The 127,670-nt window shown below is 48.8% G+C and overlaps 54 protein-coding genes and 1 non-coding gene across 55 annotated transcripts; 30 read left to right on the top strand and 25 right to left on the bottom strand.

Annotated features, from left to right (window-relative positions):
* Positions 1–1,994: 1,994 nt before the first annotated feature.
* On the bottom strand, positions 1,995–2,664 carry BDV37DRAFT_102751 (uncharacterized protein). Its single transcript, XM_032078213.1, has one exon. The coding sequence runs from the start codon at positions 2,545–2,547 to the stop codon at positions 2,095–2,097; it is 453 nt and encodes a 150-aa protein (XP_031942169.1). The 5' UTR covers positions 2,548–2,664; the 3' UTR covers positions 1,995–2,094.
* Positions 2,665–3,157: 493 nt separating this feature from the next.
* On the top strand, positions 3,158–4,975 carry mfsA (glucose-inactivated glycerol proton symporter STL1). The gene has a single exon (XM_032078214.1). It carries the CDS (start codon positions 3,235–3,237, stop codon positions 4,861–4,863), a length of 1,629 nt encoding a protein of 542 aa, XP_031942168.1. The 5' UTR covers positions 3,158–3,234; the 3' UTR covers positions 4,864–4,975.
* Positions 4,976–7,493: 2,518 nt separating this feature from the next.
* Positions 7,494–8,584, top strand: BDV37DRAFT_271081 (sialidase family protein; the record flags this gene model as incomplete). The annotated part of the gene is made up of 2 exons (XM_032084666.1): positions 7,494–7,637; positions 7,709–8,584. The coding sequence occupies 2 exons, from the start codon at positions 7,494–7,496 to the stop codon at positions 8,582–8,584; spliced, it is 1,020 nt and encodes a 339-aa protein (XP_031942167.1).
* A 117-nt stretch (positions 8,585–8,701) lies between these two features.
* On the bottom strand, positions 8,702–9,678 carry BDV37DRAFT_102737 (carboxymuconolactone decarboxylase family protein). The gene is made up of 2 exons (XM_032078212.1): positions 9,545–9,678; positions 8,702–9,474 (listed from the first exon to the last, which is right to left on the bottom strand). The coding sequence occupies exons 1-2, from the start codon at positions 9,634–9,636 to the stop codon at positions 8,820–8,822; spliced, it is 747 nt and encodes a 248-aa protein (XP_031942166.1). The 5' UTR covers positions 9,637–9,678; the 3' UTR covers positions 8,702–8,819.
* Positions 9,679–9,939: 261 nt separating this feature from the next.
* BDV37DRAFT_246424 (uncharacterized protein) lies at positions 9,940–11,152 on the top strand. Its single transcript, XM_032081764.1, has one exon. It carries the CDS (start codon positions 10,375–10,377, stop codon positions 10,957–10,959), a length of 585 nt encoding a protein of 194 aa, XP_031942165.1. The 5' UTR covers positions 9,940–10,374; the 3' UTR covers positions 10,960–11,152.
* Positions 11,153–14,302: 3,150 nt separating this feature from the next.
* Positions 14,303–15,723, top strand: BDV37DRAFT_282379 (secretory lipase-domain-containing protein; the record flags this gene model as incomplete). Its single annotated transcript, XM_032087033.1, has 2 exons — positions 14,303–14,740; positions 14,809–15,723. The coding sequence occupies 2 exons, from the start codon at positions 14,303–14,305 to the stop codon at positions 15,721–15,723; spliced, it is 1,353 nt and encodes a 450-aa protein (XP_031942164.1).
* Positions 15,724–16,150: 427 nt separating this feature from the next.
* BDV37DRAFT_102719 (transcription factor domain-containing protein) lies at positions 16,151–18,601 on the top strand. Its single transcript, XM_032078211.1, has 3 exons — positions 16,151–16,247; positions 16,305–16,359; positions 16,420–18,601. The coding sequence occupies exons 1-3, from the start codon at positions 16,160–16,162 to the stop codon at positions 18,524–18,526; spliced, it is 2,250 nt and encodes a 749-aa protein (XP_031942163.1). The 5' UTR covers positions 16,151–16,159; the 3' UTR covers positions 18,527–18,601.
* Positions 18,602–18,889: 288 nt separating this feature from the next.
* Positions 18,890–20,733, bottom strand: BDV37DRAFT_271077 (uncharacterized protein; the record flags this gene model as incomplete). Its single annotated transcript, XM_032084665.1, has 3 exons — positions 18,890–18,917; positions 19,007–19,719; positions 20,536–20,733. 3 exons carry the CDS (start codon positions 20,731–20,733, stop codon positions 18,890–18,892), a joined length of 939 nt encoding a protein of 312 aa, XP_031942162.1.
* An 804-nt stretch (positions 20,734–21,537) lies between these two features.
* Positions 21,538–23,472, bottom strand: BDV37DRAFT_282376 (uncharacterized protein; the record flags this gene model as incomplete). Its single annotated transcript, XM_032087032.1, has 5 exons — positions 21,538–22,032; positions 22,092–22,365; positions 22,428–22,998; positions 23,050–23,317; positions 23,374–23,472. The coding sequence occupies 5 exons, from the start codon at positions 23,470–23,472 to the stop codon at positions 21,538–21,540; spliced, it is 1,707 nt and encodes a 568-aa protein (XP_031942161.1).
* A 691-nt stretch (positions 23,473–24,163) lies between these two features.
* On the top strand, positions 24,164–25,468 carry BDV37DRAFT_246417 (uncharacterized protein). The gene has a single exon (XM_032081763.1). The coding sequence runs from the start codon at positions 24,192–24,194 to the stop codon at positions 25,407–25,409; it is 1,218 nt and encodes a 405-aa protein (XP_031942160.1). The 5' UTR covers positions 24,164–24,191; the 3' UTR covers positions 25,410–25,468.
* A 706-nt stretch (positions 25,469–26,174) lies between these two features.
* Positions 26,175–28,025, bottom strand: BDV37DRAFT_246413 (uncharacterized protein). The gene is made up of 3 exons (XM_032081762.1): positions 27,697–28,025; positions 26,499–27,640; positions 26,175–26,427 (listed from the first exon to the last, which is right to left on the bottom strand). Exons 1-3 carry the CDS (start codon positions 27,938–27,940, stop codon positions 26,302–26,304), a joined length of 1,512 nt encoding a protein of 503 aa, XP_031942159.1. The 5' UTR covers positions 27,941–28,025; the 3' UTR covers positions 26,175–26,301.
* Positions 28,026–28,927: 902 nt separating this feature from the next.
* Positions 28,928–30,453, top strand: BDV37DRAFT_271074 (uncharacterized protein; the record flags this gene model as incomplete). The annotated part of the gene is made up of 3 exons (XM_032084664.1): positions 28,928–28,961; positions 29,231–29,782; positions 29,861–30,453. 3 exons carry the CDS (start codon positions 28,928–28,930, stop codon positions 30,451–30,453), a joined length of 1,179 nt encoding a protein of 392 aa, XP_031942158.1.
* A 279-nt stretch (positions 30,454–30,732) lies between these two features.
* BDV37DRAFT_282372 (tubby C-terminal-like domain-containing protein) lies at positions 30,733–31,302 on the bottom strand (the record flags this gene model as incomplete). The annotated part of the gene is made up of 1 exon (XM_032087031.1): positions 30,733–31,302. One exon carries the CDS (start codon positions 31,300–31,302, stop codon positions 30,733–30,735), a length of 570 nt encoding a protein of 189 aa, XP_031942157.1.
* Positions 31,303–32,344: 1,042 nt separating this feature from the next.
* On the bottom strand, positions 32,345–32,416 carry BDV37DRAFT_t92. The gene has a single exon. It is a non-coding gene; the product is annotated as a tRNA-Arg (tRNA).
* Positions 32,417–32,644: 228 nt separating this feature from the next.
* On the top strand, positions 32,645–33,659 carry BDV37DRAFT_246412 (pyrroline-5-carboxylate reductase family protein). The gene is made up of 2 exons (XM_032081761.1): positions 32,645–33,229; positions 33,285–33,659. The coding sequence occupies exons 1-2, from the start codon at positions 32,680–32,682 to the stop codon at positions 33,587–33,589; spliced, it is 855 nt and encodes a 284-aa protein (XP_031942156.1). The 5' UTR covers positions 32,645–32,679; the 3' UTR covers positions 33,590–33,659.
* An 856-nt stretch (positions 33,660–34,515) lies between these two features.
* Positions 34,516–36,144, top strand: BDV37DRAFT_271072 (pectin lyase fold/virulence factor; the record flags this gene model as incomplete). The annotated part of the gene is made up of 5 exons (XM_032084663.1): positions 34,516–34,571; positions 34,655–34,656; positions 34,799–35,168; positions 35,263–35,406; positions 35,448–36,144. 5 exons carry the CDS (start codon positions 34,516–34,518, stop codon positions 36,142–36,144), a joined length of 1,269 nt encoding a protein of 422 aa, XP_031942155.1.
* A 360-nt stretch (positions 36,145–36,504) lies between these two features.
* On the bottom strand, positions 36,505–37,261 carry BDV37DRAFT_246411 (nitroreductase). Its single transcript, XM_032081760.1, has one exon. It carries the CDS (start codon positions 37,231–37,233, stop codon positions 36,556–36,558), a length of 678 nt encoding a protein of 225 aa, XP_031942154.1. The 5' UTR covers positions 37,234–37,261; the 3' UTR covers positions 36,505–36,555.
* Positions 37,262–38,783: 1,522 nt separating this feature from the next.
* BDV37DRAFT_293512 (uncharacterized protein) lies at positions 38,784–39,959 on the top strand (the record flags this gene model as incomplete). The annotated part of the gene is made up of 1 exon (XM_032089436.1): positions 38,784–39,959. One exon carries the CDS (start codon positions 38,784–38,786, stop codon positions 39,807–39,809), a length of 1,026 nt encoding a protein of 341 aa, XP_031942153.1. The 3' UTR covers positions 39,810–39,959.
* A 314-nt stretch (positions 39,960–40,273) lies between these two features.
* Positions 40,274–40,929, top strand: BDV37DRAFT_246409 (uncharacterized protein). Its single transcript, XM_032081759.1, has 2 exons — positions 40,274–40,639; positions 40,698–40,929. Exons 1-2 carry the CDS (start codon positions 40,283–40,285, stop codon positions 40,902–40,904), a joined length of 564 nt encoding a protein of 187 aa, XP_031942152.1. The 5' UTR covers positions 40,274–40,282; the 3' UTR covers positions 40,905–40,929.
* Positions 40,930–42,964: 2,035 nt separating this feature from the next.
* BDV37DRAFT_271070 (major facilitator superfamily domain-containing protein) lies at positions 42,965–44,536 on the top strand (the record flags this gene model as incomplete). The annotated part of the gene is made up of 5 exons (XM_032084662.1): positions 42,965–43,166; positions 43,236–43,342; positions 43,431–43,435; positions 43,644–44,042; positions 44,107–44,536. 5 exons carry the CDS (start codon positions 42,965–42,967, stop codon positions 44,534–44,536), a joined length of 1,143 nt encoding a protein of 380 aa, XP_031942151.1.
* A 591-nt stretch (positions 44,537–45,127) lies between these two features.
* Positions 45,128–46,003, top strand: BDV37DRAFT_271069 (ankyrin repeat domain-containing protein; the record flags this gene model as incomplete). Its single annotated transcript, XM_032084661.1, has 4 exons — positions 45,128–45,307; positions 45,384–45,415; positions 45,472–45,614; positions 45,672–46,003. 4 exons carry the CDS (start codon positions 45,128–45,130, stop codon positions 46,001–46,003), a joined length of 687 nt encoding a protein of 228 aa, XP_031942150.1.
* A 687-nt stretch (positions 46,004–46,690) lies between these two features.
* Positions 46,691–49,944, bottom strand: BDV37DRAFT_293511 (uncharacterized protein; the record flags this gene model as incomplete). Its single annotated transcript, XM_032089435.1, has 8 exons — positions 46,691–46,838; positions 46,920–47,134; positions 47,194–47,277; positions 47,341–47,486; positions 47,556–48,424; positions 48,480–48,517; positions 48,575–48,692; positions 48,743–49,944. The coding sequence occupies 8 exons, from the start codon at positions 49,942–49,944 to the stop codon at positions 46,691–46,693; spliced, it is 2,820 nt and encodes a 939-aa protein (XP_031942149.1).
* A 733-nt stretch (positions 49,945–50,677) lies between these two features.
* Positions 50,678–52,710, top strand: BDV37DRAFT_293510 (uncharacterized protein; the record flags this gene model as incomplete). The annotated part of the gene is made up of 7 exons (XM_032089434.1): positions 50,678–50,816; positions 50,962–51,126; positions 51,161–51,598; positions 51,638–51,654; positions 51,706–52,034; positions 52,091–52,536; positions 52,586–52,710. The coding sequence occupies 7 exons, from the start codon at positions 50,678–50,680 to the stop codon at positions 52,708–52,710; spliced, it is 1,659 nt and encodes a 552-aa protein (XP_031942148.1).
* An 881-nt stretch (positions 52,711–53,591) lies between these two features.
* On the bottom strand, positions 53,592–56,016 carry BDV37DRAFT_282364 (Zn(II)2Cys6 transcription factor; the record flags this gene model as incomplete). Its single annotated transcript, XM_032087030.1, has 6 exons — positions 53,592–53,845; positions 53,905–54,812; positions 54,878–55,314; positions 55,387–55,581; positions 55,657–55,872; positions 55,948–56,016. 6 exons carry the CDS (start codon positions 56,014–56,016, stop codon positions 53,592–53,594), a joined length of 2,079 nt encoding a protein of 692 aa, XP_031942147.1.
* Positions 56,017–56,227: 211 nt separating this feature from the next.
* On the top strand, positions 56,228–57,347 carry BDV37DRAFT_246406 (class I glutamine amidotransferase-like protein). Its single transcript, XM_032081758.1, has 5 exons — positions 56,228–56,400; positions 56,452–56,672; positions 56,729–56,844; positions 56,904–57,085; positions 57,143–57,347. Exons 1-5 carry the CDS (start codon positions 56,325–56,327, stop codon positions 57,265–57,267), a joined length of 720 nt encoding a protein of 239 aa, XP_031942146.1. The 5' UTR covers positions 56,228–56,324; the 3' UTR covers positions 57,268–57,347.
* Positions 57,348–57,523: 176 nt separating this feature from the next.
* Positions 57,524–59,022, bottom strand: BDV37DRAFT_293508 (aldehyde dehydrogenase; the record flags this gene model as incomplete). Its single annotated transcript, XM_032089433.1, has 1 exon — positions 57,524–59,022. A coding segment is annotated over one exon (1,499 nt), but the record flags the coding sequence as incomplete, so codon positions are not given.
* A 905-nt stretch (positions 59,023–59,927) lies between these two features.
* Positions 59,928–60,536, top strand: BDV37DRAFT_282361 (uncharacterized protein; the record flags this gene model as incomplete). Its single annotated transcript, XM_032087029.1, has 2 exons — positions 59,928–60,132; positions 60,193–60,536. The coding sequence occupies 2 exons, from the start codon at positions 59,928–59,930 to the stop codon at positions 60,534–60,536; spliced, it is 549 nt and encodes a 182-aa protein (XP_031942144.1).
* Positions 60,537–61,189: 653 nt separating this feature from the next.
* On the bottom strand, positions 61,190–61,886 carry BDV37DRAFT_282360 (uncharacterized protein; the record flags this gene model as incomplete). The annotated part of the gene is made up of 3 exons (XM_032087028.1): positions 61,190–61,285; positions 61,348–61,749; positions 61,827–61,886. 3 exons carry the CDS (start codon positions 61,884–61,886, stop codon positions 61,190–61,192), a joined length of 558 nt encoding a protein of 185 aa, XP_031942143.1.
* Positions 61,887–63,168: 1,282 nt separating this feature from the next.
* Positions 63,169–64,875, top strand: BDV37DRAFT_271063 (uncharacterized protein; the record flags this gene model as incomplete). Its single annotated transcript, XM_032084660.1, has 4 exons — positions 63,169–63,363; positions 63,428–63,728; positions 63,785–64,326; positions 64,378–64,875. 4 exons carry the CDS (start codon positions 63,169–63,171, stop codon positions 64,873–64,875), a joined length of 1,536 nt encoding a protein of 511 aa, XP_031942142.1.
* A 540-nt stretch (positions 64,876–65,415) lies between these two features.
* Positions 65,416–66,519, bottom strand: BDV37DRAFT_282358 (NAD(P)-dependent alcohol dehydrogenase; the record flags this gene model as incomplete). Its single annotated transcript, XM_032087027.1, has 3 exons — positions 65,416–65,698; positions 65,753–66,182; positions 66,237–66,519. 3 exons carry the CDS (start codon positions 66,517–66,519, stop codon positions 65,416–65,418), a joined length of 996 nt encoding a protein of 331 aa, XP_031942141.1.
* A 2,936-nt stretch (positions 66,520–69,455) lies between these two features.
* On the top strand, positions 69,456–70,322 carry BDV37DRAFT_282357 (uncharacterized protein; the record flags this gene model as incomplete). Its single annotated transcript, XM_032087026.1, has 2 exons — positions 69,456–69,693; positions 69,742–70,322. The coding sequence occupies 2 exons, from the start codon at positions 69,456–69,458 to the stop codon at positions 70,320–70,322; spliced, it is 819 nt and encodes a 272-aa protein (XP_031942140.1).
* Positions 70,323–71,802: 1,480 nt separating this feature from the next.
* BDV37DRAFT_282356 (uncharacterized protein) lies at positions 71,803–72,350 on the bottom strand (the record flags this gene model as incomplete). The annotated part of the gene is made up of 3 exons (XM_032087025.1): positions 71,803–72,083; positions 72,163–72,244; positions 72,315–72,350. 3 exons carry the CDS (start codon positions 72,348–72,350, stop codon positions 71,803–71,805), a joined length of 399 nt encoding a protein of 132 aa, XP_031942139.1.
* A 495-nt stretch (positions 72,351–72,845) lies between these two features.
* On the bottom strand, positions 72,846–75,531 carry BDV37DRAFT_293502 (beta-glucosidase; the record flags this gene model as incomplete). Its single annotated transcript, XM_032089432.1, has 7 exons — positions 75,352–75,531; positions 75,102–75,295; positions 74,994–75,046; positions 74,712–74,934; positions 74,413–74,659; positions 74,195–74,357; positions 72,846–74,145 (listed from the first exon to the last, which is right to left on the bottom strand). Exons 1-7 carry the CDS (start codon positions 75,476–75,478, stop codon positions 72,846–72,848), a joined length of 2,307 nt encoding a protein of 768 aa, XP_031942138.1. The 5' UTR covers positions 75,479–75,531.
* A 929-nt stretch (positions 75,532–76,460) lies between these two features.
* Positions 76,461–78,415, bottom strand: BDV37DRAFT_293500 (sugar porter family MFS transporter; the record flags this gene model as incomplete). The annotated part of the gene is made up of 5 exons (XM_032089431.1): positions 76,461–76,984; positions 77,040–77,325; positions 77,382–77,748; positions 77,807–78,233; positions 78,304–78,415. 5 exons carry the CDS (start codon positions 78,413–78,415, stop codon positions 76,590–76,592), a joined length of 1,587 nt encoding a protein of 528 aa, XP_031942137.1. The 3' UTR covers positions 76,461–76,589.
* A 690-nt stretch (positions 78,416–79,105) lies between these two features.
* On the bottom strand, positions 79,106–81,052 carry BDV37DRAFT_246390 (putative MFS transporter). The gene is made up of 4 exons (XM_032081757.1): positions 81,027–81,052; positions 80,673–80,957; positions 80,402–80,609; positions 79,106–80,349 (listed from the first exon to the last, which is right to left on the bottom strand). The coding sequence occupies exons 2-4, from the start codon at positions 80,814–80,816 to the stop codon at positions 79,274–79,276; spliced, it is 1,428 nt and encodes a 475-aa protein (XP_031942136.1). The 5' UTR covers positions 80,817–80,957; positions 81,027–81,052; the 3' UTR covers positions 79,106–79,273.
* Positions 81,053–82,257: 1,205 nt separating this feature from the next.
* Positions 82,258–83,505, bottom strand: BDV37DRAFT_282352 (uncharacterized protein; the record flags this gene model as incomplete). Its single annotated transcript, XM_032087024.1, has 3 exons — positions 82,258–82,638; positions 82,695–82,941; positions 83,006–83,505. 3 exons carry the CDS (start codon positions 83,503–83,505, stop codon positions 82,258–82,260), a joined length of 1,128 nt encoding a protein of 375 aa, XP_031942135.1.
* Positions 83,506–84,311: 806 nt separating this feature from the next.
* Positions 84,312–84,870, top strand: BDV37DRAFT_282351 (uncharacterized protein; the record flags this gene model as incomplete). Its single annotated transcript, XM_032087023.1, has 2 exons — positions 84,312–84,682; positions 84,741–84,870. The coding sequence occupies 2 exons, from the start codon at positions 84,312–84,314 to the stop codon at positions 84,868–84,870; spliced, it is 501 nt and encodes a 166-aa protein (XP_031942134.1).
* A 1,275-nt stretch (positions 84,871–86,145) lies between these two features.
* Positions 86,146–87,529, bottom strand: BDV37DRAFT_102611 (putative phosphatidylserine decarboxylase). Its single transcript, XM_032078210.1, has 3 exons — positions 87,231–87,529; positions 86,608–87,166; positions 86,146–86,556 (listed from the first exon to the last, which is right to left on the bottom strand). Exons 1-3 carry the CDS (start codon positions 87,469–87,471, stop codon positions 86,349–86,351), a joined length of 1,008 nt encoding a protein of 335 aa, XP_031942133.1. The 5' UTR covers positions 87,472–87,529; the 3' UTR covers positions 86,146–86,348.
* Positions 87,530–87,786: 257 nt separating this feature from the next.
* On the bottom strand, positions 87,787–88,145 carry BDV37DRAFT_282349 (DUF2945 domain-containing protein; the record flags this gene model as incomplete). Its single annotated transcript, XM_032087022.1, has 3 exons — positions 87,787–87,858; positions 87,918–87,980; positions 88,050–88,145. The coding sequence occupies 3 exons, from the start codon at positions 88,143–88,145 to the stop codon at positions 87,787–87,789; spliced, it is 231 nt and encodes a 76-aa protein (XP_031942132.1).
* A 972-nt stretch (positions 88,146–89,117) lies between these two features.
* On the top strand, positions 89,118–90,322 carry BDV37DRAFT_293498 (nucleoside-diphosphate-sugar epimerase; the record flags this gene model as incomplete). The annotated part of the gene is made up of 4 exons (XM_032089430.1): positions 89,118–89,134; positions 89,183–89,388; positions 89,449–89,763; positions 89,826–90,322. 4 exons carry the CDS (start codon positions 89,118–89,120, stop codon positions 90,320–90,322), a joined length of 1,035 nt encoding a protein of 344 aa, XP_031942131.1.
* Positions 90,323–91,151: 829 nt separating this feature from the next.
* Positions 91,152–93,906, top strand: BDV37DRAFT_246387 (ferric reductase family protein). Its single transcript, XM_032081756.1, has 7 exons — positions 91,152–91,689; positions 91,745–91,785; positions 91,840–92,160; positions 92,211–92,440; positions 92,496–92,551; positions 92,602–92,723; positions 92,782–93,906. Exons 1-7 carry the CDS (start codon positions 91,252–91,254, stop codon positions 93,887–93,889), a joined length of 2,316 nt encoding a protein of 771 aa, XP_031942130.1. The 5' UTR covers positions 91,152–91,251; the 3' UTR covers positions 93,890–93,906.
* A 3,000-nt stretch (positions 93,907–96,906) lies between these two features.
* Positions 96,907–98,402, top strand: BDV37DRAFT_271055 (ankyrin repeat domain-containing protein; the record flags this gene model as incomplete). The annotated part of the gene is made up of 5 exons (XM_032084659.1): positions 96,907–96,949; positions 97,500–97,665; positions 97,717–97,863; positions 97,928–98,067; positions 98,113–98,402. 5 exons carry the CDS (start codon positions 96,907–96,909, stop codon positions 98,400–98,402), a joined length of 786 nt encoding a protein of 261 aa, XP_031942129.1.
* Positions 98,403–100,196: 1,794 nt separating this feature from the next.
* On the top strand, positions 100,197–100,760 carry BDV37DRAFT_282346 (uncharacterized protein; the record flags this gene model as incomplete). Its single annotated transcript, XM_032087021.1, has 3 exons — positions 100,197–100,518; positions 100,573–100,649; positions 100,701–100,760. 3 exons carry the CDS (start codon positions 100,197–100,199, stop codon positions 100,758–100,760), a joined length of 459 nt encoding a protein of 152 aa, XP_031942128.1.
* A 365-nt stretch (positions 100,761–101,125) lies between these two features.
* Positions 101,126–103,855, top strand: BDV37DRAFT_282345 (transcription factor domain-containing protein; the record flags this gene model as incomplete). The annotated part of the gene is made up of 7 exons (XM_032087020.1): positions 101,126–101,276; positions 101,331–101,451; positions 101,543–101,636; positions 101,714–102,654; positions 102,703–103,116; positions 103,194–103,432; positions 103,488–103,855. 7 exons carry the CDS (start codon positions 101,126–101,128, stop codon positions 103,853–103,855), a joined length of 2,328 nt encoding a protein of 775 aa, XP_031942127.1.
* Positions 103,856–103,939: 84 nt separating this feature from the next.
* BDV37DRAFT_293495 (major facilitator superfamily domain-containing protein) lies at positions 103,940–105,989 on the bottom strand. The gene is made up of 2 exons (XM_032089429.1): positions 105,335–105,989; positions 103,940–105,269 (listed from the first exon to the last, which is right to left on the bottom strand). Exons 1-2 carry the CDS (start codon positions 105,605–105,607, stop codon positions 104,226–104,228), a joined length of 1,317 nt encoding a protein of 438 aa, XP_031942126.1. The 5' UTR covers positions 105,608–105,989; the 3' UTR covers positions 103,940–104,225.
* A 2,758-nt stretch (positions 105,990–108,747) lies between these two features.
* rglB (polysaccharide lyase family 4 protein) lies at positions 108,748–110,842 on the top strand (the record flags this gene model as incomplete). Its single annotated transcript, XM_032089428.1, has 3 exons — positions 108,748–109,411; positions 109,464–109,570; positions 109,622–110,842. The coding sequence occupies 3 exons, from the start codon at positions 108,748–108,750 to the stop codon at positions 110,840–110,842; spliced, it is 1,992 nt and encodes a 663-aa protein (XP_031942125.1).
* Positions 110,843–111,266: 424 nt separating this feature from the next.
* On the bottom strand, positions 111,267–112,502 carry BDV37DRAFT_293491 (bile acid:sodium symporter family protein; the record flags this gene model as incomplete). Its single annotated transcript, XM_032089427.1, has 2 exons — positions 111,267–111,812; positions 111,897–112,502. The coding sequence occupies 2 exons, from the start codon at positions 112,500–112,502 to the stop codon at positions 111,267–111,269; spliced, it is 1,152 nt and encodes a 383-aa protein (XP_031942124.1).
* A 1,588-nt stretch (positions 112,503–114,090) lies between these two features.
* Positions 114,091–114,746, top strand: BDV37DRAFT_282341 (uncharacterized protein; the record flags this gene model as incomplete). The annotated part of the gene is made up of 2 exons (XM_032087019.1): positions 114,091–114,142; positions 114,196–114,746. The coding sequence occupies 2 exons, from the start codon at positions 114,091–114,093 to the stop codon at positions 114,744–114,746; spliced, it is 603 nt and encodes a 200-aa protein (XP_031942123.1).
* A 980-nt stretch (positions 114,747–115,726) lies between these two features.
* Positions 115,727–117,763, top strand: BDV37DRAFT_102522 (acyl-CoA dehydrogenase family protein; the record flags this gene model as incomplete). The annotated part of the gene is made up of 5 exons (XM_032078205.1): positions 115,727–115,760; positions 115,823–116,670; positions 116,731–116,956; positions 117,008–117,376; positions 117,426–117,763. The coding sequence occupies exons 2-5, from the start codon at positions 116,064–116,066 to the stop codon at positions 117,760–117,762; spliced, it is 1,539 nt and encodes a 512-aa protein (XP_031942122.1). The 5' UTR covers positions 115,727–115,760; positions 115,823–116,063.
* Positions 117,764–118,109: 346 nt separating this feature from the next.
* On the bottom strand, positions 118,110–119,098 carry BDV37DRAFT_102572 (trimeric LpxA-like protein). Its single transcript, XM_032078208.1, has 3 exons — positions 118,639–119,098; positions 118,190–118,587; positions 118,110–118,131 (listed from the first exon to the last, which is right to left on the bottom strand). The coding sequence occupies exons 1-2, from the start codon at positions 118,797–118,799 to the stop codon at positions 118,236–118,238; spliced, it is 513 nt and encodes a 170-aa protein (XP_031942121.1). The 5' UTR covers positions 118,800–119,098; the 3' UTR covers positions 118,110–118,131; positions 118,190–118,235.
* BDV37DRAFT_102559 (uncharacterized protein) lies at positions 119,056–120,556 on the top strand. The gene is made up of 2 exons (XM_032078207.1): positions 119,056–119,712; positions 119,763–120,556. Exons 1-2 carry the CDS (start codon positions 119,312–119,314, stop codon positions 120,085–120,087), a joined length of 726 nt encoding a protein of 241 aa, XP_031942120.1. The 5' UTR covers positions 119,056–119,311; the 3' UTR covers positions 120,088–120,556.
* Positions 120,383–122,385, bottom strand: BDV37DRAFT_102540 (uncharacterized protein). Its single transcript, XM_032078206.1, has 6 exons — positions 122,316–122,385; positions 121,875–122,258; positions 121,511–121,818; positions 121,315–121,448; positions 120,628–121,264; positions 120,383–120,574 (listed from the first exon to the last, which is right to left on the bottom strand). The coding sequence occupies exons 1-6, from the start codon at positions 122,326–122,328 to the stop codon at positions 120,527–120,529; spliced, it is 1,524 nt and encodes a 507-aa protein (XP_031942119.1). The 5' UTR covers positions 122,329–122,385; the 3' UTR covers positions 120,383–120,526.
* Positions 122,386–122,754: 369 nt separating this feature from the next.
* On the top strand, positions 122,755–124,327 carry BDV37DRAFT_246370 (proteasome inhibitor PI31 family protein). The gene is made up of 2 exons (XM_032081755.1): positions 122,755–123,211; positions 123,291–124,327. The coding sequence occupies exons 1-2, from the start codon at positions 123,025–123,027 to the stop codon at positions 124,178–124,180; spliced, it is 1,077 nt and encodes a 358-aa protein (XP_031942118.1). The 5' UTR covers positions 122,755–123,024; the 3' UTR covers positions 124,181–124,327.
* A 233-nt stretch (positions 124,328–124,560) lies between these two features.
* On the top strand, positions 124,561–126,720 carry BDV37DRAFT_246369 (serine/threonine-protein phosphatase). The gene is made up of 6 exons (XM_032081754.1): positions 124,561–124,980; positions 125,048–125,089; positions 125,176–125,281; positions 125,341–125,874; positions 125,924–125,996; positions 126,070–126,720. Exons 1-6 carry the CDS (start codon positions 124,819–124,821, stop codon positions 126,140–126,142), a joined length of 990 nt encoding a protein of 329 aa, XP_031942117.1. The 5' UTR covers positions 124,561–124,818; the 3' UTR covers positions 126,143–126,720.
* Positions 126,721–127,301: 581 nt separating this feature from the next.
* On the bottom strand, positions 127,302–127,559 carry BDV37DRAFT_282334 (putative homogentisate 1,2-dioxygenase; the record flags this gene model as incomplete). Its single annotated transcript, XM_032087018.1, has 1 exon — positions 127,302–127,559. A coding segment is annotated over one exon (258 nt), but the record flags the coding sequence as incomplete, so codon positions are not given.
* Between the last annotated feature and the right edge of the window lie 111 nt (positions 127,560–127,670).

Raw genomic sequence — 127,670 nt, 5'->3', positions numbered from 1 at the left:
TACGTTCAAATAACCTTATTACGTACTATCATGCCAAGCATGGAGCTCTCGATGCTTGAGAGAGTCAAGCTTCACCGTCGTGCCTCTTTTCACACAGGTGTGCCAAGTTCTGCCTGATCGGGTACGCCATTTAGTGCAGCTCAGGACCATACCTTAGCTTAACGTGAGATCTATGAGGCCCTGGGCATTCTTCTTGAAACCACGAGTCATACTACCCCCTGATGAGTGTCTACAGGGCAGCCGTGTAGCCGTGGTTGCACAGAGTGCTTATATATGACATTGAGCTCCGGGTATGACTCGAGTGCTGGCCGAGCTAGGTGACACCGTAAACGCATGACATAGTCCTAGTTCCACCGTGGGAGACTGCGTGGTAACTTGACCTACAGAATTGAGGCTTCAGATACGTTTCAATGGCATGAAGCAGGACATATCAGGACTTTAGCTTGAGATGTTAGGCATAGTACTGAGTTGTAAAGGAAGAAAATAAGGAAAGTTAGTTTGTTACTACCCATTATGCTGTTAAAGTTATCAGTCCAGTATAGCCATTTCAGTTGAACGTGGCATGGCCGCAATTATGCTATCGAAACGGTCCGAGAGCTTTAATAGGTATTGATGGTCAAGCTACTCAGCATATCTAGTCCGCACAAGGGACTGAAAATCGGGCTAGGGTATCGCGAAAAGCTCACACTTAAGGTTAATCGAGTAGTTCTGGCTAGGGCTCATCAAAGACTTCCCTGGGGCATGCGAGCGTAGAGAGCATCAATTCAAGGAAGACAGATCTATTCATACTGACACCCTGGGTGTCAATATTGGGTAATCCAGCATTATGCCTCTGAGATATCACTGCGATTCTTCGGACCCTATCTTGGATATGAGGGCCTGCCCATGAGAAAGTCTCTTCCGGGACAAGGGCACATGCTTTCCAGCAGCGCCATCAAGAAATATGAGGCAAGTTGAGCCGAAGAGGATCAGTTGTACGAGGTGGATACCATGGTTAGCTTACTCCGTACACTTTTGTTCCTTTTCTGGGACCCGCTCGGTTTAGGCAGCGCCCTTGCTGAGACATTCCTTCGGCCTTCGAAGCTTCTATATCTTGGTCACATGTCTTGATTTACAAAAAGTAGATTCCTGACGCTAGTATGTTCTAGACCCATATGGTAGTGGGTGCGAACGTGCATGATTATATATCTTCGGAGCACCTGCGGTCGTCCCCAGATATACGCCCTACGACTAGAACGTTTCCGTAAGCCATGCTACTTAGCCTTATCCAGTTTTGGCGAATTATCATATCAACATATAAAGCAGGGTTATTGAGACATGGGGAGTTATCCCCACGCTATGCCCGTTCAAGACACTCAGACCATTGAATCACGTGGACCGAATGAGAGACCGACACGTGAGGGGCCGAGGTTTCGCAACACAGTAAATGGATGAGACAATCCCCATAGAGATCAATGAAAAGCGCCATCCACGTCACTGGCGTTGAGGTTGTCGTATCTTGAGATTTTTTTTCCCGGCGGGAACGATGGAGCCACAAACGGCACGGGGAAGGGAAAAGACTAGCGCATGCCGAAGCGGCAAACTGGCTTGCGATTTGACCCCGTTCAGCCAGCGAAATTGGACCAAGATCCGATACGCAACCCACGATAACTGCTCGGTCGGACCGTCACAGGGTTCAACCGGGAACTGCAAAGATCGGCAAAGCGAACCTAAGTACGGACTACGGACTACGTCGAACCGAGATGATGGCAAAACTTCGGCCACGTCAGGGTCAAGTGGTTTCCATCTTATCCTCTTACTGGAAGTAAGAGACTGTTCGGAAAACCTGGGGAAATGGCATCTCCCCATGGGCCCATACTGGCTATCGCGGAGATCGCGCGGGGAGAAGGCGTGAGACTACAAAGTGCCATTTTCTGAAACTCAGCCGAGGCAGGACAGGGATTCTGTAACCACATGGCGCTCTCTCGATCCCATTTTGGTCTGGGTTATTCAGTAGGTCGCCTCGTCGATGTGCCAAGCCGGCCTGTGAGTCGTCGGAAAAATAAATGCCAACAGGTCCTTGCCTAACAGCGACAGCTCGACAGAAAAAATTTCCTATCCAGGTGACTCTCCAGCGTGGTATCCGTGAGGCATTTCCAGTCCTCCACTTTCTTGGCGTAATCTCAGTGTGTCTGATTCCATATACTCCACGTCGCCAAGATACTGTCCTCGACCGTTGTGGGAGTCCCCAAGACTTCCAATGCACTCAAGCACACTCAAGCACCGGGGGGAAAAGGCAGAATTATTAAGCCACATTGCTTCACTCGCCAAAGCTAGTGCCAAGACGTAGTAGTCCATCGGCTTCACAGACTCGTCCTTCTCACAGGCTCGCCACAGGGCGCCAAGCGCAATCGCCCCAATCTTGGCGCAATCGGTCACGGTCGGCACAATTAATATGACCAATATCGAAAATTTTTTCGTCTGCACAATCTTTTCTCTATTGTCTTTCCCTTTTCCACAACGGCTCGGGCTTGTTTCGCCTTCTGCCGGGATGTTTTCGGCTGACATGTCAGCTGTACGTGCCAGCGCTCATGTCGCATCGGATGGCGTGGGGAATCTTTGTCCGTGAGGCGCCTTCACTAGTTCGATACTCCATACTCCGTACTCCGTAGACATCCTGGACGCCTGGTTCCCCAGGTACTCTCCGCTCTTTGGAGAGGGCCCTGGCCGCCACCCCCAAATCCCCCCCAGGAGAAGGGTGCCGATTGGAAGGTAAACCGAGATGATGGTGTGTGCCGGATATGAGAAGCCCCGCCGTAAGCATTGCGGCCACTGACTGTTACGCATTGGTCCGAAGTTTTCGTAAGTCACCAGGCAAATTTTGCCTAGCGCTGCGTGCGAAACTTGGCCCCCAGTGTTTGACATCATATTGGGGCAGCGAGGGCTCTCCACAGTCGACACCCTGAGGTGTGGACCTGCGCCAAGCGCCAAGGACGCCCGCCAAGTGCCAAGCGGACGGATTCCTTCGCGCTTCGGGAACCGTAAAAAGCCTTCTAAGGTTCGCTGGACTTTCCCCTTTTGGTCCCATGGTTGCAGTACAGATCCGATATTGAACTTACGCGATGGCTATAAGAACGCCGAATCGTGCTGTTCCGACGTCCCCTTTCCTTCCATACTACTCTTTCCCCAGGTTTCTTTGAACCCCCCTCTCCCCACCAAGAAACTGTCGGCTGTTACTTGGTTCCTACCGTCAACATGTGGACGACCACCAGCGGCTTGAGTGGTCGGCCACTCCGGCTGAGCATCACCTTCGCGGCTGTCGTGGGTTTCTCGCTCTTCGGCTACAACCAGGGTATGATGGCTGGCCTTCTCAACGGCAAGGAGTTCGTGAACACTTTTCCAATCCTGGCAATGCCTGAGAATCCGACTGCGGGGGAAAAACACTACATCGACGTCATCCGTGGTGCGGTCACTTCCTGCTATGAGCTTGGTTGTTTCTTCGGCGCGATGTTCTCCATGTTCTTCGGCGACAGACTCGGCCGTACTCGCCTGATTTGCATGGGTGCCAGTGTCCTGATCGTTGGCGCCTTGCTTACAACGGTCTGCTTCACTGGTAAATGGGAAGTTGGTCAATTCGTCATTGGTCGTGTTGTATCGGGCATTGGCAATGGTATGAACACGGCCACGATCCCCGTCTGGCAATCGGAATGCTCCGGAGCTCATAACCGTGGCTTCCTGGTCTGCTTTGAGGGCGCGATGATTGCTGGTGGTACCTTTATTGCCTACTGGGTGGTCTTTGGTCTGTCGCACGCCGCGGATACTGTCCAGTGGCGATTCCCTGTGGCGCTCCAGATCTTTTTCGCTCTCATTGTCGCCGCCGGTGCCGTGATGCTCCCGGATTCCCCATCGTGGTTTGTCCTGAGAGGATTTGACAAGGAGGCTTGTGAAGTTCTCGGTAAACTCAAGGGCGCCGCTCCCGATTCCGATGAAGTCCTTCATGACTTCAACTTCATTAAAACGGATATGGAATCCTCTAAGAATTCCCAGTCCAACTGGAAGGCAGTATTTACATTTGGTAAAACTCAGGAATTCCAGCGTCTTCTTATCGGTTGCTCTGGCCAGTTCTTCCAGCAGTTTACTGGCTGCAACGCTGCTATCTACTACTCCACATTACTTTTCCAAGAGAATCTCCATATGGAGGAATATCTATCTCTCATTATGGGTGGTGTCTTCGCGACTGTTTACGTCATTGCCACGATCCCGTCCTTTTTCATGATTGAAAAAGTGGGCCGCCGGAATCTCTACTTGGTTGGATTCCTCGGCCAAGGGCTGAGTTTTGTGATTACAATGGCCTGCTTGATTAAGGAAAACGAGAACAATGCGAAGGGTGCCGCTGTTGGTATCTTCCTATTTATCACTTTCTTTGCATTTACTCTCTTGCCACTGCCCTGGATCTATCCCCCCGAGATCAACCCCCTGCGGACCCGGACTGTCGGCGCATCGGCGTCCACCTGTACGAACTGGATCTGCAACTTCGCTGTGGTCATGTTTACCCCGCTTTTCGCTGGCCAGAGTCCATGGGGTGTTTATCTCTTCTTCGCACTATTCAACTTTATCGGCTTGATCTTCGGTTTCTTCTTCTATGTTGAGACCGCCGGGCGTGAGCTCGAAGAAGTCGACATCATCTACGCCAAAGCCCATGTCGAAGGCAGGATGCCGTTCAGGGTCGCCAACGACATGCCCAAGCTCACCTTCGAAGAGATCGTCCAACAGTCTCGCGAGCTCGGCTTGGACACCAACGATCATGGTGCTCCGGAGAAGAGCGAGCTGGGCCTCAGCAGTGACAGTGGCCCGGAGACCGAGGAGGTCCAGGAGAAGCACTAAATTCCTCTTAGTGGAGGTGCTCTAGCTGTGGTTGAAGGTGGTGATGATATGTGAAAGTGGTTGTTATCTAATGTCTTTTGATTGTTCTGTGTATTTTCGATTCCCCCAAGTGATTTCACGGCACGATCCTCACATGGCCAGGCCACTGGCAGTTACAATGTGATATTAATTGATAGAGCCAATGCCAGCTATATATTACAGACCTGTCTAGCGCAAGTTGTAGGATGATAATAACCGTAGAAGATGATTTGCAGCCGAGGCGTATTCTGCATATTATTACTAAATTATCCGGCAATATACCACATCGTCAAGCGGCTTTGTACCGATATACCGTTTTACAAGCCTGCGGAGCACATCGAGAAAGATCACAAGCTGTGAATAACTTTTACTTGGGAAACGTAAACTCGTTGCACTTCAACATATCTGATCAAGTAAAGGACGTTGGGCCCGTTAAGAAACTATCAGACCATACTCCGCGGCCCCTGGATCGTCATCTCCGCATACTTCCGATGCCATAACGGTGGCAATAAAGAAGTAGATTTCTTGCTTCGACCTCACCATACCTGTTTTGACATCTAGCGATTATCAAAGAAATACAACGTGACATCAGTGGCATTCGGCTCGCTTTCCTATTTCAAAAATTATTGTCGAAAATTTGTGATGACTAGTATCTCGGCAGCTATATGCCTAGATCTTGGCCCCGAAGCTAAGGGGCGCAAGTTGCACTGATACCCACAGATCTCCCCGTCGCCCATGTATCTGCCCGGCAGATTGCACGTATGTGGATAATTCTACTTACTCGCGTCCAACGCTCGCCATCGTCCCACTGCCCCCTCTTGCCGAGGGTTCGCCTGTTAGCGTTCCAGTGGCGGAGAGCTCTCGTTGAAAAACTTTTCATGTTTCCCCATGTGCTTAGATCTTGGGGGTCGCATTGGTCATGTCTCGGGACACTTGCTTCTACGTAGCTCGGTGGCACATACCCCATATGCCGTGGTCTATACTTGCTTTATCCCGATTATATGCATCTTTTAACCGACCGCCGAACTCTAGTCTAGGGGCCGGGTACCCTGGGACCGCGGTTCGCGCCGGGAGGGAATCGACTTGGTCTTTGCAGAAGGTTTCCTCGAGAATATGACTTGCGTTAGGGCCGCGAAGGAGTTTCCGTATTTGGTTGAGGAGGATGTTGCCACGTAGTATGGCTTCGGTGGTCCTGGCCAACGGGCTCTGAGCGAGGTCTCCAACGACTCCGACAGTACCGACTCGATGGCTGCCAGGAACAGCGACCCTGGGAAGAACTAAACACCGTACCAACTGGTGGGCAACAATGATTCCAGCCTATGAGGCACGTCTTTGAGTCATGCAGGTGGATTGTCCAATGATTACCCTTTTTGATCTTGTCAAATACCCCGCTACGGACTGTATATGTTGAATGTGTTAGTCGAGATTGTAGATTGTGGTTTATACTTGAAATTAACATCTTTGAATATATGTTTGCTGTTGTTGGCTTGCTAGATTGTAGATATAATACTATAGATCAATGACATGTACCAACCAGGTCATTTATATTGTCTTGAGTATAAACCATAGTACATATATACATATCGTGTGTACCGCACCTGTTACTTTTGCTTGACTATCACACCCTGTGCACTGGCCTACCATTGTATAAACTCAGGTTTACCCTCACATCTTGGATTGTCGAGTCAAATGTATGTTTATACAAGTGTCTAGCAAAGTATCTGTGATCAAGCGAGCCCTAGTAGTCACTAATACCAGGCTTACCTTGGGCAATCACGAGTGAAGTGTGCCTGCAATTGAAGACTGCATAAACCACAAGCTCTTCTTGAAGTGCATCGATATCCCCGCGACCTCATGCAGTAGTGCCCCCGGCCGAGTTGAAAACCACATGCATGGACGGCTGCATTAGGGCCATGGACGATCAACCATTCTAAGATATTGCACTGCGACTACAATCCATTGTAAGCAAATCTATTCCCAACTAAGTAGCCATGCAACCCTATTCCCCTAGCGCATGTAGTGTATCGCCGAGCCAGTCACATACATCTACAAGACTAGAGCCCCAGCCCCAGCTGCGACGTAGTTCTATAGGATCTAAACAGTGGAGAACTGTTCCATGACACAAGTCGGTCCCTTTCACTCCTGCCCCATTCTCGTCCTAGTCTTATTCCACTTAAAGTTCCGATCCCAAGCTGTTGGTGGATAACCAACACTGCCGCATTAGGCAATCCTAGCCCTAACCCCAGATCCCCTTTATTGACCTCTATCCGTACCACGATGCCATACATCCATCGTCACCTCTACCCCTCGAAACTATGATTTCCATCCATGGCTAACATCATTGAGATCAACAATGAGGCAACCAGGCAGCCGTGTTTCAACGGGGCTTGGATGACGTCATCCATGTCAATCACTGCGATAACGAGAGGAAGTATCGGTGAACAGCTGGAGGTTGCCCCTCTTTATATCCAAACAGCGCCCCCCCTCTCCAGCCACAACCACACTCTGTGATAACTCTTTCGCCGGACGAAACAGAACATCAAACACAATGCCTGGAAACTTTGGCCAGAAAATCCTCAAGACCTTCGGGTTAGACGATAACCAGCTTGGTCATGGCCAGGGCCATCCTCCACAACAGTACCAACCACCGCCGCAGCACTACCAACCACCCCCACAGCAAGGTTATCCAGGCCAGCAGCTGCCTGGGAACCGTCACATTGAAGACGGCGACCGGGCACTTCACCCGGACAAGCACGGTACATACCCCCGGCTCGCCAGACTCGGGGATGGGTCGTTGCTCGCCTCGTTCACCCACTTCCAAGGGAAGACACGCGTGCTGGCCGTATCGAGAAGTACGGATGGCGGTCGGACGTTCGAAGACTGGGGAGAAGTCTCCCGCGGCGAGGGCGACGTCGACAACGTGTTTCTGCTGGAGGTCGCTCCGGGGACCGTGCTGGCGGCGTTCCGGAACCACGACCTGGGCCCCAACGGGCCCACGCACTTCCGGATCACGGTGTGTCGGTCGACGGACTGCGGCCGGAGCTGGCACTTCCTGTCGCAGGCGGCGGAGAAGAGCCCGCCGCACGGCATCTGGGAACCGTTCATGCGGCTGGGCCGCGGCGGCGAGGTGCAGCTGACGTATTCGCTGGAGTTCGCGCATAACAACCAGAGCACGATGATGGTGCGGTCGTTCGACGGCGGCGCTACCTGGACTCAGCCGCAGTGTCTGCACGGGGACTGTGATCTGCTGCGAGATGGGATGAACGGTATTGCGCCGACCTGGGATAACGGTCGCGAGGCGCTGGTGATGATCTTCGAGACAACCTCCTTCGGCACGTTCAACTTGGAGGCCCTGATCTCCTACGATGACGGCCAGACTTGGGGCTGGCGTCATCGCGTGTATGTCCCGCCGCAGGGCCACAATGCCGGAGCGCCCCAGATCGCCTCCTTCGCTGATGGATCGCTGGCGGTTATCTTCATGACCGATGAGGACCACCAGGAGGTGTCCTGGACGAAGAATGCCTCCATCAAGGTCGTCTTTGCTGGACCCCCGCAGAACGGCCAGATTCACTGGACCAGACCGTCCGTGATCTGTCCTCATAGTAGTCATTGGCCGGGCATTACGCCTGTGGATGGGAATACTTTATTTGCAACTTTTGAATGCGAAGGACGCCCGAGGGCAAAGGCAATCACTCTACGCTGAGTATTTGGAGCGTGGGGATTTTGATCTAGTGAGGGGTGCAGCGAACGGCTTTAGTTGTAGAGCAACTGCCAGCAGATGTTGCCATGAATCAAAATCACGTATTACCCCTTGATAATGCGTAACTTTTAAGAATTACAGAAAACATAAAGCGTCGTAGAAACCAAACGGTGCAACATTCAAGTAAAATTCATTATCTGGCGTATCAATCAGCCAGCAGAGTGGATGGATAAAACCACTATAGGTTCGCAACCAACTCATCGACGCTCTTCATCTCCTTGGCATTGTTCTCCCCAACATCCAAAGCAACTAACACCCGGCTGACGCAGTTATATCCCGCAATACCGGTCGTCAATTCGACGATCTCACGATCCGAGAAACCCTCCGTCTGCAACTGCGCGAAAGTCGCATCCTGCACCTTGACCGTCTGCGTCATTTCATCCGCATACTGCACGATCGCCTGCTGTCGGGAGGTCAAGGCGCTTTGGGCCAGGGCCTCCTTGGCTTTCGATAGCTCTGCTGCCTCTCCGACCACGGTGGAGGGGAGAGTCCGCACGGCGTGTAACTCTGGTGCTTGGATTCCACCCTTCAACGCCAGCGGGGCATGGGCGTTCCATTCGTAGACTGCCCCAGTCAAGACCGCCACGCGACAGACGGCGAGCTCGAGAAGTCCCTGGTCAATGATGGTGCGGGTCCGGATGGCGCCGAGGAAGCTGTTCCAGCCATCAGCGACCGGGGGCGAGTGCAGCAGGGACAGATCGAGCGGGATGAGAGGGCGGGGGTTGCGACGGGCTGCAATGCGGGCGTAGATGTCCGCCGCGTCGGGGTCTGATGCGGGGGGTTCGGAGGGGGCGTAGGGCAGACGCATTTTCAATGGGGAGATGGTGGAGAATCTGGGGATACTGGTCAGTATCAGTGTTATTCGTCAGGCCGAGGATATATGTCTAGACAAGATGTACCTACCTGGGGTTGGTTCTATTTGCAAGTCTTTGGGCTGTTGTTAGGGGTAGAGTCACTGATTTGCAAAGGGACAGTCGAAGCGGAAAGCCCCTCATGCTTTTGAGAGCGTCACTTGGGCTTCATGATGGTGATTGCTTGACCAGGTGGGGATCTTCGCTCTTCTCTTCTCTCCTCATTTGCGTTTATCCGCTCGGCAGAACAAAACGGATATCCACCAGGCAAACAGGACAAACAGGACGAACTCGAGGACAAACGGATCGAGTCACGTGATATACACGGGCGATATGAGCTAAGCCTATCGAGGAAGGTGATCGGTGATCCTCGATCGAGAATGCGAGCTGAGTCTCGACCGCAAACGGAGTATCTGCCAGTCTGCCCAATGCTCAAATGTCACTCTTTGACGCCCAAGTCTTGTCGGAATCGAGTGTATCGATTCCGCAAGCACCCACTATAATATTAGCGTACCTCAACTTCGGGCACTGCCGGTCCGGGTAAAGATCTCGTTCCAAAGTGTCGGTGCGTAGATGAGCTGAATGATAGCCAACGCATCGGGTACCACCGCCCCCACTGCAGCTAGGAGAGGGCACAGCAGATACTGGCCATCTACTCCGGAGTAAGAGCTGTTCAGCTCACCACCAAAAGTCTGCATCACGTATTTGGCGTAGATTGTCGCCGGAGAAAGGCATAAAATGGAGTAATAACCCGGCGTCTGAGCCCCAACTATTTATCTTAGCTCTCCGGCAGACATATCCAAGTTTAACTCATCTTTGCCTCTTCTGCACATCATCTTACTACATCTCTCAAGCTGTGCCTTTACATATTCTTATACAACGATGGCTCACCGCACCGCAATGGCGCTCGTACGTAACGACACCTCCCAGCCGATCTATGCGGTTGGTCTGGCTCATAAGTACAGTGACCAGTACCAAAACAGCGACGAATGGGACATCATTCAGCCCGGAAAGACAAGTACTAAATTGCAAGTTGATTACACCACCGGGTGGTGGACCACCGGCCGGGACTGGTGGAAGGTCTTTTGGGTCACCCAGGACGAGTCCACTCTCAAGAAGACATTTCACTATTCCAACCCCGAGAATTTGCGCAAAGCATTTGATACGATCGAAGGTGTCGATCCCGCTCTTTGGGTAACACTGGCTGCTTCTGTTGGTTCGATAGCAAGCACGGCCGCCGGGAATGGACCATTTAATAAGACAGTCGCTGGGGTCGCAGCCCTTGCTGCAAGACCTCTGACGGCTGGATTCCTCGCCCCAACCACGACGGTTGGATTCAAGCAGCACATTTTGAGGGAGGAAGATGACAGTGCGAGTGTAGAAATCATCATCCACGAAGACACCACTATCACCATCAAGTCACCGTCGGGAATTTCTCAAACCGTTTCTACCAAGAAGGAAATTTGACTTAATCTTCCCATGACCAAGTCTCCTGTATAGGAAGCGACCCTTCTTTTCGTGAGTGGTTTAGCTCCCCGGTGTTCTATCTTGATAACCTAATCGAGTGGTAGTTGGTTATTCTACTACCAACAAATGTGATATTGACCTCTGGCAATGATATATAGCGGGATTACTGTGACCCATTCGTGACTTCCACGTTGTTTATCTTTTGTTTTACCATGTTTTTTGGAGTCTATATTACAACAATGCATGGGATTACTCATATACGAAGCCAGGTTTCATTGAAATTTAAGAATATGCTCCTTGGATTGCGTACTTCGCGATTACCATTTCTTCGTTCTGATTCTTCTTATGATATTTGTTACCATAGAAACCACATTTATATTGCTGCTCAGAATTTAAATTGGATGACTTTAGAGAAGGACCTTTTACAGCCATGGTGGTGTTTGCTAACTATAAATACTGAAAGAAGTACTAATAATCATGTCCCTTAACCAGATGGACAGTGGGCACAAGAGGTTGCAGACGCCATGTACCCGGCCAACCACAGCGTGTGTTAACAATCCACGGTGGACATTAAATGAATGAAGCACATGAACTCTAATAATAAGATCATAAATACACACCAAGAAAACTCGCTGATTGTCAATCGATCCGATCATAGCAGACCCCATCTACGGTATTCGTTGTCGTTGCATTCATAGGCCTTTGAACTCCATGCTTCCCAGTCAACAATATAAATCACAGCGGACAAGTATAAGCTTGATATACCACTAATTAGAAAACAATAGAAATCTGACTATTTCCTTTTCTGCTCATTCCAAATAAGATTCGAGAGATTCTCATCCAGGTGGACATTATATTGCCTGTAACAAGGCTGTTTATATAAGAGTAGCCAGAGTGGTACAGCCGGGACGTGCCACTCCAAAAGTATAAATTTAGAGATATTATAATATTCTATCCACTTAACTAATTGAAGAAATAGACTTGATACTGTGAATCTTAATTAATCTACTATTCAAAATATAGCCAGTTTCGTAGACAGCTGAGCTGAGTAATTTTCAATTGTTGTGAAATTATTACTAGATTGCCCCAGCTCTGGCTCAATACATACTGAGTACTTAGGAGTGCTCAGTAGAGTCCGTACATGCATATGTCTTGTCCTATGCTCCGGGAGTAATCACTGAATAAAAAGCAGCCCTAAGCTAGTTCTGTTCCGGAAAGCAAAAGTTGCAATCATGGAAAGTTTTCGCAGGAAAATAGCTCAACAGTAGATCCAAGATCTTGAGTCATCTCTGAGATGTTCAGTTCACCAACAAAGTCTCTATCACATATCTGGTGTAGACCATCGCCGTAGAAGAGTAAAGATTGAAGCAACAGCCTGGTCTTTGGGTGCTCTCCAACCATTCCTCTTGCACTATCTCGCAGATATATCCCAGTTCGATTCTTGGCCTCTTCTAAACATCATCTTGCCGCATCTTTCAATGTGTGTCTTTGTAAACTCTTACAACTATGGCTCACACTTCTCCGGCAGCTGTACACCGGGGCTGATGCCACCCAGGACCCGGTAACATCATCCCGGAAAACTGACAAAAGTTTTCGTTAGCCGTGCTACATCGGTTATTTCATGTGCACGAATATTCTCAGTGACCTCCGATAAATAGACTTTCGCCAGCCTCTAAGAATGTATACCATCTCACCTAACACTCGTTTATTTTGCTACCCGCCAGAGTTGAGACTTACTCATTCGGATACTGGTCATTTCGCGAATCAGGAATAGATCAGCCTTATGTTGCAGGCATACCTTCTCCCACTTGAGTAGCCCATAGTGCCAGCTCCCCGACCATCGAGAAGATAGTCGACCAAGTAAGGAGACCCTCGAATCATGCAAGGCCGTTTGAAAGAAACCCCTTTATGCAGTTTCATTTACTTCATCTTTTCGCAGAGGCTGCCAATGAGGTGGGTTGCATTCCAGCGGTATACACTGAAGGTGCATTAGTATCCTGTATAATAACGGCCACTATAGCTCTCTAGTACAAGTTAGCACTCTTCAATATATTGGCCCATCATACAATCCATGCCTAGCAAACATCATGCGATAGATAGCACAACGTCCTTAAGGATATTTTTCACGATTGTCTCGGAGATACATTGTACAATAACCCCCGAGGGAGCTATGACGTCCCCACCAAAATAAACATCGGAAATATAGGCGGATTTAACGGCCACTAACGTAATCCAGGGATGTTTATTCAGGCTATAGGGAGTACTATACTATGCATAATCATATGCATAGTACCCTTTCTGCCCCTGGCCCCACGTGGTTGACCATGGAAAGATGTCACGCTTTACATGGCTTGAAGAACCCTAATTCACCCTAATTCGAGTCATTTGTGGGCCATCGAGTCCGAAGCAGTTGCTTAGCACATGCCCATTTGCTTTCCTTTTATTTTTATTTGATTATATTTTATTTTACTTTGTTTTACTTACTTTATTTTGTTTTGCATTTTCGCCTTTTTAGGTACCTCTCCATTGAATTTTCCTCCTTTCCGACACGGATGAAACATTGGCGGAGGATTGAGCTCGGCATGTTGGATACGCCGATATACCTCCATGTAGTATGGGCTAGTATTGTAGGAGCCTCTGCCTCGGAATTAATAGTCAGATGAGTTATAAACAAACCTGAGCATCCGATACCCGAACTGATTAGAAATGCGTACGGAGCATGGACCAGATGACTTTTACTGCGTATATCGCGCTGATCCTTATTTATACCCGTAAGCAATACCACCCTGATTTATTGGTGTGTGCAGAGTGGGACCGCTAAACATCGGGTGTTCCTGAGATCCGCCGGTAGGCTTTTCTTGGGTTGTCTCAACTGTCCCAAAAAGAATACCACTCAAAATGGTGTGGCTCACTCAACCCTCCAGGAAGTCTACGAGACCCCGTTTCGATGACAATATTACCCATCGTCGCCTGGTTGGCCATGACGGCTGAATTGCTTCGAACTGTTTTGCAGAAAAGCCTAATTCTGCTAAGTTCCAATAATGCCTGCGCCAAGTGGAGCAACAAACCGACCAGAAGGTTGAACTTATTCCGTGTCGCTGTTCGGATGCGCTAGGATGGTGGATCAATTGAATAATCAATCATGATCGCATGTCTTACCTGGATACGGAGTATACTCCAGTTATTTCCTCAGCTGAGCACTCCCGTATCGGTAGCACGAGCCAACCTTGGATCGCAATGGTTGCTAACGTGCTGCTCCACAGCTCATTATAAATAAAAGGAGAAGATGTCGTCAAACTCAAGAGCATCAGTGTCAAATCCCTACCGTTGAGCACAAGACATCATGCGCTGGCTTCCCCTGTTCGCCATCGTCGCGGCCGATATCTGGTCTGTTGTGACAGCCAAACCTCTTCTGCCAACAGACGACCCCTGGTATGACCAGCCAGCGAACATTGCCTCCTACGCGCCTGGCCAGACGATCCGTTCTCGCGAATTACCGAGCAAGTTGGCACCCTCCATCCCCCTCCCAGTCGATGTGTCGGTTGAATCTGTACATCAGTATCTGTTCCGGACCACGGACAGTCTGGGAAACCCAATCGCCGCAGTGAATACGCTGATCCAGCCCCGTAATGCGGATCCCTCAAAGCTACTTGCGTACGCGCTATTCTATGACTCCTCCAACCCGGCCTGCGAGCCCTCCTATGTCCTTCGGCCAGACTCGGATTCTGGTCTTGTCGGAATTCTCTCTCCTAACAGCACTCTAACGCCAGATGCTGCGGTTGTAAGTTTAAGAGATTCAAGCTTTGGCCACTATATGCAGCATGACTGACAAAACTCGCCAACTAATAGTTGACCGCATCCCTGAATCAAGGCTGGTGGGTCGTGACCACAGACTACGAAGGAGTGAACGCCCACTTCTCGGCCGGTGTGATCTCCGGCCAGGCAACCTTGGACGGTGTTCGCGGGGCTCTCATTGAAGCCCCCAAGCTCGGTCTGTCAAAGGACGCTCGCTACGCCATGTGGGGATACTCTGGCGGTTCGATCGCCGTCAACTACGCGGCAGAGTTGCAGCCAACCTACGCACCGGAACTGAACTTCGCCGGTGCCGCCGCGGGAGGCAACATCGCCAATCTGAGCTCTACTCTACAAAGGGTCACGGGCGGGCCGTTCGCTGGACTTGCTTTCGGCTCGATTGACGGTCTGTCCAAGGCTTATCCGAATGTCTCCGAGTGGCTCGACCGGTCCCTTGTTCCCGAGAAGCGAGCTGAATTCAAGAATATTGCCAGCAGCTGCCTGATCGGTGAGGGTACTCAAGGGTTCCTCAAGGATGTCTACTCATTCTTCGTGAACGGCGAGGAGTCTTTCAATGAGGACGTCCCTCAGGATGTGATGCGTCTCGCCGGACAGATGGGTGTGCGCGGGACCCCCAAGATGCCCATGTACATCTATAAGCCCGTCCATGATGAGATCAGCCCCGGGGCAGACACTGATGAGCTGGTTGACACTTACTGCGCGAATGGTGCCACTGTTGAGTACGACCGCGATCTGGTCGGTGGACATGGTAGCTTATGGGTGACTGGAACTACCAATGCCATGGGATGGATCGCCGATCGCCTTGATGGGAAGCCGGTTTCCCATCCTGGAGCATGCACGAAGCAGGATGTGATTCTGTCGGATCTGAATCCGGACATGTTCCACTTCTTTGGAAATCAAGTGTGGTCGCTGCTGAAGTGGACTTTGGGTGGCTTCTTGGGACCCCGGTGAAGGGTTATTTTTAGGATCTATGTGCGAAGATGGAAGTTATTTTAAGTGGGATGTTTTATTAATTCGATGCAATATTATAAGGGACATATATATAATCATGTGATTACTACCAGGTGAGGAAAATACACCATTATTACCGAACTCTAGTAGCTCCAGAACAGTCTCTCGATCTTCAATGTCTAGTAAAAAAGAAAATCGGAAGTTAATAAAAAACTAAACTAAATATGAGAATACAAGTAACCACAGAATAGGACTGGAATTTGGTGATACTCGACGAACCTTCGGCATGCAGATTTGGTGCCGAGGCCGAGGTCGGAATTACTCAGGGTCCGAATCTTATCGTCTTTGCGACAGTGTCGGATCTTCGCATTCTTGGCATGGAGAGAATGTATTCATCCGCCGTCACTCCGCCATCATTCCCCTTCCCAGCTTGACCATGGGTAAAGCTACCAAATCGTACCAGTGCCAACGGTGCGAGAGGACATTTGCCCGCTTAGAACATCTTCAACGTCATGATCGTTCACGTAAGCTGCCTCTCCCTTTGTGTCCGGTCAAGTTCCTCCATTAATAATGGCGACTAGACACGAAAGAGAAGCCGTATATCTGCGACAAATGTCCCAAATCATTTACGCGCAAGTATGTAACATATGGCTATACCCGCCTGAAATTCTGAAAGTATATACTCATCGCGAACAGAGATCTGCTGGCTCGTCATGAACGCTTGTCGCATAGTTCCCCAACATCCGGTGTGGGCCAAGATGCAACCACTCCGCCGCCATCTTCGCACCAGATGTTCAATGGGCTGAACATGCTGGCATCCGCTGTGACGAATCATTCCATGGATTCAACGAATCATGGCAATCATGGTCTTCTCTCCGGAGGGCCGGCGCCTTTCTCAGCGCAAGCCACGCCAACCGCCGAGTCCTCTGGATTTAGCGAACCATTTAGTGGATTTGGCCCGTCCACTGCATATGATGGCGAGGACTTCACCTCATTCCTCGACAGCATTCCGTTACCCACCCACCCATACTCCCCTAGTTATCAACCCCTTCCATTGTTTCCGCCGTTTCACTTTGATACCGCCCCTGTCTATGACCTACAGAAGGAGAACCCGGCCGAAAGCGCGGAAACCCCTTCAAGCTCCATTCTACCTCGGCACGGCACCCAAATACCCTCACTTCAAGCCGAAGAATCTCCGACGGCATACAGAGCACGACACCCTCCAACTTCACTGTCCATGACGACGCAATGTAGAGAGCGTATTGACGTTCTTCTCTCTGATTACTCCAATGTCATCCCGAACCCATACGTCCCGTCTCGGCATGCCCTCTCACGGTGTTTGACCGGTTACCTCACCGGCTACCACGAGCATTACCCCGTTCTACATGTTCCCACCTTGGATCTCGATTCCAAGTCTTTGCAATTCATTCTATCCATGGCTTGTCTAGGCGCCCGATATTGCCGGGAGCCGGAAACGAGCACTGCCCTCTACCAAGTCGCCAAGGCTGTGACACTCGAACATATCCGAAGAGAGTTCCAATGGGTAGAACCTAACAGTGGTATTAACCCAAACCGGCACACCGCGTCATCTCCGGCGGCCCGAGAACAGGATCTTCTAGAGACGCTACAAGCACTCTTGATGTTGGTATCCGTATCTTCCTGGCACGAACATGAGCCTCCGTACGAGGAATCGTTGTACATGCGGAGCTACATGGAAACGCTACTCCGACAGGGAGGACTGAATGACCTCCCCGCGCAAGACGGTTCGTGGGAGAGCTGGGTACGGAGCGAAGAAACGAAGCGAACGCGACTTATTGTATTCTGCTATTTTAACATTCAGACGATTGTCTTCGATTTGCCGCCTATGATGCTCACCGAGGAGTGTACGCTTGACCTGCCGTGCACAGAAGTGGAATGGCAAGCTACAACTGCCGGCCAATGGATGGAGGAAAGGAGTCAGAGCCGAGGCGAACCAAAACTACAAGATGCGCTGGCCTCGCTCTTCAGCCAGAACCCGGAGATAAAAGGGCGACTAGAGAGCTTTTCTTCCTTGGGTGGCTACGTGCTTATCCACGCAATCATCCAGAGTATTTGGCTCATTCAGAAATCCCGTCGACTGCCTGGCTTCAACAAAAGCTCTCTGTCCCCGTCTGAAGTGACCTCGTTAGAACTCGCATTGGAACATTGGTGCCAATGCTGGGAGCGCAATAGGGAAGCATCCATTGACCCCTTCAACCCACATGGCCCGTTATCTTTCACATCCGCTGCCCTCCTCCGACTAGCCTATATCCGGCTGAACGCGGACTTCAGTTCCGCGCGTCGGCTCCAAACCTGGAAACCGGAGGAGATCGCCCGGTCGTTGAAAGAAAATCTAAGTGTCGAGCGCAACGACCGGTTAACTCGAGCCGCGTTGCATTGCGCCCACGCTCTTAGCACTCCGATAAAACTAGGAATCAACTACGTCGCCCAGACGCAGGTCCACTCATGGTCGCTCCAGTACGCACTGTGTTCATTAGAATGTGCCGTTCTACTCGCGAAATGGCTCGAAGAAACGACAGTCGCAAGCCCCAACCCTAGTCTGACCGAGCAGGAAAGTAAGCTTTTGGAGTTTGTCATCGAGATGGTGATGGAGACTCGACATGGAGTATCTCGGGAATGGCTCTTGGCCAATAATACTCGTTTGAGTGCCATTGTTACTCGGCTGTGGGCTCGGTTGTTTACTGCTGATTATATCTGGGAATTGGTCAACTTGATGGGTCGGGCCTTGAATAGCTATGCGGATTTATTGGAGAGCATGCATTAGGGTTGGTCTCTGGCGATCACGAAATAGGCCCCGGCTTCTCTTCAAGCTGATTTCGGCAAGAAAAGGCTGTGTCCACCGTTGAAGAGTGGCCATCACCCAGCATTACATCCAGTGCAATGCGAATGAGATTATGGTCATAATATGAGGCATCAAAACGTCGGGGCAAAGGACGTCCAGTCAAAGAATGCAAGAGGATCAAGATCCCAGGGCATTGGGGAATCTCCAAAATCTATCTCTGGGTCTGTACCCGGCAGGTCCATTAAATCTAGGCCAGACAGTTCCTCTCCTGGCTTTGCGCCTAAACACGATCGTTGGATCGACAAGGCCTTCTGCCGAAGCCGACATAGAACGGCCCAATGAGGATCAGACTCCCGCCAGCCTGCATCGCGCTCTGTTAATTCAAAACAGGTATTAACGGCACTCCAGGCTCGCTCAACCCCAGGGGTCTCGGGACAGATACACAGATGCCACAGGGCATACGTGAGCAAATGGTACGGAGTGTAGGTTGAAGACAGCCAACTGTAGCTTTTCAGAACTTCGTCCGTGAGCATCTCCGATCCACATTCGAGGCCCTCGCATGCATAGGATAGAGTCTCCTCGTTAATGTGCTTTGCAGATTGCTCCGCACTCAGACCATTGAGCGAGTGGATGTGTACCATAGCCCTGGCCTTCGATAGGAGTAACCGGCCCAACAGAAACGTAGCTTTCTGGACTGGAACGTTCTGATCGCAATATTTCAGATATGTTTTGCTCAAGCGAGCGTCCAAATCGGCCACGAGCTTCCGGGACTCATCATGCACATCTCTACCACGTTGTGATTGTAACGAAACCCGATTGATGCGCGCAAATACCTTACTCGCCTCTGCGGTGATCAAGAACATAGTCATCTCCGTCCATGTTTCTTTCGGAGGCGGCGCGGTCTTCATCTGCGGATTAAGATCGCTGTCGTCGACGTTCAATGGCAGCTTCGTATTAGAGATGGTCTCAGACCCCCCGACGAGCCCGTGGTCTTCGGCCACTCGCTTATCGGCGGTGATAATATGCCACCACAGGCGACGTCGCAGCTCACATTCCAGAATCGGAAGACGGAAATTGCTTCCGTCGCGATGGAGCCCGATTGACTGAGCCGCGTATATAGTCAGACCGTTCAAAACCCAGTTGGAGCGACCACTGCTATGGAATCGGCGGCACCGCTAGAACAGTTAGCTCCAACTCGTTTCCCTTCTCTTACGTTGGGAAAGGACTTACGACATAGATAGCCATAGCCTGTAGCGAGGTCATGGTGGGCGAGTCCAGAAACGAAGAATTGTACAGCGAGACTTCCAATCCTCGTTGATATTTCTGCAGCGCCGCATGTTTCTGACCGCCTAGAAAATCTCCTTCGTTGATAGATAGCAGGCTCGTGGTTGCAGCGAAGTAGATTGCAAATAGAAGCGCACTCAGATCCGCTGGTACATCGTTTGGAGCGTTAATGGCATTGTATATCTTTGGTAGTAGTGTGGGAATATGCACAACCCTCATGAGCGGATTCACGTTATTCAAATAGGCCTGCCATAGCTGCGTTGCCTCCCATCGAGACGGATATAACTCCGCCACGTCTGATACCCCGTGCTGTGGGTTTAGCAATAGCCCCTCGGCACGCAGAGGAGAGAATACAGTAGAACCTCCACTGGCGCTCTGTGGAGACTCTATAACTGTTTGAAGCTCTTTTTCCTAGTACAAAGTTATGAACATGGACATATGGACAGAAAACATGGACCAACCTTTTCCAAAACATGCGACAAAAAACTCTCATTAATATACCTCGTCGAAGCACCAGAAGTCACCAAGAAACCCTCTCTCAGTGCGTAAGGTTCCTTAACCTGTTGGCCGACAGCAGTCCGATCAGTAGAAACCGGTCTTGAGCCCAATGATGTTGGAACCGCAATACTATCCTCATCCGCACCCACAATCGCCGAGACAGCCCGTTCCAAACGCGCCAACCGGGCCGCCACCTCATTAAGACCTACATTCGGAGCTCGGCGCTTGGTCTTCTCTGATCCCGGGTAGCGGCAGGTCACATTGGACCGCGCGCATGTAGTACATGGGTGCGACTTATCGCAGCGCACCTTGCGCTGATGGCAGCGGATACAGGACCGCGAGACGTTGTAGCGACGGAGGACCCTTGGTTCCCCGTAGGTATGATCTGAAGTATTTTCGCTCTCCATATTTCTGGTACACACGGGGCTGTTGTTATTCTAGACAGCAAATATACGCAAAGCAATACAGGGTGGTTGGATGACAAGTAGAATATATCGGACGTTCGGCTGTTCGGTCGTTCGCGCTCGGCGATTGAACGGCCGATTCCGATGAGCCAAACCAGAGCTTGTGTAGCAATTCATTCTTACGTAGGGAAGCTGCAAGCCTACAAGATCAAAGTATTTGATATTATTCCATAAGTATATGGAATCTGTTAATCTCTGATACTCAGCCATCCTCTGTCCTCTGGACAATCGAACCTACTGCTGCTTTTGTTTCTGTTGTATGTGAAAGCTGGACATGTGGTATGGCGGCTCCGACTTCGAGCTAGAATTGAATGCCAGTCGATATGTATCTATCTTTGACGGTATCACACAGATCGGTGGGACATCTTGGACCTGTTACCCTGTGGTGTGGAGCAGAGTCCATCGCTGCATGACATCTTTTCCTCGTTTCAGACCAGTTCGCTTTCCAGTATCTCCACCCCTGTCTAGAGCCATCGCGTTAGATATATGTCAGTGAACAAATGGTATAACAGAGACAATATTTCATTACGCTGTACTGTAGCGATCATTCCACAGTATTGCTCTGTCCTCCAAATATAGTTCATCTTCAAGTGACAGGAAAGCAGGAGCATTAAACTACCTTGCAACTGATACGTAACCGAGATCCAGTTTACATTTCAGACTGACAAAAATGTTGCTGTCGTGTTAACCATAGCTGGGTACTTCACGATTATGGCAATCATCTCAGGGCATCCCAAGCCGAATACATCAACCAACCCGATGCCACTCAACATATCTTTCGCAACCAGTATGGCCAGACCAAAACGCCATTTCAAACTCATGCCGTGTGGGATTATCTCCCAATCGCATGGGCCATCTCGCAACGATGCTGTTATTGGTCTTCATCCCCAGACCAAGAAGACGACCCATATTTTTGAACCGAGCACGCTCAACAAGCCTGTTAAAGAGGGTGTCATTATCCGTAAACAAGTCTGCGGCACTCATCTGGTTGAGAAACTCGGCATTGTATTTATTCTTAGGGTCTCCATGCCTGGGTCTCATTGGTAGAAAGCGCTGCAGTGTTTCCATCGCACGAGGCATAGACGCGAGTTGATCGGCGGCGGTGGACATCTCTCTGGTGGCATTGAGGAATAGCATGATGAGTGTAGCCTTGGGGTTTTCATTCTTGGCTTTGAGAAGGGGCCCGAATAAGGCGAGCGTTTTTGCTGGGCCCAGGTATCCAAGGTCGGCAATATTAGCAAGCTGCGAAGTGTAAGTCACGACTCGATGATCGGTCAACGGAATGATCAGATGTATCTAACCTCGATTCTATCATAGAATGTTTCTCTTCCTCGGAGTGTGGCCAATTTGTCCGGCAAATCCATGGCGTCTTGCTTGAAGAGGCAGATGCTCAGCTTTAGGGTGTGTAGTCGTTCGCAAAAGCTATGTAGATTCCGCTTAAGGTTCACATAAAGCTGGCCATATAAGTCGTGTTTAGCACCGTAAGAAGGTCGCAGGATTTCGGTGAGTGTCCACCCTTGAAGAGGATCTGCCGAATCGGGCATTGGCCATGGATGTTCGTTATGGAACAACGTGCTTCCTTTCATTAGCGGCTCCATTTCTCTTGCTCAAGGATGGATGGGTGCGTCAGTACTTACGGGTTAGGAACCCTAAAGCCTTCACGGGATGCCCCAAATGGAAGTAATATCCCATCGCTCCGGAATTTCCACAAAGAAAGACGCCATGAAGGATGCAGCGGAAACAAAGCTCTGTCCCGATAATCTCGTCGACTATGGGCAAGGGTGATCGACTCATGGAGAGCAGCGGCTTTCTCATAGGAGATATCTGGTGCTTCTGGGAGGTAAGAGAGAACTCTATCCCACTCAGTTCTGCTGAGGGCCGCGGAGAGTGTACTACTCCCACATGACCACGTTTTCTGTAGGACACTCGCAGCCTGCACTGGATCTGCTGCCAAGAACTCAGTTATAGTCGGAAAGACCGCCCCTCGGACTGATTGCAGAAGGGACTCTGGCAGAAATGCTGAGTACCATAGATGCAATATTGCTACGCTGGCAATATCAGGGGGTAGATGGAACGCCACCAGGAGGAATATTAGGTTTCGTGCGACAACCGTCTCGTCCCGGTCGTTGATATCAACATGGACGCGTCCGCGGTAACTATTCGGGAGAGATACAACGGTCTTGACTAGATTCCTCAAGTCTCCAGAAGCTATAAGATATTAGAGACACGAGGTTCCACAAGGCCTTTTGGCCCACATACCTGCCAGAAGAAGGGAGAGATCCTGAGAATAGGCCTCGCCCTCATTATTCTTCAGTTGCAGTAGGTCCAAGGCCGGGACATTACCCCATAGATATTTGCTTCCTCCATGCATCGCAACCGGGGTGTGCTCTTCATCCGAGTCATCTATGAAGTGTGGCACGCGGTTTTCGACTTCCCATGCTGGGCGCCAGGAGGCTTTTCGGATGGGATTCTTACAGTCGAGCTTGTGGACCGGCCAATGAGCAGCCTGACAATCCTTGCCGCAGTACTTTTGCCCTGGTTAACTCTTTCCATGGAACAGACCGTTTGACGTGGGCTACTTACCATCACTAGGTGGCAACCGGTACAAGCCTTAGTGCCGGCTCCGAGACACCTGGTAGCACTATGATCTTGTCTCCAGTTTGCACACAGGAAGGGTTTCATCTTGCCACCAATAGACAAAAACTATCTAACCTCGATCAACTTTCAAAAGCTTTCGTTAATAAAAAGCAAATTAAGGTCCCTGAATAGGGTGGTGCACACAAAAGCAGTAGATAAGAGTAAGGTACCAGAAACGTTGAGCACAAGTCCTCCAGATGGTAGTTCAATCATCGAATATGACATATCCTAAATAGAGGAGGGGTAATCATGTCTCTATATCCAAAACCGCACACTATTGGTGACTCGGTTGCTTTGGCTACGGCAAGGCTGGCCTTTATGCAGTTTAAGACGCAGCAACTTGCATACAATCCGGATCAACGTGGCTCTGTCCTCCGTACTTGCGCTGATATTTATTCACCAAGCATCCAATAAAATCAAAATTAGGGCAGAATATGACGGGCACATTCTATGCACTACTCGTAGTCAGTCACTCCTCACGGAATTCACCTCCACACCAGTCCACCAATCATGGCCTATGGCCAGACCTGTTCGATAAATCCTGTACTTCTTTCTTCCATATTGAGTGAAAAATAGCCGCGGAACAGATTGACTGTTCAAGCACAGATATAGACTAGCACGTGACCGTGCCCTAGGCTGCCATTTGACCCGCCTCAGGCGCTATACCAGGCCGTTGCCTGATTGGCGGCGGGTACATTTATCTATCAAGTTTAAATACACACCATGTACTTTCAAAATTCATTCCTTCTCCAAATACTCTCACCATGGACAGGCTTCCGATTGAGATCTTGCTGAGAATCTTCAGCTATCTGCAACCGAAGCTTGGTTCAGTCCTCCGAGTGAACAGCCAGTGGTTCAACTGTGGTATTTCACTCATATGGCGGGAAGCATTCTGGTTCCACCTGTCTCGAATCCCAAAAGATCGACGGGTACGTTATGCTGCTGCAATTGGAAAGCTCTTTCTCTGGGAGGGTGCCACGGAGGAGATAGAGGAGTTCAGTCATTTTGCCTACCCTAGGCTGAAGCATCTAAGTATCGGCTCAAATCCGTCCGCCAAGGTGGACATCGCTTGGCTCAAACGGTATATGCATGCAAGAGTCCAATCGATTGAATTCACAGGAGACTTCGATCCGGAGCTACTGCTGCACCTTCAGAGGAACTGTCGCCAACTGAAGGAAATATCAATCAGTACGCCGGGCGATCGACTTACGGGAGAGATATTTCACAGCTTCCTCCAAAACAGTCCTGTCACTAAAGTCTCCTTGGATGGAAACAACGTCAAGTCATTATTTGCCCACGTCATTCTCAACCATCTCACCAATCACGACAACTTGGAAGAGCTATCTCTTGGCTACACCATCGACAAATTACCGAACAATATCAAAAGCTTAGAAACTGTCCGGTCGCTTCGAAAACTCTCCGCCACAATCACGCACGATATATTTCCAAGCTTTATCTCCGCCTTTACGTCTTTACATGAACTAAATTTGAGCGTGGAGGGGGAGCCAAAATCACGACTTACTTCCATCGACCTCAAACACCTTTCAAACCTGACCCCACTCCGCTCTCTCTATATATCTTTAAATGGCAAGATGGATTTGCAAAAGGGAGACCTTCTATTCCTCAAGAACCTAAAGCACCTAACCAAACTACAACTTACGGGAAAGATGCAAACGGCCTTCATTGCAGCCGGATTCAACAACGTCAATTTCGAGGACCTGGTTGCAGATCTGCCCAATCTGCGAGTACTAACGTTACACGTGTTCCAGTTGGCCCTGAATATACACAGCCTAGCAGCTCTCGGCCAATCGTGCCCGTTACTGGAATGTTGTGATCTCATGGGAAGCTTTAATATAGCACAGCTGAAGGAGTACCAGGCACCGCTTTTCCCCAAACTTCTTTCGCTCCGTATCCAGTGTTTCAACAGGCAGACTATTGATCGTACCGGTGCAATACTACCCGTGGGGAGAGGAATTGGGTAAGTACTGGTATATTATACTATTCCTGCGTAATTCCGCTGACTCTCTGTCTCCAAAAGTCCCGAGAAGTACGTCATGCAGCTGGAAGCGCACTTTCCGAAATTGCAGGACATTACGCTCACCAACTCAAATTTTATGGACGTCGCCCACTCGGAGGTAATGTTCTCGGACAGCGTTCTGCATGGATGGAGGGCCAGGCAGCACGAGCGAGAACAGGGCGCTCTGAAGAGCTATCGCTAGGGAATCACGTCTCCTTTTTGAATATTTATCTTTTCTTGTGTGTATATATACCACGAATCACGTGATGGGACATATTTGATGCTTGTGTATTTGTCTATCCGATCTAATGATTACACCGGAGCTGGGTTTTGGAGATTACCCTCTCTCTATTAAGAGCGCATTGGCGTAGCTAAATCTAAACATCTGCTTGTACGGAAGGCTCACATTTTGGTTGCATCGTAGCCACCTTTGATCCAAAGAACGGCCGGCATTTTGCAAGGCATGATAGTGGGCTGGCAGCAGTAACTAGGTAGGTCACGTTTTTTCTATGCCTTACTTGCATCTCGTATTTTGTCCCTATTCCAGGGCTCAATCGTACTATCTAAGTTTAATTTAGTGGCCCCATTGCTGATAGTTGGAGTTAAACTGATACCCGCAATAGTACCAGCAAGAGGCTTATGCTCGGCAACAGTAACCTATGATGGAAAAGAAACAGCCATATAAGTAAATATCCAATTGATAATCCCGCAACAGATATTCATTTATTAACTCTGCAATATTGCTAATCCCGAAAACCAAACCGATCTGCGTAATGTTCTAACAAAGTATCATCAACAACGCCAATACTCTGTCTATTGCACCATATCCTATTCAACGCCACGAGGATATCTAAAAATTAAAGTACGAGCCGGGGCCCGTGGTACTTCTTCTGCTCCGTAGCAAAAGCAGTGATGGAATCCTTCGTCCGCTCAGGGAAACCTTCAAAAGATCTAGCATAGGTGGCAACTGAGTGGGCGACAAGCTGAAACAAAAGCCCAGGTTAGTAGAATGTCAAATATCAGTAAAGCTTTTACCTGGATTGAGCGCTCTTACCTTGGTGTTCCACTCCCATGCTGTTAAATTCACATTGGTGACCACATCACATATCTGGTGATAGCATGGGTCATACCAGGCACCAGCAACACCGCCGAACATCTCCTGTTCCTCCTGTGTCTTGATACCCTCGGCTCCAGTGGCAATACCGCCTCCTGGAATGCCATGACGGATAAACGCGTCGTAGTCGCTGCGGCCATCAAATGGAATGTAGGTGTGATTGAGGTCGTGGGCATCATAAAAATCAACGTACAAGTCGCGCAGCTCCTCAGATCCGACCGGGTTCACCGCATTGGTGGCGTTGTAAACCTGGTACGCAAAGTTCGGGGAACCAAGCATATCGTAGTCCATGAACAAACGGATCTTCAGGTTCTCCTCGGGAGTGAGAATGGAAACATAGTAGTCCGATCCAAGGAGGCCTTCCTCTTCACCAGCCCACCATGCGAATCGCACGCAGTTGTTAACCCGGTATTGAGTCAAGAGGGTCGCAAGCTCCAGAAGTGTCAAGCTACCAGAGCCATCGTCGTTGATGCCTGGTCCTTCGGCAACGCTGTCACTGTGGCCACCGAGCATCACACAGTTCTCGGGATCGCCCTCGGTCGTCTGAGCGATGATGTTGGTCGTATGAATGGTCTCGACAATGGCATCCATGTAGGCGATACCATCGACCTCCTCGCCCTTCTTTAGTTTCTCCAAGATGGGCGCAGCATCTTCATCAGAAAGACCCCAGGTAGCAACATGGTCCGGTGTGGGGTTACCGAGCGTTCCACTCAGGCTACCTGGTTCATTGTTGTATACCACGGCCGCAACAGCGCCGGCTTTTCCAGCCAAGTCCGACTTCGTACCGAACGGACAGGTGCCACGGCTAACGAGCGCAATGGCGCCAGACACATCAGACGGAAAGTCTGACGCGTCACATCCGAAGTTGGAAACCGCTACCAGAGGTGCATGTACGGGCTGTTTGTGCTTGGTAGGGGGCGTCAATCCCATGGGTGCCGCCGATTTGGGTACATCGTTGCCGAGGACTAGGCGGGATTCGAAAACATTGCCTGTGACGGCAGGGAAGGACTGATTGGTGATGGTGTAGTAGTCGCCCAGCTTAGCAAGCGTCGAGTAGATGTAGTCAATGGTTCCGAGGTGCCCTAAGGGTGTCCATGGGTCAGCAGCTAGGGGCGGATTGCATAGTACAGCTACCTACCTTTGCTTCCAATGACTCGAGTCGGGTGGTTGTATTCTTCTTCTCCTAAGTCCGCGATCTTGGATAGTTCTTTGGCTCTCTTCAAAAGGTTCTCGGCTTTGACGTGACTTTGGAACGCAGAGGAGCTGACCAGCTCCTTGTCGGAGGTGATGGGAACCTGAGATTGCAACAGGGGAAGTTGGACTGCGCCTACTTCACCGAGAAGGAGGGTAGCAATTGCTACCTCTGGAAGCTGTAGTCGCATGATGATACAGTGTGGAGGTCGAAATGGAGATACTGGAATCAATGGGGAGCTGTTGACGTGAGTCAGTCAGGTTGGAGGAGATGAAGTCCCCGGTTTGTTTATCCGAGAGGCTGGGGCTGATCCATCACATCACGCGATAAGCGATAAGATAACCGCCATCTTCAACCGTGACATAAGATTGAGTCCTTCAATAAACATTTCAAACATGATGCGACTTAAAATACCAATTATATATTAATCGTTTATTTGGATGATCGGAACGAACGTATATAATTTTGTGTGAAAGCCAATTAGACCTAGAATCTGTAGAGAAATATATCTCTTTGTAGTACAACTGCTATCGTTGTCATCATCGTCATCACTATATATTTGCTATGAACTAGTGCCGTCCTAGTCCAGTGTGCATAACGCATGACTAAATCAAAGCATGTCACAACAACACTTTAGTAGGTTTTTATGCCTAGGTATATCTAATGTACAATTTAATATGCCAGGCTTCTAAATTGTACCCTAGGCCCACGAACTTGTGGGCCGGAGAAACAAACCTGGCCCCATGGCGAGGCCCATGCGCCTGCCATGTGGAGTTGTGTTGTATCCGAGGTACTGTGCAAGCCTGTAAGGTACGCCAGAAATGCTGTAGCCGAGTCTCACCTACCTTACAGCCTCATCACTGTTACTGCGTAGAGGGGATGTGGGTATTGTGGGGATAAGCTTGCTCCACTTCCAAGTTCGAGGAGCACAGCCCACCCATATTGGAGTTCAGTTACGCTGCAGGGTAAGATTTTAGTTGACCCCTTGTTACTCTGCGCTTTATGATAGGCCTTAATGACCGAATCAAAGACCCCATCGCACCACGGAAAGGGGTCCAACTTTCATGACATATATTGATGGCTATTAGTGGATGTTATAAGACGCCGGTCTTTTAGTCCCTGAAGAGGAAACAAACAAAGGGAAAGGTCCAAATGAAAGCTAACTGGAAGAAGAAAAATGCCTGGTCGACGCACTCTCCAGCAAAATACTAGTAGTTTCGGGTATGGCTGGGTAAGCAAGGCTTGGTATGATTTAATAAATAATACCCTGCAAAATATTTTATATTCTTCTTTCATCTTTTCGATGTTTTCACAGACAATATGCACTTATCGTTAAGGCTTCTGAGGCTGTCCTCCGTCCTCGAGTCTTACACATGCCGCGTGTTCCTATTCTTTTTAATTCCTTATGCACTTCTAGTATACTTGGCGCGTATAGCTAGTTGGCGTGACCCGACGTCACTGTTCTTCCGAGAAAATGAAGCCTACGAGCCTTCGTATTCTAGCCCGCGTGCGGTGGAGGGCATGGCGTTGATCAACGAAGCTAACAATGTGACGGAAACTCCCCGCCCCAAGGCATCTGCGAACCCTACCATGTGTGTAGGATTTGCCTCTATTGCCCGGGAGGGTGTAAGCTACTTTCAGAGTGCAGTTGGATCGGTGTTGGCGGGCCTATCTCCGGTGGAGAGAGCCGACCTATTTCTCATCCTATTCATAGCCCATACAGATCCCACGCAACACCCGGCCTACTCAGAGCCATGGCTGCATGAGCTGGCTGACAAAGTTCTGCTCTATGATGAGAAAGACGTCGACATTGACCACATCCGAAGTCTTGAAACAACTGAGGCCAAAACTTTAGCTCTCGAGAAAGGCTTACTGGACTACACTTATCTTTTGAAAGCATGTGCAGCTATTGGCACACCATATACCGTTATGCTTGAAGATGATATTGTCGCTCTGGATGGTTGGTATCACCGAACAAAACAGGCCTTGCGTGCTGTGGAGCGACAAACAGCGGAGAAGAAAGCATCGAAATGTAAGTTCTGAATCAAGACCACTCTGCCACTTACACGATTCTGGGATATGGAGACTGATATAAGTTGCACTTCTGAAGGGCTTTATCTTCGCCTTTTTTACACCGAGAACTTCCTGGGCTGGAACTCAGAGGATTGGCCTACCTATCTATTCTACTCTATACTCTCAACGACCACCGTCTTACTAACGACCTTGATCGTTCGTCGTTATCGACCGTCTTCGAAGCCGTTTTTACCAAAAGAAACAGTCTTTGTTCTTTGCTTCATCTGTACACCTCTCCTGATCATCCTCTTCTTTGCGACCGGGCGAGTCACAATGCTACCGATCCCCGAAGGCGTGCACGAGATGCCCAAATTCGGTTGCTGCTCCCAGGGGCTCGTCTTTCCTCAAGGCCGTATCACGGATCTAGTATCCTGGTACGAGTCAAAAGGAATCGGCTATGTCGACATGCTTACGGAAGATTATGCGAATCAGAACGGGGAGATACGCTGGGCATTAACACCCAGTGTATTGCAGCACGTCGGGAGCAAGAGCTCCAAAACCAACAACCCTATCCCGCAGAAGGGCCTCCGCACGATCCCTGAAACATTGTGGAATTTCGGGTTTGAGAAAAACGATGTAAATATTCTACGCAAAGAACATGAACAACAGATAAGATGGGGTGATCCATGATTGGATGTGTAATTGGAACGTCGCAATATCTCAATAAAGATGTATAGCCATATTCAACTGCCTGCGATTCTTTACTAAACCTATCTTTCCGTAGCAGAGTCCTACTCGGAACCAAATACACTATCCGAGATGATGATTGCTATGGCAGCAACCTTGTATGGATCAGTACTGTCGATTGAAAGGAGAGCTGCACTAAAAGGGATCTTACTAATGATAAATCCACACCTGGAGTAACGCTGATATCAAGAACCGGTCGGTAATTGCGACGCGTACTTGGTGTCAAGGCAGGTTTCTGGTTACGATGTACACTCTCGCATATACTTCAGCGAACTTCCTATCTCCATCCACGACATCAAAGGACTCCAATACACGTCCATGTCTTTCTATCTCCAGCGTGACCTCTTTATCATGCACTGGAACTTTCAAATCAGTCGCAGCTACATTAGTAAACGTGAACAGGAAGCTCCCGAACGGAGCCAGTCGCGGTGCGCCAGTGGCTATACTATCAGCAGTTGGGCTCTCCGGCAGTGTGATACACCAAACATTTCGAAATGAGATCTTCCTGTGAAGGTCGAACAAGGGTAGACCTGAAGCATCACGAAATTCTCGACATGAGCGACCGTTGTATTTCCGACCACTGGCAGTGAATCGTGTAACCCCGTTTTCGTCCTGTACTTTGTAAGCAGCCCCGGACTGGGCGTCGCCCTGGGGTCTGAGAGTCAGGAGTGTCTTCGAGTTGGTGATATAATGTTCCCGGATCGCGATTGGGCGATTAGGAGCTTTTAGGACCTTGCGAGGCTGAGAGGATATCGCATGGTCCATGCGTGCTGGGATGTACGCTGCAGACATTGTAGCGAGACTCTGGTATTCCTCTTGGTGGTGGGGTATGCTCGACAGAGGGCAGGCTTAGGAGTACAAATGATACGTGATTGTACAATTATACGCTGAAAAACCATGGTGAATGAAGGGTACAACGAGATACAAAACAGGGACCTAGAATATGATGCCTTTTCAACCCGTGGCAAGGCTTGCTGACATCTAGCCCTTACTCCTGTCCTACTGTATACACAGAAGGCAATGCACTCGGACTAGAAACTCCAAACTTAATTCGCGCGATTTCAGTACAGCCTTAGTTATACGTTCAGGAAGAAACCTGGTCCTACATAAATACGTCCTACTTGTCATCTGTATGCCAATCCGGCCTCCAGAGGGGGTCGCCCGACCTATTCATCCTGCTTTCAATAATAAGTATGTACTACAAGGTTCGTTCTTGTATTACCTTCTACCACCATTGCCTATGTTAGCTGCTTATATCCCGAACCGCTTGTGTGTCCTCTGTACATCCTCCGTTACACAAAGGGTCATATAAATACAAAGAAAATGTAACTTGATTTGCATCATATAGCGGCCTAGCAGCAGATCCGTGTCGTTGCTCGGATACTTCGCTTATCCTGGTCTAGTTTGCGTGAATTTGGTAATTCACTAGACGTATCTTTAGTAACTTAGTCGTTCCTTAGTCTACCATGGCGTGGAGTAATTGGGGTTGGTATGTATAGTACAAGGCCTCCTGAACCCCTCGAAAAACGCCCCAACTCGGATACACGGATGGTATGGCAAGGGGAGGCTGTGCAGGATCTGTAGCACATACTCTTGACTGTTCCCATCCTGGCGAGGCGCAGCACTGGTATTGAAGCAATATCGTGGCCTGCGGAGCGCGGGTCTTCATTTAGCATTACTAGCAGTCGAGTATGCAGGACGATCTAGTGCAGTTGACAAGATAGGAAAATCTTAGTACTTATTAAACAAAGAGTAAAACGTTAAACAAAAGAAGGACCTCGAAAGATACAACAATATAAGTGTAGACTAGAAAAAGACAAACTGACAAAAAGAATGACCGACGCAGGGATCGAACCTGCAATCTCTTGATTCGTAGTCAAGCGCCTTGCCATTGGGCCAGCCGGCCGGCTGTTGAAATTACTTGTAATTACTTTGCTACATAAGCAAAAGATACCGATAGACCGATCGGCCGAGCGATGATCCACCATCCCCGCAGTCCCTTGTAACACCGCTTTCCCTATTCGATCTGATATAATGCCAGATTCGGTTGGCGGTCTATTTGTGCCCCGCCTTTTGATAAAGTGGGGGAATTTTGAGATCATGCCCATGTCCTATCAACATCACCTTCACTATTGCGAAAGAATAGCTGAACCAATCTCCCGTTTAAAAATGCCTTCTCTTCAAGATAGCAAGCTTGCCTTTATCGGCGGTGGCAACATGGCCTCCGCCATCATTGGAGGTCTCCTCAACAAGGGCGTCCAAAAACAAAACATCTGGGTTTCCGAGCCTTGGGATGTCAACCGGGAGAAGATGGCGGCCCTTGGGGTGCAGACCACCACTGTGAATGTCGAAGCTGCAAAGGATGCGGATCTTGTTATCATCGCAGTCAAGCCACAGGTTACCAAGGGCGTGTGCGAGGAATTGGGCGCTGCCTGGTCAGGACGTACAACCTTGCCCGTTGTGGTCAGCATTGCTGCAGGAATCACCCTCGATAGCTTGGTCCAATGGCTCCGCACGAGCGATGGGCGCAACGCACACGTTGTCCGTGTGATGCCAAACACACCAGCGCTCGTGGGTGAGGGTGCTTCCGGTCTGTATGCCAGCAAGGATGTGACCTCGGAAGAGAAGGAGCTCGTCAATGCGGTTCTTGGAAGTGTCAGCAAGGCCACCGAGTGGGTGGATAAGGAGGAATTGCTCGATGTCGTCACTGGACTTTCTGGTAAGTTCTGCTCGTAAATTCCTACCCCGAGAGGACGCGCATTGACAAGGTTTAGGATCCGGTCCCGCTTACTTTTTCGCCATGGTGGAACATCTGATTGCCAGTGCAACCGCCCTTGGTCTCTCCGAAGAACAGGCTACTCGGTTGGCTTCCCAGACATGTCTCGGCGCCGGCAAGATGCTTGTCGACTCGCCGGATAGCCCCACCCAGCTGCGCAAGAACGTTACCAGCCCGAATGGAACCACCTATGCTGCCCTTCAGACATTTGAGTCGCTGGGCTTTAAGGACACTGTTGATAAGGCTGTCAACGCTGCTACCTCCCGGGCAGCTGAGTTGGGAAACACTCTTGGCAAGCAATAAACAGAAGCAAATTGCCGTAAGGGAAGTTAGTATTGGGAAAAGTGTCCAACGTACCTTGTATGTATCAAAACCTCGAGAAATTGATAAGACCCTGACAATTTAGTATTTGCTAGGATCATGTAATCCTCTGTCACCATCAGCGTATACATAGAATACTAAAGAGTCTATGAGAGCCTGTACTGTATGAAAATCAAGCAACTATGTTCTTTCCTAGTAGACTCCCATAATGTGCATGACAGGTGAAAGGCGTGGGCATTTACAAATGGCCATAATTCTATCAGCAACCATTGCATTGAGGCCAGCAATGACGACTGTATGCTTGCAAGAAGGGCCTAGGAGAAGGGTTTCCTTAGGCTTCAACAGCCGTATCCCTAACCCCTGCTTCAGTAATTAACCCTACTTTGCTGGGGTTGTGTCTTCGTTTGGAGTTTAATAAGACGACAACTGCTTGCTGTAGACGGTCCCGCTGGCACTGATAATCGGATAACACCCCGAACAGGAATGGACCATCCTTACAAGGCTGTAGTGATAAATGCTAGGGCCGGTCTTTATTCTACATGGCTATCAATTTATCCGATCCAAGGGATGCGGCGAATGGTCTTTGAGAGCCAATTAGGGTCACTAGTACCATAAGTTGACCGATCTAGAACTTACATACCAGTCTCATATGAGTGCTATATATCGTGAACAAACAAGAACAATTGTCCCTTTATCCCGAATAACCTGTTGTAGGGCATGGCAGATCCTCACTTAATACAATCCGGTAGAATATACTTGAAACTGAGGAGGTGGGCCTGGACCCTATTGCTGAGCTTATACGGCAAAAGCTCCGTGATAAAAGAATCGGCGCTGAACCCACGTTGTTGATCAATTTATCTACTAGTAGATTCATAGGCCAGGCAGCCTTCGGTTCGAATGCTGAAACAATGGCAGCTACTCCTTTCTCTAAGCGAGCTGGCATAGAGACAGCATCATATACTGAGTAGTTTAACATGTGATGAGAAAGGTGCGCTTTTTCGGATTGCTGTTTCATGTCAATCTGAAAATTTGCAGAATTTAAGCCAGGAGTACGTAGTATCGGTGCTGAGGAGTCGAAAACCAGTCAATTCCTCCTTAAATGCATACAAAAGCATAAATACAGCGGCGTTGTAGCTCCACTTGACTACCATCCATAAGTTACATGGGATTATAACGCAACCAACGATGAAGCCTTTTTACTTCTTGCTTCACTCCTCGCCAGTCGTGCCCTTGGATCCAACTCGTCATCCAGGGTGTATGGAATACCTGCTGGTTTTGCCTATAGTTTTACAGGAGGCGGAAATGTGACACCAGCTATTCCAGCTAACGTGACCCAACTACGCGACTGGCTTACGGATAACAAGCCTCGTGTCATTGTGCTTGACAAGGAGTACAACTTCATAGGTAGCGAAGGCTACTGCGAGAATTGTGCTTGCTGTGTCTTCAACACTGACACCTGTGGTGAGGGTGGCCAGGATGCGATCGAAACTGATTTTGGTTGGCGTGGAGATAGGACTCCAGTCGATTGCACCTATCCCGATACAACGACGATTGACGTGGCGTCGAATAAAACAATCGTGGGGCTTGGATCAGAAGGTGTTATCCGAGGCAACGGACTACGATTTGTGAACGGTGCCTCAAATGTCATCGTTCAGAATATCCATCACGGACAATAATCCGGGATATGTCTTGGGTGGAGATGCGATATACATGAACGGTTGTGATTTGATTTGGATTGATCATGTAACGATTTCACTGGTTGGACGCCAGATGATATTTATGGGATATGAATCCATTGAGTTACCTTGGATTATGTGAACCTGGGTATATTTTCGAAGAGGACTGACCACGTACCAATAGGTGGACGCGTCACCACCTCGAACACTGAGTTCGACGGACGAACCGATCATTCTGCTACGTGCGACGGACGCCATTATTGGACCATCCTTGGACTTGGGGAAAACGATAAAGTATCCTTTTTCAACAACTGGATCCATCGCACGTCTGCGCGTTCTGCAGATCTGGGCTCCGTGAGCGCCTGGCACATTTTCAACACCTACTGGTCTAACAACACAGGACATGCATTCTCTGTCACCCCCGAACCTGCAATTCTAGTGGAGGGGAATGTATTCACCGATGTAGTCAGACCGACTGAACCTGGCAATGGATATGGAATGTTTCTCACGAACTCCAGTACGATCTCTGCGTGTGACTCTACCATGGGACGCCCTTGTCAAGAAAACGTGCTCACTGGCAGTGGAGACCTATCGCCTTATACAACAAACAATGTAACATCCCTACAGACAATCGGTGATGCAGATGGACGGAACATCAATTTTATGCCAATCGGCCAGGTTCGAGCCTATGTTGTCGCTAATGCTGGCATTGGGAAGGTTGGATTCAACGGTACTACCACCCCTACAATTTTGCCCTCAGGCCTAGTCGTGACTCCGCCTTCCACTGCGGTACCTTACCAGGTGCAGAGGAATCAAGGCCACGGCCATCAATACGTGCGCTTTCACCACAGACACCCATAAAGAGGGTTTCCATTGTCTGACAATATAACGCCTAGTTTGCTCGAGCGCGCGATTCATTCAGTTTGAAACCTGATAACTGCGCAGTTGAACGTGGCATCATGTTTCTGAAAGAATGTTAACTTGTACACTATCATTTCCCCTGGTTCCTAAACCTGACAACAATACTCCCTTTGATTTCAGTCTGGACAAAACATATATGTCTAGAAACATAAGTAGAGAACAACTAGTCCCCCATTAATAGTTACCATCTTCCCAGGAAATCACTTCATCTAATAGTCGTTACTGGTCTATTCTTCCCATAAATCGGATTGCACCGTTCCTACACATATGTTCGTCAGAGTCCAAGTAGGCCCATACCATATTGCTCCTCTTCGAGTCCCGCTCCCTCTACATCACCAACCAGACCAAGAGCTAATCCCTAATCTCAATCCATTGCTCCCATTCATCCCGTCCCGCGACCACCTGATTGACAGCAGATGTAGGATCCCCATATCCTACCGCCAATCCGCAGAGAATCTCCATATCATCAGAAATGCACAGTTCCTTCTTAATGACCTTTGAATATCCAGCCACACTAACCTCAATACACGTATCCAAGCCCAACGCAGTCAGCTCTAGCACCAAAGTTTGGAGCCAGATCCCGACGCTGAGCAGATCCACATCATACAACGCCTTGTCAATATAGATAATTCCCGCCATGGGAGCACCGAAGAACTCGAAGTTTCGTAATACGGCCGCTGTTCGTGCTGCTATATCATCCCTCCCGATGCCCATGGCTTGACCATAGAGCTTGTGACCGAGGCTTGACCTATAGTGGGAAAAGGCCTCCGGCAGCTGCAGGATGCGTGAGGGGTCGCTATCGGCGGCTGCAACCAATGCCGTCTTTAGGGAGGTGAGAGCATTTCCTGACACGAATGTTGCCCTCCAGGGCTGTGTGTTTGAGCCTGAGGGTGCATTTTGGGCTAGGGCGAGGGATCTCTTGAGGTCGTCATTTGAAACTGGCTTGGGAAGGAAGTTGCGAGTGGAATGACGGGAGGATATCAAGCGACTCAGGGTGTCGTAGATGATAGGATTGATGATGGTGGCCATGATGAAGTAGAGAGATGCAATGGTGGTAATCGTCTGTTTGGTGTATGTCTTGCTCGGTCACCAACTCAGAAATGCCCGACAGGCTCACAATAGCATTTATACGATAGAATACATAGCAAAACGTGCCGATTACCCGGTGCGATCGCGTATACAATGTACTTCTTCATAGGAGCTCGGCATCATTATTCAAGTGGAAAAGGTAGAAGTACATATGCTGGAGGTGCAGGGATGTTTTGGTAATGGCGCGATGACTGCCGTTACTCCGTGGTTCTTGGAAAGGGTCAGACCTACCAAATATCCGGTTTATAATCATCGGTGCCAAGTTTCCCGAGCCGACCAGCCTGCGAAAGGTAATTAATTGTCGTATTAAAACTCCTACGTAAGTGGAGGGCTTAGTGCTGTCCTACGTAAATCGACCATTTATATGCGGTTGTGGCTTGGAGTTGTGTTGTGTAATCGGAATAAGCACGGCTAGGCAAAGGCATGGTAGCCATAGCCGATACCCATGTTGTGAGCTGCAGTGTCGGAAGGAAGATGCCGTATAGCCTACTCGGTAATCGAGTATATCTTACTCTCAGGACTGGGCTCGGGTTAGCACGGTGGTTTTCGCCCCGAGCTAGATAAGACACAGGTCCAGAATGGCCAAAAGGTTCACTTTTTGACATTTTACACAGCTATGATAATGTCAGAGCCCAATTGGCGAGCACTTTTAATTTGTGGATAATGGTGACTATGGAGTAGGATTTCTCATGCATGGTGTTCAAGTCTACTGAAAATCATGTCATGGCAGGGGATCTTCAGTCTACTCAATAGTTCTCTGGATCAGAGACAGCTACCATTCTTGACGTGAAGCCGTAGAGCTGCACAACTGGATGATTATACCCCAATCTCTTGTTGATTTGAGACTCAACCCAGAATAATAAAGTATAGAACTTTTAATATTTCCCAACCGATGAAAACAGCCACCGCTAGCTTTCCCGATACTATAACCAGTCGTAAAGACATTCTTAAAACCCTGAGACTATTATATGTGGGAACGCTAAGACAATACAATAATAGGCCTCATGATATACAATAGAGGCATATAATGCAGCCTCTGGCATCTGATGTTGGCAGTACTCCAAGGAACAGCGCTACAGCCCTACTTCATCACTTGATAAATCTTAGTTCCTTTGGCTTTTTATATTGAACAAAGGTTGAACTTAAGGGTCCATTCCTCATATCTTTCAAGATCTGTTTCTTCTCTAACCTGGAGTGAATTATATGTGGGTATATCATTCGCAGAGATCGGGTCATCCAGAACGAAGATTCGGATGGCACATCTACGACTACATTTAATGTCCAGTACAAAATGTATCTCGTATTTGGGCGGAAGTCTTCCGCACGCTAATGCTAGCGCGACTATAAATAACTGTTGCTCAGTTTAGTGAACTGACAGACTTGGCATTGAGCATCTGCTGAACATCAACCATATGCTCGCCCGTACAGAACTACAAATACTAGACCGGGCGTAGTTGAGCACTCATGAGACTTTGGATGTACCTAACAAAATGCCCACTTCCATTTTGGACCTACCGATCGAGCTTCTAGACCGAATTGTTGAGCTCGTGTTGCGCTACGAAACCCCGCCCCCTGAAGGCCCCCTATCCCAATGGCAAAACTATGAGCCTTGGTCCCGTGAGGCCGGGGGCGTTCTTTCAGCAGACGACGGCGTTTACAGCGTCAGATACTGGAGGAATCAGGAGAAATATCATGATGCTTGGCAATCAAACCCTTTATCCCTTCTGCTTGTCAATCGTCAGATTGGCGAAATAACGAAGAGAAGACTGGATAATGCACTTACGCCTTCCGTGTTCGAGCTCGATGTGATCATGAGCGACGAACAGGAGCTACATCCAAGATGGTGTTTTCTTTCAAACCCCTGTCGCCATGTTGAGGATTTCACAGTGACGTTTAGGGTCATTGGTACCAGTCCAACTCCAGCTTGGCGTCGATACCATCTTCTACCTGACGGCGACTCTCCGCCGCGAATTCTTTGGGCCTTCTACTATCTGCTGGAACGCTTCCTGGAAGTTGGCCCCTTGGCAGAGCACAGAAGACCGAATGATGAACCGCGTACGGACGATATGTTCTTCACGATCAACCGGTTAACCTTAGACTTTGTCTCACCAGCTAAGAAGGAAATGCTAGCACCTGCCAACCTGAGCTTCTGGGCCTGGTTAAATGGGGGCGTCGATGAAGGCGACCCAGAATCATCAACATCACCCTGTACAGGGGTTTTCAACTTGCTCATGCGACCCGAATGGCTGGCTGAATTTATCAGTGAATATGTTGGGTATCTTCTCGGTATGAGTATATCTATGGCACCATACGGAAAGATGCTGTATGAATATGTGGGAAGTATCAGGATCTGCGTCGATGGAAAATTGATAAAGGAGTATCGAATCGACTATAGGCTACAGGATCTGAATTATGTAGGCCTCGAAGAAGATTACAAAAGGTATTGGGATTTCCGACGGTGGAAAGAGAAGGTGTATCGTATGCGTCAAGAAGCTGGCCTTCCTGTTGTTCTATGATGAATATTGGTCTGTACTTTCCTTGATCGTTGGTATAAACTCTCTTTTTACGATCGCCATTGCGAGATCAACTGTCATAAAGCATATGTTCGTGTTGACTAGGTTTGCTGAAGCTATCTATGAGCAATTATATTGACTAGTGCACTAGGGAGAGATGGTTAAAGAGTCCCGGGTTGCATAAATGTGGTCTTTGGCTTATCACTCAAGAATAATGCCTGCTGAATCGTCCATGTAGGAGTCCTTGGAGTTCATTACAGTAGCAGGAAATCCCCGTACGTGTTCCGCTCCGTCACACAAGCATTTGTCACATACCTCAAGAAAGCTATGTTCCTACAATCTAGACGTACATTAGAAAATGGTTTCTGGAGGGCCTGATAAGTCACGTGATAGTCGTCGACTGCCTTGCAGTGCCAAATAGATGCCATCATCTCTTTTCCCGAACTCACCGCCCATTTGGTGATATAGACGACGCCATGCTTTCCTATCTGCTTTCGTGGATGACGGTGGAAAATCGCTTCACCAGCACCTCGCCCCTTCCTCCGTCTATCACCCCCGAAAGAGTTATCGAGGTACTCCACGACCATGTGACGATGATCAAACTGAATCCCTTGGTCATTGATCTCCAAAGATGCGAGCCTCACAAGGATGCCCCAGCAACCGAGCGTGATCTTGTCTGGTACGAGATAACCGACAAGGTATCCTATTTACCATTTGGGCTTTTTTCAGGAAAGGTCAAATATAAGGGTTGCTTTGAGGACCTTCCGATGGGTCTACAGACCCATATTTACGCTCCCTTGGGGCTACGTACCAAGAATACGTGGACTATTGAGGTCAGATGGTCTGCCACTCACAAAGACTTTAAAGAATTAATGAACTAACGATGTGCAGGATGAACTACAATTGAAAGAAGATGTTTTTATGACATGTAACATCCTGATGGCACCGTTCGTAAAGGCAACGATCAAGGCTTCCCACGGTCCTTTGGTAGAACGGCTGATCATGGAAGCGGAGTTACCAGACGGAGATCGGAAGTCATCTGTAGGAGAGCACGTGGAAGGACAGGCAGATCGGTCAGCTCTTTACAAAAGAAAGTAGCTTTGACTGAAATACCCATCCGTACAAAGCCATCGGTGGGCCGCGTCATGCCTGTGAAATTGTTGATAGTAGGTTTATACTCACAATACATCCACAACTTGCAGACTTAGAGATGCTTCAGCCTGCCCGTACATCTCGTAAGGCTAAGTAGTAATACGGACTTGGACATGTTACTTCATGTAGGGTCTGCAAAGCTTTCCACTATACCTGGGACTTAATATCCTAGAGTGTGTTGATTGTGTAGGGGACGCAACACGAAACATCTTTCAATAAGTATGAGACCCTAGATATGTAAGAGAATACAAAGAATGTCAAACTTGTATAAGAGCTCTGACTAACAAAGAGTGAGTAGCGTCAACAAGTAGGTTGCGTATATATTCTGTGATAGCCGCCTTATTCCACAATATTACAATCCTTATTTCATACAAACATAGCAACATCTACAAAATATGTCCGACAGTAGTGCGGTCATATTATATAGGCCATACAGCAAGGCTGCCAAGGCATTGTACCAACTAGAGCCATGGCGCGGAAGACAGCTTTGTCCATTCCGTAAATTACAACACTCTGACCTGATCTATGATTTGCTGCGTCGCATGTGGGATATAGTACCCTGGGAACCCCATGAACTTCGGGATATCAAGGATCTAGGTATCATGAAGCCTTACATTGCCTTGAATGAAGCATCGTACAAATGCTCCCAGTGCCCGTTGATCCTACGAGGTCGAGGTCGATTGATATGCCACGTTTCTCATTCAGAACACATGCCAAAATGGATATATGATGGCAATGATCTAGACAGTTGGGATCCTGAATCAAGCAGGCTCTGGGAGCCTGTCGGTCCATTTCCCTTTCTTCTCCTTCCGATAGGTGAGTGGACCTTATACACCACTTATAGCGACAATATTAAGTGAATACACGAAAATTATTACTAAGATTAGAACATTACACTGAAATAGAGCTACGATACATGGTCTACGAAAACGTGTTTTGCTATACAGCAATAGAAATTGGGTGCACCTGGTCTATTGACACCGACAGCACCTTCCTCCAAAACGGGACACACACCAGTCTATTGTCCTTGTTAGGAGTAAACCGTCAAATTTATAGCGAAGGACGTCTTTTCTTTTACGGTTGCAATACGTTTAGGTTTATAAACCCCGATTATCTTCCTCTGTTCTTGCTATCCATAGGGCGAGAGAATGCGGTACTCCTGCGGGATATACAAGTCCCTAACAATTTCGCTGACTGGGAAATCAATACCGATATGGTCAAATTCCACATGACTCGCCCGGTCATTGATATGAATGGTAGCTGGTGGGCGTCGGAGCTCAAGATCTGGAACAGTGAGATACTATATCTAATCTTTGTACGGATTATGGGATCTTGCGATGGGCAGTTCCTACGGCGGGTAGGCACGGATAATGCCTCTTCCCAGTGTATTTTGAAACGAGTCCTACATGAAGTCAGATACGAGAGAGGAGACAAAACACTACGAGGTGGAGTTGTCTTTGAGGTCCATGGTCGGCCGGCCTTTTCCAGCCTCCCGAACAGACAAGATTCCGAGACAGGGGAAAGGGAATAACACAGCGTGACTCTCTCTGTGATCGTGCATATGGTATTCGGACTTTAATTTAGAAGATGATGACACGGGTAGGTTATATATGGGAACGTGGGCGTTTATATAAAGGTTGTCCAGGAGAGGCTTAGAGCAACCAGCAATTGGAATTAGACATTCAACGAGATATGCGCGCATGAACCATGGTTTCACCTGATTAGGATATCTGACTTTAAGAATCTCTGTGCGTGCGGCTCTATGCTTCACACCCCTCTGTAGTGAGTTCAGGATAACACCAACAGATGTACAATGTCGGCGTCTCGGCCCTTCGCTATCCCCCGTGCCCACTTGGTGTAACCTGAGAAGAGCCGATATAAAAGAGACGAAGATCTCGCAGGGTTTGTACACACCTGTAGGGAAGACACTGAATGTGCTTTTGTATCAGTGATCTTTGATGTCGCATTAACTGCCATCCTTTCTACCCTGTGTGTTTTGAAGCATCATGCCCACCCCCACGGCTACAGATCAGTCTCTTCCAACAAGAAACGACTCATCATCAGCAGAAACATCTGCAGGTCATGAGAGAAACGAGAAGAATGAGCCATGGACGCCCCCTGACGAGGCTCCTGACGGGGGTGTGGCAGCGTGGCTTATGGTCCTGGGCGCGTGGTGTGTGCTGTTTTGCAGCTTTGGGTGGATCAACAGTACGCCTGCAGTCCCCAAACACAGAAGTTATACTTTCCATTGCTGACTATTGGAATTCATCATATTAGGTATCGGGGAATTTCAGGCCTACTACGAACATGATCTCCTCCGCGAGTATTCCAGCAGTAAGATCTCGTGGATTCCGTCGCTGCAGATATTCTTCATGTTTGCCATGGTACCGACTCTCTACCTCAACAAAGTCCATCCGCAGGCGGATGCTGAAATTTGGAATAGGGACCAGTCGCAGGTCAAATCTATGACAGATTTGGTCCTCGATATCTTCTTTTGGGAGGATCGCTTCTGCATGTCTTCGGTTTAATGATGACGTCCATATCGAAAAGCTACTATCAGATACTGTTGTCCCAGGGCGTATGTAGCGCCATTGGGGTAGCTGCCGTCTTTCAAGCAGGTATACATATAATCCACACCCTCCATTGATCTACTCATTTTGTCTAACATCGTACAGGGGTCAGCAGTATCCCCAGCTGGTTCAACAAGAAGCGTGGTGCAGTATACGGCATTGTGTCCTCCGGCTCAAGTATAGGGGGAGTCGTCTACCCTATTATGATCAGTAAGATCATTAGAATCCTTGGATTCCCATGGACCATGAGAATTTGCGCGTTCATGATCCTTTTTCTTCTAATTATAGCCAACCTGACCGTCAGGTCCCGTCTCCCGCCGAGTCCTCAGAAACTATCCAAGGAGTCCCTGATGCAACCCTTCAAGGAGTTAAAAATGATGTTACTGGTAGCCGGCTTCTTCCTTCTCACGTTCGGGATATTTGTGCCGATGAACTATCTCGTCACTGAAGCAATAGCAAAGGGCATGAGCCGTGATTTGGCCGAGTACTTGGTTGCGATTCTGAACGCAGGAAGGTAAGACTCAAGTCTGCGCTTGACATCGATATCACCAAGTGTCACTAAGCATACAAATCCATAGTCTCTTCGGTCGTCTCGGCGCCGGAATCTTCGCCGACACAATCGGCCCCTATAACATCTTCGTGGTTGTCACCTACATCGCCAGCATTCTCGTTCTAGCGCTATGGATCCCGGTCTCGAACAAACCCGGAACCATCGTCTTTGCCGTGCTCTTTGGGTTCGCCACGGGCGCGTACGTTGCACTTGCCCCCGGCCTTGTTGTAAAACTTTCCCCATACCCGGAGATCGGATATAGGACTGGACTTCTTTTCCTGTTCGCGTCTATCAGTGGCCTGACGGCCAATCCTATCGCAGGCACTATTTTCCAACACTCGGGTGGATCGTATACAGGCATGAAGATCTTCTCTGGCGTGTTGCTGATTGCAGGGTCGACCCTGACCCTGGGTGTTCGTCTCCGTCAGACGGGCTTGAAGTTGAAAGCTGTTTTCTGAAAAGGTCCCGATATACGTGCACCTGTGCTTGAAGCGCCTGATACCTCGATCGAGTAAGCTGACAGTCGTGGCGCTAGGTACAGCGACATCATACCTTTTTTTTCCACATTACGAGAGTAACTGAACGGAATTAGTGTCGCCTTTCTAAAACCTTTTCCTTACGAATAGCCACCGCCTTATGTGAAAAGATCATTGTTGCGCGCAGTTCAAAGCCTGAGAAACAAAACATCGAATAGGAATATCCGGGGGACATGCAAACTAATGAGGAGTTCATTCAAAGTTCACGTGGAGTTCATTAGTATTTTATGACAGTTTTAGGAAATGTTTATGAGGAGTTTATGGATAAATATGTAAAATTCCGTAAGGCTTATGCGTGTCTCTGAAATAGGCCATCCCCACAATTCGCCCCAGACTTATATTTCGGAATGTGGTGGCCCAGCTTGGGGTTATAGCCCCCTCACGCCCACTGCTAACTACAAACATTCCTGTCCCTGGCATTCTCTCTATAATCATCTCTACAACTCCCAAAAAAGAGCATCAGAGCGGCTTGCCTCTTGTTCCACGCAAACGTCTCCGGGGATAATCCACGAAATGAAGACTGCCTGCGCCGTTGGTGACCTTCCGCAATTCAAGTCAGCCTTCGAAACGTGGACTTCTCTCGGTCTGGATATACACGATCTTGACTCAGTAATGATCCAGGCTGTCAGACAGGATCAGAATGATGTTGTCGTTGAATTATTGCACAAGGAGCTGTCAATAAACCAAGATTATGTCCTAGAAGCTATAAAGCATAGATCAAAAAAATGTTCTCAACATTCTACTACAACATTGATGAAATATTAACTAGCCAACAAGCGAGCTGAGGCCCCCTGCACTCGGGCAAGTCGCTGCATTACTTTTCCAAACCTCAATACTTACTCGCAGTATTGTACTAGTTATGCAGTGGACGACGATGAGATGGCTCTTTGGCTTCTTGATTACGGAGCCGACCCAAACAAGCAGTGTTCTATTGATCTTACTCCATTGTCCTACGCGGTAGAACAAGCTTCCCTCCCCACCGTCAAACAGCTTCTAGATCGTGGAGGAGACGTTCACAAAGGGCAATTGCTTCACCATGCTGTTGAGCGTTAAACAGATACTATCGAGGTGCTGGGCATGCTTCTAGAGCGAGGCTCTCCTTTGAATTCAAAGATGTACGAGAAACACTATCCTTCAAGGAGACTATTCTACTTTATGGGCTTGGAAACCGCTGTGCACAAAGCAGCTGAGTTGGGGAAAGCGGATGTTGTGCGCTATCTACTCGAACAAGGCGCTGACGTCGGTATCATAGATGCCATTAACCGAACTGCGATGGACTGGGCTGTATTAAACAACCATCAAGAGGTTGTAGGACTACTCCAGTGTGTGGAGAGAGGACATCGTGCAAAAGAGGCAAATCGTAGATACAAAGATAGTTTGTGGGAATGAACCCTGGCACATTCATGCAGAAGAATTGACACATAAGGGCTCATGATGTATACTCGGATCTTGTTATTCACTCATCTTCTGCCATAAAAGGTTGCTGATATGATCTTCTCTATCTGGTCAAGGCCTGTCCCTTTCTTGAAGTGGCCAGCTGAAATATTTTCCAACGTACTACGGTGTTTCTGTCCTAAATCACGAGCTTCCCGTCGCGGCTGTTATCTTGGTTGCGTTGGCTTTTACTATGTCTCTGAAGTGTTTCTTCTTTCTGTATACTGTTGTGGATGGTTTCCTATACGCCGAGTTGCTTCATGGAACTTGATCCGCAACGATTGTCCATCGCCTGGTTGAAGGTATTGCCTAGATTACTGTTCAAGATCGTACATTAGTTGTAGGCATAAGAGCGTAGAGTCATCAGTGTTGTATTGCTGATCTTCTCAAGCATGGACACTGTTATCGAACCGACGGTGCCATGAAGCATAGCCCCTTCGCCGTCAGCTTGGTAGGTTTTATTCTCTTCTATTACTGGGCTATCAGACTCTGAAATAATAAGGCGACATAAACGATTGGTAGATAACTCCCATACATCTTCATACATGCTACCAGGTTGCTGCGAATAGAGCATTGTAGATATAGTTGATTCTAATCATGAGAAACAGAGATATTGGAGTAGAATATGAGATCCATATGACCTCACAGAACAGCATTGCTAGTGTCTGGCCAGCAGTCAACAACACTTTCACCGTACTGAACAGAGACAACAACCGAGCCCTCCCCTCTCAAGGGATCCCCTTCCCACACAACAAAGTCACCCGTGTACCGTTGTGAAGTATCGGCCGTCCTCTCTGATCCAGTGCCTAAGATAGCCTCGATATTGGTCGATACGAGGGCAATAGCTTCTTTATCACTCAGCCCTGCGAACTTCCCGGCCCACCGGGCCTCCTGTGCTAGGCCATGGACTTTCGAGTCGCTGCTTACGGCTAAGCCTAGCAGCACACCGGCATCGGTCAAGATCCTCGCGGGGCTCTTAGTTAATGGCGGCCCTGTGAGAACATCTTTCTTTTCCCAGTTATTCGGCGCACCACGATTGCCAGTGAGAATAACGGGTATGTTTGCTTCGGCAAGGTGCTTGGCAACCTACAGGGTATGAAGTGTGGTTAGTAACCACACGCTTGACTGGGACTATAAAACCATACCGAGACTGCACCGTGTGCCCCATGGATGACAAGGTTGACTGAAGGGAAATCCTGCTTAATGAGAATCAGCTGAGAGATATCATCCTAATAACAGAGTTAGAGATCCCACAATATCATTCTTTTGTAGCGACAGACAGTAGGTATTACCTCGTTGTATGCCCGAACCACTACGGGGATCGAGCCATTGGCAGCCTGCACATATATGCTGACGCTTCCATGTCTGCCTTCCCGACCAGCCTCTAGTATCTGTCGCACACGCTGAACTCCAGATCCGACAGTCAGTGTGTCGTCACCTGAGCAAATGCTAGTTAGCCATCTGTAATACCTTGGTCGTTCCAAGGCTATTGTCTTAGATCATTCACCTTTAGCTGATTGTCCAATTGTGAAATGTAGTGCAACGTCATCTTTCCAGATTCCGTTCTCAAGAATTGTGCCCGTCTCACTTGTACGTATACCAACACTGACCCCCTGGATAATGCCCCCGTTGGACCGAGGGGCAGTGATTGCCTTGGTAACTCCTCCGATCCTCCCTCTATCAAATGCCCTGCCATGGAGATGGACACCGTACTTGGCAAATTGCAGACTCTTTTGTTCAGTCAGAGGATCTGCACTCCTGCCAGTCGATCCATCGCCAGTAGATTCCTCAGATGGGATATCTTGGATTCCAAGGTTGTTTCCAAAGGCCACGAGACCTGGAGTAATATAGCCATCGTTCAGGCTGATTTCGGTAAGATTTTGTTCCTTTTGTTCAGTGGACAGACAGGTGGATCTCTTATCAAGGCATACAGCCTTACCGTCTTCAAGAAGTAACACAACGTCGCCTGCATCTTCGAGGGGAAATGGAGCATCAATTAGGACTTTCTTAATACCTGTAAAGAGTAGCTTCGATGGAGATTTATGGACTCTCGAGCAAATTTCAAGTTTCTGGTGCTCTATAATTGAAGGTCTCGTCGCTGGAGCATCTGGCGACGCTACAGAGTTGGAGCTGTGGATCAGCTCTTCTACGGAGTCATTATTACCCAAAACGGCATGACCATCGATGAAGACCTCGAGCGGTGTCGCGCCGACTTGGAGCGGATGATCATCCCAGATAACTAAATCTGCGTCGTATCCAGGGCGAACATATCCAATTCTGTGGTCCTGCTGGACCGACCGAGCAGGAATGGATGTAACTGCCTGCAAAGATTTGTCTTCCGGAAGACCAAAAGAATGAGAAACAGCGGCTTGGTACCTAACATTATTCGTGTCAAATCTTGATTCTGGAAGCTGCTCCTGAGGATGCTTACATTAAATACTTTGCGTAATTCTCCTCCCCAGTATGATCCTAGACCTGGTGTTAGCCGCAACCACCATTTCATGTTTCTGTCTAACAAAGACATACCGATTTCAAGGCAACCTTAACTCCATGGTCATCCAGTATTTTCGGCCCTCTCAGATTTGCACCATAAGCCTCGGCTTTGAAGAGAGAATTCTCTGCAAATGTTGCGATGGTGACGTTTCTGAGATATGTCAGCTAAATCCATCATCATGCACAGACTGTGTAACTAACTCCTCCAGGTGCTTCAAAAGTTCTGGTACCTGCCATGCCTCTAATGCGTGATGGAAAGCCTGCGGACGAACCCCGAACTCGTGGAGCACAGAGAGCATGCGCTCGAGGTCCTGGGGCTCGTAGCAATGTACATTTACATTGAGCTCGCCTCTGGTAAGCGCGACTAAAGTTTCAAGCTCAAAGCTCTGTGGGTGCGCTCCATAGTTCCTGATGAAGGCTGTCACCTGGTGTGCTTTAGCAAAGCTGCTCTCCTGAATCTCAAATGCCCCTCGACACCAGGCAGTCTGTCTCTCGTGTAACTCCCGCGCCTCCTCCAGACGTTTGCGCAAAAGCCAGGTGAGGCCAAGCCTGGTGTTGCCGTACACCCTCTTCGGGTTCTCGCCACAGGCCATTTTGAGGTATCGCTGGCGATCTTTCTCGGGTAGACCGTATTCCAAGAGCAACTCCTCCACGACGGGTTCTCCGGCTGCTCCGGATAAGGGCAGATTTTTGACCATGTACGCTTCTCCTCCGATAATGTTCGCCGACCCAGGTAGAACGAGTGAGGAAGTGACGCCCCCAGAAGCGATGATTTTGATGGCAGGATCGTACGGCTTAAAGCCATCTATGGCGCGGACAAATGGGGTGATAGGACCAAGGAGCGGACGCTCGTTGACATCATTCGTAGCTGGAAGCTGTGGAAATGGGAGCAACAAATGGTGGGAATGCATGTCCACCAGCCCAGGGGTAATGAACCTCCTGTGGACATTGATAACACGAGCACCCTCTGGAGTAGGATGGTTCAAGCGAGTGGGAGATACTGATCGGACCACACCAGACGAAAAATGAATATCGAATGTCCCGTCGAGGGTGGAATCTCCGTCAAAGAGAGTCGCATTCTGTATAACAATATCGCCCCTTTGGCCCGAGATTGGATTCCACCGCCTGTTTAGCCTGTTACCCGCGGCGACTCGATTGTGGCTCCGACTCCGAGCTTCATAACATCTCTTTATCCCTTCATTGAACACATCTGACTCAGTTGAATCAAGTGTATAAAGCACAATATTGGCCTTGGATGCGGCTTGCATCAGGACTGCAAGCGCTCCTACCAGGAGGAGGGCGCAAAGAGCTCGCCTCCATCGTCTCAAGCGATGTAGTCTTGACCGCTGTGTAGATTCGCCGTACGTTGACTCCGGAGAGAGAAGACCACCCTTGGTCGCCATGATTACGGTTTGCAATGTGAGCGATCTAGTGATATGGCTTGGGACAACTAGAAGGCAACAGCTTTCAGGTCTAACTCGCCCCTGAAGTACTTTTCTGCCACAATTAACCCTATTCTGGGTAAATGAAATCTCGCGCGATGGTGCACATTTTGTTCGGAGAAGAGAAAAAGATTAGCAAAGTAATTAAGGAAACAATATCGTCCTACGGCGCTTATCGTTGCGTGACTGTGGGTCGAAAGTGCGTCAGTCGGAGGATTCCCGGTCGACTTGATACAGACTATCCCCCATTGATTCACAATGTACCGTGACCTGGAGCTGTGAACTTCTTCCTTTTGTTTTTTGTTCGGTATAGCCACCTGATACGTCATGTGACAGCGTATCTTTGTATTAGTATTCCCATCCATTGTAGACTCCAGTCCACTACGTTTGCTGTTTTGGACTGCAGAGTCTTCGTTTAAATATCCTCCTGATAAGGCGTACAGTATTGTCTGAGGATAGTACGCTCATGGCACTGTTCCAACATGTTCTACAATTATCGTGAATCCTAAGATCACTACACCAGGATACTGTCTTGTACTAGCGGGACTTGCAAAGAGCAATCGTTGACTAGAATTTTAAAGAATTCTAAGACCAACAGAATGGCGAACCCACTCTTTTCCGACTATTCATTCTCATCTCAGTCCCCTATCATTCCTTCCTCCGCCGCCGCCACAAACAAAACTTGCTTCTCACTATGGGGCCTTGTTTATGGCGAGATGAAATTGGACAGTGCACATGCCCCTCTGGGTCTTCGATTTCGTACCTTGATGAGTTGCCCAATCTGGTAGCATACGACAAATGCTCCCATGCGATGTCTTCACACGTCAGCTATCGTGAGTTTCACTTAAGGTTGACTATCTGTTGCTAATGTCCCCCACAGCGTCTACTAATTCCTGACCTCCGCCCGCAATAATTTCTGAGTCTGTGGGTAATTAGTTCGCCGTTGAGACACAGCAAGAGTACTGTTGATTCTTGCAGACATGGGACCTCAAGTTGCTACCCAGAATGAACTAGTTGATGAACTTATTGCTCGGGTAAAATTCTTCCATATCATTCAAGTCAATGGGACCCCTGCTTCTGGTAAAACGACACTCAAGAATCTGATGGTTAATAAATTGCTTGAGTGGCGATCCAACAACACCCGTTTATATCGTTTCAGGCTGGAAGATGAAATCAGTTCGCAGTGCAAACGGCTGGGCTGCTTATCTCCATAAACAAACTGGGATCTCTCGCTATCAGTGGCTAATACATCGAGAGTATCTTTTTCTTGACGAGACTCAGCAGTCTTACTGGGACGACCAATTAAGGGCTGAATTATTCAAGGCTGTTGAACTAGTGTCTCAAATCTATATTGTCCTCTTCATGTCTTACGGCTCTCCAACACTGGGCTTCAACTGTTTCGAGCAGGAGAAATATATCAAAATGCCCATGGTCTTTGGCCCCGAACAGCAGATAGCACTTAAACCGAATGAGAATATCCAATCGTCTTGGAGAGCCGTCGGTCTACTATCTGAGAATGAAGGAAATCAAGTCCTAGATCGATATACGCAAAGCCTTATTCCAAACTGTGGCGCTATTTTGACACAAGACTTGAAGCAAGGATTCTTTCGGAGCAGTAGCGGACATGTTGGGCTGCTTAAATCTCACACATAAGTTCTAATTCGTGTACCGGTAAGCCAGGTCTTCAGTTAAGAGTTCGGTTTCTAATATTTCCCATAATAGGAGCTTTATGATCTCGTTCGTAGGCGTCAGCCGATTACTTGGTCAATGGCAAGCAAGATACTCTTCAGTAATCCAAAAGGATTCTTCGATACCATGCGGGCTCTCCCGTTTACGAGAGGTCTACCTCCAGCGAATATTTTACAAAGACAGGGTGTCGCTAGTGTCCTCAAGGATGCTATTGCTTGTGACGGGGTCTATCAGTCTAGCTTCGAGAATAAAAGTAGAGAATCACAAGAAGCTCTTGAAAGAATCTGGGTAAATGGGTGGTTACATGCAGAGACTTCAGGCAACGGTATACGTTTCGTTTTCGCAAGTCAGCTCCACCGCTGGTAGGTGTCTAATATTATAAGATTACTTTATTCAGCTTGCTAATACGGTACGCCAGGTATTGTCAACATCTTTTAACAGAGAAAGGTCCTGACAACGAACTTGCTTATAGTTCTCCTCTAATTTTGGCAATCGAGGCTATAAAGAGATTTCGACCTTACCAACTATCAGATCCTTTGCGTTCCATAACAGACCCAGCTCCATCACCCTATGAAGACCAGTGCCAAAAGGAATTCTATCGTTGTCTGTTTCCTTTGCTCGATGGTCATGCTATCATGTCTCCCGAGTTTTTAATCAAAACAGGTATCAAGGGTGGCACAATTGACTTCTATGTCGCCCAGAAGAAATGGGGATTAGAATTTCTAAGAAACCGTGATAGAGTATTGAAACATATGCAAAGATTCGAACCTAACGGACAATATTATCATATGATCGAGCAAGGCAAGATGGAACAGTTTATTGTTATTGACTTCACTAACGAACTGCCAAAAAAGGCTTATCCAGGTAGTTTCTATTAGCCGCTTGTTTATGGCCTAACTAATGTCTTTGCCAGAGTTTCAGGGCCACCTCTACCACGTCGTATTTTCCGAAAACTATCACAAGGTCCGAGTGATGGATGCCGGTCTAAATGAAGTTGTGTGTTTTGTTTTAATGGAGAACTCATCTCCTGTCCATTGAATTCTTGAATCTTTCCACCCATCTTGTCTGCTTTGCTAGCCAGTTATTCCGCCCAGACAAGTGCGCTTCTTTCCTTGTATCTTCTGATGAAGAGATTTACTAGTCATGCCTTCTTTAGTTCTACTCTATTTAACCTCCGATCCATTATCGATCGTACATTTCGGCTGCTTTTGTTTATGATTTTGAGACTTTTCTGGCTTAGGTACTTTCGGGTTTACTCATTATTTTATAATTTGTGGCAGTGTCCTTTTCAATTTGGGTTTGCCTGGTATAACGTCGAATAGTATCCTAGATGGGATACTCCTAGAGTCTAGTATAGTTTATAGTAGATTTCGGATTCTCTTTAAGTATCTATCGGATATACGAGCAAGGCTCGAATGACATTAAGCACATTCCACGAAGGTACCCGACGTTAAGCTTATCTTGGCGAGCGAAGAGAGTAGTCATTCACTCCATAGAATCAACCCACACGAGGTTTTAGCTGTGGATGGTCTATCCTGCTCGATTTGAGGCATGAGGTGGCTGTGTGCGAGTAGCCAGAATGTTGGATGAAAGAATGTCGAATATGTAACTGGTATAGGAACTTAGAAATGCACGGTATAATTCGCCGGCATCTGCTACATATCTAGCCGATCCTGCCTAATAGTCGAGACATTCTCTGATTGCATGTTGAGTTTGCTTCCTTTCGTCCCATTTGCTAATGCAACAGAGCGATACCTAGAATAAATGCGAACAAGGTTAACATACAGGATGTTCCTTCGGAATCGCAGACTCTCGTGTACGACGACTATTTGTCTAGACCCTTGCAGAGTGACAGAATATGGATGAACCTCGACCGGATAAGGTCTGATGCCAGATTTGAAAGGCAGACTAATACTGCCTCAGTGTAATATGTCACTAAGTTCAGCAAATGACTGATAACCGAGATTATCCGACCAGAGCCACAGTTGGCTGGCGTCAGCAAGTCCAGAGTCGACTAATGAAGAAATATTTCCATCCCAGGAGAATCCGGCGGACGAATCCAAAGCTGAGTCCATAGGACCCAGCCCTCCTGCGTCCTGCCAGGTGGAAGAAGAAGTCCCAGAAGTGGGAACTTCCATTTGGCTCGAAGGTGGTTGTGTGTGGTTAGCAAACACTACGTAGCCCTTGTCAATATTGTCCGGAAAGCGATGCACTTCACAACAGGGGGATTACCTTCTTGAAGAGGCGTAAGAGACGTTTGGGCAGTCACCGCAGTACTAGAGCCAACATCCGCATTTGCCTGAGTTTGACTGAAGTCGGTATACCCATTATCAACGTACTTTTCACGGTTTCTCGGTTTAGAGATAGACGCGGGGGTAGGGTCACCCAGAATTATTCGTTGTTCGGCTTGCATGACAACATTAACCAAATCCTCGAGTATTCTGACGCTTTGAAGTGACAGGACATGGTGGTTCGATACTCTTTCCTTCTGTAGCCGGATGATCTGCATGATGCCTGCTTTTGCCTTCTGACTCGTGATGGACAACGGTTCCATGAGGGAGAGTGCACAGAGGACAACACCGGATGTAAACAGGCATATCCCAATATGCATTACGGCGTGTGTCCTACGAGAGGCCTTTAGAAGATGAGAATATCGATAAAGTTCCGATGTTCGCAATGAAGCCTCTAGCAGCTGTTGACGAGAGAAGGCAGGGCCTTCGCTCTCGGCTATCCTTCCGCTTACGCCGAGCTCAGGGCCAATATCGCCAAATGCAACACTGCGATGAAGAATGATGCGAAGATTATCGTAGGTTAACTGAAGAGCGAGCGCTGCCAGCTGTATTAAAGGTGGATGTCCCGACTTATCATCTTCCTTATATGTTTCCAGACGTAGGCTATCGGGTAGTTCTCTCTCCCATGTGACTAGCCGATCATGAACAACTTTGACTGTGTCGAGTCGATTGGTCTGAAGTCGTCTTCCTAGGAAGGGGCCCATGAGGCGATAAAGCTTAAATTTCCATTGATGATATGTTAGGAGAGGACTCTGACGGGGACTCACTTCCCCCACATCCGTTACCATGTCAATATTACAATCAGAGTCGTCTATACTACACGGCCTGCCGAAGGCCACAGCGGCATACCTGAACAATAAACGATAGCGTCAGAAAGACAAGATGATAGACGAGAACTGCAGCAGGTAACTTACTTGTCGAAAACTTCCAAGGCCCACCATGACCGTCGTCTCGACTCTCGCGCGACTTCAGAAAGATTGTGCCACATTGATTCACGATGTAATCCAATGACCTGTGCAATTTTAATGCCACTGCCTAACACGCCCATACCAACAGTCGGACGACCATTGAACAAGTGAAAGCTTCCTAGGAGCACGCAAACCTGCACAGCTTCCACATTCGGACACCCAATAATCTGTAAGAACCTGTATTCAATCTGGGTGAGGAGCTTCTCGGATAAGACTGATAGGCTCTGGAGGTTTTCACCCAGGGGCTCGGAAAGGGACGAGTAGTGAGCGCCCAGAGCGAGGACTAACAGCACAAGCCACAGGAAATTGCTATCGGGTGCAGCAACATGCTCTGAAGCAATGAGACTCTCGTATCGATGTCGGAAGCTCCCTTCGTGGAATACCTGACGTAATTGCATTAGTCCAACGGAATCGACAATGAAGCAGACCGCTACACAAATGAGAACAGAGTATACCATCATAAACCAATCTACTGAGTCGAAGAACTGGGTAACAAGTTCATCCAGGACTTGCCGGTCAGGCAGCTCTGTACCAATTGCATCTCTCCATGGCATCGGGCTGGAGAGGAGAGGGCTGTAGGTCTTCCTGCCTCCGGGCAAGGCGGAGGTGTCGTACTCCAGTGCCTGATGTTGCTCATCGCGCGAAAATATCTATCATCGGCATGGTGTGCAAATGGTCAGCGAGTTACGAGACTGTAAGAAGGTCTTCTCCAAAGGTCTCATTACCCTGGTACTCAAGTCGACAATGTTAAGCTCTGGAAGAACTGCAGTATCTCGATCGTTCAGACGGACGGGAGCAGCTCGTTCTTCACCGTAACTTCTCCTCTGCCCAGCCGGCGCAACGATTGGTATCGTTGGAGGTGCTCGAGCCACTGGCTGCCCGCGCGGGACACACGTTACGCCGGCTCGGAGACATAACTGGCAAGGGCGTTGTTGATCGCACTGCCAGTAGTATTACTGTTTTCAGCCACGACCCACACAAAGTGGATACGAATCGATCGAGGGATGGCCACATACCCCTAGCTTGCGTTTACGACATCGCTCACAGGCGGATGAAACTTTCTGGCGCTTTCTGGCCGGGTCCATCGTACAGAAAGCAGGTCGAGTCCAGGGGGGAGATCATTGGGTGTTGGTTCATCTCCGACGGACTTAAATAAGCCTTTAAGTGAGGATGCCCTCCGCCGGACTTACATAAGCGCTCCAGAGCAATCGGCATGACATCACCATTGGACGAAAGCTCCTCATACATACTCCAGAGTACAATTGTCAATCATACTTAAACCTCTTGTATTTTCCGGTTCAATCGACAAGGTAGATTTACCATTCCCCACTGATCAAGCTTCTGTTCAAGTATTACCTCTTTACACATCATCATCACTTCCATACCATCCGAAATGGCACCCCCCCGCAAGGCCTTGATTGCTATCACTTCCGCCCATGCGCCGCTCTACCCAGACGGCAAGGAGACGGGTAGGATCTAACCTGGCCCGAATCTAGTAATAAGCTAATAGATATGCTTAGGTCTTTTCATCACCGAGGCGCTTCATCCATTCAATGTCTTCAAGAAAGCTGGTTTCGAGGTCGACCTCGTCTCCGAGACCGGTACCTTCCAGCCAGATTGGTTATCCCAGCAGAAGGATTGGCTTCCAGACGAGGATCGTGCCGTCTGGGAAGATCACTCAAGTGAGTTCCGGTCCAAGCTGGATAAATTGCTGAGTCCAAAGGACATTAAGGCGGAAAACGTATGTGCCAACTTTCGAAAACGAACACGCGATGTCCGACGCTAACCATTGAATAGTATGGCCTTTTCTTTGCTTCCGCTGGCCATGCGTCGCTGATTGACTACCCGGATGCCAAGGGTCTGCAGTCAATCGCTGCTAAGATTTACACTGACGGTGGCATTGTGTCTGCTGTGTATGTCGATCATTTCTACTTCTCCCCCAAAATGCCGGTGTGATACTAATACCCCGCAGTTGCCATGGAGGAGCCATCTTCCCTGGTATTATTGACCCCGCCACAGGAAAGTCTGTTATTGCGGGTCGCAGAGTTACTGGATTCACAACCCGAGGTGAAGAGGAAGAAGGCGTCCTGGACACCATCAAGAGCTGGAAGAGGCCCACCATTGAGGCCTCCGCAGCCTCCTCCGGAGCAACCTGTAAGTGCCCCTCTCCACCATATACTACATATCTAATCGTGTGTTTTTCTTTTCAAGACGTCTCCCCTGCTGGTCCTTGGGATGCCTTCACTATCACGGACGGACCTATTGTCACTGGTGCAAACCCTGCCAGTGCTCATGTGACTGCCGAGGCTGCGGTCAAGGCTTTCGATGCGCTTTAAATTCCTCTCTCATATATGACCTTGAATGGGGCATAAATTGGATTGATTGTGATATGAATACCGTTACTGCTCTTTCTCTGCTGTCTTCATTTACCAGGATGTAAATCGTTTGTTAATAGCTACGATTTTAATATCTACGGCTTTGAAAATAACATCTATTTATAAAGTTTTAAGCTCTTAGTACTCCATGTGGGTTATGCGCTGGATATAAGTGCTATGACTATCTAGATGACTTGCACTGCAACCACTTGAGCCCTCACCCATATCGTGCATTTGTAGCTTCGTCATCAAACCAGGTAGGGGCTACCCCGTAATTAATAAGCGTGCTTTTGACCTTGGTATAACTCTCATACGCCTCCAGGCCATTTTCCTTCCCGATTCCACTCTCCTTGAACCCGCCCCACGGCGACGACGGATCGTTCAAATGATGACCGTTAATCCACACGATACCCGCATCAATCTTGTCCGCAACACGATGAGCCTGATTAAAGTCGTTTGTCCAGACCGACGCACCCAGGGCAAACGGGGTACTATTCGCGATAGAGACAATCTCCTCCTCCGACTCACACCGGATAAGCGCAATCACCGGCCCAAACACCTCATTACAAGCCAGATGCGAATCAGCCCGGGTTTCAATAATCGTAGGCTCAAAAAAGAAGCCCTTCTCATTTGGCCCCGTGGTAGGACGCCCACCACAAAGCACATTACCACCCTCCTGCACCGCCCGATCCACAAACGCAACACATCTCTCCACCGCAGCAATGGAAATAACCGTCCCAATCTGTGTCCGCCCATCCATTGGATCCCCAACCCTCAACCCCCTCACCCTCTTCTCCAGTAATTCCCGAAACGCCGCGTAGATCTCCTGATGAACTAACAATCGACTCCCAGTCACACAGGTCTGTCCACTGGCAATAAACCCCGCAAACAACGCCGCTTGAACGGCCCTCTCAACATCCAAACTCGGAAATAGGCAAACAGGCGCCTTACCCCCCAACTCTGCCGTAACGGGAACCATATTCCGCGCCGCAACAGGCGCAACCGCCCGATATGTCCCTAGACCCCCGGTGAGATCGATCTTAGCCAACAGCGGCGACTCGCAGAGGTATTTCCCCGTCTCGAACCCATTGCCGGAGATAATCTGGAGGACGCCGTCGGGTAACCCGGCCTCCTGGAACAGGGGACCCAGTTTCAAGACCGACAACGGCGCAAGCTCGCTCGGTTTCACGATGACCACATTTCCCGCTGCAAGAGCCGCTGCGATCTTCTTCGTCGCGATCAGCAGCGGATGATTGTAGGGTGTGATCTGTGCGACGACGCCGAGCGGGAGACGGGTGAGGGTGTTCACGACGGGGCCCTTGAAGGGCGTTACTCTGCCTTCGTGGACGCGAGCCAGCGAGGCGAAGTATTCGAGCCATTCTGGAACACGGGATAATTGGGTTTGCATCTCGCGGATGGGACGGCCTGTTTGGCGGGTTTCAAGCTCGATGAATTCGGGCAGCCGGGCGCGGAGGAGTCGGGCGGCGGTGGAGAGGACTGTGAAGCGGTCCGAGGGCTCAGTTTTGGACCATGGTCCTGTGCGGAAGGTTTGGACGGAGTCTGACACGATGGTGGTGACTGTTTCTTGGGGTGTCGCGTCGATGGTGGCGATGGGTGTTTCGGTTGCTGGGTTGAGGACGGTGATTACTTGCGGGGTTGCGGTTGTGTAGGCGCCGTTGATCCAGTTGGATACATGGGGGATAGGGTCTGACATGGCGGGCTGGCTTCTTGGTAGAGGTTTAGAGATGGGATATTTCTGTAGGAAGTCCCAATGGGGGTTCTTCCAGTGTATTTGTATTGAGGAATTCAGAGGAGGGATTGTTGACTGATAAGCTACGACCCCGCATTTCCAATGTGACGCTGTCCTTATCTATCAGGAACTAACTTTCATCGTTTACCTGGACATTCGACTTGCAGGAAAAATTCGACATCATCACGACGGCCGTTCGCTAGTTAAAACTTCCGCATCGCACCTCAGTGCTATTGAGACTCAAGGACCTCTTCCTATCATGAATAAGGGAAACGGATTGATAGACTGTTTATGTTTATTCCTTATCAGCGGCCTTATCAATGACAGGTGGAGTTCCGAGCGACCCCACTGTGGGTCCTATATACAACCTGGTGCGAGTACTATGGAAGTATGTACTTTCACAAGCAAACAGTCTTGTTGCAAAGTACTACGTTTAATCTATTATTTGTAGTATTTCGCGGTTGAAGAGTCTTTGTCCCATCAGATTCACTCGAGCAAGGATTCCAATTGCCTTGTCTTGTATCGAAGTGGGAAATTGATGGATGAGAGGACCACAGCGAAAGACTTGTACCATGGCCTGCTTGGGCAAGTTCATCAAGAGGCAATTTTCAGGAAGTATGATCTTGATAGTGGTGAGTACAATCTGGGAAGTGGTGAATGTATTCAAACCAAGAACCATGGAGCACTCAAGCGGACATATTCCCATATGCAGCTCGCACATAATGTTGTCTTGCTCATTCAAGTAACACCGATACATCATATTATCCCCGTGATGAGGGGTCACATGTAGCCTGACTATACAAGTCTGCTTCGGGCCCCTATCTCCAAAAGATTCTCTAGTACCCTAATCCAGGACCAGCAAATTTTCAGAATGTCTCAATTACCCTATCAATTCTTCCGCTGTCAGCATGACGGCTCTTTTACTTGGTTCAGTCCTTGGGAAGGGTTTGAATCCCGAGGCCATTACCATCTGCCGCTATCCCACTGGCTAAACATAGAGAAGATAGAGGAACACCTGGATTGGCGTCGTCGTCCTCTTCAGCCCTCGCCGTTCATTTCAGTATTTAACAATGAGTGTGAGTGATGCACGTCTGGCTATATCTCTGGAGATGCTAATGATGTCGATGTTTCCAAAGACGATGCGAATCGCCGCGCTCAGTACCATGTGGACCATGGGTGTTCTGGTGTATTTGTGGCAGAGATCGATACCACGACTCTTGAGCCTGTCCTTCTCCCGATCACCTTCGCGCACGAAACTGTACAACTACCGGTCTGGACAAACTCCGACAACACGACCTTCATCTCTACTCGGGCTGCTAGATGGCATTTGGGAGTCTCGCACAGTGTCAGCCAGCTCTCGGAATGGTTTGCCTTGGATTATATCCCTGCTTCAATGATCCGACATACTGTCGCTTTTTCATACTCTCTAGCATCCACGATTCAGAGCGAGAGCCATGACGGTTTCCTGTGTCGGTATTAGTGACTAGAAAATTGGGAGGCAGTGACTCGAGATATTTTCAAGATGTTCGGTGGCTAGTGAAATGCAGGTTGTAAAGGGCGTCGGGTTACGTTCCGTATTTTCGTTTTATTTCGGAAATTGTCAATTAAGTCACGCATGATGCAATAGAGCTACTACATGACAAGGCATGGATATTACGGAGAAACGCAACAGTTTCTGTGGAGGATGAGACAGCTGCTGGAGGAAGGAGAAAAGGGATTACATGGAGAAAGCAAATATGTAGACTAGCGAAATACATGAGAAGGACAGGCACTAAGGACAGGAATTGAGGAGATAAACAACAGAAAATGAATTGAGAATGGAATCTCCGAGGTCCATCAAAAACTGACCCACTTTTAGTCGGTCTAAGCCAAATGAAGACTAGCGCTATTGAAGGCAAAGACGGACTCGATTTAAAGTCAACAGCCGAGTATACAGCTGCGGATATTAGATATATTTGCTCAGCTGGCAATATAATTCTGAATCTGTCATTGAAGGACTTTTGAACTGTAGGGCACTAGCTTAACCAAACATTACTTCATGATGGATCCCGCGCAGCTCACAAATATATTTGCTCAGCCAACATATACTTCAAAAATGGTCACATAACATATGCATTCCACAACGTTATATAACTATTTCTTACTCCGAGCCAGCTCAGGCTGCGCAAGCATCTCCTGATCCCATCGGGGATCTTTACTATCACCAACAGGTGCCCAACCGAGTTGAATCTGTATTGACAATCAGCTACTATACCCACCTATTCCAAATGTGTATTATGTGAGAGAGCTACCTGCATGACTTTCTGATCCCAATCCTTGGTAAAGCTCTTGACCTTCCCATCCTCAATCTCAAAGATAGCTGCAGCGCTCCATTGGGCCTTTTTCGGTGGATCTGACCGTTCAATGCTTTGATAAGGCTCCCCCGAGTGTGACCCCTCCGCTGTATATCGCAACAGGACGTGGCCGTTCTTAGCCCATGCTTGATCATAGCGCACGATGCGCAAGTCATTCACAGACGCCATTACATGCGCATGAGACTCGGCGTAATCCATGGGGGTAGAACATCCCGGGAAGGTAGAAGGGCTCCAGAACCAACTGTCGGCTGTGCAGAGGTGGCGGACTGACTCGGCGCCTTTGTTGTCGGTCGGGGAGTAGGCGATCGCCATGTACTCCTTTGCCACTGCGATGTTGCGCTATGAGTAGTAGGGGTAAGCTCTGCAGTGTGACCATTGTGGTTGATTGGTGATATATGTGGTGGGGTTCTACTTACCGCTTCCTCAGGTGTTTGCTCCGTCGCAATGACGGTGGGAGGTTGGTTTACGGACGACATTGTTGGACTATATTATTGAAAGGGTATGGTGGTGATTGTTCTGGGGAAGCTTGGGAGAAATTTCTGGAAGGTCAGTCACCTGTATATAGGACACTGGAATGGAGGGTGTGACGGACGCCGTGTATAGTGTCATGATGACGGTGCACTTATCATTCCCTTCGGTCGCTCACGAATGTATCTCCAATGTCACAGACAAAGAATACATTGTGTGAGAGGACAAGTAGTTACCAAATTGCTAACCACAGGTGTTGAAAAATGGGTGGGGGTGCCAGTACAATGGTAAGATTTAGTTCTATCACTGATATAGAAATGTGAATGAATCTATTCAGCAAGTAGAAAGCGCTATGAGATCGCGTGGGACAGTTCATAACACCAGATCCACTTTACAATACATTGCCTATAATCATATATCTGTGAAATGCGTGCGATGTCACGTATGGTCCGACAATACAAGCACTGCAATTTTAGGCTCCCAGAGGTATTGAATATGACTCGGGGACGAATCAAAACCAACAAAACATCTACGATCATATTGGAATCATAGCGAGTTTGCATGTAAGCATATTGTCTGTGCCAGCCTTCCTGCGCACAGTGCTGTGGCAGTTCAAAAGCTTCCATTGTTCTGGAATGTACTTTCCTTTGTTCTTTGTGTTGTAGGGCCTTGAGGAAGTTAAGGTGATAGGGTGGGTATCGAAATGGAACAGGTGTCTAGCCGCATAAATCACAAAGCATACTATATAAGATGGTGCTATAGGGGCGTATCCAATACATTCTCTTCTAGATTGCCACCGGCCCACCGCGGCCTGTGAAATATACGAGAGATGACAATGGCAAAAGGGTGTGATCCACTCATCGAATGATATGGCCATTATGACAGCTAATTAGGTAGAAATTGCACGTATTGCACGTCCTCGTGGCAGGGTTGGAGCAATCAGATGATATTTCCCCATTTGTGCGCTGCGATTAAATTGCCAGAAAAGGAAAGTTGCGCCTTCGTTCTGCGGCCCGCGGGAATCCTGGTAATCCGATTGGCCGAGAGCATTAGCCTAGTAACCCCTTTCGGCCATAAAGGCGCCATCACCAATCAGCAGCGTACAGTCACTTGACTGAGGAGCCCTTCGAGCTACACTATTTATATATGCATCGTCTGCTTTCTTATCTCCTTCTCTTTGACCTGTATACCATCTAGACCACTGGTTGATCACGGTGGACCGCCCGATTCTCCATTCCCATCCTCCATAGAACTAATCCACCGTCGCCTTCGTCGCTAGCTTTGCCGGACATGTTAACGACCACTCCCCTCGATTCATTCAGTTTGAACGATGCCTCTCCAAGCAAGCGGCGAGTCGCCTACTTTTATGATTCCGACGTGGGCAACTTCGCCTACGTCTCCGGACACCCAATGAAGCCCCACCGGATGAGGATGGCCCACAGCCTCGTCCTCAACTACGGGCTCTACAAGAAGATGGAAATCTACGTGAGTCCTTGTAGTCCTCGTTGTGAGGCATTTTTCCGTGCTTACCTCCCGGGTCGTTTTCTAGCGTGCGAAACCCGCCACGAAATATGAGATGACGCGGTTCCACTCAGATGAATACATCGACTTTTTGTTCAAAGTCACTCCCGACACAATCAGCAAGCACCTGACCGAGCAGGTGAAATACAATTTCAACGACGACAACCCCGTCTGGGACGGCCTGTCTGAATTCTGCAGCATCAGCGCGGGCGGCAGTATGGAAGCGGCCGCCCGTCTGAATAATAGAAAATGCGATATAGCGATCAACTGGGCCGGTGGCCTTCACCATGCGAAGAAAGGCGAGGCGAATGGTTTCTGCTACGTGAATGGTGAGTTCCTCATACCCATTGAATTCGGTTGGTCCGCCCGGACTCATGTGGGGTAGATATTGTTCTCGGAATTCTGGAACTATTGCGCTTTCATCAGCGCGTCTTGTATATCGATATTGACGTGCACCATGGCGACGGCGTCGAGGAGGCATTTTATACGACTGATCGTGTCATGACCGTGTCCTTCCACCAGTACGGGGACTTCTTCCCGGGGACCGGCGATATCGGCGATATCGGCGTGCACGATGGCAAGAATCATTCTGTCAATGTACCTCTGCGCCCAGGAATGGATGATGTATCCTACGGTCGAGTGTTTCAGCAGGTGATTAAAGGCGTAATGGACTGGTATCGCCCCGACGCCGTGGTGCTGCAATGCGGCGGGGACAGCTTGTCAGGCGACCGTCTTGGAAGTTTTAATCTGAGTATGCGAGGCCATGCGAACTGCGTGAATTACGTTAAGAGTTTCAACCTGCCCACAATGCTGGTGGGAGGTGGTGGCTACACGATGCGCAATGTGGCGCGTACGTGGGCGTTCGAGACAGGTGTGGTGGTAGGAGAGGAGGTCGGGCCAGAGCTGCCCTACGATGATTTCTACGGGGTATGTGATCTGCGATCAACTTGTTTACGGGGTACTAACATAGAGTATTAGTACTATGCGCCGGATTATATCCTTGACGTCAAGCCGTCGAACATGGCAAACCAGAACACCGACACATACTTAACACAAGTATGCACGAAGGTGTTGGAGAACATCAAGAAGACCACAACTTTCAGCCCATCCGTCCAGATGACAGACGTACCATACCTCCCGCTTGTTCCCGCACTCGATGGTGAATATGAAGATATTGCCGATGACGAAGACGAGGATAACAACAAGGACATCCGCATTACGCCCCGTCAACTCGACATGCTCATTGAGCACGATGGCGAGCTTAGCGATGACGAGGAAATGAACCAGATCAGCAACGTGCTGAACGCGATCAAGAAGCGAAATCGAATTAACCATGGTGAAGTCCTCTCGACCGTCTCAACGACAGAGGCCGAAGCCGCAGCATCGAGAACATCGGTTGATCCGTTAGCCGATGGGTCCGTCAACAGCCAAGACACGCCGATGACCGAGGCTGAGGCAATTTTCGACAATCAGTAGCTCTCTTTCTCTTTTCTCTCTCTCCTTCTTCGTTCCCTGTTCTCTTTCTTTGCCTATTCATCCTTCTGCAACTCATTCTTGATATCCTGTTTCTAGCGATGTCGTTGCTTTCCTGGCCATTCTTCGTGCCGCCGTTCTCCCATTGATTTGTGTATCTCGTTTAATTCTCTGATTCTCTTACGGCATATTGTGGGGATTGGCCATTATGATGTCATATTATTCATACCGCAAACTTCTTACGTTATTCGTTCAAATAGATAGAAGGCGCATACAGCGAATGTTGAAATAGTGCTTGAGATAGACGATACACCAGGAATCCTCACCGAATACCATATAGCTGCACCCCACACAAACTCCAGGTTATTCCAGAACTAATCAAATACCCCAGATCTATAAATAGTTTGTGCATCAGACGCGTCCGCAGCTTGCAATCGGAATCTCCAATACTGCGATCATAAATAAATTCGCATTATCGTCATATTTTATCCATATTATATAATGTCTATCAGGGTATAAGCATATCATCCATCTAACACCAGCTTATTCGCGAACAAGAACACCCCTGTATCTCATCTTCCCATCCCTCAACGTCTGCATAGCCTCCTCGATACCGGCCTCATTCAAGGGGAACGTCATAATCGTAGGCTCAATCTTCTTATCGGCGGCGAACTGCAGCAGGGACTTCAGACTCTTGCGGGACGCGACCAGGGACCCCTGAATGCGAATGCCTTTGGCACACATAAAAAGCAGAGGCACGGCAGAGGGCTTGAAGTCAACAGTGAGGGGATAGATCGTGCCATGGACGTCCATGAGAGGAAGGAGACTGCGATAATTAGCAACCAGCCACGTATTCTGACAACATTCCCATAGAACTTACGATGGATAGTCAACGTTAGCACTACCGCAGAGCAAAAGATGCTTCAACGGCTTGAAGTCCTTCATCTCCTGTCCGGCGGAGAAGACATGGTATTCCGACGCTCCGAATTGCATGGCCTCTTCGCGCTTCCGCTCGGAGCTGGAGAGAACAACGACTTGACAGCCCATGGCAGCTGCCAGCTTAATGGCCAGGTGGCCCAGACCACCGATGCCCATGACACCGACCCGGTCTGTGGGCCGGAGCCCGTATTCGGTCAGACAAGTCCAGACTGTGGCACCGGCGCACATCAGGGGCGCCGCGTTGGCGGAGTCATAGCCGTCCGGGATCTTGAAGACGTTGCCGGCATTCCAGACGACGCCGTGGCTGAAGGAACCGAGGTCGTGGTTGTGGAATCCGTATTCCTTCTTGTTGGCGCAGTATTGATCCCAGCCTGCTGGTATATTAGCTACGGACACGGGAGAGAGAATATACCAGCTGAACATACCGCTGATGCAGTGATCGCAAATCCCACAGACTTCATGTGTGTATCCGAATCCAACACGGTCACCGACCTGGACGTGTGTCACAGCATCGCCAACCTGTCTAACAACCCCGACGCCCTCGTGGCCAAGAACCTGGCCAGAATGCAAGTAGTGCTCGTCTGTGCCGCAGAGACCGGAATGTGTCGTTTCGATGTAGACGTCCGTCGGGCGAAGGGGACGGGTCGTCTTATCCGCGACGATCTTGCCCTCCTTGGAGCCACGGTATACGTCAAAGGTGATGCTCATGTTGACTCTTGTGATGTTAGGTACGCGGGAAAAGCGAAGACTGGGTACATTACAACGACCTCGCGTTCAGGGCGCAGGGGCCCCGCATTATATAAATCTTCTACTCTCGGTACATAAATCCCGATTGCTAAGCCGGGATATCATATAATCAGAAACATCTCCGTTGTTTTGCCTCACTTTGGTTTGGATTAGAGTTTTTCGTGGATTCAACGTCCGGTCTCCGTATCCACAGGCCCACACCTCCCGGGGTCCGCTGTAGAGTGCCCTAACTCTCCGAGACGGAGCAATTCATTCCACCGGACCTGGGTCCTTTTTGTTTGGGTTGTTGGTAGTGTATAGCTTTACTTGCTATGCTCAATGTGTATGCGTAGGAATGGAGGTAATTCTCCCACGGGGAGGGATATGCGGATAGCCTCATGCAGGTATACAAATGAGGAATGAGACCAAACACTATATCACACATCATCACACCCTTTGCAAGCACATACCAGTGAATACTCCTTAAAAGCAATCCATCTCATCCAACAAACTCAAACCGAAGATCATCCATACATGTAAGACCCTTATTACATCATAAGCCCCACGTCATATTCACTCGAGTCGCCAAGGTCTCCAACTACTATAGTTGTCTTAGGCTGCTAAGTCTGTCGAGTCTCGACTCTCGAGATATTCCTCCGTACCCCAGCTTACACAGCTCAGATTTTCTCGACTTTCGCGAGCGTTGCGGTCCACTTGGAACTCTGGCCACGTTTATCGCAGATAAAGTATGGAGAATTCGCCACAGACTCGGGACCCACTTACCACACTTGGTCGCTGTTAAGATCCTTCAAAGCTATATACCGAGGTTCAACCATCACCGGATACATGTCCCTGCTGTATGGGATGCGTTGTCAGGTCTCAGAATATCAGGAAGGCAGCTTCGTTGTCACTTGGAGTGCATAGGAGCGTAGAATCTTATACCAATCAATGCTCTATTATTCGGCATTTCCCCGAGCGTAAAAAAGGTCAGTAACTATCTTGTGGGACAGACCATAAGACAGACTATGGTCGAGACCAGATCGTACAGACTAAATTGAAGAATAACACGATCTCTTCTGGGTTGATGTGGATCGAACGAGACCACGGTCTACCCTCTTCGCACGCCAAGATAAGCTTATTTAACGTCGAAAGATCAGCGTACCTTGGTGGAATGTGTTGATGTCATCGAGCATTGTTTATGTGTTCAATGGACAATCAAAGGGAATTAGAAATGTACTATCGAACTACACTAGTCTCTAAGAGTGTCCCGACTAGGATGCTACTTGACTTCTCACAAGGCAACATAACCGGTGGACACTGCCCCATGATATAAAATGTTGAGTAATCCTGAAATTACCTAAGCTAGAAAAGTCTCGAAGTTTGAAACAAAAATAGCTGAAGTACCAACTCGGTAATGGATCGGAGGTTAAGGAGAGTGAAACAGTGGGTCTCATCTCAACGGCGCAGAAATCGCCATGAAGGCTCCACTGCGTAGCCGATGCCGATGTGCCGTCTTGGCAGAAGGACGATATTCTGTAAAGGAGGTTGAGTCTCTTATTGTCTCAACGAGTTCAAGTTCGAGGATCGTCACTCACGATGGGGAACCGTTCTCAAAATATCCTTTATACCTAGACCTCCCTTTTTGTGCTTGCCGGAGTCCTATTCAACCGAAAATATTCTAGATGATCTAATGGTCTTGCTAATATATATTTTTGCATTTCATTGACTCTATGTTTTGAGCCTGGACCCTATGATGGATTATATTGCTACCGCCAGTGGATAAGACATATCTCAAAATGAAAGCAACCAGTATTTAACGGCTAAGAGTCCTCCTGATCATGTCTTTCCATTGCCTTCTCTCAACTAGCATCACGCCTCTCCAATACTCATGGACAATGGAAGAGAAAAGGCCAACGGTCTGCAGCTGGAGGTCTCCTGTTCCTCCAGCCGATGAAAATACCCAAACCACGCAATTTGGCAGCTTAGGCAGCGTAGAAGATTAGATCAACTACTTGGTAATATCTTGCTAGTTTCAGTTGCATCATCTACCGGCCTTTTGCTATTGGGATGACAAGCCTTTCTTTATGAAGTTCAACACGCAGTGAACAAGATTCTCAGCCAAGCAAACAATGGACATTCTAATCTTATGGTCGTGCTCAAGATTAAGTTGGACTCGTCGATGCAGTATTTGCTAGCTTACCGCAGGAAAGTAGCCCACCGGCCCACTATATATGGTACTGTACTAGATTGATGCATGACTGAAGGGAACACTTTTAATGTCATTAGCTATTTCCACCTTTGAGTATCGCTGGCTGCGCCATATCCTGAAGCCAACACTGCGGAGTACTCCTTATCGCCTCTAGTGTCTTCTTCGAAATACTGGATCTCTGGAGGCACGGCCCAAGGTATACCATCTCCACGTAGTCATCTGCGTCACCCTACTTCCAAGTCGGCCAGCATGCAAAGAATAGATAATGTGCCATTGGGTGGCCTAGTCAGACCTGGCAGCTAACTGGCCCTTTGTAGCGGGTGGAACAAAGCATGCGTGAATGATTGAAAGAATCCGAACAAAGGTGTTATATGAACCATCCTATCAGACAAAGCATACAAGCGAACAACCAGTTACATGGAACTTCCACTGCGTCCGCGGCAACCAATTCACAGTTACATGTTTGAACTAAGCAAGCCTAGGGTTCACCCTGACAAGTAAAACATTCCGGATGCTCAATACCATGAAATCCAGCACACCTAAAATTGTGTTCTGTTACTTTTCCATTCTTCTGTTTTCGTCTCTCTACTTTTGCTTCCGTACTATTTTGTCTAACTCTTTACCCTTTCACACTGCGCACTCAATACATACGACTACCTCCAACATCACATTCCATCACACATCCCTCCTTGTTTCAAAGATAGCGGTCATGGCCCCTTCTAAGGTCAGCTCCAAGGTGAGCTCGAGCCAGGCAGAGCGACAGGAACCTCGCATGGTATGGAACAATACCAATATCAACACTGTACGCGACAGCCAGCCCTCCGCCTCTACTCCCTCTCCTGCTGCTCAAGCTGACTCTATCTCTGCACGTCAGCTGTGGCAGGTCATCATGCGCACCCAGCAGGTGAAGCTCGACCTGAACCTGGCTGAGATCTCAGCTGCCTGGCGTAAGTACCTCCCGATCACTACCTAGTCAACACTAACACATCTGCTAGCCACTTATCCCCGCCCCACGATCTTTGCATTAGAGCAGCAGCTTGCTGGCTTCCGTCGTCATGCCCGTGCTGGAAACAGTGTGGTGCTGCGTCGCGGTGATATCAACATCGCCATGAGCGCCCAGGCCGCTGCCGATGCTCTGGCTGCAGCCACAAATGAACAAATCCACGTCTCTCCCGTCCACGGTGGTGCCACTGGCCAGACTACCAGCAATGCGACTGCCCACGCTCACCCTCCTCCCAGCACCATCCCCGGTGACCAGGCAATGGCAGGTCCTAGTAGTACTAGCTTCCATGCTGTGAATGGTGGTAACGCGGGTTGGTGCTCCCTTCCTCCCTTGCAGATAAACAGGCCTAAGGAGTCTCAGGTACCAACCACGTCCGGCGGACTTCCCCTCGCCAGGCTGCCCGCTCCAGACCAGCCAGCCAGGGCTCTGGCGCTTAGCAGGATAGAGAGTCGTCGTATCGTGACTAGAGCTTACTGGCCTTATCCTCCCGTGGCTCGTCGTTACGTCCCCTATTGTGACTGTGGCAGCTTGGATTGTTTTCACTGCTACGAGAGGATCATGGCCCGGCGGTAGCTTTCTTGCGTTGGTGTTGGTGAGTTTGGTATGCATATGTATGCATGTTGGAGCGTTTCTAAAGATGTGATGGTGTTTGCAAACCTTATGTTTTCTGTCGTGGTGGATTATGGATACCAGTAGTCAGCAGAGTGTGTGCTTTATGGGGAAGGATATTTGTGGCTCCTGATGATAGTTGATAGGCGATGCTATTGCATACGAATTTGTAATCCTGAAGTCTGTCTTGAAATCACTAACGATGTCGATTGTATATGGAATGTAGGTTAGCTGGATGGCTATCTATGTACCCACTAAATATTGGACACACGCTCAATATTGTTGCAAGAATGAAGACAGTAGGCCTTAATGACAAGGGTTGAATTCTTGCTTAGACTATGTAAAACTAGTATACAGAGGATTATTCATCACTGTAGGATAATCATATAGTTGCCTTAGGTAACTCCATATCCCAGCCAAATCCAATATTGTTGAGCTAAGAGTGACTTTTATAGATCCATTATCTTATTAAAACTCTAGACTAAATTCTTTACATATAACGGAATCTCCAGATGGCCAACAGAGAAGTGATTTATTCATGTTGTCCTGATCAAGTGCATTCTCTGCAGCTTAAATACTCCGCTTGAAGCGCTCGATAGTATATTCTGATATTTTATGTAGAAGAGCTTGAATAGAGCCTTCGTCCAAATAGATTACCAGGAATTTCAATTTGGGTTGAATCGGGCGAATAAGATAGCCATCTACAAACGAGATACAATACCTTTTAGACCACTTCTAAGCTGGCTTAGCTGGATGAAATCACGGAATATCTTGTATAGACCCAATGCTAAAGCACTCAATTAATAGTAGCCCATTTCGGGGACAGGGGATAGAAGAATTCGTTGTATAGTCAGCATTCCCTTCCAAATCGCCCCCTTCTAGCATCAGTTATTCTGACCGATCACCATTCCATGCAGCCGCCCATATCTACAATAACCATATCAGCCCGGTAGTCCTCAACTACAAGGGAAACCGCATATTGTGTAGGACACGGGAGGGAGTGTTTCTCCGAAGCACAATATCGCTGAAATCGCTGGAATAAAACCAGGCCTTCTACTATCAGATGTGACCCTTCAATTTAAGTCTGGACTGCTGGTCATTCCCGAATATCGTCTGGTTGATAAGGTATACTGTAGCGTACCCTATAGCATCTATTTAAAAAACAGAGTTGAATGAGAAAATCTACTATTAGACCACCCAAGAAGGTCCAAGGTATCTTCATAAGATAACTTATAGTGTGACTCTCTACTTGACACACCTTACCACACCACCCACATAATCCCACTGCACTAGAATACTTGAAGTATAGCGAGCTAACTTCCTTGATTAACTCCTAAGCCATAATCCTGCCTCCCTATCACGACGTCAAAGACCAACGCTCAGAAGATTAACCAATGCTGTCCGCAAATCGCACCAGACAAATCCAGTAAAACAGCCATAATCACTACTTCTCATCCTTCTCCTCTTTCTTCACATTGATAACCACCTGCACTGCCATCTTATCATCCTCCTCATCCTCACTGTCACACTCTCGCTTAATCACCCTCTTCGCAACCTTGCTAGGCGACTTCACCACCCCACCCGTTTTCGCTTTGCCCTTAGGCGTAGTAGACTTCGACTTGCTCGGCGACGCAGCAGGAGTACTCGCGGCCGCATGCCCATCTTCTTTCGCAACCATCCGCCGGAGGCGAATGATGTGGTTAAGGACTGCGCAGGCGGTTACATCTACCCTCAAGATACATCGTACCATATTAGTCTCAACCTCGATTGATTCACGGGAGGTGAAGGGGTAAGTAACTCCTACCGGGACCCATATGCGCGGCTAATTTGTTGTAGTCGGGCTTGAAATTGGCATCTTTGAATTGGTCGACGAAGCCGAGGAGGAGCTGGGTTTGTTAGTTGGTGTTTTGTTTTTTTTATTGGGGAGGGATTGGGGGTATTGCGGGTTGATGGTACCTTTGCGTCTGCTTCTGGGGTCCAGGTTATGGGCATTTTGATTTTGTATGCTTTTGTGGGTTTGAGTGTGGTTGATGTGGTTGGTGAGGTTGGAGTGAGGTTGGAATTGTTTGTTGTTGTAAAGGAGACTTGATGGTAGATTGTTGGTTAGGAGTGTGATAGAGAGGGAGGGATGTGAGGGATTCTGTTAACAACAGAAGATTTGTAACTGTGGTGATAGTGGATGATGTGATAACACCTTTCATTCATTAGTGAATCATTGTGTTGTGTTACTTTGCTGTGTTGAAGCTATGACCCAGTATTACCAGCCTAGTACTTGTACTCCAAGTGCTCTTATACAGACATAGAACAAGTGAGTGATATATTAATAGTGTGTAGCTTTACTCTCGTATCAGTAAGGAGGCATGTAGTACATTATCAACAGTTACCATGAGCGTGTCATTTCTGTATTAGATATCAATATACCTGATAAGATCTCCTGTATAACTAGTGTGCTATATCTCTCTTATACTCAACATATCACTAACCACCTCAGATCGTGAACTCCCCCTGCAGTGGCAGATCCCGACTAGACCTCCCCACATACACCTTGTATGTCCCCGACTGAAGCAACCATTCCTGCGCCACCACATCCCACGTACTCAAGTCCCTCCGACCCAAAGCAAACTCCACGGTCACAGTTTGTCCAACCGGGATATTGACCTTCTCGAACCCGCGAAGCTGCCGAACCGGTCCATTGGGAATGCCCAAATACAGCTGCGCAACCTCGTCCCCAGCCACCGCTCCACTGTTCGTGATATCGACAGACACCTGGAGGATGACATCCCACAGGTGCGGGTTTCCACCTTCTTGGATGGCCGCGGCCGGCGGATACCGACTCGTCGAGTTATCGCCGACCTGGCCAATGTTCAGACCAGAGTAGTCAAACGTGGTGTACGACAGCCCGAACCCGAATTCAAATTGCGGCTCGATGCCTTCCTTGTCGAAGGCGCGGTAGTCGATATACACTCCCTCGCTGAAGTCGTCCTGCGGGAAGAGTCCGTACTGGCCCTCGGGCTGCGTGGGATGCAGCAGGGCGCCGTAGTCCTCAGCCTTCTTGGCAACGGTGTAGGGCAGCTTGCCGGAAGGGTTGGAGCGCCCGTAGAGCAGCTCCACCAGTGCACGGCCGGAGTCTTGACCTGGGAGATGGGCGAAGATCACGGCGGTGACGTTCTCGTGGTCGATCCATTTGTTGACGAGCCGGATCCCGGCGTTGTGGATCGTGACGATGGTGTTGCTGCACTTGCTGGCGACGTTGGTTACTAGCTCGTCGCTTCCCTCGTCGACCAATCCAGCTCGGTCATACCCTTCCGTGGCGTAGCTGTTGATGAAAACGAGGCAGGCATCGGTGTTGGGGTCGACCTCTGGATCTTGAGAGGAAATGTCCCACAGAATGGAGCTGCCGTCTTCGATCACTTGGTTCTGGAGGGCGTCCAAGGGGGCACTGATATACGCCGGCGAGTTTCCACCAGAGCCACCACCCACGATCAGGGTGTGATTCGGCTGGATCGCTGGGCTATAGCTAAACCATTCCAATGTGAACCCGAGACTGTCGGCCCCCTTTGCATCATACCCGAATACGGAAATCATCTCTGGCGATTTCAGCGGAAGAGCGTTGTTCTTGTTCTTCACCAACACGTGCCCTTCAATCGCACTCTGGAGAAGCACTTTCCGGGAGTCGGATGATTTTCCGATAATGGCTTGGTGTGGCGCGTATACGTCTGTTGGCATACCTACGCCGGGTGATGGGAACCCAGCGTCCTGGTTCATCTGGTACCACGATGCAATTATCCTAGACATGGTCAGTCATGAGGCTCATAAGGACAGGTGAACAGCCATACCGAGTTGCCATGTCATCGAGTCTGGATGCCTCCATGGTCCCATTAGCAATAGCGTCAGTGAGGTTCGAATTCCACAAGCTAGATGACGGCATGACCATATCCAAGCCAGCGTTCGATGCTGCAATGCCACCATGCTGGGCACCCCAATCGGTCATGACATAACCTAGCTTCAGTCAGTCGCAAGGACGCAGTTTGCCAACCTGTTCAATATTGCCTACCCTGGAATCCGAGTTCGGTCTTCAACAGCCCATTCAAGGTCTTGCTATTCTGGCATCCATAGGAGTTGTTAATGCGCTGATAAGAGCACATAATCGACACACTGCCCGCGCGAACCGCGTCCTGGAACGGCCACAGATACAGTTCATGCATGGTTTTATCATCGATGTTGGATGAGCTGGCTGCAATATTGAGACCGTCCGCGGTTTCAGGGTTTCGGTTAGTTTCCTGCTCGTTGGCGATATAATGCTAGTCCGGGTTAGTATGAGGGCACTTCATAGTCAAGTATGGGTTTAGTTACCTTGGTCGAGGTACCCACACCCGCAGCCTGAATACCACGGATTGTCTCCGAGACCAACAGACCGCTGTGGTAAGGGTCCGTCGAGAAGCCTTCCCAGTTCCGGCCACCTTCTGCGACGCGACCAAGTGGCCCTACTACTGGTCCCAGAAGAACGTGGACGCCCTTCTTGTGGTACTCACTACCCATGTGGAGGCCTCTTTTCTGTGCAAGGTCCTTGTTCCAACTGAAATATGAACAAATTAGTTGTGTAATTAGAGTAATCTAATAGTCAGGCTGGCATACCTTGCACCAGCATGGACACCGCTCGACCATGCATTGACATGGTCTGTACTTCTCTGAGGCAACTCTTAGTCCTCGTCCCTATGGCCGCCGTACAGTGTCATCACTTACCAAGCCATTCCCAGCGTCAGACACACATAGCCCAGGAAAATTCAACCGAGGGATAGCCGCGATATTCCCCGAGCAGCCATTGTCAGCATCGACACCGGCGGTAAGATTCACCTTCTCCTCCGGGGTTAGATTAGCGACGAAGGCCTTCGCCTTTTCATAGGCAGATGCCCACGCTCCGGAGCCTGTACCCTCAGCTACACATACAAGTCAGCATACATAACACATAAATCGACCGGTGCTCTCCACATACGAGATGGATAGACCGCAGGTGACTGTCCATAGAAGTATGCATCGCTGGTGATATTCTCCTGCGTTGGCGCAGCATAGGACAAAGAGACCCCGGCCAGAATGCCAGTCAACCCCGCAATGGCATGCATGTTGTCTGTTGCTGTTGTCCTTCTCTTACGCCAGGATTTCCGAGCTATTTATCCCTCCACAAGCCCTACCACAACACAACGACAACCAGCACATCTAGAGAACTGACCCATCATCGTATTGGCCATCGGCTAAACATCGGGAATTTATTCATCATAGTGTGCAAAAGCTTGCAGGAAAGAAGGTAAATAGATGACTGTATAGCAAGGTTCCCCACATTGATGTACATCTATCCCGGCCTCTCCGGGGTACACTATCCCCGCATTTACCGCTCAACCCCACATCAGGACTCTGGGGAAGCTTCGACTATCGCACGCCGGCAGATGGCCGTGCCCTCGGATGCCGTGTCTTCCGTGCCATTGTACTCAGGTCTCTGCAAGCGAGTTCTGGGGAACGTCGTCGACATCCGCTTCGGGGGGGGGGGCTGGGCCGTGTGACTTCTGCGGGGATATGAGGTGACCTCGCACTAGCATTACCCCGATGGAACCTACTGCCAAGTATTCGATTAGGCGATAGTGCAGTGCTTGTCCTATCGATTTGGTCTTGGGCGGGGCGTTCCGTCTCTTGTGCTCATGGCGTGTGGCCGTGCGACAAGATCGGCAGATACCACTGTTGCACTGGCACATCGATCTATTAGTAATGTACAGTACCAGTATTAGTCGGCTTCAGAGGAGCTCACCGAGTTGCCAGGTAAATGGTCCGGTTGGAAGTGTGGCCGGGTGATTGCTAGTCTGGCCATCCTTTCCTCGCCAGGTTAGATGTGTTCAGTAAATCTATACCCTGATTAGCCTGAATCAGAGGAATGATATCATGATCCGGTACTCTCATCGAGCTCTCCAAGCCCTGATCTGAATGCGATCTCATGATACAGTGCTTATAGATGCCAAAAGATGGTCCATGGCGCTATCAGGTAAGCTAAGCTACCCTCGAGCCCTGAGGTCAGTGGATACCATTTCCTAATTAGGAATAACTAATACTATGCAGGGGTGCCTTAGCTGGGGATGTATCTCTTAGTAGTGTGCTACTAGTATCTCACTTTCCCCCTGCATGGATGAAGCTGAACAATGCATACTTTGCTATACTTCTCTATACAACTAACTATACTACAGCCCACTACGGCGCCCCCGACTTCTCCAAGTGTAAAGCAGGGGCCGTCGCACTCTCAAACGTCTCCCTCGCAATTTTCTCCTGCAACATCCTCTCATCGCCGTCCAAATTATCCCCAAAAACCACCGCGATCTGCTCCAGCGACTTGCCAGACGTCTCAGGAACAAACAAGTACGAGAAAACAGCCGCCGCCACACAGAACAACCCAAAGAAAAGAAACGTGCCCCACCCAAGCTTAATGAGCATCTCGGGAACAACGACCCCGATGATAAAGTTCGCGAGCCAGTTCATGGCGGTGGCGGCACCGACACCCTTGGCGCGTTTGGAGTTGGGAAACACCTCCGCCGGCAGGACCCAAGCGAGGGGGCCGTATGAGACTGCGTATGCGAGCGCATAGGCATCTAGTGTCTGTGTTAGTTCTATATAACCAGCTAAAGGGCAAAGCGGTACACGTACAGATGAGGGCGACGCAGAACCAGCCAATCGCTTTATGTGACGGCCAGTCGTCACTGTATCGGCCCATCAGCCCGGCCATGATCAGGTGCGGTATCGCCATGATAACCCCTCCGATGATGGCCATTGTTCGCCGACCGACGCGGTCCAGATACATCAAGATGGGGATACCCCCGACCAGCTGGCAGATGTTGACCATCCCGGAGAGGATGAGAGATGTCTCGCTATTTTGGCCGAGGGCTTCGAAGAATGTGGGCGCGTAGTATACGAACGCGTTAATTCCCGAGAACTGTCCGGTTTGTTGGTTAGTATGCTGGAATAAACCCGCACAGTTGAGCACCATACCTGCTGGAAAAATGGCATAGCCAATGCCACGAGTGTTCGCCGGAAATACTTCGGCCGGATGAGAGACACCCACTGCTTCAGGCCGACCAGCAGTGGACGAGATTGGTGGTCCGGGTACTCTTTCTCGAGCATTTGTCGCTGGAATCGCACTTCGGACAGGATGCCTTTCCATTCTAACTGAACCTGCTCGTCGTGCACAGGGCGTCGGCGCAGCTTCGCCAGAGCGGTGAGACTATCTTCGTCCCTGCCGCGCATTGCGAGCCATCGCGGCGAGAAGGGGAAGAAGTGGATCGCGCAGCCGACTATCAAGGCGGGAAACATCTGTAGGAGGAATGGCAGCCGGAATGACCACTCGCCGGGTATGGCCCTAACCAGACGGATTAGAAAGCTTGCGGGGCAAAGGTGGAGATGTAGTGACAGCATACCTCGTGCCGTATGTTATCCAATAAGCCACAATGGCCCCAATAACAATGCTTATAGATTCCAGTACGAGCAATGATCCTCTCCAAGCCGGGGGAGCGATCTCCGAAATATACAACGGTGCCCCCATGGCCAGGGTGCCGACCCCAATACCCCCAATGAATCTGCCCGCCACCAATGTGCCATAGTTCACGGATGCCGTCTGAATGATCGCGCCAATAACGAAGAACACGGTCGCCACGGTCAAGCCCCATTTGCGGGAGATCCGATCCGCAATGGCTGGGAAGAACAGGCAGCCGATGAAAGCGCCAAGCTCGAGCATGCCCGTCATGAAGCCGGTGTGGAATCCATATCGTGGGTTTTCAGGAGAGGTCTCGGGGAATTGCTGCCGGAACTGAGGCATTACCAGGATGAGGGAAATGACACCTTGATCTGGGAGATAGAATCAGTTCCGTTAGCGGGTGTAAATCTAAACCAGGCCGGAGAACAGTGTCTAGCATACCATACCCAAAGGAGAACCCGCCGAACGAGGCGAGGAGCGCTGCTCCAAAAACATAAGGAGAGTATAAAAGGTCTCGCAGCTGTCCATTGTCGTATTTGACCTCGACGGTCATGTCGGCCGGACCAACGTCGTCCGCGTACTCATCATGAGCTAAAGAAGGTTTCTCAATTGTCTTTTCCATGGCCGGGATATTCAATTGGTCTGGACAGTCCGCCAGGATCATCTACGACGGCATGGTGAAGCTATATATATATATCTTCGTACCAGTCCGGACACTTGGAAAGGAAGTCCATGGTCCATGGCGATAAGATGCAATGCTTCTCCGCATTTTGTCGCATACCCCACGGGGGACAGCCGAGACGATCTCCAGATCCGGGCGAATTTAACCCCGTGGGATGTCTAAATGTGTCATCTTTCTTGTTATTGGCTCCCGCCTCCTCTTTTCGGGCCGCATTTGCCCTTTCCAGTATTGCCTGATGTGGATAATCTGCCCCATTGGGAGCGGCCGGCGTCGGCTATCGAAGCGCAAATGCCGGGGTTCCTCTTGCTCCAATCACCATGGTTCATATCGTTGATATGGCACTTTTTAAGGTTATTGCTTGTGGGTGCGTAGGCAGTTAGGATATACCCGAGTCCTTGACGAACAGCCACTGATGCCTGAGTATCCAGGTATCAGCTGATTGCCTCCTTTGGTAGGCGTCAGCACCCTTATTCGTTGGGTATTCCCATGTTAGAATAGACAATGATGTATGCGATGGTATTAGATTGACCTATATGATATCATGATTACTAGCCTGGATCTCATAGTATTAAGGAAAATCGTCACGTCCACCACCTCCACAAAGATATACCCGTATGACAGTCTCTATGTACGTCAGTCTAATCTAGATTGCAGTGCCTAGATCATCGAAGGCCCCACTCGGGTTCGTTCCGACAGGAAGGACAGCCCGAGGCAACACAACGTGTCAACTCACGGCTTAGGCCCATCCGTAGACGTGTCGACTTGCCTGTTCTTCATGTCCACCTCGTCGAGGGTGTCTTGATCCGTACTGGTGAGAGTGACGGCTAACACGGCCGGAATGGCAATGACAAGCGAGCCCATACACAGGCCCCAGTCGACGGCAAACTGCAGCATTGGCGACTTGTTCATCGCCCCCAGTCGCCACGCCATCGCACCTCCGACGCTCTGGAATGTTTTGTACGCTCCCACCAGGATGGCCGCCACCGCGGGAGAGTTCGACTGGGCTCCCATCAACCAATAGCAGAACGACTGCCAGAATGCATCGTACATCCCGTAAAAGATATATAGGAACATGGGCCCAACGGAGATGCTGCTGTCTGTGAAGTCGACATCTTGCTTCTTGCCCTGCGCTACCCGTCGATCGTACCAGAGCTGAAACGCGTATCCTCCGCCCCAGATCGCCATCCCCGTGACGAATAAGAACAGCCAATTAACCCGTGCCCGCCATTGACGATTAAGCCCTGGGACATCAAGGAGGAAGCCCATAATGAGTCCACCGAACATCTGTGCGATCCAGTACAGGGCTCCATTCAAAGAGCGACTGCGGATGTTGAATGTCATTCCGTTGACAATATTTTGCTGATACGAGTAGAATACATTGGCGCAGAAGAACAGCGGGAGCATGGACAGCACTCTCCAGTCACAGACAGTCTTCAAGGTGAGCTTCGTGATGTTCAGCCAATTCTTTTCGGTCTCGGGGGTTGTTTGGATAGTTGCCACCCGCACTGATTTCGGTGGGCAAATCAGACCTCCCATGAGCCATCCAATGGCCATGATAATAAGCAGGGCGATGTATGTGCCGTCCGAAACAGTTCCACTCGTTGAGTGGTAATTCATACCGAAACTGGCCAAGGAGCCAATACCACCTCCTAGATTGAAGATAATCCAAAAGGCTGCGATGGCGCGGCCCTTCTGCGATTCTGGGACATATGTCGTCATGATAGCGCCTTGTGCCACCCAAAGGAACGATGCTCCGATACCGAGGATGGCTCCAGATGCGATCACAAATGCGCCGTTTGCCGTGCCTTCGAACAAACATTAGCATGGAGAACAACACATTATTCGTGAAGCACCTACGGTTGAAGCATAGCAGACTTCCGGAATACAATGGATACGTCCAACCTCCAATCAGCAGACAGGCTCGAGGTCCGATGCGGTCGAAGATAGGGCCGACGACGAAAAGCGCGGTACCAGCCATGGCAGAGAGTAAGGCAACGTTTGCATTTGACGCGACGGTCTGATCGACCTGGCCAGAGCCTCCAATCCCAGTGAGGGCATTATACATCTGCGTTGGAAACACTGCATCAGCATCGTCGAACAATTCGCTCGCTGTGGACTGAACACTTACGCCGGGACAGCAAAAGCAGATGAAACTGATTAGCAATATTTGAAACCACGGGTAAGTATACACGCGGTATACCTTGGAACGTTGTCCATTCATCCCGGGGGTGGGACTCAATCCCTCCGCAACATATATTGGATCGTTGCCCATATCGATCGAGACCAGACTGAACTGCACGTTCGTGGATTGTTGAGTAAAGCGAACGAAGGGCGGACATTGCCTCCCTTTAATATAAATGGAAAATTAATATAAAGCTGCCCGACAGCAATGAGACTTGTCCACATAAACATCCTTGCTTGAGTCAGTGTGCTGATAACGATTGGCTTAGCTGGGATGAGGCCACCCATGATTGGAACATACGATTAGTCTCCGTGCGATACCGTCACATCCAACCCCAGATTACTGGTAAAGATAAGACAGCCATGCGACGCTAGGAGGTAACCCTAGTGCGGGTGTCTGATGCCGATCTTGCCTCGTATTTCATTCAACCCCAACATAAAAGAGCCAATAGCAGTTGGAGTAAAGGGATAGATGCATGCACACGCCAGGTAGCTCCCCTGGAAACCTTTGGAGATAGCCCTTTCATTGGCTCCATCGGAAGACAGGAGGCCTGAACCGACCGTAGACTGAGTCCGATGATCTCCGTACAGCGCACGGCGAACACTTTATAAATTAAAAATAGTCCACACCATTCTTAGCGACTATCGCCATGTTGCAATCCCAAGTATCACTCCGATGAAGGCTAGGGTGCATGCATCAACGCCACGTGTCTGTCGTAGCAGCAGGTAATTAATGTCGAGGTGAGAAAAGCAGACGCCAGCCAAGTAGCTGCACCCGAGAAGAAGATGTGATTTTTCGACAAAAACACAGCCCAGCGTCAGCTTGGTGCACAAAATTGGACTTTTAGTCCATAACTGCAGCACTGGCATTGTGCCTTAAAATAGCAGGCGCAGATAGTTCCATGTATCAGCCTCGTGATATTATTAGAGGAGGCTCGTCCAACCTTTGAACTCTATACATTAATCGTATGAATAGCTAGTGTCAACGGCACTACAGCTTTAGGTAGCACCCTATGTTCTCGGTTGCATGGCAGTTGCCAAGCGTATAGTTCGGTTCCTCATGAGAGTTGACAGTGTCACTCCACCGATACGGGCCAAGCGAACCTTACGTTGCTTGGTTGTCGCTTATCCTGGTGAGCACGCGAGTTCTAAACAGGATCTAGTGCGGGCCATTGAATCTGGGGCTCACATTCAAGTAGTTGTTTGGTATGTGTGGCCCCTACACAATCCAGTTGAATGACGGGCCTTTCGCATGGCAAATTATGGAGTATACACTAATTCTCTATCAAGCCATTTCAAGGTCATCAATTAGTAATATTCTTAGAAGAAAATGGAAAGCAAATTCAAAAGGAAAAAGTAAAACCGAGAAAAGGCCTTGGGCACGCATCTGTAGACAACAAAGGGACACAGACAGATCTGGAAAATTCAAGGTCCAATCAATGTAATAGTAAATAATTGACCGACTGAGGAACACAAGATAGGAAATAAGAAAAGGATCAAGTAGAGGAGTCTCCCATTCATTGTTGTCCCCCTTAACTAGAGGACTCCGAAGGGTCGATATTCTCCTGTGAACTAGCACGTCGACGGGAAAATACTCCCATCAATGATTTTCGTCTACCAAAACCCATTGATGACCTATAAGCTGCATCCTTGGGCCGAATAGGCAAAGAGCTTGGGGAGGCAGTCGCACCGTCGGGGCCACGGGCTTGTTCAGCAGTGGTTGCATGAGATGGCGATCGAGTATCTCCCTCTGGGGCACTTGCAACGTAGCGGACAAAGTGATCCATATTATAAACTGCTGTTCTTCCGTTGAGAAACCTGAAGATATTACTCTTGCAAAGGACGAGGGTATGGCCATTATAGTGAGCTTGAATTATTCTGCCGCTATGTCCAATAAAGGAAAAGAGCATAATCTGTATACAAGAAAAGAATTAGCAAAGCGCGCAAAGACAAAATACAAATCACATACTGGAACAATCACATGGTCCTTGAACATAGGCCATGGCATTCGACTTTGCATTATTGCCAGGATTGTGAGAAGCTCTCCCCTAAGAATTTTATCTTCATGGGCGATACCGTGTTTCAAAGAAAGCATAAGATGTGGCTTTTCTTCTCGATTTTTGAATTCCCAAGCATGTACGGGAGAGTATCGTGGGTGCTCTGAATAAAAGGTCTGGTAGTGGAATGCTGCATCTAGCATACACTTACTAAGACCACTAAAACAGTTATCCCATTTACTTTAGTAGATTTTGGATTCGAGTCATCAACTAAACAACTTACTCTCTTATACGCCATTTTCTGAGCCCAGAAAGACCAGCATATCGTGTTCTTTCTGTATTCCTCTCTTTTAGCGGCCCAGACCTCGGTAAATACGTAGCTCGGAATGCCAATTCACAACCAAGACAATCCGCAGTATCAATATCAGTACGGTTCATAACTTGGATTAGTCCGCAATCACGGTCGGCTATAGTCTCCTTATCGCTAGCAAGTTTGTTTTCGTCAAGAGTACTCTGGTATAGCGGCTCGAAGAATGACTGTGTGCCTGATACAGCGCCACTATCACCAGTCACATTCAGCTTTTCGACTTTGATTCCAAGATCGTCGAGAATGTTGTCCTCGGTATAAGCACCGCGCATATCTTCGATAGTATCATACATGTCCGCGAGAGCGTCGATTCGGCGCTGTCTTTCCATCTCTCTGGCTGTCTCAACCCGTACTCTAGAATGGTTGATCCTTATCGATCCGACAATAGTGCTGACCCTTTGCTTGAAGTCCGACATGGTGGGCGGTAAGCAAGTAGCGGTATTGAGGATGACGATGATGCAGAAGGGAAAAAAGTTCTAGCAGTTCCAGGGGGAATGGGGGGAACGTGCCAGAAGAGAAGTGAATGAATGATCTGTGAATGACAAACGCCGCGCGTCCAGTAAACAAAAACTGTCTGAGAATTTGGCTCTCTCATAAGCATAGTGACCTTGTCCCGGGTAAGTATCGTATTATCTACTTAGGCCTGGTCCCGATAACTAAAGCAAATCGAATAACTAGGGAAATGATGAGTTCGTACCCGCATCCCCAGACGAGTCCAAACACGCAAAAAGGCAGAAGGACATAAGAGGGACTATCCACGATATCCTCAAACTGTACTCTGGCTCCAAAATTACTTACGATCAATCCTTGCTCTTGAATATCAATTACGTTCGGCGAGAGCCGTACTGGAAGTTGGAAACAGTGCATAAGAGGAACAGTGCATAAGAGGCAGTACGGTCTAGATACAGACTGGGCTCTAGCAAAGACTCTTCTTAAAGATTGCAAAGGATACCAGGCGTTGATCAGGCATCTCACCTGTGGTGAAGCTGTAGATGCCATCGATAGAAATGGACCTGATTGGGTCGGGGAATACGCCTCATTTGCCAGATATATTGAGGATATTTCTCAACCGAACAACAGTGAACCCCCTACGTCAGACGACGGGAAGAAGGGGCAAACACCCCCAAGTAGCTTGCCGCACAATCATCGGGCCTCAAGGAACAGTAAACCTCGATACAACATCGACCTCTCAGACGCCAATGACTATTGCGAGTCGCCCTCCATGGCCAAGAAGCCGAAGATCGATACCCCCAGAACGGAAACAAACAATCTTGCGGCGAAAGACGAGCAGACTGTGACCGCAATGTTTATTGCTCTAGTCAGGGAGTTAAGTGCGTTAGCGACCCAGACACCTCACACCTGGACCATTGAAAGAATTAATTTCCGAGCTACTTTCAAGTTAAAACAGCACATGACTGCGGAAGTTGATGGTGCATTTTGGGATCGTGATACCCGGCTTACTAAAAGCATCTTTGAGGCGAAGCGGAAACAAAGGGCTGATATTTTCGATACTGTTCGGATGCAGGAAGGTGCAGAGCTCGCTGCTTGGTACGCGGTGGCTGATTACAATAGCTTGCCTGGTCTGAACGGGCGGTAAGTCGCGATTGCAATTGCTCTCAAGGTTTGATGGTCTATACTAATAACTATGCAGCCGGATCCTTTTTTCACTGAATTGGAAGGAAGCTTGGGTCACCTTCGCAACCCCTGGTAGCAAATACCGGGAGTACCTATCAAACGGAAGTTTCGAAAAGGGCCGTCCCGAGTACTATCTAAAGCTATAAAAGTATGGGCCATATACCCTTGACATTCCCGACAACTTGGATGCTTTTGCGACAGTGATTGTTGCCTTCACTCTTCTCGCGGCACCCCCTCGCACAACCTAACCACTCCCACAAGGACAACGATTCCAGCAGTGTCCTGCGTGTGAAGAGCCCCAACAGGCTGAGGGAACTCAGAAAGGATCAGGAGGAAAAGTACCATAGGCATAAGGCCGAGCATATGGCGGACAGGCGTTGTCGCTAAACTTATTGTCCGGGGTTTGTTAATCTGTATCATTATGAGTTATTTTCCGGTCTGATAAAGATAATATCTCAATTAATTCCGCGGCTAAGATAAGCTGGTTAAATAAATGGGAACAGAGATGTTATCATCAGGGGTCATCGGTCTCTAGTACCTCCCTAGTAAATACGGCGATATATCTCGAGAGTTCCATACTAAAGCCAAGTGCTCATTATTCTATAGAATAGTCCTTGGCCTTTAATGTGTGCAGGCCAAGAGCTGACACTGTACACTAGTGACCAGGGCGGAGCTCTATTCGAGCACCGTTAGTTGACCCTCGGAGAACCCTGCTAGCTTCAAGCGTGTGCCTTCAATAGCCTCGTCAATGGTACTGTTTTTAAAAGCTAATTTCCACTTGTAGACGGGTTACTGTCTGAGAGACCAAAGGTGCCACGTCTGGGAGACTGACTTCAGTGACTTTGCCACTGGGCTTCGTACATATCAGGCTTCTAGGTGAGTATGTGACTCGGCCACAGCTGAGCGGACGGTAAGCCCTGTTCTCCACGCCTCATGGCTGTAGGTACTTGTCTCCTTGTTGAAGGATCATTAAAAAAAAAAAAAAAAAAAACACTATGGATAATTCATTTGGCACATCCGAGTAAATCGGAAACTTCCAGGATGTAATTAGGGTCTTCTATAGCGTGCATGGATGCCATCTTAAGATCATAGAAGCTACAAGTACACCAATTTATGTCATCAGAACAGTGAACCGCGAGGTCAGAGACCACCATAGTCGTGATGTTAATACACGGCATGCGAACCTGCAAAGTGGCCTAACGATGAAGCTCCTTCTGGATCGGCAGGGTAACAGATCTGTTCCAATCACAGAGTCTCCTCGAGGTTGATCTGGAGCCCGGTTGTTGGAAGTCTTACTATGCCATTCTAATATCCCCGTCAAGATAAGCGAGAAGGTCTTTAAAGCAGCAGGGCGGGACCTTAGTCACATAATCCCCCGCATATCTGCAAGCCAAACATAGACGCCTGCATTGGAACGCATTCCTATATTGCACAATCATCTGACTGGTGCTCTACGCCTGCCTTTTGGTCTGCCTGCATGTTACTTATACACAACTACCAACCGTTGCATTAATTAAAGGCAAAAACACGATTGAGGGATGAAGTGCTCCTATGTTCTTAAGCATCAGACGTCAGAAGCAAAGCATAAATACCTGTCCGCCGATAACTACCTACATCTCCTTCACTACAGGTCAGTCTTAATGGAGCGACCCATGCTCATCCCAACCTCGACATCAACCATGATCCTCTGGTGGCTGAGCTTCTCCAAATCCTCGTCCAGCTGAATACGACCTTTTTCAAAAGCCACGATAATACTCGATCCTCCAAACTGGAAGAGCCCAATTTCGTCTCCCTTCTTCACGTGGTGTCCTTCGCGGATGTGTTCGAGGATTCTATATCACGATTAGCAGACCACAATATTCAAAGAATCCCAAAATCCGTACTCAACGGTGCCAACGTCCGTCGCGCCAATAGCCACAAATAGAACATCTCCAAATTCCTTACTTTCAATACAAACACAACACCGCGCATTCTCCGTCAAGATGTTAACCGAACTTTGCAAAGCCACTGGATCGACTTGATAATAGTCACCCGAAATCGCCTTGAACCACTTCACCGTCCCTTCAACGGGAGAGTGGTACCGATGATAGTCCTGAGGACTAAGGCGAAAGCTAGCAACCGCTCCATCCTCCCACCGTTTTGCGTGATCCGCGTCTCGGATTAGATTGGCGATGGTGAACTCGTTGCCCTTGATCCACAGCCGGCGCGTTGCTTCCACGGTCGGATACACTACAACCCGCGAGTCAGACACTATTACTGCTTTGGTAGGGTCGTTGACGTCGTGGATCGGTCGCGCTCCGGGTGCGTGCTTCCGGATGAAGAAGTCTTCAAATGTCTCGTACGCCTCCGGGTCTGATGGTTCGAACTGGGACATGTCGATCTTGTAGAAGTCGATGAAGCTTTTGATTTCGGAATGTGATTCTGGTTTCCGTTCCCTTTTGCCTAATTTCGATTAGTTATTGATATTCTCTTATGTCAATGTTAGTAGAGGTGCTGCGCAACTTACCCGCTCTTAGAGTCCTCTCGTGGGTCCATAGCCGGAGAAGGTGTGTACGATCTATCCACTCCGTGATCGGGTTAAATAGCAGGAGGATCTTGAGCTTCTTCAACAAAGGTTGCTGCTCCCGCGTGAATTCGCCCGTCTTGCGATTAACCGTTAGCCACCCTACATGGCGCTCTTGTAGCTGTCGGATGAATGCGACAGCAACATTGAGCAGCTGCTGTAAATAACTGATAATGCCCGGCATGGCGCTATACAGCTCTCTTTTTTATTTTCATATACAATGAGTAGCAAGGTTATTCGAGAGGTTAGTTTACCTTGAGAGGAAATGATGAAATACTGAACGTCGAAGTAAAGAGGTCCCTATCGTAAGCGTGATGTCATAGCAATCAACCCTAGAAAGCTCGCCAACAAATTCACGATATTTGTGAAACACAATCACTCAAGTGTTATATTTTAGTTTTGGAAGGCACTCAAGAGTGGCAATGAGAAGCTGGAAAAGAAAACCCCGTTGCTACTCGCAGAATATCCATGATCCGCATTCTTGTCCACAAGATTCCTCTCAATGTTCCACCTTTTCTAGGGTTCCTGGATCATGGGCGACTCTTTTGCCACGCTGATCATGAAATAAGACCTGAACGGTATTAATGGTAAATATCATCATTATCGCACATGTAGCCTATAAAATCTCACCTTGGGTGGGTTCTTGACGCCCTCCTCTTCGGCTTCCTGCTCATCCATGACAATCCTTTCGACCTATGTCAGCGTACACCTTAGTCTATGTCCTGGATCTCAAACTTATGGGACAGAAGTTTCTTAGAGTACCTCCCCTTGGTGTGAACCACCACGGATGGGGGTGAAGACATAATCACCCTCATGGATAGTCTCGCCGTGCTTGTCTTTTACGTCTCCTTTCACCATCCTGGATGTTGAATAGATTGGACTATGAAATCTTGGACTTCGGTATGTCGGTGACAACTTTTGTGAATATACTGTAGAGAGGTTTGATCGGCGCAATGGGTGTGATCTATCTGTATGTCCTGGTAGCCTTCCGTCAAGTTAACGTCATTCGGTAAGTTCCCAGAAGGCGACATCTTTTGGTAACTTATAAGATTCTAGTTTAAAGTTTACTTTAAGAGGTGCTTTGCATATAGGGTACCATAGTAGCCCTGGCGAAGATACAGGGTGGTTGTCAATTTGCCTTCAAAGGTCCCTAATAAGCAATCCCCATGCATTCTATCGTGTGAATATTATGGTAAGCTTCATCCGGTAGCATTAAACAAGTATTACTACAGCTGCCTAACCATCTCACATGCCATGTACAGTCGTCTCAAATCGCTCCGGCTCCCTCCCCAAGATCTCCCCAACAGTATGCCATGCAAAGCATGATTGGAGGATAGATGGCCCTCTCTAGTAGTACTTCTACTACTTCCTTTGGGGGTTCGCTACTATACTCATATCAATCTGGAATACATTCAATCTAACTATAAATAATGAGTTTCCTCAGCCGTCGTAATATCCTGGGCTTATGATGATATGCCCTCCGCCCTCAAAGGTTTATCTTTCTTCCAGAGCATAAAATAACGCATGTTCTTTCTAGCGAATCCGTTCCTGCCTCTGCTAATACCCTGTAAAAACAATTAAGCGATGTGGGTCCTGATCGCCATCATTAATGGGGCGGAATACATATTCCGCTTTGTGGTCAACCAGCACGCAAATGAGATGCTGTACACATCCACTTATCAACAACCCCGCTAGATGCCAAGCCAAGGCGATTAGAAATCAATTTTGTGGTATACGATCGACTAGAAAAGTACCGCATACTTTCTTGATATCGAGTAAAGTTCATCCTGTTATCAATCTTTGGTAGACATTGAATTCATTCCTTTCACTATGAAGACAGTTTTCATGTACTATCACCACCCAGATCACAATCTCGACTAACTAACTACTTCTAGCACAGGTGCCACTGGCTACATCGGCGGAGATGTTCTATCTCAGTTAGCAGTCAAGCATCCCGACCTCACGTATAGGGTGTTAGTTCGCGGTGCGGACAAAGGCAAGCAAATAAAGGCCCAGTACCCATCGGTAGAGGTTATCTACGGCTCTCTTGACGATACAAACATACTTGAGGCTGAAAGCGCCAATGCCGATATAATCATCCGTGAGTTTCAAGCATCCGAAATGCCGTATTAAATGTTAATTTATACTGAAATTATGATAGACACAGCCGATGCGGCCGATCATGTCGGAGCTGCCCAGGCAATCCTGTCCGGCATTGTCAAGGGACACACGGCTGAACATCCCGCCTACTGGTTACATACAAGCGGCGCTGGAATATTTAGCTACATCGACACTGACAATGGAACGTATGGTATTCGGCGTGATAAGGTCTACAATGACCTGGAGGGTATAAAGGACATCATCACCATCCCTGACCACGCTTTCCATCGTAACGTGGATAAGGTCGTGCTCGAAGCGGGCGAGAAGTATTCCCGTATCTTGAAAGCAGCTATTATATCACCGACAACTGTCTATGGTAAGTTATCTCTTCTTGTTTTCAACAAAAAAAAAATGACTAACACCTTGCTTGATTAACAGGTCGAGGCCGCGGACCGTGTTCCCAGCGAAGCAGGCAGATCTATGAAATGGCAAAATGGACACTCCAGCGAAAGAAAGCACCCATCATCGGCAACGGAGAGTCATGTGGCTGTGATATCCACATACTCGATCTAACTAGCCTGTATGAATTACTCTTTGACGCCGCATTGTCCGGGCATGATAGTCTCTGGGGTGGAGAGGCCTATTATCTCGCAGAGACCGAGGAGCATTGTTGGGGCGATCTAGCGAGAAACATTGCACGTATCGCAGCCGAAAAAGGTTACATTCCTGCGGCCGAGGTAGAGTCCTTGCATCATAGCACTGCCACAGCGTGGGCAGGATTTGAAGCCGCCAGCTGGGGCTTGAATGTTCGCTGCCGTGCACATCGGGCACGGAAGCTCTTGGGATGGGCTCCAAAGCAGCCGAGACTGGAAGAAGAGCTACCAAGTATTGTAGATGGAGAATGGCGCAACTTGCAGGTTGCAGAAGGCGTCTAGTATACTTGACTAGCAGATCAGAAGGTTGTCACCATTGACCATCGTAGCCAGCCAAATGTTCCTGAGACAGGGGCTATGATCCAGAAATGCGCGTGTATTTATTTGCTCTGTTTCTGAGGATATACTCCGAAGTGGTGGTGATTAGCGTGGGTGCAATCTAGTAAGGTGGTGACGGCAGGAAAACGCATCGCCAGCCTGGAGCATATGTCACCTGCAGTGGGTAAATTCACCTAAGGAGGCACCTTAATTGGAAGAAATACTGGATTATAAGACTCTAAGGTGTTTCTGACAGCTTTGGAGAGTTGCTCTGGGCGTTAGAGAATATATCGCTGTCCACGAGAAAATGGTTCACCTCATCTTTCTGAAGCAGCTCGTCATCTAATCTATCCTTGCCCTGAATCACTGCTATTCGATACTCCACGAACCTCGCAACGAGAAGTCTTTACCCTTACATTAGTGCTTCAATGCGTGGAGCAGCCATTAATTCCGGTGTGGCCTGATGTGTCAGGTATCTGCATGAGTTCCGCTTTACCGAGCGTCTCGACCAATCGGCACACACCACTGCTATCAGATGGAGGATCAGATTAGATAAAGCGGTCAAGGGGTCACCAGATCCGATGATGAGAAAAAGGGCCATCAGATAATGCCGCTACATCGCCATCAGTCTTAAGGTCGCTAAAGCGAGATCCTGGATTGACTCATTTTGGTTATCAAGCGCATCTTGACACATCCCGATCTCCCCATGTTCTCTGCTCCTCGCACTCCCCATTCAAGCCGACTCATGCATTTTCTCCTGTGGGTCCAAAAATCCCTTCGTATGGCTTGGCTGGCCAGATCACGCTAGGAGGATCAGTCATATGCCCCGCTACTTTTAACGTCTCTTTTTGTGATCCTCCGTCTCTTGCGCATTTCGTATCTCTAACATAGCCATGCTACTCCAAGTCTGGGTGTTGTTGGTACTACATACGGCGTTCACCTACAGCAAGGTCTCCCCTGTCAACGAGCGCTGTGTGACGGCGGTGTACACAGCGTGTGGATATATTCCGTTTGCCACATCCCCTGAAGCCGCACGAGGATTCTGGGGATCACGATGTCAAAATCCCTGGACGGTTACCTCCATCTACGCTGCCGCTGATGTATACTGCGATGCATCTGAGCGAACGGCAGGTTTCGCCCAGCTCCAATCCTCCTGTCTACAGTTCGGCCATGTTGATCTGATACCACGAGACGCTCTGGCCGCCAATTTGACCGAGGATGCTATCAATCAAATGAGGAAAGTTGACTATGGTGAAATTCCTGGGTCGGGGCCAGTTGATTACCCGGTTCTTCTCTCGGCATCGTTTTATCATCGCACATTCCGAACAATCGTAGGTTTCTCGGCAGCAACGTCGCGAATCTCGAACTAATACCACAGCTTGACAGAATACTTGGGAATTTGAAGTCTGGACTCATTCTGCCTATGGGTAGGAATAATCCTCTCGTCCGAATCCCCACCGTAGCTAACTGAACATCAACAGCCTTGCCGGATATCTCTTCTGGGCAGTCATTCTCTCAATCGGAGTCTTTCACCGATTAATTCAGCATATACTACTGTCGAAGCGCATTCGCGTAAATGGCAACCGATCCGTACTCTCACGCACCCTATATACACCCTTTATCACTATATACCACTGGATACAGACCTATATCATTACTTCCAGTCCTTTGCCATCGGGAGGTCGATATCTACTCTGGTGGACATTTCCCACTCGCATAGAAGCAATCCTTGTTGTTCTTTTTTGGGTACTCAGCGCGGTCCTGTCCTCTGTGAGCTACCAGCTCTTTCCCGAGAATATATAGTGCGTTGACCAGAATATTCTGCTCGAGGTCATACTAACAGTTGATGAAGCTGGCCTCAAATCTCCGCCCAGCTTCTGCGCTATATCGCGGACCGCACCGGAATCCTTTCATTCGCCAATATTCCTCTCATCTGGCTTTTTGCAGGTCGCAATAATGTCTTCATCTGGGCGACGGGTTGGAGCTTCGCCACGTTCAACCTGTTTCACCGGCATATTGCCTGGATCGCAACCATTCAGGCGGTAGTCCACACGCTACTTTATGTGGTATTGTTTATGCAAAGTAAGTCATTGGTTATGATAATGTTTTACTTCATTCACTAGAATCATGGATATAGATGGTAATCCGTGGAAGAAGCTTGTTCGGAAGCCGTACCTCATCTGGGGAACAATAGTAGGTGCATCGTTGCAACGACCCGGATCACTGAACTAATGTTGACGTAGGGCATGGTTGCAATGATCTTATTATGCCCCTTCGCCATCGACTGGTTCCGCCGAAGGACCTACGAGACATTCCTCGTTTTACATATTCTTTTCTCGGTCGCGGCGTTGGTCGGTTGCTTCTAGTATGTCATTCTGCTTTCCGTTGCCCCCATTGCTCATCCTGACAAATGCGTGTGGCAGCCATACTATCATTTTTGAAGACTATGAGTACTGGATATGGCTATGGCCTGCTGTCGGCTTTTGGGCCGCGGACAGACTGCTACGCGTGGTCCGACTCGTCTACTATAACCTCCATGTTCGCACCAATGTTGGCAAAAGCATCCAGTACACGCGCAGCTCAGCAACCTATGACGAGGCCTCCGATGTCATTCGACTCGAGGTCATTCCCGGATCCAGCCGACTCCAACCTACGCCGGGGCAATACTATTATCTTTACCAGCCATTCCGGCTTACGGGCTGGGAAAACCATCCGTTTACTCTCGGAGCATGGTCTTACGAAACAGGGCCTCCCACATCCCAAACACCAACGCCTCTACTTGCGAAGGGAGATGACACCGTAGACGTGACGCAGGTCCCTCTACTATCCGATAGTTCGTCCGGCTCACGAACTCCCCCAGAAGATGCACCATCGCTCGATAAGTCCCAGATACTGCGACTAGTCTTCTGGATCAGACCTTTTGACGGCTGGACGCGCCATCTCCGACAACAGTGCATAAAATCTCACGGTCGGACTTTAGATACAACGATCCTTTTGGAAGGCCCCTATGGAGAACAGTTCCCCCTGTGGGAATACGAATCAATCCTATTAATCGCAGGCGGGACAGGCATCGCCGCAGCGGTACCGTATATCCAAGACCATCTGGCAAGGTGTGCCACAGATGAAGTGGAAAGTCCGACGCGCATCCGAAATATTCACCTGGTCTGGACGAGTCGACAGGAGGCATTCGTCCGAGAAGTTGCCACTCGAGAGCTAAGTTCAGCCCTCGCTCGAGATGATTTCCGGGCGTCATTTTATGTGACCTCAGCCACTGCAGCAGGTGGCTTGGACGAATGCTCAACGCTGTGCGAAGAGCTTTCGGGGAAGGCTATCGAGGTTGGTCATGGGCGACCCGATCTGCAAGCTCTTGTTCTAGGCCACGCTCATGAAGCGCAACTCAGTGATTGCTCGGCTGCAGTCTTGATGTGCGGTCCCCCTGCTATGGCTGACGAAGTTAGAACTGCGGTGTACCAAACAATGCGGCAAGGTTATCAAGGGGTCCGGTACATCGAGGAGTCTTTCAGCTGGTGATGTATTTTTTTAAGCTCGTCTAGGATTGATGTCGTACATCATACATATTTCATGGTTCATGTTGTCCTTTCACTGGAGTTGGGGTTGAGATTTTGCAGGCTAGATATCAATACACGGTAGAATTTCAGCGCACGTGGTTTCTAGTCATTTTTTGGAGAAATTTGTCAGAACAGGAAATAAAAATTCGAATCCCGTAAATAAATAAAAATTAAATAAGTGAACTCTGTACATCACTATGTCTTCGGCTTTTGAATTTTCAATGCAGCCTTCTTGCACGCAGGAACCACCGCTCGATAGCCGATATGCAAGGGGTAGTTCGCCCATGTCCCTCACTTCCCCCAACCGGTTTTTTTTAGTTTTTTTTTTTTTTTTTTCTCCACGCCCCAAGATCCGGTTTTCCCAGTAGACTTCACCGTGTTAACCCAAAGCGTGAGGTTCACTTTTTCTCCTGTAATGCTCAAGCCTATAATACTGCTGCAGGAGAGAACGTCGAACCAATCGAACCACCTGGATACGACACAGTACATCAACAGTCCTTAAAAAAATATTTCCCTCACCTAGAACAACCCAAGCGATCGACCGCTTCATTGCCTTTTGAAGGCAGTGGACCTTTGAGTGGTCACTACAGAAAGTTGCAGGAAATTGGGCGGACCAAACTACCACCAGTAAGGCTTCGGCAAAACCTTTGTGTGGGGATTCTAGGTTGGTAATGCAGAGACCATCCTTATTTATGGCGTTTCTGCTCTTTGGGGGCTGGGTCTGAGCGTTGCTGTTTGGGGATTGAGGATTCTGATACATCTTCTGGTAGTTTAGGGCTGTGGCTTGATCACCTGATGAGATGTATCTTTGATCGAGAGTATTGGTTTTCGGACTCATTACATATTGGAGAATCCTGTGCTAGAATTGATATATTCTTGAAGGGGCAGTAGCGGTGAGGCCCTTGTTACCATGGTCTAATATGGCGTCTCCTTAGGTTAAGTATTCCTACGTAGTGGGCGAGAATAGTGTGTTATCCTTCTTCAATATTTCTCCATAGCTATGCGTTGCATAGGGGGTACATCTATTATTTTTAGACATGTCATATGTCACTTGGAATACCAGATTCGTAAAATCTTTATCCTGTTCTGAGCTCCTGCCCCCTATGTCCAAGGCAGCTCAGGTGACCACGGTCATTCCAAATTTGAGTGTCTTCAATTTCGTTAGTATACGGATTTTATCATCAAAGGCAGTGTAGGCATCCGCACTGTCCTTAGAGACCTGGGTGGGTACGGCAACTCTTCCGGCTATTCGGAAGGCGGGTCATGTCTTCGCGGTCACCTATACGGGATGATCTCTACTGATCGGATATACGGATCATATACACTTATTCTACGGCGTGTATAGATTATGCTAGATAAGATGTAGATGGACTTTAAGCTGTTGTGATAGCACCCTGTTGGGAAGGTGACCTGCGGATCGTATTCCAGTGTGACGATCAGCCAGAGCCTATGAAGAAACTGGAGATGGAAACAAAGTGCTCTATTCTATTAGAAAGTATTATATTCCCATGGATGCGGCCATACTATATATAATAAACTGTTTGTATCTGAGGGTAGCCTGCATGTTTCGTTGAGTGAGCGTTTGATGTTGGTTGAGTTTATATATAGCTGGTTTTGATATATATATTTCGGTAGTACGTAGGTGTCTATCAACTTACAATCCTGTCTAGATGCCAGTGTGATATACTCCTTATTCCAGTTTACAATGGCTGCATTTGTCAGGGACATAGATCCATAGCATGAAGAAGTAACTGCTATACTAATGGGACCTTGACATCCGAACGAACAAAGATAAGACTGTCCAAATGTTCCAGAGATAAGATGTCATACTATGTGAGCGGGGGGGCAGGTTTTACAGAAAGATCCAGAATATATATCTCCACCATACTACCAGTGCATACAACATGATCATTGTCTACAGTATAAGTAGAATCTCACCTCTATTTGACGGGTTTACAAGAATGGCCAAAGCATACCAAAGTTATTGTATGTCGGTGGTCAACTTAGTGCCCACACCCAATGGGGACAATCAGCCTTGGTGTACGGTATTTCTTCCGGGGATGCTAAATTTAGGCAACATTGATGCAATCGCTTAGAACGACGAATGAAGGCTACGGCGGGATATTGGGCACAGCATCACATAAGAGCACGGTGTATCTAACGATAAACCATATCTTGTAACCCTGCCAGCCACCAGATTTGCTCTTTCAGAAGGGCCGTGCACATACGGGCCCTCGTTTAGCTAGAGAAAGCTGAAATGTACATACATACATACAAGTTGTTTCGGATTGTCAAGAAGTGAAATAGCTATACCTGTCCAAGATAAACAACTCTTTATTTGTATTCCTACAGTTATATTGCCAGTTTGTTACACTCACCGTCCGATCCACGATCCAAGGGAAAAGGTTTTCAACCCCACAAAATGACGAAAATTCAGGAACTTAAAATCATACGATGCTCCACATATATCTTAGTTTGGTCGTCGTCCCTAATTGCCTTCACTGTTCCTTGACTGGGGAGACTCCAATTTCCGGGAACTTGATATGTGCTGATGACCGGGTCGAGTCCCATTTCTTGAAGCGATGAAAAAATGATCTGCACTTGATCGGGCAGCGCTATAGCTCCCTTGAAGCAAGCACAAATGACAGCCGTATCCGCGGAGGGAAATTGACTTCTGTGGTGTTGGTACAGAGCATCCACTCTCCCCATCATTCTACGAACGTTGATATCGCCGGCAAACGGGTCTAGTGAGTCTGGGAATGGCTGGGGTGGGATATGGGCGAGAATAGCACCATGTGCTGATGCTATGAGAACGACAGAACATGATCCGAGGCCCTCAGTACCAATACCCTTCACTTCTTGGAAAGAAACAAATTGGACATTGCCCATTTGGACCATGACTGTACCTTTTCGAGTGGCTTCCCGTTGCGCGCGGAGCCCCTGTCCGGACATTGTAGAAGATTTTATGAGAAACTCGCAATGCAAATGTTGCTCAGAAATATCAAGGCGTTATTCCCTCAGAGTATTCTCCTGCTACTTATAGTCTCAAAGGAGTAGTTGCTCCATACTACCTCTCTAAGGCAGTGAGTGACCTTCAACATCCGCGGCTGCTCAGTAATTTTCCCAAGCCAGCCGCCTATTAGTATACAACAAAGCGAGTCGCGCATTCTTCCAAAACACATCGTGTGAAAGGGTCTAATGGGTGGTTTGAGGAGCCCCCCTTAAATTGTCTCAGCTGTTGTGTTGGTGAACCGTCCTTTTGGGCCCCGTGTAGGGTTACTCTGAAAGACTGCGTAGTACGAGGTTCCGTACGGCAAAAGACCGCTTTGGTTGCAAAACCACGCTGCCTCTTATGCATAGCTCCTAATTGGTCGACTCAGGAGTACGGAGTACGTACTTCGTCCAACATGGGAGTCGCTGATTCTGGGGTCTGGTGACTTGGAAATCCTTTAAATATCCCCCTCCTCCTCACCTGGTGCTTTGAGTGCAGAGGCTCCCAAAGAAATGTGATTGTTAATCCTTGCTGTCATTATTTTTGATACAACCCGCTCTGGATGTCCCGCCTCCGCCAGATTACTATCCTATCAGCCCGAGCGAGTACCGTCGACTTCCAACTCCAACGCCACCCGCGACCTTTGAAAAGATGAAAGCTCTTTGTGTCCGCGGCGATGTCCAGGGATTCCGGGAGATTCTTAATTCAACAGTTTCTTCGTCCGAGCCCCTTGACATACGTGACTTGTATCAGATAATGATCTAATCCGTCAAACGAAACGATGTGCAGTTCATCAGAGAGCTTCTTCATCGCGGCTTGCCTATGACTCCATTCTATGCATTGGAAGCCATAAAGGTGAAAGGGAAGGATGCTCTGAAAGCCTTCCTTGAATGCGGGTGGGATATCAACCAGCCGTTGAGCGAGCTTAAACCCCCCGTACTTGGGTGAGACTCGTCATCCTTATATCTTCAAAGTTTCGCTGGAGATGACATTATAACATGTGCTCAGTTGTGCTATTTCAGATGAAGAGATGACAGCTTTGCTCCTTGATCATGGAGCTGACCCTAATCGACGGTGTCTTATTGATCTCACGCCACTCTCCCTTGCTGTTGAAAGCGCCCCTATCTCTGTCATCCATCGCATGCTCAGTCGGGGCGGAAATGTTCAACAGGGCCAGTGACTCCATCATGCAGTTGACCGGCCAACGGACGCCATCGAAGTGTTAGGGCTTCTTATCGAAAAAGGGGCACCTATCAATTCAGCTATGTACGAGGACTATCCTTCTTGGGCGCTATTCTTTTTTACGGGTGTTGGTACACTGCTGCACAAGGCCGCCGAACTCAATAAAGTAGATGTAGTTTGCTACTTGATCAGCCAAGGAGCCGACCAGAGTATCAGAGATGCAAATGGTCGTACAGCTATCGAGTGTGCACGAAGGTTGAATCAAGGAGAAGTTGTCAAGGCATTAGAGAAGGCGAAGTAGCTCGTCTGTTCTGTATGCGTGGTGCGTTCTTTTTTGTGTCTGTCTTGGATGGTCTGGTCCATAAGTACGAAAGTGTGTTCCCCTTTGGCGTCAACCTGCCGCGATGCAGGAAATTTCGGTAAAGAAAGAAAGATGCTCCAAGGCGATATAGGAGCTCTAGTTTAGCCAAACATAAAAAATACAAAAACATACAACAGGAGGGATTCGCTGGTGGTCACCCACCCAACTACTAACCTCCCGGCGTGTGGCTTAAGTACGGCTGAGCGGACGGGAAGCCCTGTTCTCCACACCCTATGGTCGTATGTGCTAGACAATTATGATTGTAAGTATATATGCCATCTCTAATATACACCTTGGGTATAAGCTCACACCTACTAGGAGGGCTCAAAGAAATGAAGTAATGTCATTCTTACGTTGAGTCAAGTGTGTTTGATACCTACTAATCGGTCCTTACCAATATCAACTTTCTACACAATTACACTACCACCTAGCTTTCCGTAACATATTCTGCCCTGAACAAAAAGTAATGTAATGAAAGGACTGTGTGCTTTGAACGGCCGCTAATAACGTACACCCTATGCGGGAGATTGACTGCAGATTCGCAATCCCAGATTAACATACGCATGAGATTCTACTGTGTATTAGCCCTCGAGTGAAGCACCTTACCTGAGAAGAGCTATTCAACTGTGTGATGGAAATTTCGATCAGTGTGGCACTGAGACATCAACAAAGTATAATGAACTAGATAGACATCCAGGTGGGCCTGATTGCTAGAGATCTCCCGGCTCGAGGATGGGCCTCGAACGACTATTGCTAAAGCAATGCAACTCGAAGTCTAGATCCAGCCATATCAGGGTGCAGCCTATATTTCGGTAGAATTGTCTATCATGATCATGAAAAGGCGGAAGTTCATGGCTGGACTTACTGCATAGAAGTGGCGTAATGAAATGAAGAAGCTCTCCCCAACAACCCTTATTGAACCATAACAAAGCCACAACAATAGTCTAAGAAATTAGCTACAAGTGCATTGAAACCATGTTTATGATTAGAGATATGGTTTTCCCCAGACTGGGGTCATCAGTGCACGGTCTACGGGGCCTCGACTTGAGTTTCTAGTCGACGATACCTTACCGCAAAAAAAGCTTCAAATGGCTCGTGGAAAGTCAGTCATGTTATTGGCACAAGAGAGTATCCCTTGGTGATTTTCGCGTACGTTGTACCCAGTGAAGGTTTTTTAGCTCTTGACATGTTCGTGTCTGAGGAGGATCAACAGTGGTAAAGTGTAGAACTGATATATCACATTTCACTCCTGAGCGATCTCGGCACAGGCAATCCAAGGTTTGCCAGCCCCCACTGTGTTCCTGCGAGGCCCTCTGCGGTGTAAGAAGGGTCCATCCGGATATTGGCTTCCTGCATATGCGGAACTAAAATTATTTGAGTGGAGGCTGAAGCTATGGAGCTCCGTCCACCCCCTGAATCCATCCTAAACACCACTCAGCAATGATCCCCCCCAAATCTCCAGCCAGACCCCTGATAGTCATGCAAGGGTTTACGAGCGAAATGAGATGGAGTAAGCCACATGAACTATAGGATATTCATGACTACCGGTGCTTAAAGCAGAAGGAGGCATATGTCTAGCCCTCGTTCCAAAAAGTTATAAAAGGGAACTTGGATCCCTCCCCAAATCGTTCTTCATCACGAACACAATCAGCCAATCAAGCAAAGGATCACTCTTGAACTCTCACTCCTATACAATCACTTGTTCCAAGCCATCCAACCAACCCAACCATCAAAATGAAGTTCTTTGCTGTCGCTGCCCTCTTCGCCACCGCCGCCATGGCCGCTCCTGGTGCTCCTGCTCATGCTCCTGGTGCTGTTGCCGGCAGCGGTAACACCCCGACGGTGCAGCAGATCCAGGAGAAGAAGAATCAGTTCGCAACTACATGCAGCGCCAACCAACATGAGACCGTCTGCTGCGAATCGGTGGACAAATCGCAGACGCAGAGCTTGTCCGGCCAGAGCAGCGAAGGCCTCTTGGGCGGCCTACTCCAGGGCGGCCTCGGAAGCCTTCTCGATGACCTTAGTCTTGTTGGGGGCACCCGTGGCGCTTGCAAGGGTGAGTTTTCAGCAACAAATATCTCGTATTCCAGATGATTAACCAGTTATGCAGGCCTTAATGTCCTCGGCGGAGAATGCAAGACCAACATCGGCTGCTGCCAGCAGAATGCCGCGAGCAACAACGTCCAGGTAAGCGCCGCCGACTATATGCTTATGGCCAAAGATGCTAATGTATGACAGTCGGGCCTCATCCCCATCAACGTCCAGCTTCCTTGCGTTCTCAGCAATGGCTTGTTCTAAATCCTTTGCCGCACAAGGATCCTTAGCCCGTTCGTCGTTTGTGCACAGATGATTTGAGATATTGTATTCGCTTCGCTCATTATGTACACTCTAGAAAGTTTATGTTTGTGACTGCATGTCCATACTAGAGTCGCTCTCTTGTCAATAATTACAATCTAATCAAGCTGTCATTATCTGAATTGGTTATCCTGATGTGGATTCGTTGCATCCGACTTGGCTGCGTAAAAGAATATCTGTATCGTTAGTTGCCTCAGGCCGCGGTCGGAACCACACCGGAGCGCGTTCCGTCTTCGGGTGCACTTCCTTTCGGCACTCACCCTTTCATCCATGACTGGTCGATTCGGCGTGTTCAATATCACACCATTATGAATCGTTCGACTACTGGAAAACTCCCGGACCCTGGCAGACCTCCGGGCACTGGAAAAGACGCCGGCCGTCCGAACAAGCGGCGCAAAATAGCCGTGGCTTGCGATGAATGTCGTGTTCGGAAGACCCGGTGCGACGGCGCACAACCCGGTATGTTTATTCTCGAGCAATATAACACACGACAAATGCGTTGAATCGTCCCAGGATTGATACCGGATTTGACTTCTGATCTCCTCTTTCCCGTAGTGTGTGGACCATGTACGAAAAAAGCAGATCCGGGAGTACAGTGTGTTTACACTGGAAAGCAAAAGCTGGATGTAAAAAAGTAAGTCAAGACGATACTTGTATGCGACCCTCATCATGTGGGGTTGTATCTGAGTTATGGGTCATTGAGACTAACGCGTCCTGGGGTGAAGCTATATTACTAGCTTGGAGAGTCGTCTCAAAGCTTTCGCACGGCCGCCTCGTACTCCGGCAAGTGTGGGACATGAGAGCTCCGGACATAGTCAAGTAAGCAAACGTGCACCCTACAAAGACGGTTCCAAGCAGGCGAGTATCCATTTGTGGTGCTCTGACTAGTTTAATAGGAGCCCACCTTCTCATATAGCCCAGTCTCGTCATCTGGGGCTCCCGTAGCCACTCAGTTCACTTCATCTTCAGTTCCGGATAATTATCACAGGTTATCAAGTTGTATCCCCGCGAATACCAGTGCAGGCGACAACTCCCCGTCTGCCAGTGCTTATCGAAGCCCTTCCGGACGAAATGCCGGTTACGTATCCGGGCTGGCTCAGACGCGTCAACGGGCGGACGGTGTGAATGCAATGATGGGTGCGGTCGAAGAGGAGCGCCCGACGCAAGGCTTCTTTGGCAGCTCTAGTGCCGCCAGCTTCATGCATCAGATAAAGATGGCCGTGGACAGAAGGGTCACTTCACCCCACCGGCGAACATCCGACACCATTCTAGGAGTATCCCATGCTCCAGGGCTCATGAGTACGGCATCGGAAAGACATTTTAATATTCAGAACTATGTCTTGCCACCGAGAAAGACAGCCGATAGTCTAATGGGAGTTTATTGGTCTTTCGTCTTTCCTCTCTATCCCCTTGTGGATGGTATCGGGCTGAGGGCTGAATATGAAAAGGTCTGGACGGGTGAACCACTCGAAAATGACGAATCGATGCTCATGTGTACATTGAACGTCATATTTGCTCTAGCCTGCCAGTTGGCTGACTTCATACCCCCGGAGGAGCGAGAGGCATCCGCAGACGCATTCTTTTCGCGCGCTAAGGATCTTCTCCAGTTCAACCTTTGGGACACAGGGTCTGCTGCCCTCATTCAATGTCTACTTTTGATGGCGCAGTACCTGCAAAGCACGGATTCGGCCCACCAATGTTGGATCGTTACCGGTCTGGCGATACGGAATGCCCAGAGTTTAGGTCTGCATCTTCCGCAGACTATTGCTCGGCTGCCGAGCCCACAGGAACAGCAGCTAGCACGGAAAATATGGCACGGATGTGTGCTGATGGATAGGTATGGTGGACTTTATTCATTGGACCTGCAGTGCCTAACATTGAGTAGAGTCATCTCCATGACATTCGGACGACCCGCAATGATATCGAAAGCGTCCTGTGAATCAGTGCCTTTGCCCGCCACAGTGGATGAGGAGTATATTCCGACAGCTTCCGGCATCGAAGCCACACAACCAGCTGATCAGCCATCTGTGATGGCATTCTATGCCAAGTCGCTTGAGTTGTATGAAATCATGAACGATATCTTGTTGAGTTTATACCAACCTGTCCCCGACGAGAGTCCAGAGGACATGTATGATTTGTATTTCAACAAGGAAACTAGTCAGGGTGAGCGAACGATCTTTGAACTTGACCGAGCTCTATCCAAGTGGAGCCAAAGCCTTCCGTCACATTTACGGGGGAATTCACCAGCGGGCCCTACGGACGTGGTCTTTTACCACCAGAGTGTGGTGCTCAGAGCGAGGTATGGCCATGTCAATCTTTGAGTACCCTAAATTATACGGTACAGTGAGAACTGGTGGCTCACTTCCCGTTTCACAGATTCCTACATGTCCGTATGCTTCTGTTTCGTCCGATATTGTCCAGGTACTGCGCAGCTCGCGACATCACGGTCCCTGATTCTCTTGTTTCCCCCAGCGACTCATTTCCCCAACGAATCGCCTGGCAGTGCTCAGCTATATGCGTCAAGGTGGCGCAAGAAGTAATCGAACTGATATATGGGAACATCCCTGCGGATGGGTCTTCAGGCCCTCTTCCAGCTTGGTGGTACAACATTCTTTGTGAGTTGGAATAGCGGTCCGTGTTCGACGCTCGGCACAGACTAACAAGCAATAGATGTATACACGGCTGCCACAGTCTTAATAGCAGGCTACCTTTGTCCCACAGTCCTAGACGAAGTGACTGAAGGTGCAATTACGAGGTCTTGGAATTGTGCTTTGGAAATTCTTCGGAAGTACCAGAGTTACAGCACATCTGCACGTCGATGTGTAGCGGCTCTAGAAATTCTCTATGAGAGGGTGGTGTCAGAACGACCCCTATTCCATGAACCATCCGCCAGTGATCAGCAACAGAGCACCGCGTCCAATGCGGTCAATGACATGTCTCTTGGAGAGGGCATTAATGCTATGTTCATGGAAGGCTTTGATTGGCCGGATTTCCAAGACATGTCCTGGTTGAACAGCGTGCCGAGTAGCTTACACTGAGGCAGGGGTCAAGATCCTCTATGCTATGACAGGCTGGCCGGCGAATTATATCGGGAACCGTTTCACGCTGTTCGTCTGCTCTACGACAAAACCGTGCTTACTTCCGGGGTGTGCATCCTGATACATCTGTGACGTTCCGTCTTCTGTCTAGGTTCTTGCTAATGCGAATCATCGCCGGTTCGTGCAATACAGTTCGTTGACACCCGTCCGTCATTGACTTCTCCGACTGGAAACAACATGCATCGCTACGATAGGGCCCAAAGCACACACGCCAATGATTGCACACATGACCCCCGCAGCGCCACCAAATTTCAACGTTTTGAACATGGGCGGGAAATAGAACGGACCGATCTAGGGTTCGATATTAGCTTCACGGGTGATAGAATGTGAAGGGCTTGATATATCTTACAAATCCATAGATATGGCGGATGAAGTTGACAAACACACCGATGTCGGTGGATTGATCCTTGTAGCAATCCACCGCGAACGAGATGAGAATGGTGGTCAGGATCTGATTCCCAAAACTCGCAATCGCCGCGCCAACGCAGGGGGCGACGTTCCACGATGTGGCATTATCCAGTTGAAATCCCCATGTCAAGAGTCCTGCAATGACGGTTGCGAACCCGATGTACGAAAGCCATAAGCGATCAGCCGGTCGGAACTGGCCTCTTCTTTTACTCAATGTTTTCATGAACCAGTCTGACATGGGCCCGCTCACTTGTTCCCCGATAAGGCTCCCTATAATCACTGCAATATACTGCAGTCCGATCTGCTGCGCGTCGAAATGAAACTTTTTACCAAAGGCAATGGGCATTTCAACGATGATGGCTGTATTGGCATAGCAAAAGACAACACACTGGGCAATCGTAGGAATCAGAATTCGCGGATACCGGTACAAGAAGATCCACTCTATGAACTCGCGAGGTTTCAGAGGGCGTGGGTTGATTCGGCGAGGGATAAGCTTGCTCGTGCGGCCACCCTTACCACCACCAGCATCCCCGGGGACGTATATCGTTTCCTCGCCCAGGAGGAGGTAAGTGAGGAACTGCGCGAAGTTGATTATGGCGTATATCCAGTAAATCCACTCAAAGCCGATATTCTTTGCGACGAAACCCATGATAAATGGCCCTGCCGGAGTTCCCAGCGTCGTCATCAGTGTCCACCACCCCAGCTTCTGGGCTCTTTCTTCAGGCTCACAGAGCTCAGTGATGACACCGCTCCCGATGCCAATCGGCGGTGAGATGAGTATGGCAGTGAGAACCCGTGTCGCCATCTGTGCTCCATACGTTGAGCACCGAGCGCCACCAATATTGCAGATCAGACTACCGAGAACGGAGACCAGTGATACGTGGTATCTACCGTAGATGCAAGTAATCGGTTTCCAAAGAAATGGCGTGAGTCCCAACACCAGGATCTATTGCGGCATATATCAGCGTTTCGGTCTCAATTCCGATGTGCATGTGGAAAGGGAAAACGGACTTGGATCGATGTTAGATAGCTCGCCTCTGGCACTGTCACGCCGTACGCTTCAGCCATGGCATCAAATGCTGGGACGATTCCCGCAGCCATAAAGGTCGCCACCATGGAATGGAAAGCGACCATTAGAATTTGGACATTTTTCTTCCAAACGGGCCAATTATGGGGGTCTTTGGGGCAGCACATGTTTTCAGCCTGCTGGATAGGGACCGCTGGGGATACGCCCTCGAGAGGGACGGATGTTTCCGAGTTACTTTTCTCTGTTATTTCCACCATTTCATCGGGGATCGAAGTTATGTGTAACACTTTCCTAAGGTGGACAGTCCGATGTTGTTCGAAGTGCGGAGAAAATGTGGACAGGATTGCTTCGGCGTTATGATATCAGATCGCATTGGAATATCAACCACTGCCAAGGAAAATACAAGATAGGGTTTCGCTGCTACCGGTTCACAGATGCCAACGATTTCGAGAATCTACTCCTCGAGGGAGTGGCAGATCTATGTAGGACTACCAGCGCAGCATTTTAAGGCCCTTGCTTCGTTGTCAAGAACTATTAACCGCTTGCAGCAAGGTACAGGATTGGCGTGGTTGAGCAAGAACCATTGGTTCCCACTAGCGCCCAGGTGCTGGTCTTTATATCCCGACTGACTGAGGCTATACATAATTGAGGTGGAGCATGAGAGATTGCGTCAAATATGACTCTGTCGGCCAAATGTGGTATTGGATTGTGGTGATTCAAGTAGTGACTTGCGTTTCTCTGTTGCCGATAAAGCTACCACAAAATTATTCACAATTCGTCAGATGTTCTGAAGAGATGAGATCCCTTCCGTTCGATCGGGTACCTAAGCAAAGGGTCTAGCCTTTTTTTCCCCGCTTGAAGCGATCCAAGCTGATCATCCCTGTCCTCAGTATCCTTAGTTCATTCTGCTATAGACCCACAATCAGCTGGAGATTACTAAAGACATGGAGGTTCTTCCTGACGAGGGTTTCAATGAGCCAGTTCGACAGTCCTATCATTCTCTGAAACAGAGCGACTGAATGGTGGATCTGCTGCTGAATGCGTTTCATGCCAGCTTATCGAAGAGGCAGTCTCTCCCAGTCACGAATTCAACCGATATCTACCTCATGACACACCTTTAGCCATCATTCAACGAAAGCATACACTTGCATCCGCGGATTCCTTCGCTAGACCAAGACTTGATAGTTGAAACCAATAGGTTTTACATCCCCTTCTACCATATAGCCGCCGCACGGAAAGCATGGTTAAGGCATGTACGCCTCAAAGCTCAGAGAGCGACCATATCGGTGTGGCTCATGGTATTAACAACTCTACAGAATATCAAAATGCCAAGATATAATTGATCATGAATCAGTTTCAACTGTTCATGTATTCAAGTTCTTTTCAAGCTTAGTTCTAACATACAAGCGATTTTAACCCCTTACTTCCTGTGCTTTTGTTCCTTACATGACGGTGACGATATACAATTTCTCTGTTTGTATATGATATAACTCTAATCAGAGGTTATCATACATTGTTTTGTGATTCAAGCGCGGCTTCCAACTCAGCCGATGACTGCGGTGAGTATTTTTCGATGAATGGCCCATGCCTAGATAAAATCCAGAATTGTTAGTCACGGAATTTATTTTCGATAGACGAAGGAATGTTTACTTACCTCTATTCTGCCGGAAGATGGCAGATTCTGTGTAGCAGTATAAAGGCTACTATGATTGTAAGTAGCGTACTGTGATGCACCTCACCCCGGTCCTTTGGGGTGTCTTCTCGCAGTGCTCGTTTACCACTAACCTCGAGCTTAGGTGTTCCTCACCTGGGACGCCATGTAAGGAATCGATCAGATTAGACCGATATAGATATGCAAGAAGATAAGTATCCCACCAGAACTGATCGGTGCGGTGCGAACTGGTAGATTGATGATCTTGGTTAAGTCCTAACTAATTGAGCTGTTTGATAATGCTACTCCCCCCTTCCCTCCTTCCTTTCCTGACAGTACCAATGATCGCGTGGTATATCTGCCATCTGCTTAGTATCAGTCAATCGTTGCCCAATATTGAGACATTCTTGATGCGTGGAGTATATATTCTAGCTCGATTATCTTACTTTTTGTATCGAGTTAGATTATCGCCTCTAACACTTTGAGACATGCCCCATCTAGATAAAATTCATAGTTGTTAGTCACGGAAGTTATATTCGATGGACGAAGAAAGTGTATACGTACCACATGTGGTACAAGAGGGTGAAACCGAGCAGCACAACGGTTAAACCAGTTCCGATGACGGGATAATGACCGTCAAATCAGAAATTATCTGCTCCAAGAGAGCTTCGACCCTGCATTTCCCAAGTCTTCTGCGGACGTAGGGATATAAATTTTCCTATACATATGCCATGCCTAAGTAAGATTCCTAATTGCTAATCACGGAAGTTAACATTTAACTAATAGATTAAGGAGGTGTATACATACATTGATCTTGGGCAAAGTCCAGTAGCATGGCCGGTAAGGCCGTACCAAGTGTAGGGCATGTATGGGCAGTTTTAATCTGTAGTCTTGAGTCTCTTTATCCAAATATTTTCATCATTAGCTCTAGCGTCAGTGCCAGAACATGTAAGTGCTGAGTGGATCACTCAAGAAAGACAATAGCCAATGCAGCCCTCACGGCTGCGTAAAGATACAGGCGTTGTGCCTGAACAGATGTAAAATCATAGGTGCTGGTGTTCATTGCGTTACTGGTGTTTAGTTATCTTAGAAGAATACCACTAATGTATTCAGTAAGGAGTAAAGAGAGAGAGTATCTCATTAGGTATAGCATATTGCATCCAACACTCTGAAATGTCGTCGGATACAATGGCTACAGATCAAGAGCTTCAGAAAAGTAGTCCCTCTATATATCTGTCTATAGTATTCTTCTTCACTGGTCCATGAACATTCTTAGTTTTTTCATCTAATGAACACCCAATTCAACCATGCAGAGATGAATAATTCTAATCACAGCAGGTACTACAATAATTAACCAGCAGATGTGAAATTGGCTTCATTTAATATCCTCGGGTGAATGTGGTCCGAGCAGTTTTTCCATCAATCCGACGCTTGCAACTAGTGCAGTGTGGACTCCCCGCATTTGTGCCCCGGACTGATTGACTCTATTAACTGGTGCTTCTCCGGGGCTCCGCAATGGAGACGGTCCACATGGCCGTGAGTTTGGTCAAGCTTCATGCCCCTGGTCGGAATGGCGCCATGCCTTCGTCTAAATTAGCTCGTCTCGGGATAATAACCGCCGGCGGAGAACCCGGTGAAGGTTCTATGCTAGCTATAAATTCCCGGAATGTCCCTTCAGAGATGGAGGAAGTTGCCGTGTAGCGTGAATTGCTCAGCGGATAGCTACTAGACGTTGACTGTTACAATATGCGTCTTCGCACTTCCCTAGGCGTGGCGTCTGCCTGCGCCTCTGTTGCATCCGCAGCCCTAAAGGTCACGGAGGACAACAGCACAATCACCCTGACCAATGACCGACTAACATCCACCTTTGCCAAAGACAAGGGCCATGTCTCGGAGCTCTTCCTCGATGGCCAGGATCTCCTGGGCCCTATATCGGGTAGTACCGGTGTTGGTCCGTATCTGGATTGCTACTGTACGCCCTCCGGCTTCTACACGGCTGGCAGCACCAACCCCAGTATGGAGGTAGTGCAGGGAACCGACTCAACTGGCACCAAATACGCCGGTGTAATCCTAAACGACACATACACGCCGACAGGGCAGCACTTCCAGCAGTACTGGTTCCTCCGAGACGGCGAGACGGGCTTGCATACGTTTAGCCGGCTGGCATACTACAACGAGACGACGCCGTTCTTGCGCAACCTGCAAGAATTCCGAACCCTTTTCCGCCCGAATACTGAGCTATGGACACACCTGACATCTAGTGAGGCTCAGACGGCTCCCCTCCCCAGCAAGGACGCCATCGAGAACCAGGTCGTCGTGCAAGATGCAACCTGGCGCTTCAACAATACCCCGGACGATGCGTACTACACTCAATTCTCCGAGTATTTCACCAAGTATACCTTCTCTAATTGTAAGGCTTCTGTGGGAAATGGTGATATGCTGCATCGGCTAATTGGTAACAGTGTGGAGAGACAGCAGTGTCCATGGTTTATATGCCGATGGAACCAACTCGAACGGCACCACGTACGGAGCGTGGCTCGTCATGAACACCAAGGACACTTACTACGGTGTACGTTAGAAGAGCATGGCAGATTTCTAAACGCGCCGCTGACCAGCGTAGGGCCCCCTCCACTCAGACCTGACAGTCGACGGAATCGTGTACAACTATCTCGTGTCGAACCACCATGGAGAAGGCACGCCAAACATCACCAATGGTTTCGACCGCACCTTTGGCCCCCAGTACTTCCTCTTCAACGGTGGAAAGGGCTCTGCGGCGTCTCTGGACGATTTGCGATCGGAGGCAGAGTCCCTAGCGGACCCAGGATGGAACGCCGACTTCTACGACTCCATCGCCAAACATGTGATAGGGTATGCTCCCTCCAGCAAACGCGGCAGCGTACACGGACAGGTCAAGCTGCCCAAGGGTTCCAAGCGACCCATCGCAATCCTGACCGTAGATGGACAATACTTCCAAGACAACTCGGTGGAGGCCTCGTCGCATCAATACTGGGCCGAAATGGGCCAAGACGGATCGTTCCAGTTGGACCACGTCAAGGAGGGCAAATACCGCTTGACTGTGTTTGCCGACGGCATCTTCGGCGACTTCATGCAAGATGGCATCGAGGTGCAAGCCGGAAAGGCAACCAAGGTGCAGGAGACCTGGGAACAGGAGTCTGCCGGTGTTGAGGTCTGGCGACTGGGAACCCCGGACAAGTCCTCGGGCGAGTTCCTCCATGGCGTCGCCCCAGACCCCACACACCCACTGCACCCTCCCCAGCACCTCATCTACTGGGGAGCGTATGACTGGCAGCAGGACTTCCCCAACGGCGTCAACTATACCATCGGTAGCAGCGACCCGGCTGTCGATTTCAACACCGTGCATTGGTCGGTGTTCGGCCCGACGCCTGAAAACCCTGACGTCGAATATGACACCACCCACGACTGGACAATCAATTTCTCCCTGGACAAGAAGCAGCTGCAGCGACGCAAGACAGCCACGCTGACTATCCAGCTAGCCGGCGCGAAGACGGCAGCTGGCAATACGGACGTGTACAACGCGACTGAACCCTACGCGAATCTGGCGTTGGAGAGCTACATCAACGAGCAGCCGGAGCCACTCACTTTGCTGGTCGGTTTCAACCAGTCCAGCAGCTGCATCGTCCGCTCTGCTGTCAGCTGCTACCAGGTGCGCTCGCGCATGGAATTCCCCGCCGACTGGCTGAACGTGGGGAATAATGTGCTCACCTTGCATTTGCCTCGTGATGCCACGGACTACGAGACGGCCGTCCTCCCGGGGACGGTGTATGTCCAGTACGATGCACTGCGTCTTGAGCTGTCTTAATGTAGGTAGCATCGATGCGAGTACGAGTCGTCGTTGTACATAGTTATGCCCTGACAGGCTTTGGCGAGTGTGTAGTTGTATAGAGAAAATTAATTCAGTTACCAAACGATCCGCGAGGAATATGCTGTTGTACTCATGCGTTTCATAACACTAGTTGCTCAGTGGAACATTCAACTCTCACAGGTCGGCATACAACACTGCCTGAGCGAAAAATTTGCATAAAACATTGAACGAAGTCGACTGAATGCAGTGATTGTAATAAACCATGGCCTATATACTTATCAACACCAACAATATGCAAGGTAGAAGTCTAGTAACAGATGCAGAAGGTATTTTTACAAGCCTACCGATTCACAAACAGCTCGTAACATCATAACATCGGCCCACACCCAAACCAAGTAGCCTCGTCTCTCTGGCATGCAGTTCATTTCCCCTGGCCATCACACTCACTCTTAGCCGCTTCCCTCGACCTCTCCTCCTCTTCCAAAGAACCACACTCCCCCTCACGATCCGGATAAATCTTCCTGACCAACCACCCCCGAAAAACAGGCACCAAAAGCGACCCAAACGCAATCTGCAACCCCTGAAAGATAACCATGGGCAACTGGATCTTTGCCTTCTGCGACACATCCAGACCCGTGAAGATCAGATTCGCCAACGGGACGCCCATGGCGGGCGTCTTGGCCGGGACGCAGTACGCGACTGCGACGGTGTCTTCCCTCGAGAGCCAGAGGACGGACACCGAGACCGAGACGGTCAGCCAGACGAGGAACATAGCGATCGAGATGAAGACGACGAAGATGATGTTCGAGGACTTGACGGAGGTGAATACCTCTGAGCTGAAGGCTGCGTCGTAGGCTTGCCAGACGACGAGCAGGAGGCAGACGGAGCTTAGTTTGCTGAGTTTCCAGGTGGTGAAGACCTTGCGGACTGCTTTGGGGAAGAGGTGTTGGAGGATTTGGCCGATGAACTGGGAGTTTTTTTGTTAATCTTGGTGGTTTTCGGGTTTTTCTTTCTTTTTCATATGTGTGGGTTTGTGGTATGTGGTGCTTACCATAGGCACAAAGACGGATAATCCAATTTGTTTAAAGATACGCTTATAGATCGCCGCATAGTTACCCTGCTCCGAGGAAAGAAAATCGGTGTACCATGGATTCGGCAGACAGTACATCTGAATGAGCAGGGGCGTCAAGAAAGGCCCCAGGAAATTGCCGATGGTGGATTCGACCACCGTCAGGGCATCGTTGCCGTGCGCATTGCGCGTCATGACCACGTTGGAGGAGATGGTCGTCGGCACACATCCCATGAGAAGCAGGCCGATTAGTAAAGCCTCATCCATGAAGGCAGGGTTCGTTGCGCACAGCGACACGACGGCATAGACCGATGCCGAGGTGAAGAGGAAGCATTGTATCTGCACGAACAAGTGGACTTTCCAACGACTGTAGTTCTCGATCAACGCGCGCGTCGACAATGTACACCCCGTGATGAAGAAGATGATTGTGACGCAGAGATATGAAATCACGGTTTCAATTAGGTCCTGGTCTTTTGTCGGCGCTGGCGCCTGGGAGGCTATGAGGATGACGATGCCGATGCCGAATAGGAACCATTGCCCGAGGGCGATCTCGAGGATCTTGCGCCAGAGGGGTTCTTCTGCCGGCATGGCAGAAGGGGGAAACAATAAGACTAGGGCTTATTTTATATAGTTATATCTTTCTGAATGCATTGTTTGACGGGTTGGGCCTGGCCTGTCTTTTCCCTGTGGATCGCTGCGATATCGGCTGATTGTTTAGGCGATATATTCAGGAATCTTCCGAAGGCGTGAGATTTCCCGAAAAGGATTGGATTCAATTTCGTTCGCTCGGATATCGATTGATAAGGGCTGGCTCCACTGATAACGATAGGAGAATCAAGTCAAGTCTAAGAAGAGTTAACCCTAGTCGAGGGTAATGATGAAAAGGTCTAGCAGTTCTATGGTCATCCTCGTTGCCTCATCTAGATATTGAATGAGGTGATCAATCAAGCCTGCTCAATATAGTATACGACACTCGTTGATCAGCGTCGGTCCTATATTGAATGATAGATTCCACAGTAAGAAAGCCCTTAACTAGAGAACATTGCCCATTGAAGTGGACATTTCACTCCTGGATGTGTATATCAAGGCGAAGAAAGCCATCACGGGCTATAAATTGAAGTATATTCAGTATACAATACTAAGAACAGCCCAATGTCGTGACCACTTGGCAGTTCGGTATTGAACTTTAGCTGTAAGAAAACCCCAAGACAAGATTGTGATACTTTCCTTCAGTGATATATAGTTAAGATTAATACAAGGGAGGAGAGCACAAGAGGTCATTTCCATAGAGCTTCAACTTCATACATTGGTTCTTCCACTTTTATTACTTCAGTAGGTACCCTGGGCGGCTTAAAAACAATAAATGCCAGAATGTTAAGATACGATACCAGCTCGAAAATCAGTGTTCAAATATCGCGCTTGACATTATAGGAAAGCCACCGACTTATTCAAGATATGGAAAAGCACTCTCAATAAGCTCTTGCATCTTTTCTGCCTCGTATAGAGCACTGCCCTTCTCCTCCCAATTGACATAAAGAACCGTCAAGGGCATCTCCTCCCGATCATGCTTAGGAGGACAAACGCTAGACTCGATAATGACGAAATCCATGACCCCTGAAAGGGATTCATCCACTTGGTCGAAGAAGACAGTGGCTGGTGATTCCTTTCCCATCCGGGGAGGCCAGTAATGGGCGATGGTTGGCCTTTTGGTGCTGTGGATAGCCGGGAAGATGTCTGCAGGACGGGAAGAAAGTGCAAGGGTTAGCTTTGGTAATTATAGGTAGATGGGGAAGATAGGGAAATAGAAAAATATACTGGTCGACCATGTAGACAGGCATGTTGAATATATCAGGATCCAGCTTGGTATATTGAAGGAGTTTTGTTGGTTCTGACTGTAGAGGGTAGCCACAACCAAACTGTGGGTTTGGCAATTTTGGGGGTTGTGGTTTGGCTAGACTCTATCAGTGAATTCAAGCCATGGGGGATTCTTATGTTTCTCTTCTCGACAACCGTCCTATGAACACAAATCTCCGTCTACCTCCACGTCTATCTTTTGAGCTTCAGCTACAAGATCACAATCCAAACAGAATCATTCGAATAGCGTAATAACGTTCCAGATACCTCCTGGAGAACGACCCTCTCCACTTCAACCCTTGCAAACGACGTGAGTTGGGATATGGCGCGTACCAAGAACGAACCGAAGGCAAAGCGAGCTGGAGAAGCCAAAGGTATATCAAGCCCTGCATAAGCGCACTGGCAGACATCTGCTGATACTGGACAGAAATGTCTGCAGAGCCGTTCGACCGCATTCAGAACCTCGCTCAGCACCCCCAGCCGGTGGTTGAAAATCCTCCACTAGGCGACTCTTCCACGAATCAGAAATCGGCCATGTCCTCTACTATCTCACAATCCCCCGCAGAAATCTCAGCTGGCACAGAATGCCACCACCCGTTTGACGGAGAGCTGGTTAAATGGACCATCCAGCAAGAGCACTTTGAATCGGCCTTGGCTCTGCGAACAATCATACACGATTTCGGGCGAATGATTGAGATCTGTAACTTGAAGTTGCAGCGATTGGAGGCGACCGGTCTGGGATTCTGGGAACAACAGGCTATAGATCTGGAGTCTCGTGTGCAGGTCAAGACAGAGCGCCCGACGCCTTTTTCGTCGGCTAAACCGTCCGCAAAAAGACAAGTCTCACCAGCGTATGGCATGAGGGGTGGGCATTCGAAAAAGGCCCGATTTAGGCCTCGTCATAGGGGTCCCAGAATTCTCGAATTGACAAGTAATGAGGAGCCTTTATATCAACGGCAACGATATCCCTTCGTGTGATCTGGACGAGTTTCAATGCAGAATATTGCTCTACCAGAGGTCAAGCTCATAGAAAGGATGTCTAGTCAAAGGAACTAGAGGCGGATTATGCTCATTTCGCGTTATGGGTTGCTAATGTTCTACATTTCCTCAGTGGTACTACTACAGTACAGAAAATTAAAGTCTAGTATAAGCTATTCTAGGTCTGACCCAAACCCTCGATAGAGTTTCGCTCATTTCAAATAAATCAACAGCCACGAGTGGGATTTTTTTTTTTTTTTTTTTTTTTTTTTTTTTTTTGATTTTTTTTTTTTTTTTTTTTTTTTTTTTTTTTTTTTTTTTGGAAAAATAGATTATACTTCGTATCTACAGTCTAGTACAATCCAACCCAGCAGGAAAAAGAAATGCGACATCGTCCGTGACATTAAGATACGACCGTCTATTACCACCTTCATCAGTTTCACCTGACCAGAAACGGCCTTTCATAAAGGCAGGAATACGAGATGGTGTCCGTGCCCAAGGTCCAGTACCTTGTCAATGAGATTAAGAGGTGTTATATAGCCAATCGAGCAACCGCACGGATCAAAAGCCGAGCGTTGGCAGGCCAAGTGCCGGTGGAACGTCAGCATTGCCACGTTGTATTTCTTTGAAACTACTGCGTAGGTTTATTCCAACACATTTTTCGTTGTTAACCAACAGGACACACTATTTCTCCTAATCTGGGCGGATATGTTTAGGGTCAAGGTAAGACAGGTGACTTCCGAAATCAGTAACGACCACATGATATTCTAGACCCTAGACCTGGTTGGAGAATGGAGATGGAGACGTGGTCTGATGGATCTGAGATCGCCACCGGACTAGATTCAGGTGGAGCCTAAGATTAGTGATCAGGTTCCCCCTTGGAATTAAACTGAGCTTCGGCGGATTTAGCCGAGGTAGACCCATTCACAAGACAAATGGTTGGTGACCACGAGAACAGGAGAACAAGGGATGTAAACACCCTTGAACAGCGCACATCGGACAGCCATGCTTCAGGTATGTAGTTCTACAAGGATCAGGACAAATCAGAATAGAGATATTCTAATCGTCGGCTGAAGATCCTAATATTTCGTTCTCGAGTCGCATACACTCGGCCCCGGATCGGTAAATCGGCTTACCGCAAGAGGCAGAAGCCTCGGTAAAATCTTCGTCTGTAATGAGGTTCCCATGATTGGCACACCTGTATAAGACTATTATAGAATGGCAGACCTTTCCCCGCAAAAAGAGTTTTAGTTCTTCCCCCCCCAGAAATAACTCCCGTTCAGTGTGGTGGGCAAGAAACCAAAAGACAGAATCACCATGTCGAAAACATTCTCGCGCGCCGAGGTCGCCAAACACGCCTCCGAAGACTCCCTCTGGTGTATCATCGATCACCGCGTCTACGACCTCACAGATTTCCTCGACGCCCACCCCGGCGGTAGCGTCGTCCTCGCCCAGGTCGCCGGCCAAGATGCGACCGCCGAATTCTACAACCTCCACCGTCAAGAAGTCCTCGAGAAATACCGCGATGAGCTCTGCATCGGAACCGTAGAAGGCGAAACCCCCGACATTGCGCCCCGCGAACCCGGCAGCCTCAGCGAAGTCCCCTATGCCGAGCCCCTCTGGCTGCGTAAGGATTTCAAAAACCCCTACTATAAGGACAGCCATCGTCGCTTGCAGCGCGCCGTGCGCGAGTTCACCGATCGTTATATCTACCCCGAGGCGCAGGAGAAGGAGAAGGATGGCACCTATATCAGTCAAGAGTTGATCGATCGCATGGCGGAGGCTGGCATTTTGGCTATGCGCTTGGGCCCCGGAAAGCATTTGCATGGTCGCAAGTTGCTGGGTGGTGCTGTTGATGGAAAGGAGTTCGACTATCTGCATGATTTGATTGTTTCGCAGGAGCTGAGCCGGGCGAACGCCAGAGGTGGGTTCATTCTTCGGTGTTTACTGTCATAGCGAGGTACTGGATACTAACGGTTGGCAGGCTTCTCGGACGGAAACATGGCTGGTATGGCTATCAGTTTGACCGCCGTTCAGCAGTGGTTGCGCAATGTGCCTCTTCGCGACCAGATCACCGACGAGGTTCTGTCGGGCAGAAAGAAGATGTGTCTTGCCATCACCGAAGCTTTCGCTGGTAGTGACGTGGCTGGACTGCGCACCACGGCGACAAAGACTCCAGATGGCAAGCACTACATTATCAACGGCACCAAGTACGACCCCTACCATTTATACAGTCACAACATGAGCTAACCATCCTGTAGGAAGTGGATCACCAACGGCATGTTCGCCGACTACTTCGTTGTGGGCTGCAAGACTGAGAAGGGCTTCTCCGTGATCCTGGTCCCCCGCGGCGAGGGCGTCGAGACTAAGCTGATCAAGACCTCCTACTCGACTGCCGCCGGTACGGCATACATTCAGTTCGAGAACGTCAAGGTTCCTGTTGAGAACCTGCTGGGCGAGGAACACAAGGGCTTCATCGTCATCATGAGCAACTTCAACCACGAGCGTTTCATGATGGCCTGCGGCACGATCCGCATGGCCATGACGGTGGTCGAGGAGTGCATGAAATGGTGCAATCAGCGTATTGTCTTCGGCAAGAAGCTGATTGAACAGCCTGTGATGCGACAAAAGTAATGACCACCCCCTCTTCAGAAAGAATGAAATGCTAACCATAGACAGACTCGCCCGAATGATCTCTCTCTGCGAATCCAACCAAGCTTGGTTGGAATCCATCGCTTACCAAATGTGCAACATGACCTACAAGGAACAAGCGACGCATCTGGGTGGCCCCATCGGCCTGCTCAAGTCTCACGCAACCCGCGCCGCGCAGGAGATCGCTGAGCAAGCGACGAACATCTTCGGTGGTCGTGGTCTGACCCAGACGGGCATGGGCAAGGTCATCGAGATGTTCCATCGCACGTACAAGTTCGACGCCATCTTGGGTGGAACGGAGGAGATCCTGGCCGATTTGGGCGTACGACAGGCTATGAAGAAGTTCCCTAAGGCGATGCTGTAAAATATGTACTTCAGGATTTAGATACCATAAAATTTCGTTATGCCGTGAGATATGGCTTCTCTAGCATTTTCCTGTACGCCTGTACGAGTCTGGTAGAATATCACTAGTTACTATTCCCTTTATCATGGGGGCCCTCAAACACCCCAGTATATTTCAAGCAATGGATTTTATCGCACTGCCCATAACTCGACTCGACAGAATAGTCATGAAAGCGTTCTCTCATACAAAAATACCCACAAACGCCCAGTTCCTGCTTGAAACCTCCTCTTCCCATCATTGATTCGATTGCTGCTCCGGATCCATACTCGTCTCAATTTTCCTAATCACCCGTGCCGGATTTCCAGCAACGAAGTGAAAAGGTGGCACATCCTAGTGGCAAGTTAGCAATCTACCATAGCAATGATGAGAAAGAAAAAGAAAGACATACCCTGGTAACAACGCTCCCAGCACCAACCGTACTCCCCCGTCCAACCCTAACACCCGCCAAAATAATCACTCCCGCCAATCCAAACATCATCTTCAATATGCACTTCCTTCCCCGCCTCCGGGCCCTCGAGCCCGCGTCGCACAGCAGGATCCATCGGGTGCGTGGCACCATAGATGCTAACATTGGGGCCGAATAGGACGCGTTCCCCGATTGTCACAAGACAGGTATCCAGGACGATCAAGTTGAAGTTGAGGAATGTCCCTTTTCCGACCTTGAAATTGAGACCGTGGTCGACTGTGATTGGGGGGTCGACGAAGGGGTCTGTATCTTTGAATTGATCTTCGTCTTCTTTGGCATCCGCGAGAGGGGGTGGGAGAGGACGGGTATCCCCAATTATACTAGATGTCTATTGGTATATATCGCAAAGTGCAGAGATCAAACAAGCATACTCTCTCCATAGTTCCACCCTGCGCCGTCTAGATACTTGTCCGGCTTCGTTGAACTGCTGACATGCTAATTTGCATCGTTCGCGGTTGGCTTGTAGATCCTCGTCCCAGGCCCAGTATAGCTCGCCACTGAGCATTTTCTGCCATTCTTTGGAGGTGGTCATCGTGACTGTATAATGTCGGTGGTAGAGAGGTGTAGGTGATGAGAATCAAGGTTTGTCTAACGTAGGGATGTCCTTATATCTATATTATTATGCAGAGGATACTCCACCGAGGATCGGACTTGACCGGGTTGGAAGAATTGCTCAAATCGGCAGTGAGTGCAGGTTGACACTTTTACTGTATTAGGAAAGTAAGGCAGTCACTTGGAGTTAGCGTAGTGATTGATCTAACCTAAAGTGAGCTAGCTTGTAGCCCTGCAGCTCTTGGCGCTCTTGGCGTTTTCACTTTCTTTACTTAAATGAGTATCTTGGAACTAAATCCATGTGGCGATGACCCTCATCTGACCTTCGTTCTCACAAGTTCATCGTATTTTCTGTAATGGGACTTCTTGCTGCTGGAGACTCGGCTGGCTTACATGATGGCAAGCCAGGAAACCAAGGTATATAACTCAGCGGGGCGCCTGGTCTACCTTTGATCTAACGCATATCTTGAATCAACCACGTGTCGATCTCATATGGCGATGTCTGTGCCATCATTGACAGTGTCATCAAATACCTTTCCATGCGCCACGGGGCTGGTTAATGTCTCCAAACCACCACATGGTACATTTGAAAGTCATGCTCGTTACAGCCCACCTCAGGACTTCACGCGAGCATTATACATTCCTCGCCATGACTCAATGACTTCCCATCTCCCTGTGTATAATGTTGCCGCGAGCTATCGGGATTCCACTAGAGATACGGTCTTCGGTAGTTATCTCCACTCGGCCAAGCTGAGTTATATGGATAAGCCTCGGGGTGACGACATGAACGCGCGGGTGGAATATCTGGTCGACGCCAGCAGAACGGACGAAGTTGTGGAGCTGCAAATTCAGCGCAGAAGCTTGAGCCAGAGCGACGACGTCAAAGCCAATGCGTGGGTGCTGTCTTTTCATTTTCAGAGAATGCCAACGCTAACCTTGCTAGTTTCATTGCCTCTGGTAGCGCCGAATTCTTTCTTGTGACCGATCAGGGCGAACACGCCAGTGGTCCGATGACAGCATCTTTTCCCATCGAACCAAGTGTGAGAGGAGAATACAAAGTCCCGCATCCTTATTTCACATGGCGTCTCCCAAGACACAAAGAGACACCCTGGAAATTGGTTCAATGGCAAGTCCACCCAGGACCAAACAGTCTGTTCCGCTACACCTTGGTCAATCTTGATGAACCCGAGATACTCGCAATTTATATTCATGTTGGCATTGTGGTGGCTACCTATAGACTTCAGCGAAGGTGTGCTCTTGCTCCCTGAAAGTGGTGGGCAGGAGCAGGAAGCTGTTGTGATAGCGAGCTTGTTGACGATGTTGCAACGGTTACGTGAAGAAAAATCGATGCACCCTATCAGGGACAGCTCAACTTCAAACTTAGCGAGGAAGTTTGTTTCCAAGCTGCGCCTGCATTAACCACACGGCTGAGAGCATGAAAGTCTCAACGTGCGACTAAGACTATATGAGAGATATGTGGGTTAGCCAGGAGTGATACTGCCTCCGTCAACAGCTTCTTCACCTTATATTCATTTTCCTGTTTCTTTGTCATTTTATTTCTCATTTCTTGATCTCTCTCTTCATTCACTTGTCTTGTACACTAAGGTACGGAGAGTATTATCATCAAAAGCTTCCAGTATCTTCTCGCGTCTGGCAGCGTTGTATTAGAAATCATTTATCTCAGGATATAACAACCAATTCAGGTTTTTAAATGATAAGATAGTCATGTTGTCGTGCAATTCCAGGACAATGAGTCTGAGCAACGTTAGTGGGGCTCGAGGAAGCGGATTTTTAAGCAGACAACCTACAAAGCTTGTCCACGAGATATTTCTATCATCATCGGGTGTTTGGGCAGCACGAGCAGCCCATACCTTCTCTAAAAGATCTCGAGGCACTGGGTTGCGAACCTCAGATCTCTTTTCAATCTCTTTGAATCGGGATAGAATGTAATACTGTGAATGCGGTGCAAGGGAGTCTGCGCCTGCCATGAAGAGAGGTAAAATGAGCAGCTCGACCAGTGGACAGTCCGAAGGTATGGTTGCGGTTGCATCCAAGATCCGAGCCACACAGTCTTGTATGTCCGGGCTTTTCGCCGGACGAAGATCGTCTAGTAAGCGAAGGATGCGTAGTATGCATGCGAACCGGAAGGCCTCCGCCACAGCCAGCCAACGAGGGTCACTACTAGGGTATATCTTCTCTTTGCTATCCCATGCGTATAGCTTGTGCTTGGCCACGAGCATGGCTATCTGATATTCATCCCATGTAAGCCACCCCAATGTGTGCTCTTTGGACTTTTCCAAAATGCCACCAATAATCAGGAACACTTCTCGAGGACATCCGTTCACCATCTCGAATGTGTTTTCACTTGCACATGCAACCAGTTCTCGGATATCTTGAGAGAAGCAGAGGCGTTCTGGACCCGCAAAAGCGCGGATAATATCAAGCCTTCAAGGAATTAGTACGCATCGAAATACTGGGCTGTCCAAATACCATACCAGGCAAGGTTGCCCAGAAAGAACACGGCCCGCTGACGGTGACCGCTTAGTCCCTCGGAAATCAATAGCCGCTTGCAGACGGACATAGCCCCTGTTATATGGATCCCATGAGTCGAAATTCCGGATTCGGCTATCTGTATTAAACGGTCAGGCTCTCAGAATGGAAGGGTAACACTCTCTGTCCTCAGCCACACACATCATGAAGTAATAAAATCTGAATTATGGCAAGAACGGCATCTTGCTCATCCTCCAGCAAAGTTAATGCTTGACTCCTACGGATCTCTTCACTGAGAGCCCGTATAGCTTTCATGCGATATTCTACCGCAGTGGCTTCGTGCATCGTTTGGTTCCCCGTCAATTGCCCGAGATGTGAAGCTGAAAAGCCAAGCACAGCGTATAGTAAACCAATTTGCTTTCGGGCTAAAGGAAGGATATATAACCGATATGGGTTGTCGGTCTCATTACCAATCTCGGAGATCTGATGAGGGCATATAAACTTGTCATCTGGACGAGGTCATTACCATGTTTGTGAAGAATTCATGAGTAAAGACTACACTTACAATGAGTGAGAAGTGTCTCGGTTTCAGGCAATCTAAGTATCTCCGCGATGTCGTTGGATATCTCTTGCGTATCCGTATCGGGTTTGTCCGTGCGTGGTGACGGGTGAGCTTCTTCCGCGGACGTCAGAGCCGCATTCATGGTTCCTGGAGTTTGCTGCTGATGGATGCGTTGCTCTATATTTCCTCTGTGCGCTGCATTCCGAGGTCTTTGAGTGCTCACCGGTATCCGGGCGCCTTTCCATTTTCCTCGACTAGCAATACCACAAAATCTGAACTGCTCCGGATACCCTCCACATACTAGACCCTTTGATATGCAGCGCTGACAATTGGGACGTGCACGATCACACTTTCGACACTTCTCCCTGCATGTCAAGCATGCAGGCCCTACGTTGTAGTATTATGTCAGGCCGATCCTTTGGACAGAGAATCACTGTTACGTACCGACCCGGGGCATTTCCACCAATCTACCTGGATATGTGATTGGATGGCATCACCCAGAGCATGCTTCGCCAAGTGGAGTTCGTGAAAGGTTCGGATGTATCGTGCAAGGTCTGTGTCCCGATGAGTTCAAACTTCATGATAGGCTGAGATCACATGCTGGCCGTTTTGCCTCATCGGGTATTTTGTGGGGCCGCCAATCAATTGACTCTCTCGGTATCCGATGGTAGACACCTTAAGTAGAGCCTCGATTAACCAGAGCTTTGGTTTTGTAGCGCCTTTGTTGAGTTTTTTGCGATACGCTAGCAAGATAGCTTCAAGTTCTCACTCCATGCTTACTGTTTCAGTTCGAATGGACAACTCTTGCTCCATCTGTCTTGGCTGGGGTGTGGTAGGTGAATGAATCATAAGACCGTCAGTATGAAGATTTCGTTACAGCAGCTTAGTCTACTACTCATATCATGGAATAGTGCTCGAATGTTGCGTAGCCTTTGAGATCTTGGAAAAGTGTGCATGTATGTCTGGTCTAGATCGAGGAACAAAACACGCCGTGGCAGGTCGACCTTACTGCCTTCGGCTTAGCGCGGGCGTACAATCTACTTATCAACACGTGAAGGCCGCGATAGCGCTTCTGCCTTCCCACATCATCATCGCGACCTAATATACTAGTATCTACCAACTTCTGCATCGTTTGAACCAACGAATACTCAATATGGCCGGAAATATAGACATCTTACGGGCCGAGAATGTTCTGGACCTTTCCCAGAAGGCTCTACAGGGAGACGGAAATGTGGAATACAGTCTCAAGACTCCGTACGAAGCGGTTGCGCTCATCGGCCATGCATGTATGCTGGCTGTCAACTTTCGTCTTGTGGGCCTTGGCGAAGAACACACGATAGGTTTGTGTTTTTCGGTTCTTTCTTATGCGGTTACTTTCCTTCCTTTCTCTGCTCCTTGCTGATATTTTAGAACCACCAGAAAGCTCCTCGGACAGCCCATCTCTTCCTCCAGGATGGAACGCAAACGATACCTTCTCCTTCCGTTATGCTCATTCGCAGTCTTCGATGCAGTATCTGCTCAAAGTCAGCCGGATAGGAAATAATGCCCTTGTTTTCGCCCTGGCACTGGGAGATGACAAAACCACTTCCTTTGACCTTCCGGTCAAAGACTTCATTTCTACGTCCTCTTTGCCTGTTTCATCAACAACCGAGTCAAACGCCACTCTCCGTGAAGTGTTCATATCTACACCGCGCTTGACTGATTTGATTGGGCTATTCAAGATAAACGTGATCCAAAAGCTCGCTCCCGGATTATACAAGGAAGGATATGAGGCCACGAGTCGGTCAGTACGGGAACAGCCACAAGAGAGACCCCCGCGACGCGACCCATTACGAGATGATCAACTCCCACAGCCCGCGCGCCCGTATCCATTTGACGACCCCCTGGCGACAGCGCCTCGGCGACCAGTTCCTCCGGGAGACTTTGCACCACCCGGATTCGAGGATGAGTTCGAAATCCAGAGACCGCCTCGCGGATTTCCTCCCGGCATGGGAGGCAGAAACCCGCTCAATATTGGAGATCGAGATCTGTATCCTCCTGGACTAGGTCCTCATGACCCTCTCAGAGGGGGCATTGGACCAGGACTTGGCGGAGGCGGAGGTGGAGGTATGCACCCAACTTTTGATGATCCTCTATTCGGCGGCCCCCAAGGGGGAGGATATGATCCGCAGGCGCCGCCCGGGGCCCGATATGACCCTGTCGGGCCAGGATTTGGAGCACCTTTCGGGCAAGGGCGCGGGCCCTCCGGAGGACGTGGCGCCGGCGGAGGCGGATTTGGCGGGTTTGGGTTTGGCGGTGACATCATCTAAGCGCGCGGTTAAGCTCCTTGTCGGTCTAACTTAGTCGGGCAGAAAACAGATTCTACGACATGATGACAGATTGGGAGACAATAATTGCCTCCGGTAATGAATTTGTAACGAAGGATTATGTATTTTAATGGTACAGCTCACTGAATATTATCTCAGTCCCACGGTTGTGCAAAAGCCTTGAACACTTCGTAATTCTGCGCAAGTAGAGGTAGAGATTTCCAGATGTGGCGGGGTTGGCGATGCTTTGGAGATCCTGGGGGAATTGTGGCTGGTGGTTTGCGGCCTGAGTGCAGTGTGGCGCACGGACCAACCACAGCGCAGAGAGGCAGCGACCAAACCTGCACGGCCAGCACCAAACCTCAGTCCAAACCTCCCTTCCACTCTTCCTCCTTCCCCTCCAACCCTCATTATCAACTTCATCCCCATCTACACAACCACCACCGTCGCAATCGGTGTTTGTCCTATTAGAATTTATTTCAGTTCTCCAATTCTGTTGTTCCTTTAATTTCTTGTATTTTCCTCTTACACGTCACCCTCACCGACAGCCTCACGAGACCCGCCCACTCAGTGTTCCGCCCCTCCTCGCCCACAGCCATCCGAGCATCCTACCCTTAACGCATTGTCTGGGATCACTCTAAATGGACAACAATATGGAAATCGATACTGCGCGGTCCCCCGAGCCCCACCGCCTGTCGCCGACGTCTGACCCTGGGTCGATACCGACACTGGACGGATGGATTGAAAATTTGATGAGCTGCAAGCAACTAGCGGAGGAAGACGTGCGGAGACTGTGTGATCGGGTGTGTTGCTGTCCAGGGTTTACAGACTGTGGTGCGGGTTGTGGGTGAGACTAATTTTGGGATACAGGCAAGAGAGGTGTTGCAGGAAGAATCCAATGTGCAACCAGTTGTACGTGCCTTTGTTTTGATTTTGTGTTCTCCCTTCCTCGCGAGCTGAGCGACGCGACCGGTCGGATGTTGACTTGGCCATTACAGAAATGCCCAGTGACTGTGTGCGGTGATATACACGGCCAGTTTCACGACTTAATGGAACTGTTCCGCATCGGAGGCCCGAATCCAGACACAAACTATCTGTTTATGGGTACGTTCCCGTGTCGGGGTCTTTGGCTGGTCCCTCTAACCCTCCTTGCCTTTTGCTAGGTGACTATGTCGACCGTGGTTATTACTCCGTAGAGACCGTTACCCTCCTTGTTTGCCTTAAAATCCGTTACCCCCAGCGCATCACCATCCTCCGTGGAAATCACGAGTCCCGCCAGATTACTCAAGTATATGGATTCTACGACGAGTGCTTGCGTAAATATGGCAACGCCAATGTCTGGAAATACTTCACGGATCTTTTCGATTACCTACCCCTCACCGCACTCATCGAAAACCAGATCTTCTGCCTCCACGGCGGCCTGAGTCCGTCGATCGACACGCTTGACAACATTCGGTCCCTGGATCGGATCCAGGAGGTCCCCCACGAGGGACCGATGTGCGACCTGCTGTGGAGTGACCCCGACGACCGATGTGGCTGGGGAATCTCGCCCCGTGGTGCTGGATACACCTTCGGGCAGGATATTTCGGAAGCATTTAATCATAACAACGGCTTGACTCTGGTTGCACGAGCACATCAGCTTGTAATGGAGGGATATAATTGGTCGCAGGATCGGAACGTGGTCACAATTTTCTCCGGTAGGTGCCTTGATGCTTCGCTTTCAGGTCATAGCTAATACGCGTTTAGCGCCGAATTATTGCTACCGCTGCGGTAACCAAGCCGCGATTATGGAGATTGATGAGCATTTGAAGTATACATTGTACGTGACACTTCGTTCTCTGAATTCTTTTTTTTTTTTTTTTTTTTTTTAGCTAACCGTTGTCGTTCGGTAGCCTACAATTCGATCCCTGCCCCCGTGCGGGCGAGCCAATGGTCTCGAGGCGTACCCCCGACTATTTCCTGTGATTGAATGTGATAGACTTCTCACCTCTGGCAAGATGAGGTTCTCCGACCCTTCGAGAGGGCTCCTAGGATTTGGAACTGCAGACGCGACGGTCTGCCTAGATAATTGTATGTCTGTTTTCTGGGCCGTGTTGATACCATTCATGAAAATAAAAAGACATTCGCAAGAGTTTTGTTTTATCCTGCGTTTTGCGGTGGCTCCTTCTCAGAGTAATGGGGTTTTTCCGGGCAGCTTCTTGGATACAGGCGGTTATGGTTTGATGTTAGAACTTTTACCAGATACACCGCATTATGAACCGAGGCTGGGTCTGTGTGGATTACGTCCTCTAGAATAACCGGGGAGGTGGACAATAATGAATTCTATGGCGATGGTTCTATCACAATCATAAGAGTATAACACAGGGTCACGTGTGTCTTTGACACTGAAACTTAAAGTATTGCGTGAAGCCATTCAGCTTATGTGATTTTTCTTTATGCCTGCATTGTCTGGCTTTTTTCGTCAAGGTATATGCTACTAGTACCAACATGGACCGCTTTTGATTGAAATTCTTGTATAGCACCAGGCAATATATATAGTCGATCGATTTCCCCAAATAGCCTGAGCTGTCGGGAAAAGACAGACTAACATTGGTAGCATTATAGAACCAAACACGTATTGGCAGAGGTTCAGCAATCTAAGCATAATTTCGAATGCTCAAAATACGTACCATAATATTGATACACCCATGAAATATTATAGAACAAGTCTCTCAGCAAAGAAATGCCAAGCAAAAGGCTGTCGCTGAGCTCTAACCCGAAGCTCCCGAAGGAAGAGGTGCCAGTGGAGCTGTCCGTCCTTCCTAGTGCTCACTACTGAAGGTTCCCCCTCCTTCAACCGTCTCCTACTCAGTACATTTCCCTCAACAAAAGAGCTACTACGCCACACACACACTACAACCAACAAAGACCCCACCACCACATCATTCAAAGGACATGTATTGCTGTACACCCATGCACCTCTAGACACAACAAAGAAACAACATCCCAAAAAAAAAAAAAAAAGAAAAGAAAAGAAAAGAAACAAACACACAATCGCTCAACCCAGCACCAATCATGAATGCTCAATCAAAACAAACAAACAAAACAAAACAATGGTAGCATCATAGCTCATACCAATACATCTCTACACTTTCAACCCACTCGCCTTCTTCGCCAAAAGCGCCTCCACCTCATCCTTGTGCTTCGAGAAGTTATCCACCAGATTATCCCACATGGCCGGCTCATGCTCGTGGCGCTTCTGGCTGTTCCACGCGTAGTCGGTGATGGTGAAGGCGCGGGACGACTCGAACATGATGGCGATGGATGCCTCCGAGATGCGCATCACCGGTGGTGGGGCCTCGGAGGCTGCTTTGAATTCTTCGTAGGCGACGCCGTGGGGGACCACTTTTTCTCTGAGGTTAGTGGGGGTGTCTCGTTTTTTTTTTTTTTTTTTTTCTTTTTCCTTTTCTCTTGGGTGTGGGGAGAATGACTTACTGCCGCATTCGAAGGAGAT

This window comes from Aspergillus pseudonomiae, assembly GCF_009193645.1.
Source record: "Aspergillus pseudonomiae strain CBS 119388 unplaced genomic scaffold BDV37scaffold_27, whole genome shotgun sequence".
NCBI classification, from domain to species: Eukaryota; Fungi; Ascomycota; class Eurotiomycetes; order Eurotiales; family Aspergillaceae; genus Aspergillus; species Aspergillus pseudonomiae.
Note: the sequence above shows the minus strand (reverse complement) of the source record. Positions and strands in the feature narration are given on the sequence as shown.

Bases quoted from the DNA above. Each gene is read 5' to 3' on its own strand.
- mfsA (XM_032078214.1), top strand. From the start codon at position 3,235: ATGTGGACGACCACCAGCGGCTTGAGTGGTCGGCCACTCCGGCTGAGC.
- BDV37DRAFT_246411 (XM_032081760.1), bottom strand. From the start codon at position 37,233: ATGGCCACCATCATCAATCCTATCATCTACGACACCCTGAGTCGCTTG.
- BDV37DRAFT_102572 (XM_032078208.1), bottom strand. From the start codon at position 118,799: ATGACCACCTCCAAAGAATGGCAGAAAATGCTCAGTGGCGAGCTATAC. The intron at 118,588-118,638 runs GTATGCTTGTTT...ATAGACATCTAG, and splicing joins AGGGTGGAACTATGGAGAGA to TATAATTGGGGATACCCGTC.
- BDV37DRAFT_293495 (XM_032089429.1), bottom strand. From the start codon at position 105,607: ATGGTGGAAATAACAGAGAAAAGTAACTCGGAAACATCCGTCCCTCTC. The intron at 105,270-105,334 runs GTCCGTTTTCCC...ATGCCGCAATAG, and splicing joins GCTATCTAACATCGATCCAA to ATCCTGGTGTTGGGACTCAC.
- BDV37DRAFT_246424 (XM_032081764.1), top strand. From the start codon at position 10,375: ATGGCTCACCGCACCGCAATGGCGCTCGTACGTAACGACACCTCCCAG.
- BDV37DRAFT_102737 (XM_032078212.1), bottom strand. From the start codon at position 9,636: ATGAGGGGCTTTCCGCTTCGACTGTCCCTTTGCAAATCAGTGACTCTA. The intron at 9,475-9,544 runs GTAGGTACATCT...CAGTATCCCCAG, and splicing joins GCAAATAGAACCAACCCCAG to ATTCTCCACCATCTCCCCAT.
- BDV37DRAFT_102611 (XM_032078210.1), bottom strand. From the start codon at position 87,471: ATGCCGGGCATTATCAGTTATTTACAGCAGCTGCTCAATGTTGCTGTC. The intron at 87,167-87,230 runs GTAAGTTGCGCA...AATCGAAATTAG, and splicing joins CGAGAGGACTCTAAGAGCGG to GCAAAAGGGAACGGAAACCA. The intron at 86,557-86,607 runs GTACGGATTTTG...ATCGTGATATAG, and splicing joins ACGGACGTTGGCACCGTTGA to AATCCTCGAACACATCCGCG.
- BDV37DRAFT_246390 (XM_032081757.1), bottom strand. From the start codon at position 80,816: ATGGGCAACGATCCAATATATGTTGCGGAGGGATTGAGTCCCACCCCC. The intron at 80,610-80,672 runs GTAAGTGTTCAG...TTTCCAACGCAG, and splicing joins TCTGCTTTTGCTGTCCCGGC to ATGTATAATGCCCTCACTGG. The intron at 80,350-80,401 runs GTAGGTGCTTCA...GTTTGTTCGAAG, and splicing joins AAGTCTGCTATGCTTCAACC to GCACGGCAAACGGCGCATTT.
- BDV37DRAFT_246370 (XM_032081755.1), top strand. From the start codon at position 123,025: ATGGCCGGAAATATAGACATCTTACGGGCCGAGAATGTTCTGGACCTT. The intron at 123,212-123,290 runs GTTTGTGTTTTT...TAGAACCACCAG, and splicing joins TGGCGAAGAACACACGATAG to AAAGCTCCTCGGACAGCCCA.
- BDV37DRAFT_102751 (XM_032078213.1), bottom strand. From the start codon at position 2,547: ATGTCAGCCGAAAACATCCCGGCAGAAGGCGAAACAAGCCCGAGCCGT.
- BDV37DRAFT_102719 (XM_032078211.1), top strand. From the start codon at position 16,160: ATGGGTAAAGCTACCAAATCGTACCAGTGCCAACGGTGCGAGAGGACA. The intron at 16,248-16,304 runs GTAAGCTGCCTC...AATGGCGACTAG, and splicing joins TCAACGTCATGATCGTTCAC to ACACGAAAGAGAAGCCGTAT. The intron at 16,360-16,419 runs GTATGTAACATA...CATCGCGAACAG, and splicing joins CCCAAATCATTTACGCGCAA to AGATCTGCTGGCTCGTCATG.
- BDV37DRAFT_246406 (XM_032081758.1), top strand. From the start codon at position 56,325: ATGGCACCCCCCCGCAAGGCCTTGATTGCTATCACTTCCGCCCATGCG. The intron at 56,401-56,451 runs GTAGGATCTAAC...AGATATGCTTAG, and splicing joins CCCAGACGGCAAGGAGACGG to GTCTTTTCATCACCGAGGCG. The intron at 56,673-56,728 runs GTATGTGCCAAC...ACCATTGAATAG, and splicing joins AGGACATTAAGGCGGAAAAC to TATGGCCTTTTCTTTGCTTC.
- BDV37DRAFT_246387 (XM_032081756.1), top strand. From the start codon at position 91,252: ATGCTACTCCAAGTCTGGGTGTTGTTGGTACTACATACGGCGTTCACC. The intron at 92,161-92,210 runs GTGCGTTGACCA...CAGTTGATGAAG, and splicing joins CTCTTTCCCGAGAATATATA to CTGGCCTCAAATCTCCGCCC. The intron at 92,552-92,601 runs GTAGGTGCATCG...ATGTTGACGTAG, and splicing joins ACCTCATCTGGGGAACAATA to GGCATGGTTGCAATGATCTT.
- BDV37DRAFT_102559 (XM_032078207.1), top strand. From the start codon at position 119,312: ATGGCGATGTCTGTGCCATCATTGACAGTGTCATCAAATACCTTTCCA. The intron at 119,713-119,762 runs GTGGGTGCTGTC...TAACCTTGCTAG, and splicing joins GACGACGTCAAAGCCAATGC to TTTCATTGCCTCTGGTAGCG.
- BDV37DRAFT_246412 (XM_032081761.1), top strand. From the start codon at position 32,680: ATGCCTTCTCTTCAAGATAGCAAGCTTGCCTTTATCGGCGGTGGCAAC. The intron at 33,230-33,284 runs GTAAGTTCTGCT...GACAAGGTTTAG, and splicing joins TGTCGTCACTGGACTTTCTG to GATCCGGTCCCGCTTACTTT.
- BDV37DRAFT_246409 (XM_032081759.1), top strand. From the start codon at position 40,283: ATGCTTTCCTATCTGCTTTCGTGGATGACGGTGGAAAATCGCTTCACC. The intron at 40,640-40,697 runs GTCAGATGGTCT...AACGATGTGCAG, and splicing joins AGAATACGTGGACTATTGAG to GATGAACTACAATTGAAAGA.
- BDV37DRAFT_246417 (XM_032081763.1), top strand. From the start codon at position 24,192: ATGGACAGGCTTCCGATTGAGATCTTGCTGAGAATCTTCAGCTATCTG.
- BDV37DRAFT_246369 (XM_032081754.1), top strand. From the start codon at position 124,819: ATGGACAACAATATGGAAATCGATACTGCGCGGTCCCCCGAGCCCCAC. The intron at 124,981-125,047 runs GTGTGTTGCTGT...TTTGGGATACAG, and splicing joins TGCGGAGACTGTGTGATCGG to GCAAGAGAGGTGTTGCAGGA. The intron at 125,282-125,340 runs GTACGTTCCCGT...GCCTTTTGCTAG, and splicing joins CACAAACTATCTGTTTATGG to GTGACTATGTCGACCGTGGT.
- BDV37DRAFT_102540 (XM_032078206.1), bottom strand. The intron at 121,449-121,510 runs GTGTGTGGCTGA...CGTTTAATACAG, and splicing joins AGATTTTATTACTTCATGAT to ATAGCCGAATCCGGAATTTC. The intron at 120,575-120,627 runs GTAGGTTGTCTG...AACGTTGCTCAG, and splicing joins ATATCTCGTGGACAAGCTTT to ACTCATTGTCCTGGAATTGC.
- BDV37DRAFT_246413 (XM_032081762.1), bottom strand. From the start codon at position 27,940: ATGCGACTACAGCTTCCAGAGGTAGCAATTGCTACCCTCCTTCTCGGT. The intron at 27,641-27,696 runs GTAGGTAGCTGT...GGACACCCTTAG, and splicing joins TCGAGTCATTGGAAGCAAAG to GGCACCTCGGAACCATTGAC. The intron at 26,428-26,498 runs GTAAGAGCGCTC...CTTTTGTTTCAG, and splicing joins CATGGGAGTGGAACACCAAG to CTTGTCGCCCACTCAGTTGC.